The following is a 144,179-nucleotide window of genomic DNA, read 5'->3' on the forward strand; positions in this document are numbered from 1 at the left end:
GACTGAATGATCGTGAGTTTCGAATCCCGTGTGTTTGCTACAAATTTTCCGAAATTTATTTCTAAATGTGATGCTTGCACATCGATTGTACATTTAATGAAATGCCTGCACGCACTTCGAAAGGCTGGTTAAGTCAACCAAAACCTGATTCTTCTTTTGCGCAACATAACTTGCACCTCTGATGAGTAATCGCGACAGCGTGGTTACACCTTCGCAGTTACTCCCAAAACTGTGCAATGGGTGTGGTAGGTTCATTACTCTTCTAAAGGAGCAACCTCGATACCCCTCTGCCTACGTTACTTCCTAGAGTTTAGTGTGCGTCCACATTCTGGTAAATGTTTTTACGGCAATTTAATGACGGTTTCCTTGGACTTTACCTGGACATGGGGAACGCGGAGGCTGTCATGCCTTAGACACGCAACATGCTTCTGATGAAGGTGCATGGTCGAAGGCTAAGTTACAGTGACGAGGATGCCGTTAAACTTCAAAAACACACTGCTTAACTGGACGTCTAATGTAAGTACATTGTTGCCCGAAGCTCTGCTGAAGCCGATAATGTTATTCGTTTTCCTGCTCGAGGAAGTACATTTCCTGTGATTAGGGTGCACGGTTACTTAACATTATGCCTAAATATGTGTACACTTTTTTTACATAATTAGTTGCTTAACCACGTTATGATTAAAAGTGATTTCTTGGCTGATTCCTCTCGGAATAGGTGCTAAGGAAGCATATATACTTGTGTGCAGCTACCGGTATAAGGCCCCGAAGGACAATATGTGGGGCTACAGGATTCCTAATGGAACCTGGAGTGGCATGCTCGGAGACCTGCAAAGAAACGTGAGCTATAGCGGCCGGTTGCTGAACTAGTTGTCTTGGGTGTGCATGAACTATATTCGAGCACAGTTCACAAGCGCGTTGGGTGGCGCAGGAAAGCGAACTTGCCGTGGGTCCATTCCTCATCACCACTGTCATTGACGAAGACTTCAAGTTCGGCTCTGTATTCCTTGTGGACAACTTGCGCTTCCTGGCTGGCCTCAAGCAGCCTTTCTTCAGTGCTGTCTTCTCCAGGGTGTCTCCTTTCGATATTGAGGTACGCAATGAAATACGTACCACGTCTGTGGCTAGCCACGCTTGTGTTTTGAAAGGCATGGTCAGGTTAATGAAACTGAAAAGAACATCACCGTCTCACTTGACACCTCCGACGATAGAAAAAAAGAAAATGTTTCTGTCGTGCAAGCCTGCATAGGCAGCACAGTGAACTCGGTGTCGTACATATTTCATCTGCAGTTGTGGGTGCTGGTTGGTTTGACCCTTTTGCTGCTGAGCTACCTGAGCGTCAAGTTGGTGAAGTCACCACGCATGCAGCATTCGAAAGGCTTTCTGCGGAAGTACGGAGACATCTTTTTCATCTATTTTGCTGCCACCATGCAGAAACGTACGTAAGTTTACTTTTCGATCTTGTTTCATATTTGTAACCACCGACGTGCAAATAAGCGGGAAGGAGCTGCGCCCCACCCCCTTTCTTCTATTTATTTAGAGGAAGCACCAAGACTACACCCATACCTTTCCTCAACCTAATCTGTTCCGTCAATATTAAAGGTACACGGAATATAGTTTCTTACACTTACCTAGAGAAAACGCTGGTGCTGTGAGCTCTTGCACGCATGAAAAGTGCTGGGATTTGTGAAATTCGGACTTCGCATTTGTATTGTTTACGAAAAGGCCGGACTCTTCGAAGATGCGTCTGGCTTCGACACGTTTCTTGAGTCAAAATGGTCGATTTTGTGCTGAAGGCGCACGCAGTAAGCTATTCACTTTTAACACGAAAGTAGGCGACCTTGGCGCAAGATCGGCGTCCTATCGGTCACGCTCTTTTGGCTATCACACCGCTTTCTTTGGTTGCCCTGTTACCGTCAACTACTACAGCTGCCACAGGCATCCATGACACCAAATACAAGTTTAGTCAATAATCAATCGTTAATCATAGATGTAAGTCGTCGGGATAACAAAGTATCGCTAAACGTCAACGTGAATCCTGTTCATAGCTGTCAGGCACCAATAAACATTGCGCGACCTCTCTTATACCAATCTACAGTAAACTATAAACTACTTCCAAAGGACACGTTTTACTTTCGTGTTTTACCGTTTACTATAATGGTGGGATCAACCAGGTTTTCATCATAGCGCTGACACAAGTTTTGTTTAACTCTGTATAATTGACAATGTAGAATTTTATGACGCGTAAAAAGTAACGAACTACCGCCAAACTTGGAAGGCAGACGGCAAGGCCAGCATTCACCCTGACACTGTTTGCCGTGTGTTTCTTTCGTCGTTTGGTAATGCCGTTAATGTATGTGGACTTTTATTCTATATTATGTACGTGTGAGTGAGATTCGCTTTAAAAATTTTTGTTTCAGAGAAGCTTTGCTAGCGCCGTCGTATCCACTTGTTTAGCCGAAGCTTCGCTCAACACCAGCCAACACGAGCCTCGCAGACCGTCAATCCGTCATTCCCATTGTGGCAACAGCCCCCTTTATGAAATCCACATAGATGGTAGTACCACAATTCTCCCTAGGTGTTATTGTGAGAAACACCACGGAACGGAGTTCACAGGTCTTTTGTGAATTTGGAGGGTTCCGGTCAGTTTCAGACGGGACCACAATAGAGGAACGTGCAGGACTAGGCTTCCTGGAACCCTCCACTGCTGGAACCCTCCCCTTTCACATCATGTACCAACTGGTCCAGAAAACCGCTCTGCTAAAGTGCGGGTTTTTTTCTGACAATGACGGCCGTAGACCCCTCGCTTCACATTCCAATTATTGTTTGCCGCCCCCCACCCCGAAAACCGGAGACCGAGGGCAGGACGCTGTGACAAGCACTTCATCGGCACATTTTCATCTGGCACGAACCTTTTTTTCTCGCAGAACCTGCCATGGGGAGGGCTGCAGTAAAACTTGCCCTTCCTGCATTGCACCCTGAAAAAGAACCCTACGCAAGCCTACGTTTGTAGCGGTGACAGGCACACTGTGCAAACTTTGTTTTTTAAGGTGCTGATAGCATATTGCATGCTGTTTGGAGAATTTTCTTCAATAAATTATAAGCGTCGAAATCTGCGGGATGAAAACAGCTCGCTCGCTCACTTTACAGATCGTAATATCAGGGGCGCAGCGGAAACAGCCACGCAATGCGAAAATACATTTAAAGGAAAGGCTCGCAGCCGCCCATTTCTTGCAATAAATGCAGATTTTAAACTACAGGTACTTCAGTGACTTGCAAAAAACATATCGATGAAGCTGAACATAACATTTTAGTTCCTGAACTTCAGTGTGGCAGTAGAAGAAAAGAGGCATGAGAAATAATAAAAAGCTACCTTACTAATAAATAGAAAGCAACATGTTAAAGATTGTAATGTGGTTTCCCGATCTGTGAATCTCAAAGATGGCTGATATCGAGACTCAATTCTAGAGCAACTTATTTTTGTAATTCATGATAATGATCTGTGTAACATTACCAGTTCTCGTACGTTAATCATTTACACAAATCATAATGTATTTAAAAAACTAACTATTTGGGCATTTTGAAGTTTCGATAGATAACAACCTACAAAAACAGGAGTAATGTCTGCAGCGAGATGCTTATTTTTTTTTAAGTTTATTCAGACAGTCATGGTCTGGGATGAAGGGGCTAAAGGCAGATGCAACTGCCTGACAAAGGCCCCCCTACCCACACATTGCTCAGGGGTGGAAAGCTGCGGTACATGCACAAATACAGGTAACAAGAAAAGGTAAAAACACAAAACAAAAAAGAACAGGCACACAGGCGATCAAAACACAATAGGTAGAATAGTTACCTTGGGTACACACTAATGATGCGTGACATGAAAATGTTCATACAAGCCCTGATGATGATCAATGTTACAAAACACTATAGAACAAAATTGAAAAAATCAAAAGACAGCAAATGCACAATATAAAGAGAAGATTAGGAGCAAATCCTAATGCTAGCCAAAAGCAGCCACGCTACGAAGAGCTGTAGTGGCTTAAAATCCAAAGTTTTGTTGGGTTGTGCTTCTAAGAAACAACATTGGAGGACCCTTGACCTTCGCCTTCAAGAGTAGATTGCGATAGCGGCGCCTTCTGAATCGCCAGCCTGTTTCGGTTCTGGGTGTACGCCTCAATCATGTGGTAAGAAAACGAACGACTGTGCGCGCAACCTTGGCGGTTTCAAAGCATCATTTAATGCTTATTTCAAGCAAAATTGTTGAGTGCTCACTACGCCACAATTGTCCCTTTTGCGAATGAGCTAACGGCCCACTACGCGTCCACAGGGCAAAACGCGAACCTACACAGCTGTTCACCTTGCTTAAAATTTTTAAAATTAAACACATATATAAACTTATATGAGCTGACATCCACGTCTATTTCATAGATGTGGCTGCTATCATTTGCGCAAATATGCATACAATATAAGCAAACTCTAAAAAATTTTTAATCGTAATATTGGCTTTCCATTTCTGATTAGTCTGTTCTGTTTAAATCTTCCTATTTATATGTATATGTCGGGGAAAATGTTGAAAAAAATGTTTCGTTGAGAAAAATATGGATACCGACGAAACATTTTTCGCGCCGATGTTCATCTACTGTTTAGTCCTCCTTGCCTTTATACTTTGGTACATGTAAGTGGACTTTGGGTTATGTAATCCTGTTAGTCATTTAAGGCACTATAAATTTTATTTTACCTCATGCTGAGGCAGCATCAAGCCGAATAGCCGTCAGCTTTGCTCGGGTTAAAGTTGCTTTTCTTTTTCTTGTGCTCTGTTTATATTTTCTGCACATTTGCGCAAAAATAAACAAAACCACAGGAACGCGTGTAATTCAGGGGTACGAGCAAGTAAACACTTTTTCAAGCAAGCATCACATTCAAAGTGAGTTTTCCACGTTATGGAGAGGCCTTGAATTTACGACTGAGCCGTTGTCCACTGGCGATCTTCGCGCAGACTCACCAACGGAGCACGTGGGAGGTGGTGCAGTGTTCCGTGGACTGCACTGCCTTTGGCTGGTGGCTAGCTTCTTTGCCATGAACTTCTTTACGGCCAGCATGCGAGCCGATCTTCTCGTCAAGGTCGAGGCACCTCGAGTACGCACGACTGCCGACGTTCTACGAAACCCCAACACCCGTATCCTATTGTTCGGTACGGCTGGCTTCACCGAGCTATTCTTGGTGAGTACAACTCACGCCACAAACATCGCGAATATATGAAGTAAGAGCCCTGAGGTATGCGTTCCATACAGCACATCCCTCCTGTTGGAAGGCATCACCGGATGGTTTTGTCAAGCATAAGCAGATATCTATCAAACCGCGTCAATTTCTACATGGTGCGTTGTCTATTTGTGTCAAGTGGAGAAAAATACATGGGGTGTTTTTGTTTAGCGTGTTCTGTCAAACGTTAGAAATGTCTAGGTACCCAGCCCTGGCTCTGTATAGGTGTCCAGACAGCCAGGACTGCATGGATTCCCGTCAGCTTCGTATCATTGGGCCTCCAAAGCAAGCTACATTACTTTTTTCTTTGTTTTCTGTTTTCTTTTCATGTGTATTGACCACCCTTCTTGAACCTTGAGTCCATAGTATAAAATTACTAATTGAATAAATAATATGTAAGCTATAAATATTATTTTAATAAACATTTAGAGATAATTAATTAACAATTAAAGGCGTACAACGACGGCCTTTGATCGAGCCGTTGCTACATTTTTCTTCTTTCTTTTCTCGCGCCGACACCCGGACGAAGTACACAGGTGAGGAGTCGTACTCGGCCGTGTATGAACAAGTGCGGCGCACCGGCGGCGAGCTCCACCCGTCCGAGATATACACGGACAAGAACTTCCGTGACGTTCTCGCGCGAAAGGCCGTCATGCTTCAAGAGGTGAGGCACCTGCACTGACGCAGTGTAACTATTTCCTATATACGTGACTGTGCTGTTCATCGTGGCTTGGATGGGCTGTAGAAGGCCCTACTCTAGAGCCGTGTCATGTATAACAACGGATAGCTAGACATCATTGCGGCGAAAGCTTCATATGCCTCACAAGCCAGGAGATTGTGAGACTTCGAGAGACTTGGCGATACATCGCGAGACCTGGGCAAAATGCTGTACGATGCATGTCGTCAGCAAGGTCATCTGACAAGACGATGTCGCAAATGACGTCGTCATGACGCTACAGATTGCCTGAACTAATATCACGCTTATGTCTTTATTACATGATATCATCAGAAAGGTCATTTGATTCCACTGGTAGTGCAACAACGAGCGAGAGTTAGGAATTTCAAAGAAAGGAGAGAATGCCATTGTCTGAGAACATCACAGTATCTTTCTAGCAAGAGCATAGGCCTGTTCACTCTTTAGAGTTAACTATTTTTTACTGTAGGTTGTGTATTTATGACATCTATAGTACGCCGTCAATAAGAAAACGCTGCCGCTACCCAACAAGGGTTGCAGGTAGCGCTTACGAACTTGCAGCCTTCTTGACAGATGTACATGCTCGTACAGTTAACGCTGACGAGGCCTTTTACATGGCGGACAGAATAGCGTTTTCCTAGTCTCATGTCTGTGCAAGTATCAGCTCAGAGATAAAAGAAGACGTTAACTACATAAGTTACGTGTTTATTTCGCACTTCTTTTTGCACCATCCAGCTCTGCTCAATTGAGGGATTGACAGCACAGTATGTAATGTATCACTGCCGGCTCGTGCTTTGAAAATATAGGAACTGAAGCGGAGTGGCGGCTGTTAGAGGCACTGTGTGCGTTATCGTTATTTATGAGCCACTCTGGGAGAAACAAGGTGCTGCGAATGCATACTGAATCTAAAAAAAAATACTAGCAGTGTTCCATTGAGGGGTGTATGCAAACAAGACATTGCGATGCTGTGAAAATTTTAGGAAAATAATCTGTACGTGGACATCCTGTTCTTGTCAAGACGCTGTTTGAGGCTGTGGCAGGAACATTACAAGTCCCTTCCGTGAATTCGATAAGATGATAAAGCACTGAAATATAGGCTAGCTTCATCAAAAAGAGAAAGAGCCAGCGTTCTGTGCTCTCATGACAGCATTCTTTTTTTTAATTTTAGCCACCACCCTTTTGTTGAATATTTTTTACTGACTTTATCGTTTTACTTCCTATTCTCGTGACTTGCATTCCTTCACGTCATTATCTTGCACTGCAAGTTGTTAATTGCGTTCGTTCTGATTCATCCGCCAATGCCAGAACCGCGAGAAGTGGGCTGATGAGCATCGAGGCAAGCACATTCTTTCATATGTCAACTTGTCGAAAAACTCAAGCCGGCAAGGAAGCGCGCACGGGGACTTTTAAAGGCTGGTGTCGGGCGAATGCACTGTACCAAATCAATGCCTATTTGTCATACAAACAAGAAAAAGAAGAGAATAAAAGAAATATAGCGGCAAAATTAGAATAAAAAACTTAGTGGTTTTCACTGATGCAGCGCGTTACACCAACAGAAAAAAAAGTTTTGTGGTGGTAGCTATCATGGCAAGTACATCACGAGCCTCACTGTGAACACGGCACACGCTGAAGTGGCAGAGGAAGCGGCTATAGCACTGGCCCTCACACAGACCAATGCCACGTACGTGATTAGTGATTCGCAAACAGCAATTCGCAATTTTGCCAACGGACGCATCTCGCAAGAGGCGTTTCACATACTCCAACGACATCCCATACATCCAGGAGAGGTCGACTTCGATAACCGAAGGCACCTGTTATGGATCCCGGCACATACCGGACTGAGCACCCCCAACGAAGCGGCTCACCGCGTTGCTCGAGGCCTCACTCACCGAGCATCGCCGGAGGACGACGAGCCCCCGCGGGGAACTGCAAACATCTGGGCATGGGAGGATCGTATGACCAGGTTTCACGACATCACCACACATTACCAGTTACAAAGACGCATATACCCATCTCCTCACGAAATGATGAACAGAACGCAAGCGGTACACTTCAGACAATTACAAACAGATTCATACAGAAACTCATGCACGCCATGTATCCAGACATATACACTACAAACAGATGCACGTCATGTGGCGAGGTTGGCACCCTTAGTCACATGCTGTGGGAGTGTCAGGGCCTAATAAACAATTCGAACAGTGCCTATTCATCTCACTCTTCCACCGCCAGCCTCCGCTCGCGTTGGAAGGCCGCACTGCTCAGCTCGAACCTGACAGCACAACTCTGGGCCGTCCAGCGTGCCGAGGAAGCCGCTTCGAGACAAGGTCTCGGAACCACATCCGCGGTGGGTGCCCAGGCCCACTAAAAAACGCCGGACTCGAATCGTCTGGATTCGACAAATAAAGTTTATGTTCTTCTTCTTCTTATTCTGGAAATATTCTTTCCCTTGGGGCTTCTCTGAGCCACAGCTACACGAGCGTCTGCATAGCAGTTTGTGAATTTCGCAGAGACACAAGAAGGTTTGCTTGTGAAATTTTCTTTTTTAAGTAATGAAATTCTAGTTCTTTGTATTTACATTCATTTATTCATTTCAAATATTAGTTATTTACTTACTTTATTCGTAGGTCATCTTATAACTGTCCACTTTTAAATTCCCTAAATAACTGAATAATTATTGTTCCTTCATCAAAATTTGAAATTTCTTTATTTTCATTACAATGACCACCGGTTTAATTATTAATCCCCGGTAGACGGTATGAGCCAAGGCATATAGGAACAAGCTAGCAAGCAAACAAGCCCAGTGTGCGCGCGTTGTCTTTTTGTCACAATCATTACAATACAAACAAATTGAAGCCCCAACGAATGATGATGTGTCTATTCAATTCATATGTTTTCCTTTTTTGTCACCCACAGCGTTGCGTGCTCCCAGGCCCAACATTTTTCATGGAATGCACTTGGTAACTTCAGCCAGCCGGAACAATTCGACGGTAAGCTAATTTACGCGAAGACTTAGCGTTTTGGATCGCATCGATATTGATCTCGTACAGTGTCTGCCAGCCGTGAGCATACTGGGTTACCTTTAAGGACGCTCAGTAAAAAAAAACATTATTGGCAAATTACTCTTTCGATATTCCAAAATCAGTGATCTTGCGGCGAAAAGGCGTTTCTCAAGCGTGAAAAAGCGCAAAAAAGCAGATGTAGGTAGTGAAGCCACCTGTACATTCCCGCGCCATGGCGTGACATCAAAAATTTTCATGACATCTATACTAGCGCCTAGGTATCTCCTAATCGGTAAAAATTAAATAGATTGATCTCTGAGCGATCAATACTGATAATCTGCAAGTTTTACAAATTTCGTTCACCCAATGTTACCAAAATACAACAAACACGTTTTGAAATTTGTGACGTCACGAGTAGAAATTACGGCGTGAAATTTAAAAATGGGATTTTGCTCTTGATTTTCTCCTCTATGACTAAGAATTTGATAGTGAACTTGACGACATTACATTTATCAAAGAACACTTCATTAACCTAAACTGATTTGTTGTTTCTTCTTAGTGTCCATTTAAATCATAGCGCCAGCGCACGACGTTCAAACATAACTGGCACGAATTTTCGAAGCTGAGTTCGTTGCCCGAAATAAATCTCCTGTAAGCGACAAACTCTCAGCAAGTCTTAAACTCGGTAAACGCTGATATTGAGTACGGAACACGTTAAGAGGCCACGCTGTCTTCGTCGCTTGGCGTAGCATGTTGAGTGTGCGCTCAAGCCAATAAGTCTTTTTTTCGTGCTTGGAGTGCCTTGATAATGATCACTTATACTCGGCAGCAGAAGGAAAAAAAAAAAAAAACACCAGTCCGGCGCGGAACGCGCAGCACAGCCTCAGCGAAAACTGGAACAGCGGCCTTTCAGAGCCTTTTTTTTTTTCATTAAACATTCTTTGGGTAACTGCTACAAGCACACTTGCTGGGTACCCATTATACCATAAATTATCATAATTTTTGCGTAGCAGGGAGGCATTCACTATGCCATCCTTTGTCATTATTTGAAGAAGCGTGGCTTGCTGTACACCTAAATTTCGCACAATTGTTTGATGATGTGGCTGACGACGATGAAGAATTATGCCTGAAGGTAATGGGTTGGGGCATTTGAAGAACTACTCATCAATGAATTCATATTGTGTGACGCCTGGTTATTCGTCTAAATACTAACGTAATAGTGTTAGAGAGCTCATGTCACAGAAAACCCGCTGCCGGCGTAGGCCCCGTTGGTTGTGAGCGAGAAATGGTCTGTGCGTCTGTGAGTTTGTGACTGAAAAATCAAGTTACCAAGATAGCCGTGGGAGGCCGCCACTTGTCCACGCGTGCGCGCGCGATCACACTGAGAAAGCCGCGCGTTCGAAGAAAAAAAAGTGCTCAAGGACACGAGGCGTGGTAGTTTCTTTGCCCTGCCACCCCTCCCTGCTTAGCTTCCAGCGTTTTTGTCGGGATGAGGGAAGAGATAATGCTATTGCTGCATGCGACAAACCTTTGTAACTCCACTCGCGCTGGACGGATTCTTAAATTTTTTTGTGGCATTGAACTCGTGCGGAAATAAGCTCTTCTAGTGAATTCATTCCATGGTTACTTGAAAAAGTGTTTCAGGGCCCCTTCAACGCATTTTGTTCGACAGGTGTCACGACGAAAACGGGCCAATTTTTCGATAATAGCACGCACTGGTCCAATCTACTGTGTGTGTGTTTGTGTGAGTGCGTGCGTATGTAACATATTGAGTGCGTGCGTAACAAAACATAATAATAAGTATGCACTTATCGTTTGAAGGGTGCACTAGGGGCCGGATTTCACTATTGCGTTCAACTCTTAAAGGCGAAGCTTAAGGGTCCTTCAATTTTTAATGATATCTGGGGCTTAGCGTCCCTAAACCACGATACCACAATGAGAGACGCCGTAGTGGAGGGCTCCGGAAATTTACACCACCTAGGGTTCTTAAACTTGCACCTGAATCTAAGTACACGGATCTCGAACGTTTTCGCCTCCATCGAAAATGCAGCCGCCGCAGTCGGGATTCAATCCCACGACCTTCGGGTTATCAGTCGAACACGAAAACGCTTTATTACTCATATTATCGTGATTCGTTTCCCTACATCAAGCCTGCCTAAGACCAGTTTGCAGTTTGGTTTCGGCGGGTGGGGCTCTCTGGGCTGGCGCACAGCGGACCCGAATTCGAATCCCCTTGGGGCTTTCTAGTTAGTTTTTTTTTACTTATTTCACGCGATAGTCGTTACGGACACCGACGGTAGCGTAGCGCTTCGCGTTGAGTCGTGCAACTAGGGACTTGCAATGAAGTTTGGCATCCATCCATCTGAAATAAGGTCAGTTTTGTGGCGTTGCGCTAGAACTCTAAGGAACAACCAACCAACCAGCTTCTTTCCCTCTTGGCACCTCTAGTGTGAAACTGCCGTAATTTTTCAAAAATAATTATGCTAGACTCAATATGTGCACGACGCACCTATGGCATCGAGACCACCGTGACGTATGGCTAAGCCGTCAATGTTTTGTGACTTTATGCAGCAGCCCAGCTTGTTGTGATGACGTTAGGAAGCAAAACTTGAAGGATGTTCGCGTGCGCATTACCAAATCATTCAAGATGGCCGCTAGCACGTCACCAGTGAAGCCACACAGCGTAGCAACCGTGGAAACGTCACGGTTGCTCGCGTCGGCATGCGACAGGCACTCACACCGCCTCGTGCCGTCAGAGTATACAGTAGGAACTGAAACTAGCTTTTAAAAACATGTTATAATTTTTTTCGAATTTCACACGTGCTTACCAGTACATTTTCTGCAGCTGTCGTAGGCGTTGCTTATACCTTGATGCGAAAATGATAACAAAAAATTTTTGTGTCAGTGTCCCGTATCTAAAGCATTACTGTTGATCGAGTAACGCTTTCCTGGCACTTTAACGGAAATTTGACTGTAACCTGAACATGACTCGGAATCAGCAGAACAACACAGCGTTTTAATAGTGTGTTCAGTTGGCCACTCCGGTCCTCCAGCTCGGAGTCATCAGATGCCACTAAGGCAGCTCGCAATCAGAGCATGGGAGGCAGCGTGGACAGCGTACCCAGCGAATGCAGTGGCGACATCGTAGAAGCTAGGGAGCCTTTGTGTGCGCGCCGCCTGGAATTGACACTTGACATGTTGTAACACGGTGACAGCCTTGTGACCTCAGCTCATAAACCTGATAATTGATATGCAGAGTTTATTTACCCAAAACCACCCTATGATTATGAAAGACGCCGCAGTGGAGGGCTCCAGAAACTTCGACCACCAGGGATTCTTTAACGTGCACCCGAATCTGGGCACACGGGCCTACAGCATTTTCGCCTTCATAGAAAATGCAGCAGCTGCAGCCTGGTAATAAATCTGGTGATCGTCCTCGTTCGAGCTGCCAGCTTCAAGGCATTCGTCTGAAAGCTCCTGTAACAACAGCATTGACTCCGCCTCCTTTTTGACACGACGCACTTATATGCGATGAGTTTACGCAGATGTGAACTCACCACACACACGATCAAAAACGCCACTTACAACACACGCCCGGCGAGGTCTCCTTCCGAAATGCGCACTCCCGCTGTCACCTGCCGGCAACGCAAGGCTATCACTGCTGCAAACCAATCCCTACCCAAATCCTGTGTTCCCTAATAAAATTCATCGGGAAATTTACACGAATAGTTCTTGCGCGGCCTGTGGCGATCTTGCTACTTTGCCTCACTTGTTCTGGGAGTGCGAGTCGCTGGGCGCGACGTTGAGCAAGAAATGGTGGAACACGGTCCTGCAAAGGCCCATCATTGAAGACCAAATCCTGGAAGTCCAGCTTGCCCATGATCGAGCCGGCAGGCTTGACCTGGTGGTCCCGTCGTGGATTAGCTGCAGGTGCGCGTTTAGTCACGTTTTGCCAGACTTAATAAATGCTCACTCGCTCGCTCACTCACTCACTCACTCACTCACTCACTCACTCACTAACTCACTGTGTCACGTGAGCCTTAATTTCAGCCAGATTGCACCACGCTCTCATTTCAGAGTCAGGGTGGTTGGGAGCGAGCCATGATAACCAACCAAAAGTGGTCTGACAGCTCGAATACTGCCAGTCGAACCCGCGGCCACTTTTCAGGACGCTCCAGAGCGCTCGTAAACTCCCAAACGAATACGCCATAAGAAATCTCTCCTCCATGCTCTCCTTCCTTCAAAATTTAATAAAAGCAAACTTATGTTTCTGATTCTATAAATAAAATCCTGAAGCCATAACCATGAAAAACATATTCTTGAAACCATACTACAACTAAGCTATAAGCTCGATTGCTACGCTATCCTACCGATTATTTTTGCTGTGGAGACCAAGTCAGATGACTCTTGTGACTTCATAAGTGTATTTTACACAAAGAAAACACAAATGCAACCTTTTTGTTCGTGGCGGAGAAAAGCGGAGAAAAAAAATACTGCGTATAAATACGCGACTACAACGTGTATCTGTCAAGTGTACTTTTTTTGAATATGCAGTCTATATCGAGATCATTCCTCCGATATGAAAATGCAGTCTCTATCCGGATCACTCCTCAGATAGAAATGAAATGAGGCACATCGTTTTTTCCACATTAGACTAGGATTTCTACAGCTTACAAGGCGGAGTTGAAAGGTGCCTGAAACAGTAAGGCTATACTTATGTAAAACCAGCAGCAATATCTTACATCAGATATTACCATCAGACAAGCGTACATGCTAATAAGTAACTAGGTTAGCAGATTTTGATTTATTTTTTACTCATGTACATTTTATACCATTTTGCCGTTGACTTCATTGTGTTACTTCAGAATCAAATTCAAGGACGAAAGAAGCGTGACGTAGCTTAATATTTTTGTAACACTTCCGCAAAATGTTGTTGGTGAATACTGTAACCAATTATGCATTGCTTAGAGAGAAAGATGTCTTTCTTGCTTAAAAGTAAAAAAAAAGCTCGGACCAAAGATAATAAATAATATGTAAAATGAACTAACTAGAAAGAAATGTGGTGTCATGCGTAATATCACGGTTATGATGTCGTATTCTTTCTCTTGCGAAATTCGAAGACGGGTGCTTTGCTATGGATCTTTCTATTGAAGTTAATATACACAACTCTGGAAGTGCAATCTAGAAGTCCAATATAATTTCAACAGTCTTTATTGTTTAATTGTGATAAAGCTGAAAACACCTTAAAAGCGTAGGCCATACATTAAAATGGCCATGTCACAGATGCTCAACAATATGGTTTTCATCGAGAAATGGTTGTAGGCAGTCTATCGTACCTCTACATGAGTGAAAAACAAGCTCTAAAATTACATTTATGTGCTAAATGTTCCCTAAAAACTGCTGGCTATGAACCCGGCCTACCCCAGTGACCACCACTTTGTGACGTCATGTGCTGCAGGGCCGTAACTAAGCGGGATTTGAGAGGGTTTTGACACCACCGTAAATTTTCCCGTATAAATTGTTTCGGGAGACACTAAAGCATTTACGAGCCTCCACACCAACCAGCAGCTGCCAAGGTACGCCGTTCTACACATAAACACCCCGCCAAAAATATCCCTGTCTACAGAGCAGATAAAGCGGAGCCGTGGTCTTCAACCAAAGATTTAACTGCTGTAAATAACTAAACTTCTATGCCAAGCTGACGAAAGCCTAAATAGCCCTATATATTACACGCGTAGCTGAGCAGAAACAAAGAATTCACAGCATATGCACGGAGTGAATGACAATGAGTGGTGTGAAGCGTCCATCCACCCAGCCGTGCGTTCTGCCGTCCGTCTATTTATGCGTCCCTCCGCGTATGCGTCCATGCTTCCGTCCCTCCGTGCCTTTGTCCGTGCTTCCATCCATGCATCCCTCCGAGCATCCGTCCATGCTTCCGTCAGCGCTTCCATCTATGCTTGCATCCGTCCGTCCGTGCGTCCATCCATCCTATTTTACGCGCTTTTATTGAACTATCGCCATCTAGGAAATCAGAGTAGAAATGGTTATGAGACAGCACCGTTTATTAAACTGTTCGGGAGACGGTGCTGGTTACGCCTGACGCAGGACAAGGTTAGACTAAGAAGAGCTTCGGCCCTAAAATAGTTCGCCAGAATTCAGACGCTCGCAAAGCAAGCAGCTTGTTGCGTCACGGCCCGCGAGTGCACCAGTGTTGCCCGACTTCACATTGCATGTTTACAAAAATATTGAATTATAAAGCAAGTGCTGGACAAAATGCGCTGGAATTTTATCATCTTGCAGAGATGACGATATGATACTTGATGTCGTGGAGCCTTCAATTGCTAGCTGAACGAGATGGGCTAAGTTACTGTTGTACTCCCACTAGGCTACGACAGAAAATGTGATCTGGCCAGCGTAGCAGACCGTTTCGACTGCTATCCGGAGCCCGGCTCAACGCAGCAGGGGTGCGAGGCAAGAGGTTGCTGCTGGGGCTCACTGGGTGACGCTTCGGGACCAAACATTCCATTCTGCTACTATCCTGCCGATTATCAAGGATACGTGCTCGATGACTTGGATTATTTTCCCGATCACATCTCCGCGAAGCTCCACAGGAAAATTCCATCGGGCATCGACAAGGATGTGCAGTCTGTAGCAGTGAGCATTGTCTTCTACGGGAACGACACAGCGAGGATCACGGTGAGCTCATTTCAGACACGCTTATAATAAATTCACAACTGGGTTTCATTGTGGAAGTTTTACATGGTGAACCTAATAAGTATTTCGAAGACGGGGAAAAATTTCTGGTTCAGCAGAATTTAGATTTCTATAAGCATATTGTGCGAAGTATTCATCATCATAGACAAACACATGTGCGAATAGGAATCTCGAAATTTTCAAATTAAGTTCAAGGGAAAAAAACAAAAAGAAAGAACCGTATCAACAGTGCGCACACGCTTCTCTTGGTAACGATATGTACAGCATAATTACGAAATAATTGAGTGCAACACGTTTCATGATAATTATAATTAACTATGCACGACGCACGGCAAACCTTGACCATAACAGCTCTGCTCGAAAATTCTTCTTCATCCGCTGTATTACAAGTGAAGCTATGTAGCACACGTATTTATTCATTGCATTTATTCATTTACTTACAAGTTTATTTCTTTTTCTACGAATTTTCACTAACAAATAAATGATTATTTATCCGTTTAATACAATTAGAGAACCTGTAGCGAGCAGTGGGGTTTGGCTAGTTTCCGTGGTACACACTCGTTTAGGACGGATAAAGCGCAGATAGGTTCTCTGGATTTTCCTTCCAACTAACCATCGAAAAAGGAGGCTAGTTTAACATTGCAACGTGATTTTTTTCTAGATCACAGATGCCACTCAGACGCGCTTCACACCTCCTGTGCCAAAAATTTCCACGCGTACACACAGAGGCAGCCGACTATACAACGTGAGCATCTCGAAGGACGGTCAACTGAGCGTCTACCGTGTCGATCGTCAATCAACGATTATGTAAGTTTGGTCGTGCTTTTACTGTGACGCAGAAGTGTTCAAAACAAAGGTGGTTTATTCAACAACCTTGTGATGAAGAAATACATGGCGACAGGCGGGCACATGGCAGAACACAGGCTGGTTCACTTGACAGTAAACAAAATTCAGTTCCGTATTGAAAAAGCACCCAGAAATGGCTATACAACAACAATAACGAAACAAATGCAGAGAAAAGTAATCACTTATGCATTCGGCTAAGAGGACACCGAGGCGAAAGCGATCTTCTTCACAGAAGATGTCGTCCCCAATGCGGAAGATTGCTGCGTCTAAGGTGGTTTTGCATTGCCTCCATGATCGGCCAGCAAGAGACGATGCTACGTGATCACGTCATAATGTGAAGTCACGATGACGTCACAAAATGAGATTTGTGACGTCATGTTGACGTCACACCATTGATTATATGCAGCATTGCTCGCGCTGACGCCATCGACACATCCAGTGGTCAATTTTTGTGTTTGTTTAAATAAGGAACAAACATGAGCATGAATGGTGAGCATGGCATATAGGTTGTTCCCAGTACCGAAATTGTTGAGCTCAGCCATGGTATTGAGAAAGAGAACCTTATATTTAGATTAGATCAGATTCATTGGACGCGCTGCGCAGTTTAGCGAGAACTATACGTTCGAAAAACCGTTACGAAAGTTTCAGTGGAGGTACGAAAACACAAAAAAGGAAGTTAGCATTATGCTTATGAATCCAAAGATATATGTCAGCATACTTACTAAATTTGTCGCTTTTTTGGCCTGACAGATGTTTGATCATTTTACCAGATTTGGCTATTAGTCGTTTCTTAGCGCGTAGTGAAAGCCAATGAATGATAACTGCCGAGAGAAGAAACATCAGAAAGAACCCATACACTTCATAAAAATGTTGCTTCAAAGCATTTTTGTTAACTAGCGTGTGTGTGTGTACCGGGCATATACTGGGCCATACACTAATTTAAGACCCCTTTCCTCCACCTTTCCCAGTTTCCACACAAATCTGTCACGCCTTGTGTTCACCGACCAGTTTCTTCAGCTTTCCACACTTCTGCCATCGGACTATGTCTACGGCCTGGGAGAACAGTGGACCACGCTGCGCCGAAGTGTCAACTGGACCAGCCATTTCTTCTTTAATCGGGACAGACCTCCTGTGGTATGCATTCACACGAGCCGCACTCTTTATGAGAGCCAGGCAGAAACTCCCTACGCGACGTTCGTGAAATAGTAGCGAGGATTTGCATCTTGCTGATGACGCAATAATTATCGGCGCGTTAGTTTCTATAGCATAGCCAACAGGCAAGTGCATGGACCCATAAACTTGGGAGAAGAAACACGGAGCGATTTGCTTCACTCAATTAATTGCGGTCTTTTATCTCGCATAGCGTTATTTGATGCATTGAGCATGCGCAGATGTGCCCTTTGTCATTTTGCTGCGTAATAGCATCCAGAAAAGGCTCAGCAAGGGTACTTACTGATGAAGTTAAGATAGAACTACATATATGCTTGTATTAACATAATTTTCACTACGAGTTTCCCGGCGCTTGCAGCTAGCAACGTAAAGTTATGCGACCTTTTCCTTAGTCATTGCCATACCTTTTTCGGGGTGATGGTATCCTATATAAGAAAGCCCTGAAATGAAAAGTGGGGTGAAATGAACCTTAAAAAAAAGTTAGAAACAGTTCTAGTTAACAGTTGTATACGATAGACAGATTGATGAGGAATAAATTCCGCTCAAACATAGCTTAGTTAGCCCCTTGCACAGTTAATTCAAACCTGATTAAATAGCCCACTTACAACCTTAAAACAGATAAAACGGTCAGAAGGTTCGCTGTAAGTGAACTTAGGAAATAATCATTTGGTGTGCACGTAGTAATGAATTGTTGGCAGTGTTAAGCAAAAAAAGACTATACTTACCATGCAATTAAGGTTAATTAGGGGTCCCATTAGACCCCGGAACATCTCTAGCTTTGCTGCAAATATAGCTCGGCAACAGGGTTCAGTGTTTCAGTTGTCTCGTTCTCCCCTCCTGTGTCCATGTTTGCACCCCTCCCCCCGTTTCATGATGTTCACTATAATATGATGTTCACTAAACGAACCCCAGTAAGTGTGAGCATGTGAAGACAAAATATTATGTGCTGTTGATGATTGTAACGCACATTAATACTTTTTGTACGTTCTAGCGTGGTCAGAACCTCTACGGGACGCACCCTTTCTTGCTTGGAGTCGACAACGACCGCAAGGGATACGGTGTGTTTTTGCACAACAGCAATGCCCTGGGTGAGTTTTCAGCCTGTCCTTCCTGTACAGTAATTGTCACTGCCGAAGGCCCATATAAAGACAATGTTATCTTTACATAAAGACTCAGTATGGACTCACCTAGGAACGAATATCTGATGCTTGAGCAATTACCACCAACCAATTTTTAATTACTCCTTTTCCGCGTTATTCAGTGACCTCAAGAACAGCTTACCTTTTCTAACTGTTAGAAGTATCATTAGAAAAATGAAACTGCTATAACTGTCAAATTAAAACGCATCGTCTGCGTACGGACGCAATGAAATACTTAACACACACGCACTTTAGTCTAAAATCCACAGTACTACATTGGTTAATCGTTCAGGCACTTGTGGGTCACTGCTAATGAGTATTAACGTACAGACGCCTACAATTTTGAAGAAAAAAAACATGGTTGATCTCTGCGTCACAGGAGTCGGTAAAACACGAAAGTAAAACATCTCCTTACAAAAGTAGTTTAATATTTTCTGTACATTGATAAATGATGTTTTCTGTTCATAGATATGAGAGAGCTTGCGCAATGTTTATTGGTGTTGGACAGCAATACCACCGCTTAACTTGGATGCATCCACGTTGACGCCTGGTCACACATCTCCGTCCCGACCACTAACGTCCATCACCAATGATCAAACAAACCCTTGTTGTCAGATATGCTTGTGGCTGTTCACGGTGAGAGTGGAACCACAGAAAGCGATGTGACAACTATAGATCCTGATTGATCGTACGTCGAACTTTGGCTAAGGTTGCCTACTTCTGGCATGCTGGAGTATTGAACGCCACTGCCCGACCAGAGGGAAACGCAACGTGCATCGTATACTTTTTGGATGACCCCAATTATTCGCGGGGCAAACGCAAGTGGAGAACGCTAAAATAAACCAGGCAAAGCCGGCGGGCGTCGCACAGCTATAGCACAGCTATTTTTAGTATGGATGGATGCTATGAATCGTGGCGACGCTCGGGGTAAGGTTGCCACCTGGACGTGTGTTAAGGCGTGGACAAAATTTCGCTTCTCCTAATAGCCCTTTTCACTCGCGGTGTTCTGGGTGTCGCCATAGTTCTCTCTGGGCTGTTGCTAGCGCGCGTGACTCCTCAAGGAATGCACTGCCAAGGCTGTGACATTGTCTTTCCTGCTCTCGTGCAACAGCCCAGAAAAGAGGAGATCCTTCCCTCCATGAAAAAGGTCCAGATAAACATGCAGAATGAGACGGACGCTCAGAAACGACGCGTTGAAGGAAGTAGCCGTGGATTCCACGGTCATGATGCATTACTGCACTTCACCAAGAATGCCGTGAGATTGAATGGTAGATACAAAAAGCATATTTTTTAAGCGTACAAACTGTACGTGACTGCGGCACGTACACATTGGACGCTTAAAAATATACGTTTTATAGTGACCCTAGACAAAAAAGTCAAAATAATGTTGATCGATTGATTGATAGGTGGGGGTTTAACATCCCAAACACACACACACACACACACGCACACGCACACGCACACGCACACACACGCACGCACACGCACACGCACACACACACACGCACGCACACACACACACACACACACACGCACGCACACACACACATACACACACACACGCACGCACACACACACACATGCGCACACACACACACACACGCACGTACACACACGCACACACACACACACGCACGCACACGCACACGCACACACACACGCGCGCGCACACACACACACACACACACACACACGCACACACACGCACGCACACGCACACGCACGCACACACACACGCACACACACACACACACACACACACATACGCACGCACACGCACACACACACGCACGCGCACACACACACACACACATACGCACGCACACGCACACACACACACACACACGCACGCGCACACACACACGCACACACACAAATGTGACCGTGGCGCAGTGGGTAGCGTGCCCAGCATGTGTAGTCGCGGAACTTTTTTTTCTTTGTCTTCTGATGATGCGTATTTTTTCGACGTCATTTCCGGGACGGAAATACATCATTGAAGTCTTGGTGGACCCCGGCATAAAACACTTTCTGGCTAAAAAAAACTCAGCACATATTGATTAGTAATATGATTTATAAACTTATTAGTAGTCTGTGAATAGGAAAAAAATTCAAGGCGTTCGCCTGAGTTCATCTGAGATTACTTGAAAGCGATACCTACTTGGTGTGGTCCTCATACCATGCACTGCGTATCAACGTGCAACGTTCCCTAATTTACATTTGAAAATTTGCATTTCCTAATTAACACTCAATTGTTAGCTTTGATGATGTAACAATGCGCTCACTCAGTTTTACTTATCATCAAATGATTACAAGTCAACGCTCTACTTATTTGATTGATCATCGTTTTAAAAATATGCTATGATTATTATTTTGATAAAGCAATTTGTGCTGTGTGTACAAAATGTAGATAACGTGCGCTTTGCCGATTTTCATGTCTGCTTTACTATAATGCTTTTCCGCTTTTTTCTCTCTTTTACATGAAGTCGTGTTAGTGTGTCGGCTTTGCTTTGAACTGGCAGTCAGTGTCGAATCGTACAAGGGGGCTGTGCTCGGTCAAGCTTTATATGGCAGCCTTTTCCGCAGCTCCCCTGTCACTGTATTTCTTTAAGGCAGAAAGAAAATTAAGACCATAAAGGCACAGTCAGGTTTTCACTCGCTTTTGTATGGCTTTCACTGCCATAGCTGTGACGTATTGGAAATGTGATTTACGTTGATTATGTCTCCCTCAGAGACTGTGCTGCAGCCCACTCCCGCAGTGACGTTTCGCGCACTGGGCGGCGTTTTGGACTTCTTCGTGTTCGCTGGTCCAACGGCGGCCAACGTCGTGAGCCAGATGCAGCACGTCGTGGGCATGCCCGCCATGCCTCCCTACTGGGGACTGGGCTTTCACCTGTGCCGCTTCGGCTACAAGACGCTCAACCGGACTCGGTACATAATGGAGATGAACATCAAGGCCGGAGTTCCACTGGTATTTACTCACACTGTCGAGAGGAAGTACATTACGCCCATTGGGGGAAATTGTCAAGTATTAGAACAAGATAATACACCACTGAGAACCAATTACAACAAATGGGGCGGAAGCATGGAGAATAACAAAATAACTAGAGCAAAAGCTGAGGAGCATGCTGGGCGCAATGGAACGCAAAATGTTAGAACTAACATTAAGAGATTGGTAGTATGCGCAACAGCACACGTAGGAGTAGCAGATATCCTAGCTGACACCAAGTGAAAGAAATGTACGTGGGCTGGTCACGTAATGCGAAGAACAGACAATCGCTGGACAGTAAGAGGTACGAAATCGTCACCGAAGAACTGCAAACGCAGTCGTGGAAGGCCGAGAGTTTTATGGAGTGACGAAATTAGGAATAACATCGAATCAGTTCACGCAGGATGCGCTAAACTGGAATTAATTGGGAGAGGCCTCTGTCTGAATATGACGATGTTGCTTAGAGCTACACAAAGATATTAGTGGGAAAGGGCTGGACACACATCATCGCCTAACAAACGTGCATGATATTTTCTCTTCGCGAAATCAAGGACACCCAGTGGAATGACATTGACTACATGAAAAGCAATAACGACTTCACCTACGACAAGGACAGGTTCGAAGGACTTCCGGAATTCGTCAGGGAGCTTCACGCTTCTGGCCGTCACTACGTCGTCATCGTGGCAAGTAGCCTTGAGAGCACCACGAACACTTTTTTAAAAAGAAATATTTTTAATGAGATATGTTGTCTGATCTGTAGTACGCACGACCCGCAGGATCCAGCCGTAAGCGGTTCTGAAGCACCCGGCAGTTACCCTCCGTACGACGATGGTGTTTCCATGGATATTTTCGTCAAAAATATCACCGGAGGAATTGTTTTTGGAAAGGTAAGTTGTTTGACGTAACGCAGGCAAAAGCATAGACAGCTGGAGCTTATTCAGGACGCGCCACGTTCAGGTTCTTCGAATGCCTTGATAATTTTAATGCTGGTCATCTTTTTTTGTTCTCAGGCTGTCTTGATGATCGTATAAATTGCGGAAACTGTTACTATGGCAAGGTAAACACCACAACAGAAACCACGTAGAGAAATTGAAATCGGAAGCAATCGAGAAATGAAAAAAAGAATACGGAGAAATATAGGAATAAGTACTAACAAAGAGAAAAGGAACACAAAAAAAAAACGAGAAGAAAGTTTGTGACAGAGCTTTACGGAATCAGCAAGATTGCTGTAGCTTTATTTTCTCGTCTGCTGCGATTAATAACGCCTTGTTCGGTGCGCTAAACCTTTTTCGTGAAGCTCCCCATGCAGTGGAACAAGAACTATGTTTCGGAATAGGCGTCCAGATTTTGGTCATTCTGACGATTGGTGTAGATATGTTGCTGAAATACTTTGACGGCCAATTTCGTTTAAAGTGATCTCTGCATCTTTCGTCAGATACCCCCCGCCTTTCCTCTTGTAGCAAAACATTCATTTGAGGTAGTTGGTAACGGTTCATTCTGGAGGCAAACCGTTGGGCGCATTATAAAGAACAGAGAACAAAAAAGGCCTACAACACAAGCGCAGCTGCACCTATGTTGTCATTCTCTTTTCTAGTCCCTGTTCAGTACTACGCCCCAATTAGCCTTTCTTGTCATTTTCTTTTTCTCATCCGTACTACACCCCACTTTTTTCATTCACAATGGCGCCCCCCTGCCCTTAGTGTTCGCTGCCCCGGTCCATGTGGCATTAAATTTCTTGTCTGCGGGCCGAGTTTGAGACCACTGAGCTACGTGAATAAATGCCCCTACAATAATTATTTACACCATCTCCCGCTAAAGGGAACCACGTGTAGATGCAAAGCAGTGGGCGCTAATGCTTACACTGGCGCTAATCGCGGCGTTGTGCAGGAGAGAGACTTGTGGAGGCGCAATGCACGCAGTGATGGACCGGTGTTTCCGGCTAGAAAATGCCAATCGCTGCTAATGGGCAATGAGAGACATAAGACTTCCATTGGACACAGAGACCCACAGTCCACTTTTAGTTAACGCGCATGCTGCGAATTTTCATTGTTCAAGAACGCACAGGAGAAATCTCTCAATGGTGCTACCTTGCAGGTCAAGATCCAGTGCATGTATATACCAGGTTGCTAGTGAACGATTGTGCAGCGTGAGCAGTCGGTTTTTTTTTTTTTTTAGATGCGGAGCATCTAATACTCGAGGCTTGTAGTGCGGCCCCGTCCGCAAGCTTCCTCCTCCTTCTTCCACCATCTGTGCATTCCTTCCTCCTCTACACACCGCGCGCGCTTCACTCCTCCACCATCTGTGCACCCTTCCTCCTCTACACACCGCGTGCGCTTCTCCTCTTCACGAACATTCGCTAGCTGTATAATGTAGCGCGCATGCGCCGTCACGCTTCGAGAACATCGGCAGCTGACGCGCGCGCATGCGCCGTCGCGCTTCGAGAACATCGGCAGCTGACGCGCGCGCATGCGCCGTTGCGCTTCTCCCCCTTCTCGAACATTCGACAGCTGACAGTGCATGCGCCGTCGCGCTGTATATATACTCAAGGTCGGTGCTCGCTCGCTCAGTTGCCGCTCGTCGGTTGGTTTGTACGGCGCGTCGACGTCCGAAGTCGCAATGATCGACGTCCCTTCGACCAGCGCCGGCCAAAGTGTTGGCGGAACCGCAACCAAGTCGTCGTTCGAAGACAAGGCAGCGCGGAGAAGAGCTCGCGACGCCGAACGTAAACGTCGGCGTCGAGCGGAGGATGCTCAACTTAGAGAACGTGAAGCCGCTGAGAGACGTCAGCATCGAGCAGCAGCACCGGATTCGGCCGCTTTGAAACGTAAGCGTCGACAAGAGGACCCGGACTTTCGAAAACGGGAAGCCGAGTGCAAGCGTCGGCGACGAGAGGCCGATAACGTCGACGTTGCGGGATACGCTTCGGTCGCGCGCACGCACGGGTTCCAACGACCTGCGGGCGGTGTGGGAATTTACGTCAAGCGTGACGTCGACAACGACGACGACTACTTCATTGACCTCCGACTACAGCCCGGCGTTCAACAACGCGCCAACGGCGAGCACTGCGTTACTACCGTCTGTGGCGTCGACGTCATGACGATGTACCTCACGCCAAACCTCTCTCGTGCCGCCGTACAAAAGTACGTCGACGAGGCCGTGCAAGATTACAGAAAACAACAACCGCAACATCGACCGTTCATGCTAGTTGGCGACTTCAACGTCGACGTCATCAAGGACGATTGGATAGTCGAATACATGGCGTCGCGACACTCGCTGAAACGCGCAACGCACGACGACTGCAAACACCACCAGCCGACCACCATTCGCGGAACCTGCATCGACCACGTCTTTGCAAATTTCGACCTACGACCGCTGCAACCCGATCCACTCACTCTTCACTTTACCGACCAAAAAGCCATCGTGCTCAAAGTTCGTCGCAATAAATAAACACCGCCCTTTCGCATACGTGTCGTACGTGTTCACTCATTTAACACCCCTCCTACAACCACGTTAACCAATTTAGCCAGCGACCCAAGTAAGTCGCAATTTAACACCCCATTTCACAACCACGGTAACCAATTTAGCCATCGACCCAAGTAAGTCGCACTTTAACACCCCGTTAACCAATTATATGCTCCGCATCCTCCTCAGTGTTCCCCCGAGGGAAGCTGCGGGCAATTTTTTTTTCAATAAAAAGCTCGCTAGCAGACGCTGCCTGTGTTGGCGTTGAGTGGTGAGAGAGGGGGCGCGTAAGAAAGGAAAGAGGGGGGAGGAGACGTGCATGCGTAATGGGACTGCGAACGCCACTGGAAGAAATGCCTAGAGAAGAGGGAGGGAGGCAGCGTAAATTAGCACATAGAGCTCCCTAAAAAAATAGAGGGGACACTGGCGCTGCGATCGTTCAGTGACCATGGGTATGATGGGTAGTACACACATCCGCCTAGTCTTCATACTTGTGGGTGGCGAATCGTACTTGCGGCTTCGTTTATTGCTGTGTTTCAATTTTCTTTTAAAAGAAAGATTGAACCCTTTTGAACTTCATGACCCGATCTGGAAAGGTAAGTCTAAAAGAATAGGACGGTGAAGCGCAACCGCTGAACATTTGCTAATATTCGTTTCGTAATAAAACAGCTCCAAGCCACACGAACACACACGGAACCAAAAGCAGGCCAGAAGTACGAATATTACACAAATGTGTGCACTACCCATCATTCCCATGCTCGCTGAAGTGCCATGCGTTGCAGCTCCCATGGACACTAACGCCAGAGTTCCCTCTATAGTATAAATTAAGAAACTCTATGGGTTAGCAGACGTTCCCTACGTCGGCGTTGCGAGACGAGAGAAGGGGAGAGTAGGAGAGGAGAGAGAGAGGGGTGGATGCGCATGCGCAGTAAGGGTAGTCACGTCACACACCGGATTGAGCTCGGCCTAAAGCTGCATCGTATCTAAAAATAATTATGGAACGCGCGGCGCATTCAACAACTTCTAGGAATTTACAAGAAAACTTGCAACTGCACAAACTGCATCAGTGGGGCAGTATTAAGACAGCTGATAAATGCGCAGGCAATAATATTAGCCATTTTAAATGAACACTTCTCATTCCACACTCAACAGGTTTGGAATGACAAAAGCAGCGTGTTCCCCGACTTCAGCCACCCCAATGCGACGATTTACTGGATGACGCAGTTGGCAAGGTTTCACAATGAAGTCCCTTTTGATGGAGCTTGGATTGTGAGTACAAGTTCTTTCTACCACTTAAAAGATTAGGTAGAGTTATGCTTTTTTTTACCTGTTGTAAGTAAACCTAACTGTCAATCCTATCAAAGCCGACTCGGCTGTTAACTGTTAGCAGTTCTGTCGTATCCAAAAAAAGTTATTATTTATTGGGATAAGAAGATGTTGGCTTACAAATAGGGCACTGGTTACACCTTAGCTGTTCGAGAGACCGAGCATACAGCATAAATAATGGGTTTACCGCGGCATATATAACAAATTAAATAAATCTCAGGACGCGCAAGATGGCAGCTTACGATGAAAGAATTTCTCAGACAGTGGTTGCTTGCTCGGGCACACAACTTCTACTTACAGATATTTTTTTTTCGGGGGCGGGGGGGGGGGGGGGAATTGAGCGCGCCTTTCCCGTTGACGCCTCGTTCCCCGCGCTTGCGCGAGTGCTGGCCGCATGTGGATCGAGCCCTGGGAACATGGCCACTGTGGTTTCGCCGCCAGGACGTTTTGTCTGGCGCAAGCCGCGCGCTGGTATGTCTCAAAATGGCAAGTAATAACGGGCCTAATAACATCTCTATAGTGAACAGGAAAGATCCGCCTTAGTGGAACAGCAGCCTCATTGGTCGGCTGCTGTCCCGAACGTCGTGGGTTCAATCCAGGTCGTGGTCGTCGTTGCACTTCGATAAAGGCGAAATGTTAAAGGCCCGTGCGTTGTGTGACGTCTGGACAGCTCGAACAGCACCTGATGGTCAAAATTTTCGGATCCCTTCCCTATGGCGTCTCGTGGTTTTGGGACGTAAAACGTCACATAATAATAATAATATTATTATTAATATTATTATTATTATTATTAATAGTAGTAGTAGTAGTAGTAGTAGTAGTAGTAGTAGTAGTAGTAGTAGTGGATGTGAATCACTGGAAATTACCAATTATCGTGCATCTCTTAAAGAATTTGCACATTTTTTCGCGCATAGAACGGCGAACAGTTCAGCTGCTGATGAGGATGTCAGGCAAGATCACTGAATGGTTATCGCATATTTAGGTGCTGTATAATAAGATCTGCAGATATGAAGAGGTTTGAACCCTGGAGCCTACAGTACAGACAAGTATGTATCCTGGATACCGCAGTATATCTGGTAAATCACCAATTGCTCAGCAAGCTAGCCTCTATGATTCTTGTGAAGAAAGAAAATCTCTTTTTTTTATGTCATCTACGGTCAATTTCTTTTCAGGTAGTGTAAGCTGCCATGGATGTAATCTCTAACAGTACGTTGAAACATCAGATGTGCGAATGACGTACGGCCACAATTGAAGATGAGACAGATCAGAAAGCTGAAGATATGCCGTTCTTCTTTTCTGGTACAATCGCTTGGATGGACTGAAATGACACAGTCGGTCGAATCACGTTTTAGAGGCCCGTTCGTTACTTTAGAATATTACGCCCTTGAATCTGTGATGAAACTGACGGATCTAGATCTGTTTGTCAGGTTATTTTGACGAACGTTGATTCCGACAACTTGGCAGTGAACTAAGCTTGATGTCAAATTGCGGAAAGCAATGATGGTTCTTTTCTCGTTGCGCAGGACATGAATGAACCATCCAACTTCTACGATGGTCACAAGGACGGCTGCCCTCCGAACCAGAAGGAAGATCAACCCCCGTACGTGCCAAGCGGAGAAAAGCTGTGCGCCAAGACACTTTGTATGAGCGACCGTCACTACATCTCGTCCCACTACAACGTCCACAACATATACTCTCAAATGGAAGCAAGGGCGACGTACAAGTACGTTACTAGCGAGCAGTTACACAACAGACAAGGGTTGTGTTACATCAAAGCTTCACCGTAATGGCGTCCTCTTCAGAATGCATTGGTGTAGTATTGTTACCTAGCCGGCTTGCTCTATAGCGGTTCCATTACGTCCACAAAAGTCTCCCACAACAACTGTCCCTTCCTTATCTTCTCTTTCTCCATGCGATGTTACGGGCTTCTGCAATGACTCCACGTTAATCAGTACAGCCCATCCCACATTTCCCTGTCATCGCTCCAAGCAAATGTTTTTGCTAGTTTTAACGGCTGGCCGATTAACACATTCAAATTGTAAGACGTGAACGGCTTCCCCGGTTGTCACAGAGCGAAAATGTCGCATTTCATTACGATGCGCTTAGTCGCTGAATTCACTACAATATATCATCTTGATGAAAATATTTATTCAGGTACATTACATGCGTAAATACAGTAGACTCGCGATAATTAAAACTTTGATAATTCACACTTTCGGTTAATTCAATCAAAATTCAATGTTTTGGCTGGCCCTCAACTCGTTCAATGTATTTAAAGCCTCCTAATTCAAACTCTATCATTCGGTTATTTTATACTTTTTGCAGTTCCATACCAGAAATTATCTGCTGCTTTCCGGCTACTATTTAAAAATTTGCATCCTTATATAATCCTAACAGTATAAAAATGAAAATAGTCACCTCGGGACTCCGAGGAAAAAGGATTTGCTAGTAAACAAATGTTTGAAACAAACACACGCATGGTAAACCATGATGCTTCTTAACTAGTGTAGAGAGCTTTGTGCTGAAAGCACGTACTTATAACAAAACTCTAGTTGGCAATTTATGATTTCTTTAAAAGGTCTGATCAGCAGTAAATGGCCAATAAACTTGTGGACCCTACTCGTCTGCTTTCTGTTCACTGCGTGTAGTTAGGGTTTAAAAACACTTAAAATCTTTAAATGTGATGAAATCAATGCCTAATCATAATGTGTATGTCACCTCACCCAGAGACATCTATCTGAGAAGTTCTGATAGTTCAAACGTCTTGATAATTCAAACAAAATTCAGAGGTCCCTTCGAGCTTCAGTTAACGAGAATCTATATACTGTATTTCTATGCCACTGAATGGGAAAACTGCGCATTCCTCCGTTATCTGTCTGTTACGTAACACGAATGTATGCAAGGGAAACAACGTACAAACCAAAACAAATTTAGTTTCGATCAATGAAACTCTCGTCACTAACAAAGCTCCAAAAGGTTTTTTCCTAAGAATACAAGCTTGGGCTTCAAATAGCGAACGGAAGGTTTTTGCGTGAGATTTTTAGTTAGGATATTTATTTAAGTGCAAAAAATACACTTCGGAAAGAGAGGACTAAATGCATTCATACCTGGTCGAATAGCAGGCAATTTGCACGGACTGAAGCACAATAAAAAAAAACTTTAAAAGAAGTAGGTGTGGGATTTTTCTGTTTTTAAATATTGTCGACATTCAGCTATGGTTTCTTTTCTGCCGAGGGTGTCATAAATCACTACCTTCTTATGCCTCCATCCTTTATTCATGTTTGCAGTGTTTGCAATACTAACGTGTCTGGATGAAGCGACGGAAAGTGTGCGTTTCCCCTTAACTCGATGTGAACATACTGAGCCAAACGAGTGCGTTGGTGGGAGGGAGGGCGTAGTTGTGGTATGAAAACATTTGCAGGTCAGTTGACACTTCTTAAGTGCAAACTTCGAAGACATCTTCAGCACAAACTTCAAACACATGAAAAGAAAAACGTGTATGTGTGTTGGATTTTTTTCATCTCTTGCCTCTAAAATTAGCGCTAAAGAAGACGTAGCTCGGAGCTCTATCACACATCCACGCCTGTACTTTTATATTTGTAACTTATTCGAACAATAAAACAACCGATATGAATATCACGTAGCTCGAGAATTCTCCTTAATTCACATAATGTTGCGCGACAGAAGCGTATAATCTCACCAGGCGACAAAAGATGAAAATCAAGCAACAAGTGCCTGGTTTGGAGCTTAAAAGTACTCGGGAGCAAATAATCATCAGAAATATCAACAAAATGTGCAACTGCAGATGTGCGTGTGTTGCGTCACAAACACATAGTGGGTACTTTGCCAATTCATAAAAAATAGAATTGTGGCATACTGGGCACTCGATAACGCTGCGCTTGCAATGTGAATTTTACGATAGATTGCAACAGCCAATGTTACGCGCACAGACGTTCCTTGTGGCATGATTACGGTTTCCACCAAAAAGAGTATAGCAAATGAGAAAGTGATGCGCACCCAGACCGATCTACTCTTGAAGGCGAAGCTCAAGCGTCTTCTAACCACTATCATACAGGTTTACTAAAGCGGTGAACAGCAATGCTGGAACTATTGAGATAGCTCAAAATGTCCATCTAACTTACACGCATGCCAGATGTGCATAGGGTTTCATTAATACGGCCTGAATACTGATATGCATCATGCTGCAATATGTTTTTTACTTCATTCATCATTAGGGCTCTCGTTCAGATCCGCCGGAAGAGACCTTTCATCATCTCTCGGGCGACATCTCCGGGACAATCGAAGTGGTCGGGCCACTGGTCCGGGGATATCAGCTCATCGTGGGAGGATATGAAACTCAGCATTCCTAGTGAGTATTGAGCGTTCGAATTCAGCAGTTTCTCGGTCATCTAGATTGAGCGACGATTGCAACAACACACAGGCAGCGAGAAATAAGCTGGTCTCTTCTGCGCGTGGCGATTGCCGCGAACGGTTGTCTCTAGCGTGGGTCCCCGGTGTGTGGCACCTCGGGCTGCGCGTCGGGGGCCCTTGTGGTAAGTCAAGCGTTGGCGACGCCGCCTTGCATGTGTTGTTTTTTTGTTTGTACCAACCACGTATTCTGTGCTCGTTTTCTCCAAGAGCCTGGCGCTCTCGCAGGTTAGAGACCCCACAAGTGGAAACTAGGCATGTATATGTACTCTAGCACCATATTGTGCTTTCTATGTCACGGCAAAATAATAAAATAGTGCTTGTGTTGGGGGGGGGGGGGGGGTACCATCTTCTGGCTACAGCACTGGCCTATTTGGTCTTTCTTGTCTCTGTTGTATTGCTCTGTTTTCTACCATGAACGCAGATTGGGAATGCCCGAGGACCGAAATCAATGTGTATTCTTCCAGAAGCACGAAAACTTTTTTGAGCAATGCCTTGTGCAACAAGTGTCAATCATATGTTTCACAAACGAGGGCGCCTGCAGGGTTTCGTCTGCGGGGCATAAGTCCGTGTTGAATCGCGGTGGGGCAGGTGGAGCGCTGGTGTTGCTTGGGTGTGGGGCAAGTGCTCCTTTCGCACCACCCTGCCAACAACCATGCTCACAAACTCGGAACCTTGATCACTCGAATTAATGCTTGGAAGAGCTAACCAAAAAGCAGTTGCCACTTTTTTACACAATGGTCAGCTAAGTCACAGCAGCACGCATTTACTACCATACAAAGTTGCTTTATCGTCGGTGCGAAGTTAGAAACAGAAGTTCGAAAACTCCCAGGGCCCCTATGCGTTCACTGAATGACTCGAGGGCGAAAGTTGTCTTCTTCTCAGTCAGTGTATTGATGCTCCCCGCCCCTATTCGGACGCCTTCTGAGCCTAATTTGATATTGTACTGCCTCCGAGACCGAAGGCAGCCTGATATTGCACTGCCTCCGTAATCGGACTGTCTTTAACCAAGTACAATGCAATATGATGACGTCATCATCTTGCGCAACTTCTCATGACGTCACGAATTTGGGGGATCTGTGACGTGATACGGCGACATCGTCATGTGATGGGGATTATTTGCATACCTTGTCCCTGACGATGCGGGGCGCTGACGGTCGAATTTTGAATTTGATGAGGCAGTTAGGGCTTTCACCTTAATAACAAAACGGTCACGCGTTCATCGGGTCTATTACTAGCCTTTCCCAAGCATTTGATGTTTAGGTGACATAACTGGAAGTTGCTACGTGCCCAATAAAGAGTATCAAGCCGGAAGAATTTTTATACTAATTGATCTTTTAGAAGCTGAGAAAACCAATGTTTTGAGGTGGCATGCGAGGAGGCGAGCTTGAAACCCTTGCCTCTCACCTTGTGTAGCCGTTCCTATTCGCTGCCTTCTTCGGCACGCGAGCGAGGGGATCACATGATGCATACGCATGAGCACGTCAGATGCACTATGTCACGAGCGCATGACGTGCCCGAACGCCCGAGACGCAAGCGTTGTTGTGGCGGCATTCTCAGCGCTTCGTCTGTGCCGACTTAAAGGGACACTAAAGAGAAACAATGGCTTGGTTTAGATTCACAAACTGCAATCTGAGGATTCTAGTGCCATATGTTTCACTGTGACAGGTTCGTTATTAGTGAACAAAATCAAGGTTGAAGTTTCATTTTTAAATTTCGCTCCGCAATCTATGCGCATGACGTAACAAATTTCAAAATGTGTTTTGCGCATTTCCGTGATAGTAGCTCGCTGAAATATTTTGAAACTTCGTATGCTAGATCACTGGCATTCATAAATGACAATGTACTTTATTTTTATTGAGCCCCGCCGTGGTGGTCTAGTGGCTAAGGTACTCGGCTGCTGACCCGCAGGTCACAGAATCGAATCCCGGCGGCGGCGGCTGATTTCCGATGGAGGCGGAAATGTTGTAGGCCCGTGTGCTCAGATTTGGGTGCACTTTAAGGAACCCCAGGTGGTCAAAATTTTCGGAGCCCTCCACTACGGCGTCTCTCATAATCATATGGTGGTTTTGGGATGTTAAACCCCACTTATCAGTCAATCAATCAATCAATCAATCAATTTTTATTGATTAAAAGCTACGTAAGAAGCTACGTAAGTGGACGCCTACACAATTTTCTACGTCACAGTGTTTGGTGCAGGAATCTGAAATGGCGACTCCATCTGCATTTTCTTTTCGCGTGTTTTCCCGCTTAGAAAACGTCGTGCCGCAGTAAGAGCGGTGTTTTCTGAACCGTGAAATTGTACTTAATGTCCCTTTAAGGTCCCTTGTGCAAGCTATGCTGAAGGCGCCCTCTACATTCACTTGGCTTTCAACCTAACTGAGCATGAAACCTGTGACATTTCCATGGACATTAGACTGACGGTGTGCCGCATGAACGTTTAGTTAGATGCGGTGGATAAATGATGAGCCAAATGATCTCTGGAACGCGGTAGAAAATTAGATTTATTGGCTTCTGCACGATGCGCCAGAATATGGACGTATGTGAAGCGGAGGAGTCTCGCATATTGCTGCGATTCGCAGTAAACATCTAGAAATAAAACACGCACAGATTTCGTTTCTGTGTATTGTTAATGTTCTTAAGTTTTCATCGTCTATTCAAGCAACAGATCACAACTACAAGTCATGTCAAATTATTATTGCAGTGTCACATGTTATACTGTTTGCGAGGTCAGAGCACTGCCAAATACGTAGGGTTATACATCGGGTACATCATTCCCTCACTAGAAAGATTCAGTCACTCCGCGAACGAATGGCTAGCAGCCATACTATAGCAGCCTGCATCCGCAGAGCTGCTGCGGATGTCCAACTAAAACTGTCTATTTTCTGGACGTGAGCCCGTAAGAAGTGTACAAGAAGCGTTTAGCTTGAAATTTGACCCGTTTCCGCGGCGCGTAGCGTTGCAAGTTTCATAGCAGACGTGACCATGAACACCCATGGTATGCATCGCGCTCGTCAGCCCCAATTTTCAAACATGTTGAGAGGTTCATTACGAAGCGAAGTGAAACTCGGATGGAGAACGAACGACTGTACTTGCAAGGATACGTATACTATGCTGCCTGAAAAGGCAAAAACATAAACCACCAGTTCCTCTTCGTTCTTATGAATGACGAACAGAAAAAAAGCACTGTAGCTCAATGGTTACTATTTTAGGCTGCTGATCCGAAAGGTGCGGTTTTGATTCCGTACGCGGGTGTCACAGTTCGAAGGACAGGAAATACTACAGGCCCGTTTACTGTGTGCACGTTCAAAAAGCCCAGGAAGGCGTTATTATCCGGAGCCCTTGCACTGGTCCTAGCTTCGTAATCTTATCGCAGCTCTAGCACATTAAAACCCCTACATCAATCACTACAAATATACCACGGTGAACGACTTCAGCACTACTCAACAATTCTCACAGGACATGTGCATGGAAGTGTACTATATAGTGTATAGGCGTGTGCATGTTCACGTATGTCAGTCTGCACGAGCGCTGGTATGCGCTGAACGATTGGTCATCTTTGGCATTCGTAAAGTGAAGATATGACTCTATTAGATTAAATTCACTCAGATTCTCTAGCAAACATTTTCTGGATGTTATGAATACAACATTACTATTAGTTCCTTAACTTTCCTGAATGCTATAAGTACGATAGTATACAAGCGAGAAGCGTATTTGTTTATATATTTAAAGATATGTTGGTTCCTGTGTGGGACCCCTGTGCTCCTGTTGAATAATTGCCGCCATTGTGAAAAAAAAAGTGAAGACAGTCACAAAGCTATACAATTAATTTGACCCGTTTACAAATACAAATAGGTGTATAGACTAAAACTTACGCACTTAGTCCCACTCGTGTGTGTGCAGTGTTCTCACTTAGGCACAAGGGGGGGGGGGGGGACACAGTGTCGTCGCAGCCTCCCACTCCTACCAATTCGCCGTTAAGAGTCCAAGCTAATGCTTCAACCAGAGGGTGAAAAAATTGAAATGAAGCTGTTAAATGCTTCTCCTTGTGGCCTAACTCTGATCTCTGGCTTTCCTCTAGTAACTATGGGGAGTAAACCATGGCTTACAGTACCAGGAAACTCCAACTGCCATTATTTTTAGCAACCTGCGCGGAAATAACACCGCTTTTAATCAATGACACGACAGGTCCGAAGTAGGAATGTTATGAAAAAAGCTTAACGGCCCCCCTCCCCCCACCCAACTTATTAGTGATAAGAGGGGAGGGGATTTAGGATCTTGTACCCTCCTCCGTTGCCCCCAGTACTTGAATACAAACAAATTTTTCCGTAATCGTCGTCCAAATGTTCGCGTGAGGAAATATCAGCTACTACACTCGTGTACTCCTCGTTTTTTTTTTTTTCAGATATCCTCAGCTTTGGCATGTACGGAATGCCGCTGATGGGTGCAGACATATGCGGCTTCAACCAGAACACAACTGTCGAGCTGTGTGCACGCTGGCACGCGCTTGGAGCATTTTATCCATTTTCAAGAAACCACAACACCGACGACGGCATTGTAAGTTTCGGCATTTGCACGACGCTAGATGTGTCATGGGGTTTATATTTCGCTGTTATATTACTACGTGTTCAGAAATATTTATTGTCACGAACATCAATAACACTCAACAGAACATTTTCTTCTTGAACATACACAAACGATGATGACAAAGCAGACGTCATTTACATGAACTACAGACGTAACATTTGACATGCACATCTGTGGCCTCCTGCGATTCCTGCTGGCAGTTTGTTTTTTGAGTCATGCACACGCAGTTTAACGCTACAACTTCAAAGAGCTCGTTTTGCGAAAATTCCGAGATCAGCGTTGGCATGGGCGTTGTTGGCTGTGATGAAAAATCAGCTTTGTCCATGAGCAAAAGATTGAAATATGCAAATATAAAAAATAAAATATCAATCCACGGTTGGAATGAGAATTCAAGCCAAGATTCTGCTTGTCAAGCGGGTGTTCTGCACCACAGCCCTGTCAATGCTTGAAACTTCTCCTTCTTAACGCATGTAGAGATTTTGTGGGCGCGGAGATGTTTAAGATCGCAACACTGCCCATTGGCAGTAATTAGCATGTTGCAGTAGGCAACACCAGCCCATCACTGCGTGATTTGCACCTCCCCGGGTTTCCCTCCTGTGCAACGCTGCGATGAGTGCCAGCGTCACCGTCGCCGCCAGTGTAAGAGTTAGCGCCCACTGCTTCGCATCTACACATGGTTCCCTTTAGCAAGAAATGGCGTATTTTTATGCCGTACTTATCAGTTTCACTGCTAAAATAAAACGCTAACGGCATGCATTTCGCCATCGCCAACAACCTTTCAAGATCTTTAACTGACAAAGTTTCCTAAAACGCTCTCTGTTATCTCTGTATCGTTGAAGCTTGCGCGGGTGCATATGTTTTATTTTTTATTTATTTATTTATAAATACTGCAATCCCTGATAGGGATTTTAGTAGGTGGGTTACAGTGCATAAAAAGGATACATGGTTTACAACAACTGTACAATTCAACACAGATGAAAAGGCTCTTCTTCTCGGGTACAAAAAGTTGTTACAAAAACAGAGGATTGGTATACAATGCTAATAAAGGTGGGACTCAAACAAACTTACAGAAGGCTGTAGAACTTGTGAATTCTGAAGTTTATTCCAATCGGAAATAGTTCTGGGAAAGAAGGAATACTTATAACAGTTAGTACGTGTGTGATGGGGGGTGACTGTTAGTTGGTGTCTTTGTCTGGTCGCGTACCCAGCTGAAAATGAAATCACATCTGAAAAATCTATTTTATAATGCCCCTTGATTATTTGATAGAAACACTTCAGTCGCGATAAAAGATTCTTGTGTGGTAACAACGGTAAGTCGACTCGTCGTAGAAGTTCGGTAACTGAAGTGCGCCCAAATTTGTTAAATATGTAGCGCACAGCTTTCTTTTGTACGTTTTCCAGCCTGCTGATGTTTGTCTTTGTGTATGGATCCCAGATAACGTCGCAATATTCTAATGCTGGTCGAACTACTGATTTGTACGCAAGTAAATTAACATTAGGAGTGGAAAGTTTCAGCGCTCGTCTAAGAAAGAAAAGCTTTCTATTCGCGGCAGCAATCACAAAATCAATGTGCTTATTCCAATTAAGATTAGTAGTTATCCATAAACCGAGGTACTTATATTGAGTTACTTCTCTCAGAGTGATTGCGTTCACAGAGTAATTAAAGACAAAAGGATTCTTTTTCTGGGTAATTCTCATGACTACAGTTTTATCGAAGTTTACAGCCATCTGCCGTTGGTCACACCACGTCATAACTTTTTGAATTGCATCGTTTAGAAGAAATTGATCTGACATGCTGCTTACTTGAGAGTAAATTACGCAATCATCTGCAAAAAGTTTCATTTACACCGGAATATTGTCAACTATATCATTAATATATACCAGAAAGAGGATGGGACCAAGCACCGAACCCTGGGGAACGCCAGAGCTAACCGTTAGCCTACAGGAGCTGCTGTTTTTAAAATGAACAAACTGTTCCCGGTCTGATAGGTATGCCAAGATCCATTTAAGTAATTGGTTGTTCCCGAAAATTTTGTCTAGTTTGAAAAGTAATTTTTGGTGTGAAACTTTATCAAAGGCTTTGGAGAAATCCATGAAAATGGCGTCGGTTTGATTGCGGTTATTTATAGAGATAGCAAAGTCATGCACTGTCTGTACCAGCTGGGTGTAGGTAGAGTATCCCTTCCGGAACCCATGTTGACAGTTGGTTAGTACACTATGTGTTTCCAGAAATTCAGATATGTGATTGTGTATAATGTGTTCTAGTAATTTGCAGCAAGTTGATGTTAAAGAAATTGGACGGTAGTTACTAATCATATGCTTGGGTCCTGTCTTATGCAATGGCTTCACTCTGGCGCTGATTATGAGCGAAATGTCTTTCTTCGCAGGACCAAGATCCTGTCAGCCTCGGTGAACTTGTGGTACGAAGTGCATCAGCGAACTTGGATATTCGTTATAAGTTGATTCCTTACTTATACACGCTGTTCTACAGGAGCCACGTCTATGGAGAGACGGTCGCCCGGCCCCTATTCTTTGAGTGAGTGTCTTTGTGCATGCCTTTTGCGTTTATTTCTTGTGTATCTGTAAGTTTTGGTACAATATTCTTTCAGCAATAAAGACGATGAATGGATTAGACCAGGAGCCTCAATGTCCCCTCAGCTGGCTGTCATAGTTCCGAAATTTAGACACGTGAGGGCCGGCACAGCGATGATGATGAGAGGGGCCGTTAAGGGGGCGGGTTGTGATATGTTATGTATAGTTGGCATTTGAAAGGACGCCTTTTTCATATTCCATCTATGTGTCACTGGGATTTCATCAGCTTTCGAAAAAAGCATGGATGCTGATTTCGAGAATAAGTAAAATCTGGACTAAAATTGGAAAAGCTTTGCATTGCCTAGAGGGTGCTTACGATTTCGGGCACCCAAGCGAAACCACGTCACGTCAAATATTTATATAATATCAGTGCTTTGAGTAATTATTACGAAACAATTTTCGCATTAATGTCAAGGCACTACTCTTTCATGCATTTGTGTTTTGATTTTCTTTATTTTTCGCATCGGCAAAAAAAGTGCAATATGGTGCATGTTTAATGTTTTTTAAAGCACGAACATTTGAGCCAGTATTGTATTTACGTTTCCAGTTTTATTCGTTCCCATAATAAATGATTAAAATGCTTCGTGGGCAAATGAATCTAAATTACTGCCAAACATTGTGGGAAAGTTGGAAAAAACAGCATTTTGACTCATATTGCGGCTTAATTATTGCAATGTAGCAGTACAAGTAAAAATACAGCTTTTATATTGTTCTATAGTATAGTGTGTCAGCAATACATGCAGAAAGTTTCAAAAGAGCAGATTTAGTTTTAAGGGAGAAAAATGTTTTTTTAATCAAAAGGGGTGGTGCCACCAAATTTGTTGCATGCGTGTTCTTTACTGTAAGCGTTTCCTTCAGCTCCAGGAAGCTTGATGCACGCACCATGATTCGTGCACCATGATTCGTGATTCGCACCATGATTCGTACACCATGATTTGTACACCATGATTCGTGCATCTAGGCAGTGGCAAGGCAGAATGCTGCAAGAAGGAAACAAAGCGTTTATATTTACAATGTAAGTACAGAACGTGGACGAGGAAGGCGCCTGACGCTAGATGCGCTGGCCTGTTATAGGCGCGGTTACGCTAAAAGAGGAGGGGGCAGCCCCGCTGTTGAACGCGCGCAGCATCTCTGACGGACGTTTCCGCTGTGCATGAAGGACGTGTAGAGTGTCTCTTCGAACGAAGGCACCCAGTGTCCTTGACGGACGCACACAGTGTGTCTGCAAGGGACGCCAGCACACTCGTAATAGCAGGCATGCGAGTTCCCTTGTTCACAACAAGCGTTTTGGAGATGGAGGAGGTCACTCACGTCACTACAGATCTGGTGTGACGTCACGACATCTGCCATTGATTCTCGCATTCCGAAACGTCAGTGTTGATGCGCAAGCGATGAGCCTAGATTGCAAGCACGAGCATTCAGCTACACTTTTAGAAGTGAATTAAAGAAATGGCCCCGTATCTGCATGTTACAATGCAAATGTCGTCGAAAGACGATAGTCTTGCGTCTGGAGAAAGCGAACGAAATGTTTATTTGGTGTTCTGTGCAAGAAAATCGGTGAATGGTAGTCTGGGGGGGGGGGGGGGGGCGCTGCGTTAGAGTGCCTCGAGCGTGCAGCGGAGGCGAACGAGCGCATAGAGTCACGTCACACGTAAGACATAAGCGCTATCTGGCAGTTACCTTGAAAAACGAAGCGCGCGGCGTGCGCGCCCGTCTAAGGCGATAAGGTGTAGAACGCAAGGCGACAGGTAGGTGCCGCCACCGTGTCGTCTTAACAAAACTTTGGAAACACTTGCCTTTTCGTGCAAGCGTTGCATTATCAGCGCAGCGTGATATATGCTATGGTCCTTATAATTACTTATGTATGCCTTTTCTTGTATCAAGGCACACATACAGAATATTGACGTGTTGTTATGGTGCCTCAGATATGCGCAGTCATTGCTTTTCAATTGACAATCGCACAAGTATGAACGCTAGAACTTGAGCAATTTATATGCGTTGCACGTATATCACATCCAGTAACCGCAGGACCGAGAACCGCCATAACATAAGCAGCTGCCGAGAAGCGTAGTCGGGAGCTTTGCAGCGGCGAAATGTGGTCACCGGTCACGCTACCAGCTTCACCTTAACTATTTGGGCCATTTTCGGATGCAGAATAGTAACCGCCCCGGTGGTCTAGTGGCTAAGGCACTCGGCTGCTGGCCCGCAGGTCGCGGAATCATATCTCGGCCGCGGCGGCTGAATTTTCGGAGGAGGCGAAAATGGTTGGACCCGTGTGCTTAGATTTAGGCACACGTTAAAGAACCTTAGAGGTTCGAACTTTACAGAGCCCCAGCCGACCATTTCCACTTGAATAGCCGCGTCTCGTGTTGTTAGCTGAGGTTATCAGTGCAACATATGTGAACGTACCTTCTTTTAACCCGCTAATTTAATAGACAATGCGAACCGCGACTGAGCACTGAGCCTCCTAGTTGCTGGGCTACAGCCGTTATGACCCGACTACTGCCACAGCATCAGCGTAATTTCACCGCTCTCAAAAGCGCAGACAAATACGCTGGATGCAGTCGCCGTGGGCACGTCTTCCACGGAATCCTGAACATCGCTCGAACTGACTGCCGTAGACGCAGAACCAGAGCATGATGAACCCCCAGCAGTAGATCCCACGAAACGGTAGCTCACGAGAGGAAAATAACCTAAGCATTGCAACACTACTGAAATGAGCACAACTGCGGTGACGTCTGAACATGGGCGTAAGCAGGAGCATGCAAAAGGGGCATTAACGCCTCCTGAACCACACCCAAATTTTCCCAACCAGGACTCAACACGGGTTCGCACTCCTCACTACAAAATCCCGTCGACGCTCATGTTTTACTTCAACCGGGAAAAAGCATCGTAACTATCCTCGATTAGAATGACGACAGGCTGTGATGGAAGCTGCTTTGCTGCTATGCTGTTCACCCAACCACTGCATGGTGAAGTAGGCCATCCCGCGACTTACGCGACTTATCCTTTCGCGAATCAGGCCCAGTATAAGCGTCTAAGGCAGCTTGTCGGAAAGCTGCTCAGCGCAAAAGAGTATAACCTCAGCGCACCCGGTGTAGATGAGGATCAGCGCAACTACATTCCGAGTGTGCTGTGTCTTCAACGTTTTGGCGCTGGTCAATTTATTAAAGTATTACCAACTAGTCCAATCCCACACTTAGGTATTACTAGTATGCCAGTGGCCGCAATACATTTAGAACGTGTACATTGGTACTCACTAAAATGAGTCACGCCTTGAAAGTTTACTGGTGCTTACTTCGTGGTTTTCGTACATTTAGACTTCTTTAGTTGGTACTCATGCTGTAGCTCGGAAGAACAGGTATTCTATAGTCAGATTTTTGGGGCACAAACGTGGTTGACACGCTTACACTATTCGTTTGCGTGCAGGTTCCCGGATGACCCCAACACTTACGACATTGACGAACAGTTCATGTGGGGATCAGCGTTTCTGTTCAATCCGGCACTGTACCAGGTAGGCTTGTTCCTTACATCAGTTTGTAATATCAGCGCAAACCGCGCACGCGTGAGCAAGATGTCAAGAAAAAAGAAACGGTGCTTGTTTTCGTATGTTTAGAACCATAAGCATGCGCAGGGTTCTCCATTGGGGAGGGGGGGGGGGGGCAGCGAAGATTTGTTAGAGCACGCCTCTCCCGAACAAATCATTGTATGAGGCAAGTAGCTTTACTGCCCCCCACCCCCCTTCCGTGCGCACAAGGACATCAGAATTTGCATTGATGCTCCCGTACCACCACAACAACAAAACAGCATAATTATATGTGAAGCACTCAGAAAATATCAAGGTTTCTAGTTGGAAGCAAGAAACTCGATAAATTGAGCGAGGAATTTAGTTGACCCCAAATGCTAGCTATTAAAAACAGCCTATGAGAATGGAAAGGCGAAGGAATGCAACATAATTAAGCTGACTGACTTACGTAACCTGTCGAATAGGCTGAACCATGCAGTGATGGTTGGGATCGAAAGGCTGAGCTGTGGCGAAACAGAATGGTTAAGACTTGCATAGGAACAATATCCCATGCAGATGTCCTGAGAACGTTAACGAGCAACAATAACCAGAGTGTGGTCATGCATGCACGAAATTATTGACGCTGCAAGGACCAGCATAAGTGCCTGGCTCGGAACGTTACCAGTATGGTGCTGCTCGCATGAATGGGAAGTTCTTTGAACTCACTTACGTGTTCACAGTTGCAACGAAATGCAGTTTTGACTTTGTCTTTTGGTAGGACATGCCCCAGCGAGGTGGTCTTGTGGCTAAGGTACTCGGCTGCTGACCCGCAGGTAGTTGGTGGGATCGAATCCCGGCTGCGGTGGCTGCATTTCCAATAAAAGAGGAAATATAGGTCCGCGTGCTCACATTCGGGCATACGTTAAAGAGCCCCAGGTTGTCGAAATTTCCGGAGCCCTCCACTACGGCGTATCTCATAATCATGTGGTGGTTTTGAGACGTTAAACCCCATATATCATCATCATGTGGTAGGACATGTGCGCAAAGATCATACGAACACATGAAAAGGAAATAGACAGAAAGAGCGGAAACTTCTAATAAGTTTATTCGTTGTTGAATAAGCTTCTCTATATGTCATTGGTAAAGGTGTGAAGGAGAGAAAGCAAACAAGTTATGGACACTTAATGCTAAGCACAACATGCTCAGGAAATAGCCGTCTGCTTTATATGTAGGTTAACCGAAGTGTAGCATATGTAATCATCACCCTTCTATTTAGTGATAAAAGCTGCTTACCGTTCGCGCTCTACTTTCGTACAGCTACTTTCTAAAAGCATTATCATTTTGAATAAAAGCTCGCATCCTAAGCACGTGCCACAGTGTGTGGCTGGGTACTCTTCTGCTACTGACAAGGCATGCTCCATGGCACGCTCATTCGCACAGCCTACGTTGGTCCGACGTTGGTCCTACGTAGGACGTTCCAGAGAGCGGCACTTCATTCATTTATATATTCATTTATATATGCTGCAAAAACTGCATGCACGTCATACGCCTATATATTTGCCTCATCTTTACGCGAAGGTGCTTTATGCCGCTGTACACCAAGACTTCAGTGACGTACTTCTGGCCCGGATATGACGTTGAAAAACTGGACCCGATCAGATGGCAAAGAAAAAGTTCCGCCAAAGGGAGCCATACCATGACTTCTCGGTTCACGACAACAGACGCCGGGCACTTGTGCCATGGCCACTTTTTTTATTAATGCAATGTTAATATATTATATACACATACACATGTGCCCCACTTCCTTCGCCAATGTGAATTAGCCATGGTCACACAAACACGTGTTTTATATCTGCCACTTTTCTCTGACACTATACTACAATACATAATAAGTACACTATAACAATGGATCAACACTATTTACAATATACACAGCTTAGGAGTGGAGGCCGGCTGAGAAATTCTTGTAGAGCCTTTTGCGCGTCATCTGCCTACTGCGCGCTGCCCCCGGAGCTCTTCGGGGTGTTGTCGTCGTTTGCAAACTGTAAAGTGATGTAATGCATCGTGATTCACGATCGTGTCTTCCACGAATAGCATCTGACACACGTCCTTGCTACGAGTGTGTCCCATTCGGCGCGTTTCCTATAGGCGAAGAAAAATTTTGGCGAGTCCGTCCCTCTAGCGTAGCCAGCACAGCATCTCCATCCACAGACAGACAGACAGACGGAGGGACGGAGGGACGGACAGACGAACGGACGGGCACCCATACGGACGGACGGACATACATACATACATACATACATACATACATACATACATACATACATACATACATACATACATACATACATACAGACAGACAGACAGACAGACAGACAGACAGACAGACAGACAGACAGACAGACAGACAGACAGACAGGCAGACAGACAGACAGACGGATGGACAGGCACCCATACGGACAGACAGACAGACAGACAGACAGACAGACGGACGGATGGACAGGCACCCATACGGACATACAGACAGACAGACAGACAGACAGACAAACAAACAGACAGACAGACAGACAGACAGACAGACGGATGGACAGGCACCCAGACAGACAGACAGACAGACAGACAGACAGACAGACAGACAGACAGACAGACAGACAGATGGACAGGCACCCATACGGACATACATACAGACAGACAGACAGACAGACAGACAGACAGACAGAGATATTGATTGATTGATTGATTGATTGATTGATTGATTGATTGATTGATTGATTGATTGATTCGTTGATTGATATGTGGGGTTTAGCTTCCCAAAATCACCATGTGAATATGGGAGACTCCGTAGAGGAGGGTGGGGTTCTTTAACGTGCACCCAAATCTGAGCACACGGGGCTACAACATTTTCGCCTGCATCGAAAATTCAACCACCGCAGCCGGGATTCGATCCCGCGACTTGCGAGTCAGCAGCCGAGTACCTTAGCCACTAGACCATCGTGGCGGAGCAAACAAACACACAGACCGATGGATGGACGGACGGTTGCTTCACCCCACTTATCATTCACTCCATGGATATGCTGTAACTTTCTTGACAAGGTTCTCACCCGTAACTACCACAGCTACTCTAAGGGTTTGTTTAATTATTGATAATGAATGTGAGTAGCTGGGAATGCCAGTTATGACCAAGCGTCAACGTGGTTGAATCTATGCTGACCCATGCTATAGCTGCCAAACAATTATATTATACATTGTGAAAGCTCTGTTCAATGTTCCCTGAACAATCAACTACTTCTGTAAGGACACGTTTTACTTTCGTGTTATACCAATTCATATGATGGAGGGATTATTCCTTCCCACCCGCCACCCCCCGTTTTTTTGACACGTAAAGGCTGACCTTCTGAAGAATATATGGCACAACAATGGGCTTCTTCGGCGGGCACTCGGTGCTGCCACCACGTCTTCCTTCGTTTTCTATCTTTTAAGGAAGGTTATCAAGCACTGCTGCAATTACCTCACATGGGAATCCGGCTGCAAGAAGCCTGAAAACTTCATTATCAAAACTGACATGCATTGAACGCGGACAAGATTTAGGTAGTGCGGAATCAAAGTACGAGCTTGCAATCCCGTTTTTACAATCTTTGAACGCGCAGAATCAAACGGCATAAGCTCTTCCTGCGCTCGCGGAGCATATTTGCAGCAAAAATGCAGTCTTTCAATTCGCAATGCAATATCTAGGAATTGTAACGATCCGTTGGAAGGGATCTCGTGCGCAAATTTCGAACCTTTCTCATAAAGCCTGAAAAGGTAAAGAATACCACTGATTGAACCCATTTAGGTCAGGGTCCTCTGCTGGAATAAAAGTATTAAAATATCATCGGCGGATCTGTATGCCCTATTGTGAGCGGTCAATGGTGCTCAAAAATGAGTCACATAAAACCGGGCAACACACGCACCCTAATTCCTTTGCGTTGACGGTAGAAATTTTCATCAAAGAAATGAAGGTATGCTTAAAGTCTAAGTTTCGCTAATGCATAAAGCTGCCTACTGACACTTGTGCAATGTTTTGAAACGTATTGCACCATTACTTTCAATGCACTTTCTGACCACTGCACAATGTTTACTGTAAGGCACCAAATAGAACAAGTGCTCCATACAAATGGAAAAAGCATAGCGTATAAGTGCACTGGTACTGAAGAAACTCGCTAGTTCACCAGAGTTTGTTGTAGGAAATGTGTCATGAACATGCAGGGCACTCAGATGCGCTTGCAGAAACTGGATAATTAGGCACTGCAATGACCCCTACTCGCTGACAATCGTTGTAAGAGTGCTTTGCATTTCTAAGAATAGTTCGTATTTTCTAGGTCTTTTTTAAAAATGTTGATACTTGCTGAGAGAAATCGGCGTATGCATTGAAGAACCAGGGAATGAGTTCCTTTTTTTTTGTTCTTTGATGTTTTTATTAATGATTGTGTACTTGCTGCTTGTCTGCGTGACTGCTTACCCGAATAGTATGCTTTCTGCACAGGGACAAACAGAGGTGAAGGCTTACGTGCCCGCTGGGCTTTGGTACGATGCGATCCACAACGAACCCATGGAAGTCGAGAATGGCACTTACATGACCTTCCCCGCTGCTTTGGGGGACACAATGAGCATCCTCGTTCGTGGCGGCCACATTTTTCCCCTCGGATCGAGTATAGTCACCACAACAGATCAGTAAGAACATTCCACAAACGTATCGTATTGCTTATCTAATTGCTTCTTTCTTACCGGTGTGCAACGACTTGCATCTTACCGGTACTTACGTATACGGAGCAGAAACCTGGAGGCTTACAAATAGCGTTCAACCTAAACTGAGCAGGAGGCAGATATTGATGTAAAGAAAAATGATGTGTAACCTAAATAATAAACAAGGAGAGAGAAGAGTGGGCCAGGAAACAAACCGAGGTTAATATGATAGTTAAAATGAAGAAATGAACATAGGCCAGGCCGCCAGTGCGTCGGCAGGATAACCGCTGGTTATTAAGGATAACTGATTGTATTCAAACAGAAGGCAAACACGTGAGGGGGAAACACAAAATTGGGTGGGCACATAAGATGAAGTTTTCAGGTATAACATGACAACAAAGCCCAGGACCAGGTTGATTGGTGGAACATGAAAAGGGCCTTTGCTCTGCTGTGAACATCGTCAGACTGATGCTGGTGATAGCGATGATGATGAATTGCTTATTTCAATAATTTTATCCAATAGCTTTATTTCAGTTTTGGCCTAATATATTTGTGAGCGCCAACCAATGAGATTGCCCCAACCTCCTTGACGCCACCTGAACGAAACTTATACCGGACGTTGAGAGATTGCAATGCTTACGCATTGATTCCTGGCCCTGGCGATATGTAGCATATCTTTATTCGATTGTATCCTACAGACTGTATGAATCATGCTGCTGGCTTACTTAAGCTGTACGAGGCATCTTAACAATGATTTCATCTTTGAAAATGGCTTTTTTTTTTCAGGCGCCAGAAGCCCCTGTATTTCAGTGCAGCCCTTGACAAGGATGGTACTGCACAAGGAGAACTATTTTGGGATGACGGAGACTCCTTAGGTGAATTCGCGTGACTCCTTAGTGATACGTTTTAGTGTGATTGGTGTCCATTGCATCATAACCACTTTTGACATGTGTGTCATTATATAATCAAAATACACAATAGCCAAAGAGAACACTTCTAACCACAGTATCAAATCTAGTTACGTTACCTCATAATCACCTCACACAGTGTTAAAGTAAACGGTAGAATGTGAGTAGATGTTTGGTGCGTAAGCTCAACCGGTAATGTTTGGTCCTGGGCATCCACACTTCACCATTTTATACCAACCTTTATTCTTCCTTAAAGCACGCATACAAAGCCGTCGGATAGCCGCCCATATGCGCAGATAGGGATCACTTGAACACATTAACATAACATGCAAGAATACCAACTTGAGATACTCGTAAACTACCGGAAGTGAAAAACGTCTTGCTTTTATTTGCTTTTATTTTGGTCAGAGTCTTCTTTTAGTTATCTTCAAACCACTGGGAGTGTTTCTTTCTATGATAACGTAAAAAAAGAGAAAGGAAAGTCATGGTGTTGCCACAAGAATAAAGCAACCAATGCGACAGCAACGAATTAGAATGTCTCGCCTAAATAATGGCAAGCAGCTGCAAATTTCAGTGCTCTGCTCAGGCACAAAAGCCCGAAATTACCACACACAAGACGAGCGTGAACTCAGAAATAAAAGTAGTCAAAAGTAGCAATTTTTCGTCACATATACGAGACTAGCATCAACTAGCCCAAATAAATGCTTTAATGCGCTGCGTTTGAACAACGTACTGCAGCGAAAGAAGTGACTTTCGTGCACTCTGTAACTTCAATGCAGCCTTTCTGGTGCAAGTGTAAAATGAACGAAAAATCGAAGGGTATACTTGTATATTTCAAACTGTGTTCAGCAAAAGCCTGAGGCTATTCGACTGACTGGGCTGTTTCCCCCCGTTTTTTTTTACACTCCAAGTGGAATGGCACACAAATGGAATGTGCGTCTTTTCTTTTTATATTTTTTTCGTGAATCACACGAAGACTATATAATCCGCCTCCGTTGCGCATGCGTTTGTTTTCTCGCGCTTTACGCACGGCCATTGCGCACGACGCAGACGATATCTGCGTTCCACGTGTCATAAATCTCATTTATCATCCCGCCTTAGGGGGAGAGGCCACAGCTGGTACCGTGCCAGACAGCCGGACCATTGCCTGGCTGGACGGACACCAGTCTCCGCGAGTATGAGACGAATACGTATACGCAATGCTTTGCGTACACTATCCGTCGCGGTCACTGCCACTGCACACGCGTCTTAACTCTGACCGCCGTTAGCGTTTGCGCTCCGCCCGCAGAAAATCTGAAATAGCGTGTGGTACCCAAAGCCTCTTTACAGTGACTCGAGCGTGCGTTAGCGGGAGACAAACGCTATTTGAAAACTTATATATGACACCGACATACAAACGATACACCCGCAATGCCCGCTAAGTTAGCGTATGTTATTAGAAAACTTGCTTTCGCCTTTAAAAAATGCCGTCATTATGAGCTAAGCACGCATGCACGGGCGACGACGCTCCGTAGGTCAAAGCACACGTGATAGACGAGCGCACGCACCGCATCGGCCATGGCACAGACCTCTGTCTATTTAAAGCGCGCCCTTCACGCCATCTCACTGGTAATACGGAGAAAACGGTGAAATGCCCCCGAAATCGGCTTACCACCAGTAGTAATTGGAATAGCCCGCCATTAGTATTGGCATGCTGAAGGACGTGCGTTTTCGTAGCCATCTAACGGCGCGCACTGAAACTATAGCCGAGAGTGTCCATGTCATTGCTATAGTAATAAAGTAGGGCGTTATACGTGCATTCAGTTGTTCTGCTCGGACCTATATACTGCAGTTGCCAACGTGCTATGCTCTTGAAAACTAGCGACCCCAGCCACTCACAATTGTCGAACCGCATGCGAATAAAGAATCTGTCTGGGCCAGTCGGTTGTTCATACCAAACAATACACAGTGAGGAAAAGTAAAACGCTTGTTTTTGTGTTTGTTTTCGGTCACCATGCTTTTCCACGCTGTTTGACCTAAACGCGTACTGACACGATTCTTAATCCGTGGTTTTACGTCCCAAAACAATCAAATTGTAACAAGTGTAACAGCCTCACAACAAGGATGTTCTATTCTCACTGTTTATTAAGGGGCGAACGTGTGCCCAAAGCGAACGACGCACAGCAATTAAGAAGAACCGATGGTCGGTAGCCCTCGCGAGCTTCTGCCTTGAGCACCCTCGTTTTTCTCTTTTTCACGAACGTTGGCCGCTCGGTGGAATCTCGTACCCACGCAGTGCTGGCTCGTGCATGGCGGCTGGCTTCGCCGCTCGTAGTTGTGCCGTCAGCGTTTCTCTTCGTTCACGACGTCCGCGTTGTGCGGAGCATTGGCAATTTCTTGTGGCAATGTGATTATGAGAGACGCCGCAGTGTAGGGCTCCAGAAATTGTGACTATCTGATGTTTTTTAACGTGCATTGACATCGTACAGTGCCCGGGCCTCTAGTGTCTCACCTCCTTCGAAACGCCATCTCCGAGGCCAAGGTAAAGCCCGCAACCTTTGGGTCAGAAACGGAACACCATAACCACTGATCCACTGTTGTGGACTGACACGATTTTGGCATGTCGCAAAAGTAACTTTTTTCGTTTTCTTTTTATGCAGTGCTGACACTCTCCGCACACATAGTCAGCCAGCACGTATGAAACATTTTAGTTTTGAAGATTTCGTCATTGAGATTATGTCCACTGCGGGGAGGCTGGCCTGCTCGACTGGCCTGCTGACCATGCGCAGGCCAGTTTTACCGCAGTGGACATCATCTCGACGAGTCGACATAGTTCCACTGAGTTTGCGGCGTCCTGCATGCAGGATGAATCACATAAATCACTGTAAAGGTCGCTGGAGATCATGCACTAATTGTTGTTTACGTGCAACACGCGCAGATGGCAAATTTTCCCCTAGTCGCAAAGTGATGTCACCCTGTGATGTCACACTGCCACGGAGATGCCGCCCCCTCACTTTCCGAACCGAAAGCACGTCTTTTTTTTTTCTTTTTTAAATAAGGGCATTAAACATCTTTTCCCAGGAGGCACCACAGCACTTCTCGAGTTCTCGACACCCGGGTTCTTACTTAGAGCAACAATCCTAAATTATTTAAAATTTGTGTCAGTCCTCCTTGAAGAACGGCATGTGTTTCGTTAGCTTTTATAATCAGAGTTTGGCACATCAGTATCATAGATATGTGCACAGTGGGGCAGAGAAAGCCCCCCCCCCCTTTAAAAGTAATCTGAAAGAGGGCACCTAGTGAGCCGCAAACCATTATTCTTCGCGTCTAATGTTAGTCGATCTCAACGAATCCGTATTTCAATGGTTGATCGAGATATGGTTCACGCGCTCCACGAGAAACGGGAATGCAGACGCTGCTTAGCATATTGCCACATGTTCAACGCAGTTTAATTACGCTCCATTAAACCACATCGCCCGATTGCCAATTATTAATCGTATAATAAATAACATGACATACTTCAAACCCCACGCTTAGTACACAGTCACATGCAGAATAGTCATTCACTTATTATACGCCCTCATCACCAACTAACAATTGCATAATGATGTTACAATATATTTTGAACACATGTACGTGAACAATGTCGGTAACATTGCTTCGTTATTAATGAACCTGTTGTTCTTGCATGTTTCGCAAAAAAGAGTTAGAAAATGTTTTCATGTTTCCCAAAAATAGTTTTTCAAATCGATGTTTCAGATACGATTGAAAATGGGAAGTACAACCTGTACAAGTTTTATACCGACTGGAATCGAAATGTAAGTGCACACTGATCTCCGAAACATGAGGGAGCAACCGCGTACAAACAATCTTTTTTTTTATTTTCCAATTTTCACAGATTGTCTTTTCCTTATCCCGCGTGGTGACTGGATTCACAGAACAACCTATAGTGGATATTGTTATGGTGAGCGGTGTTCCACAAGCGCCAACCAACGTTACCATGGGAACTGAAAGCCTGTACTTCGAATTTAGGAACAAGGTAAACTCTTGAGTCTCCATACAATGTCTGAAAAATTTGGGCTCGGTGTATATAACGGCCCAGCTTGGGTTCACACGCGAGCGACAGTTAAGCGCCTTTGCAGAGCGTATCCATCTGTGCAGGTCAGCACTTCAAATGACAACTTTTCTAGCTTAACTGACATTTTTTGTTTCAGCACGAGGCACACTAACATATATATGTATATGTATATATACCAAAAACAAAAGTGATGCTGGGTCCGGGTAAGATTATCCGTAGGGAAGAAGACGCGCGTACGAAGTGATTTTATTGGCGTTTCGGCCGCGGGTCCAGCCTTCATCTGAATACAGTTTATGGCACGAGTGCTATTTATATACATGTGCATATCAATAAAGTACAAATATGAAAACTGGCATGAAAGGCGATATATGGGCATGTATATATATATCTATATATATATATATATATATATATATATATATATATATATATATATATATATATATATATATATATATATATATATATATATATATATATATATATATATATATATATATATACAAGTCACATATTATAAAGGGCACCTAATATACGAGTAAAAAGATATCGTTTCCATACGCGAGCACGTGACGAGCACGTTGTTTACAAATAAAAGATAAAACGCATAAAAGATAAAGCACATAACATGAAGAGTAGTCCGACCGGTAATAGCAAGGGGAAAAAGAAGAAAAAATAATAACAAAAAATCACAAAGACGTTACAAAGCTGCTACGTAATCAACTGATACAGACAATGTAGTGCGACTTGCTGAGCAAGGTTGAAAAAAGATGGAAAGGGTGATACAGGTTACGCAGATAGGCAACTAAGTTTTCCTACGTTTTCATTTAGACCAGATGCGACGGCGTCGAACTTATAGATGAGGAATGATTCACGGGCTTCTCTATCATAATTTGTGCGGAATCCAGATTCTAGTAATGTGACCTGTAGATTTTCAAAATAGAGGTCAGGGAGGTGCACGTGTCTTGAAATGGGCAAGTGGGGCAAGGTGTTAGCATGAGATTTATTGTTGTTAAAACGCAGTCTAAAAGGCCCTTCTGTTTCACCAATGTACTGTATTTCACATAGCGCACATTCTATCATGTATATCACGTTCTTAGAATCGCAGTCAACATTGCCTTTGATTTTTAAGGAAAAGTTGGAACCAGTACTGGTGACTTGTTGGAATGTGCGCATGTACGGGCATACTTTGCATCGCGGTTTTTGGCAAGGATGGCACCTGATCGTGTCAGGACTGTCTGCTTTCGACGATGATGACAATGAGAGTATGTCTGGAATAGTTTTAGCCTTGCGATACACTGCTTTAGGTGGTTCGGTGAAAATGGTTCTTAAGCGTTCACTTTCCATTAGAATATTGTGGTGCTTTCTCAGCACATTCAAAACACGCGGAACTGACGCAGAATGGGTAAGGACTAAGTTTGTCTGCGGTGAGGGAGTCGAGTTTTTAGCAGTGCACAACAGCGTTCTACGAATATCCATGTCGGCACGTTTTATTGCATCATCAATTATTGCGGCGGATATTTTTGTTTGACTAGAGCATCCTTTAGTGTTCTGCAGTTTTTTTTTTAACTCTGATTGCTCTGAGCAGATTCTTTTAAAGCGTAAGGCCTGACTGTAAGGGATGCTAGTTTTGCAATGTTTCGCGTGGCTACTGTCAAAGTGGTCATCCACTATGGCCGCGCCGCAGGGAACTTGGTTTTTTAGAAAGCACATGTTTACTACAACTAATACTTCTCCTGAACATGCTAGCATTGCTTCATAAACCATTCCATTATGTTGCTATCACATTCATTGCGTCGCTGTTTTCGCGAAACTGCTACTTTTTTCATTATTCTTTCAGCTACTCCTGGTACTTAACGTCGATCAACGATTGGACCATGACTTCGAGATAAACTGGTCATAATAGCACTTGACATGGCGGTCTGAAATTTCCGGCCATACTCAACGGAAGTTGCAAGCATTGCGCAGTGTACTGAATAAAATTAACAGCAGCGTTAACAGGTTTGGTCACTACAGCAGCCTTTTAGATGAACTTAAATGCGCATGATGTCTTGAAGTTGCTCATAGATATGGAAGAATCGATGTGCTTCGTGTTGTTATTATTACCGCCCGCAACATAGGGAAGAAACAATATTTATATGCGCAGGGAAGACAAAATTAAAAGAACTCACCGCAGCTACTGCTTTTGGGATTTTTCTATGTAAGTGAATCCTGATTGATTTGTGGGGTTTAACGTCCCAAAACCACCATATGATTATGAGAGACGCCGTAGTGGAGGGCTCCGGAAATTTTGACCACCTGGGGTTCTTTAACGTGCACCCAAATCTGAGTACACGGGCCTACAACATTTCTGCCTCCATCGGAAATTAGGTAAGTGAATCCTCTTCAAAAGATGGCACGTAAGCGCATAAATCACCCTATTGGCAAAGCATGGTGCTACACTGCTGACCCAAAGATCAGATACCGGCCACGGCAACCACAGTTTCGCTGTAACTAGATGTAAGTGCGCATTGAACAAGCCCATGTGGTGGAAATTTCCGGAGTCCTCATAACGATGCCATAGTTTTGGGTCTGTAAACCCGGACAATAATAATTGCTTATTTCAGGAAAAACTCGCAAAGCTTGTCATTGCGTAAATATATTAAGAATGACGACATCATATGCCGACCATTGAACAGGACATTGTTCAATCAAAAGCAACGTGCGCACTCAAGTCACTCAAAAGCAACGTGCGCAACATCAATGACCACGCTGGCTGCATCTTGGTCGCCTGATACCAAGTTGCTTGTGTAGTTCACGACGGCATGCCCTTCGGACTGTTCAGTCGGGGACACGGTGAGGTTTATCAGCGTCATGTAGAGCACGATCGTCAGGGCCTTGATGATGAAGCCGGGAACGATCTGCCAAATACATGTGCACACTTATGGAGCTACTTATGGAGACCACACACGCATGCTCTTGGAGGCCATAGTGGAGCACTTAGGACATGCAAAAATTATCACTCACTTTCGGATAAGTACGGGACTGCAAACGGAACTTGGGCCAGTTTTTCATCATTTGAATATTGCAGTATAGAAAACTCACTGTGGTTCAAGGCCGAGCATGTACTCGGCGTCTTTTAGACTGCTTGCACTAAACAGCTCGTGGTCACGTAACTTCAGCAGAAATGTCACGTAGGACATTATCAGTCAAGCGTGACATCGCTGTAAATCCTGGCTCTGGTAGTAGTGGCATTGGTAAAACGGTAAGAACATGAACATTCTTGTGCGTGTTAATGCCACCCTCTCCCCTGTGTGTTAATACACTGAATAAAAAAGGGGGGGAGGGGGTAGGGCTTGTGTAATATGATTACACAGGTCCCACACGTAATCATCATTGTGAAATTGCCGAGTGCCGCACTTGACGTGTTATATATGGTAATTCATTTTTCGTTCACTTCATTAGCGCATATAATCGCTATGCGGTGTTTCCATTGAATAAAAGAAGCGGTATTTAAACACCTCAGTTGTGTGTGTGACGTTACACGACACGTAATAACATGCGTAATAACACTTGGCGCTGCTCACAGGTGCGGCTTCATGGCAATTCTTGCGACATACGTCATCGCTCATGCTGTATCATGGTGGCCCCGCCACGGTGGTCTAGTGGCTAAGGTACTCGGCTGCTGACCCGCAGGTCGCGGGATCAAATCCCGGCTGTGGCGCTGCATTTCCGGTGGAGGCGGAAATGTTGTAGGCCCGTGTACTCAGATTTGGGTGCACGTTAAAGAACCCCAGGTGGTCAAAATTTCCGGAGCCCTCCACTACGGCGTCTCTCATAATCAAATAGTGGTTTTTGGACGTTAAACCCCACAAATCAAATCAAATCAATCATGGTGGTACCCTCATAGACACATTAGAGCTAACGAATCCCTAAACATATCCTATGGAGGTTCCATACTATTGTTTGAACCGAGGTGAATTGTTGAGTGAAAGAACGCTTCAGAATGCGTGGGTCAGTTGCGAGTGATTACAGCTTGCATTGGGGCTACTTTGAATGACATGGTAATACCTGCAAAAAGCGTGCTAAAGAAGCATGGAAACTGTGAGGCCCTAGGAGCTCTACAAGTTGTGTAGTTGAGTAGCCATAGAAGAGAACCTATGGCCTTCATTGCTCCAAGTATACAATGGATTCAAGCCCATGATAGTTGTGACAAAAAATGAGGATAAGCTTAAACAGCAATAATAGATGCGAATAGTGTGCTATCCGGAAAACTTGGTGCACGTGTAAGTTATATATACCCGTAGACTGTACTTTAGATAGGCAGTGGTCGCACGCATTTTTTTTTTTACACAACCATATTCACAGTAAAGTTCTGTTAGTCAGGCTGCAAATTTCATGCTCAGTTCGCACTTCAGCAATAGCGAGTGTGCTGTATACATATCTACAGTGGGCGCAGCCTAAATTCTTTTTTAATGAAATGTTTATCGATGTGCTTAGTGTAGGCGGTTACGTCCACGCGTGAGGGTGTTTCTAGACTGAAGCGTTGTTTTTGAGCTACAAATCAGATGCAACTTGAAAATGGGTTGAATGAGCTAGTGGCATGGGCCACAGCATCATTCTTATACTATCGTTCTTATTGCAAAACGATGGTTTCTGATCTCCACTTGTCACTAGAATATGCAATTAACTAACGCGTGAGTAGCTGCATGCTGTACTTGACAAAAAGCGTTAATTATCAGAGTTCGATGGTTTGAATAGTCTATGGCAGTGGTGGCTACCAGCGCACTTCGCGATTACAAAAAAAAAGTACAGAAGTTGGCAAAAGCATGCGAATGCGCTGTTATGGCACACAGACGTCTTTTCAAGCGATCACGCAACTATCACAGAACATATTTCAACTGTAAAAATAAGCCATGATAAGACACATTAGTTTTCGATTTCGTATGAAGTTCCTACATTGAAAATCAAGGAGCAGGGAGCTTGTGTTGGGCTTCAGCCCACACATTTCACGAATTTCTTAGCGTTCTTTCGTAGAGGATAATATACGGCCGACTTCGACTGACTTACGAACCCGAATCGAAGCAAAGTGGCACGTGGTAAGATCTGTGTGACATGGTTATTTTCTGCGGGGCTGGTTGTAACACTACCTGGTTACCTCCCGTTCACTTGCTCGAATAAGGGGGTTAACGATTTCTGTCAATGCGGTGGCAGTACACTAACCATTTGAAGCGAAGTCATGCTGCCCAACTCGAAGGCCATGGCGTTGTTAGGGCTCGCCGATGGAAGGATCAGGCTCAGCTGGCACACCACACTCACCAGTAGGAGGAAGAAGAGCGGCTCTCGTTTCAGCTCTCGAGACTGCGATGAACAAAGTCAACGGTTTCGCGACTAGTCAACTTGCTCCGGCAGATCTTTGAGCGAGTGAAGGTGTCACTTCCTGGTGGCGCAATAAGAGTATAAATACCGGTGATATCAATTCAGATTTGTCCTTAAAGGGGTAGAAACAAAAAAAAATTCAGTTTTATTGCACTTAATAAAAAGACAAGCTTTCATGGGTCAAGAAAATGTACTTGAAAAGTTGAGCGTGCTTTGAAACATCAACTAGAACATGATGTCTAAAAGCTAGTTTTGGTTCTTAGGCTATCTTGACATCACGACACATTAAAAGATTCTGGCCACATGCTGTTTTCATATCATTTAAGGCTGTAGCGCCCATATAGACTACAATTGCAACTGCTACTGTACTGTTTTTTTTTTTTTTGCTTGATTTCTGCCGAGATAGCCTGCGTGCCAGCGCTCGTGACCAAGCCCGAAACGAAAGCTCGCAGCCGATGCTCGAACAAAGCAGACGCCCACACACCCCCACATTCACTTTAAAAAAGGACGGCGCTTTTGGTCTATGCTTAAAGGATTATCGACTGCAGGACTCACGCAATGCTATCGATACATGCACCCTTCGTGCGACGGGGATCGTCGGTTCGTTTCATTTCTGCTTAGGCCGCGTTCGTCCTCAGCATTTGCACGCTTTTAGTCATGCGTAGAACATAGAACTCGCGGGTCAATGTTATTGATTTAGACTTTATGCGAAGCCTGAAAGTGACGGCAAAAACCCGTTAAGATAGTTCATTGCGATATGGCTATCGCGATAAAACGAAAATGGAGCAATGAAGTGCTGCTCACAACGCGCTGCCATTGGACACCGGTTTTTTAGTAAGTAAAGATTATAGGAAGTGAGCGTTTTCTTGGAATGCAACAGCCGAGATGCACGGACGTCATTGCTGTCAAAACATTGATTTCCGTAATCACAGTTAAACAGTGCCAGGGACCACCAGAGGCAAGACGAGGAGTATTACCCGTGCAGAAGGCACACTGGTCTGTTCTCACCGACGCTATTTTATTACGACTATGAACCAACTATCCCAAACGCGCATCTTGACAAGTTTCATTTTCATAGGCCTGCACATCAAACAATGACATGATAGGTCAGACTGAGTAGACCTGCCGTGGTGGTCTAGTGGTTAAGATGCTCGGCTGCTGGCCGGAAGGTCGCGGGATCAAATTGAGGTTGCAGCAGCCGCATTTTCGGTTAGGGTGAAAATGATTGAGGTCCGTGTACATTGATTTAGGCGCATTCGAAGGTGGTCAAAATTTTGGGAGTGTCCCGTGTCGGTGTCCCTCATAGTAATATAAGACGTATAAAACCCAACAATTATTATTACAGTCTAACTGAGTAATGATGACGTGACGTCAAGAGAACAGACTTTCAACTTGGCGTCCCCTCCTCCCCTAAGTGATTCGGTGTGAGGTATGGTGGGAAGTGGGGGGTGTTTGCCCTGTGCGCAAGCACGAGCACAATGATGAAAGCGTTGAGAGCCACGCGAGACTTGATATGCACCGACGTACAACCCTGTATCCGATCCTGGTGAAGTAGCGCAGCCGACTCTTGAAGGTGGTCAACTCGCCGAAGCAGCCCATAACGAGAACCGCGATGTACTGGTGGTAGAAAGGCGGAAGGGCCAGGTTGAGCAGCTTCTCCTCGAGCATCCTGTACACGCCGTTATTCTGCGAACCAAATAACGGTGCGAATGACTGACGCCGAATTGTGTTGCGTTGCCACATAGGAACATCTGTGAATGGCGAGGAGAGTACTCTAACAAGCGTACATGTGGTCATATATATAGAACTCCTGCCTTTTTTTGCAATGGTGCTGTAAATATTTTTTTTATTTCGAATGTCTGCTCGCAGGCATAATAATTTTTTCAAAAACACACATACAAGTTTTCTTCATGTATGAAGTCTAATAGAGAACGGTGGTGTGCTCCACGAAGCGAGCGGTCAAAGTCGGGTGGTCGGCCAGGCCCGAGACCTGTTGCACGGATGTGACGGCGACGACTTAATTGCAGACCAGTGCAGGTCCACAGTAAGTGTGAGGTAGTTACATCTTGGATTGGGGCGTCACAAAATGGGCGTGATGTGCCATAGGGGCCTCGGTACTTTTGAGCCCAAAGGGCGGCCACGGATGGGGTAAGCGCAATCCCAACACGAAGCCCCCGCAACGTAACTTTCTCTCGGTGGGTTATAGGTTCTATAGATGCGTGTATATTTTTTCTTTGCGTCAGCAAAAACGTATGTGCCACACTAATTCGTCGAATCCCAACACTTCTACCAATTCACCGAAAATGAAAAAGCGTACACAATAGCGGCACACATCCGGCCTGGCAACTGTTAAGTCCTTGTCTGTAGCAGTGTAGCAACGCAGCGCAAAAGTGCTAGCACCTTTCGGACAAGCCCGCTACACATGAGCAGTTACCTTGTTCGACCTCGGGCGTACTAGACAGGTTTTTCAACAAGCAAATCTGATGCGGTTCACTGAAGAGGCTCAATGTTTGCACGCACAGGGCCACTATTTCTATTGTTTGGCGAGTGAAATTTTTTATGCCGATGAGAATGAGCAGGTCCGCGGCCAGCTACTTTTCGCCTATGACGAAGCAACGCGATTTGTCGCCACAATTGAGAAACTTCAGTACAGCTCCAAGCGAAACTGCTGCATGGACCTTGTTAGGCGCAGCCATCTTTGTTTTTTCTACCACGTGTTACCAGCACACGGAGCGTTTTCTGGAGTTGCCAATACGCTAGGCGTAGTGCACGTCGAATGAGAAAAGTGTCAAATAAGAATAAAATAAATTTCTCGCATGCGTATATCACGCCACTACTGTTTATCTCTCTCTCTTCTCAGGTCTTTATCGAGCTTGCACTTTCAGAAGGTCCACGTGAACGTGATATTGTTGCTTACTTATACAAAGTCTATATATAGAATCACAACCGCGAGTCATTATTCATGTATACAGTGTCACCCTTCCTCAGCGTTCTTTTTTTGTTTCTTTCGCACTTCAAGTGAAAACTGATTTCTGATGCTGTAAAGCATTGGTTGGAGCACAATACCAGATGTGCAGCCCTTTTATGATCCTCGTCTGACGATAATTTACACGTTATACGAAGTACTCCTTTATTCACATATTATTCGGAGGAATCGTTACAAAACGTAACTGAAAGCATGGCTGACTCCAGCAAGCCGGACACATACGGTAAGATTTCTGCGAAGTAGCTTCATACCCTCTAATGAAGGCTCGTCGCTCTCTCCACTCACTAGAGCCTTTTAGGCTGTAATTAAGCGCTATGTAATGACGCTTTGGCCCCGAGGTTGAAGGTCAGCGTATGGGCAAAGATGGCGTAATTAGCCATAAAGAGCGTTTAAATTACATTAATAAATACTTTTCTAGAATTTTCAAAATATATTTATGTTATCTTTCAATACGCCTTGCTGATTGACATTATGAAGTACACTTCATTTTTGGGAAATACAAAATACACGACACAATATTCTGAGCTTGCTCATTCAAATTTCGGGCTCAGAATGTTGCAGCAAAATAATACTAACTTGCATTTTGACTAGTTTCTTTTTTTTTTGCTGTTTTGTGAGTCGTTTAACTTTAGCAAAACGAGAGCCGTCAGATGCACGTGGTCAGTACTCTTTTTTATAAACTTTCTCTTCTAGGTTTTGGAAATTATATGTTAAATGAACTGATCGCTTCTCCTTCAACAAGAACAAAATAATCACTGCATAACGTAATAACTGTATGTCCAGCACACTTTTGGGTGTAATAAAATGTGGTTGTACTTTGCTTAGTACAATGGGACTTCGTGGGAGCGCACATGTGCCCATTGTTCGCTGCCTCAAAAATTGAACCAGCTACTTCTACCATTTCTACCAGAAATTGAACCAGCTAGAAAAATTGGATTTTTTTCGGTTATGTGATAATCACAAGACTGCGACTGATGCCGCCGTGAAAGACCATCATTGTTTTTATTGTCGCTTCTAACCCAAACATAACATTTACGAGAATGAGGGCAATGACGATGGTACAAATAGATGTCCTCTGCCGACTAAAAAAAAAACATGGAACAAAAAAAACGTGCGGAGGATATTTTTGTTTTGATCCAGGGAATAGTTTTGTTTCGTAAAGGCCAAAGGCAAAATTATGGGTGCTATGCTGACGAACGGCCACACAGTAGTTTCTATGCTCTGTAACCAGGTGGCGATTCACTGCAAAGTTAAAAACAAAACAAAAACGTAGTGCCATTGCCAACAATATTCAGCAGCGCTAACAATGCGATGAATGGGGCTGAGCTCTACGATCATGCTGCGAATAACTACAGATATTTTATTTCTGAGAAAAAGTGGTGCCTGAAAAGTGGCACCCTGAGAAAAAGTGGACATGGCGGCAGTACGCAACCACTCCCTTGTTCGACTGTGGTAGCCTCAGTGTTAACGCGTTAGCAAGAAACGAACATTACGACTTTGCATGTCTACAGCATCAATGGACAAACCATGCCCTCCGTAACAAGATAAATATGATCCATTCTTGCAAGATGCGAAGCTTTAGTGAAAATACGTGGCAACTCGCGCTTTCAATGATAACCCACAGCGCACACATATGAGTTTCGCGAGATTTTCTGAAGCCACATAGGTTTGCTAAATGTTATTGTCCGACCTTTTCAGTTGAAGCTTACATAGAGCATTCGTCAGTGCTTTTGAAGTGCCTGAATCCTATAACATTGCACGCGGAAGGTCACATGAGCTCGCGAGTTATCCTTGATTGGCCAGCACTGTAGCGCTTGCTTTTGTACGTTTGTTGGCAGAGCTATTTGCTAGTTCACCGGTTTGAGGGCAAAATGTTGTCCGCTCCAAGTTAACATGGTGACGCGGAGCTTTCGAAGTCATTTGGTGGAGAAAATGTTTCAAATTGTTTTCAGCAGTGATGTCGAAAGATACCATATTGACGACGAAGTTTTGGCATTGGAGGTAAACGGCTGCAAAAGCATCGAGAGTTACAGTGACGAATAGCTATATCAGCTTCTTACTCGCGAGAAACGAGTTGCACTTCACGTCCTCTCGTGCGTTAATATATTCACCTGCGTAAGTCACTTCGGTATATTCAGTGTGGAATATCCTTGAGCGAGACCAGAATAAATGTATAGTTATTCTGTTGCATTTTATACAGCGGAAATATTGTGGATATTATGGCCCGCGAATGCCCTCGTGCTAGAACAGTGAAGTGAAATGGTTGAAGCGATTAAACGTGCAGTCACGGCCGTTATCAACGCTTCTTGGCTAATTGCTCCTGTGCTTCACCGGTACCTTCCGAATGGCATTATTGTTCGAATAATTTTTCGCTACGCCGTAGAAGTTGACATTGCCAAAAGCATATGTGTGTCTTCTTTTCGAAAATCATGTTTCGATCGTGCTCATCGAACCTGCAACATCCAGTGCGGTGAATTGTGGACGGCTAGAGTCGGGGCATGGCTGTGGCCATAAGCGTGCGCATAGGTGGAACAGGGGGAGAAGGTGAGAGGGGAACGCAAAGCCAGCCCCGTACATTGGCATAATAAGGAGCTGCTACACGAACCTTACTCCACCCCCCCCCCCCCCCCCACCCCCCAACACCTTTAAGGGGAACCCTTTACGCGCATGACTGTGACACGAGTGCTACAGGCACTGCGCCGTGCTCCCGACCGGGTTTGAGAAATTAGGTGTTTTTTCTCATCTTCTAACCACTACCACCACCCACCACCACACGAGCGCTTTACTGCACGGGATGTTCAATGCTTGTGTATTTGCGCAAGTAACGCCGATGGCGCATTGCTCGCAAACCATCACCGCGTTAAACATTCAGCTCCGCGCAGCAGCGATGACGCTACGGGCTGGCGTCCTATTACTGTGGCAATTCCACCAGGCGGCTCGGCACATACTACTTAGGAGTGTCATTCAGTTGATATGTTGATTATGTTTCATGCAGTTTTTTGTAGCACGCTCAGAATTTCGCAAAGCGTCGTTCATGCATGGTAACAGGGCGGACCCTTCAGTCACGAAACAAGATGCATTGTCAAAAAACGTGTGAAATTCGCGTCGCATATTTCCAAGGCACTCAGCATTACATTCCAAGAAAGAAAATGAAGGAATGTGTTGTTCTGTATGAGTTTGAGGAGGTAAAGTTAATTTGTGTGCAACTAATTATCTTCCTACTCTGCCAACAGTCGGCTTCAGTAATTGTAAGAAACGAATCAACTATTTGAAGCGAAATGCATGCAGTTTTTTTTTTGTTGTATTCATTGCGAGCGCAGAATAAAAAAACTGTTCACGTCGGTCCTGAAACGCGGCACGTCGAATGATCGTCGAACAGGGTAGTGTCTCCAGCAAAGTCATCAAACGCAGCAATATGCAGCAAAATGAAATCAAACAATTGCTATGCACTTAGGAAGCATGCAGGAATGTGCACACCGAGTTTCGGACTATTTGATGAAACACGCTATGTGTGACGCAGCTTCGAAGTTCGCGTATAGTTCGTGGGCATTGCGAATAGTTTACTCGAAAGTAAGCTGGAAACAAATTTTCCTGAAATTATCTGGTTCAAGTAATTCAAAGCATTACTAAGCTAGTAGTTCAAAAGTCATTGATGTTACCTTCGACACTACAGAAAAAAGTGACCTCATTACTCTAAATTTCAATTGGGGGAGGGGGGTTAGTTGGCAAGACATTATTTTGAGAATTTCAACTGCGCCGAGGACAGGACATCCCACCAGAAGAGTACATTGTTGGTCACTGTAGAAAATTTTACCTACCGTTTCAAAAGGTACAAATTTTTGATCAGACGAAGGTGTCAGGGCAAATTAGAAACCAGAACGCAGCTGAACTTTTGGGACCTTTTTTCATAGCGAGGCAAGTCCCAGACAAAATTCTAAAATATTTACTCCGACTTAACTGAACAAAAATATTCGAAAATCACACAGATGTTTCGCCACCTATCCGGGTGGCATTTTCAGTATACAGCGACATCAAATGAACGAAGGTTGCCTAGTTTACTGCTAGTCACATATGTCTTTTGAACGACCGGTAGGGGGCCGCGTTTGTTGGAAGCCAATTCGTCTGATGTTTCACCCCATATGCGGGTAGCATCGTCAGTATACAGCGACATCAAATCAGTGAAGTTTGCACAGTCCACTGCAAGTCACATATGTCTCTTTGAACGACCGTTAGGTGGCCGCGGTTGTTGTTGGAAGCCAATTTGTTGTGATGGATGAACCACTATTCTAGGAGTTTTTCCCCGCTTTCTCTTGTTATACTCTTCTTAAGTTGGAGTAAATATTTGGAAATTGTGATCTCACATGGCTTTAGGAACATTTTTGCATGTCTCAGGCAAGTTCACTAGCGAGCTATCAGCTTACCTTCTAAACAAAGAGCTTGTTACCTTGGTGACGCAAGGACTCATGGAGAAAAAACGCAATACAGTCATGCGATTTTGATTGTTCTCACGGATCAAGGTCATTGTGACGCGATTAACGAACTTGCGGGGCAGGGAGTAGAGAACACTACTATACCTCTATGGCCGTGGTGATTGTGGAGGAGCTGCCCAGGATGAAGATGACACCCCAGGGCAAGCGTTTCAGCATATCGACCCATTCGATTATCTGCGTCTGGTGCGCCTTGGGAAGGATGTCCGCAGGAAAAAGAAAAGCCAGCATGCCCACAACGATGCCCACAGATGCGTCCGTCAACTCCCTGAAAAGCGTCTCGTTAGGTATCTGGTGGCAAGACATTGGTTTGTAAGCGAAAAATAAACTTTGTATGTAGATATGGAAAAGCCACAGCTTCATCGCAAAAGCAAAGAAATGAATTCAATAGCATCGAATTGGAAGTCACGCGAACAATGGCAAGCAGATCAAAACGTGCCCCGCGTTGCTCACCCACAGATGACACACGAAACGTATACTCGCCCGCACATATAAACGTAGATAAGTGTCTCAGTTGTTACCTCACTGTGTCTGAAAAACGCGCCCTTTTCGAAAACGGAGACTGTGCAGCAAGTGCAGTGACCCTTGTTCGCCGGTAACTACAACAGAATCGTTCCGGTGAAAGCCCAAAGCGTACGAACTCCCCCATCCCCGCGAGACAAGTGCGTGCACGCGTGAGCATTCACTCCCCATCTCCGCGGGGAAAACTACGCGTGGGAGATGAGAGCGCGCGCCACCCCGTCCACCCCATCGTGACAATCTGGCGACGCGCGCTCATTGCGCCATCACACTGGTAATGCTGAAAAACACAAATGTTCCCCTGAGATGGGCATCGCCAGCGGTAAGTGGTAGATATAAATATCCATTCCGTGCACCGGAAACTTTTCATATATATATATATATATATATATATATATATATATATATATATATATATATATATATATAAGGGAAAGAAGTGTATACCTAACGGCTCGTTTTTCCGTGTTTTTAACACAATATTAATGAGATATAACAGACAGTAATGCCAAGGAATGTACAGGGGAAGTTATTAAAATCAATGGAATATAAATAAGAAGAAAGAAAAGTGGATGAAAAAATTACCAACTGTGAGCAGGAATCGAACCTACGACCTTCGAATTACGCGTTCGATGCTCTAACCACTGAGCTATCACAGCGGCCCTCCCTCCATCCACTTTTTTGGGTTTATCTGTGAATTTAGAAGTAGGAGCGACAGTCAGCGCCATCTATAAGCCAAACAACGAGTGTGAAAACACTCTTATGCGCATGTTTGGCGTCACGTAGCACGTGAGCTTAATATGAGCGGGCAGCTGATTAATTGTCCCTCTTATACAACCTAAACACACCAAGTCTGCCAGTACGAGACCCTCGTTCAATGAAATAAGGGAAAGAAGTGTATACCTAAGGGCTCGTTTTTCCGTGTTTTTAACACAATATTAATGAGATATAACAGACAGTAATGCCAAGGAATGTATAGTAATAAGGAATGTATAGTAATGCCAAGAATGTATAAGAGGGACAATTAATCAGCTGCCCGCTCATATTAAGTTCACGTGCTACGTGACGCCAAACATGCGCATAAGAGTGTTTCCACACTCGTTGTTTGGCTTATAGATGGCGCTGACTGTCGCTCCTACTTCTCAATTCACAGATAAACCCAAAAAAGTGGATGGAGGGAGGGCCGCTGTGATAGCTCAGTGGTTAGAGCATCGAACGCGTAATTCGAAGGTCGTAGGTTCGATTCCTGCTCACAGTTGGTAATTTTTTCATCCACTTTTCTTTCTTCTTATTTATATTCCATTGATTTTAATAACTTCCCCTGTACATTCCTTGGCATTACTGTCTGTTATATCTCATTAATATTGTGTTAAAAACACGGAAAAACGAGCCCTTAGGTATACACTTCTTTCCCTTATTTCATTGAACGAGGGTCTCGTACTGGCAGACTTGGTGTGTTTAGGTTGTATAAGAGGGACAATTAATCAGCTGCCCGCTCATATTAAGTTCACGTGCTACGTGACGCCAAACATGCGCATAAGAGTGTTTTCATACTCGTTGTTTGGCTTATAGATGGCGCTGACTGTCGCTCCTACTTCTAAATTCACAGATAAACCCAAAAAAGTGGATGGAGGGAGGGCCGCTGTGATAGCTCAGTGGTTAGAGCATCGAACGCGTAATTCGAAGGTCGTAGGTTCGATTCCTGCTCACAGTTGGTAATTTTTTCATCCACTTTTCTTTCTTCTTATTTATATTCTATTGATTTTAATAACTTCCCCTGTACATTCCTTGGCATTACTGTCTGTTATATCTCATTAATATTGTGTTAAAAACACGGAAAAACGAGCCCTTAGGTATACACTTCTTTCTCTTATTTCATTGAACGAGGGTCTCGTACTGGCAGACTTGGTGTGTTTAGGTTGTATAAGAGGGACAATTAATCAGCTGCCCGCTCATATTAAGTTCACGTGCTACGTGACGCCAAACATGCGCATAAGAGTGTTTTCACACTCGTTGTTTGGCTTATAGATGGCGCTGACTGTCGCTCCTACTTCTAAATTCACAGATAAACCCAAAAAAGTGGATGGAGGGAGGGCCGCTGTGATAGCTCAGTGGTTAGAGCATCGAACGCGTAATTCGAAGGTCGTAGGTTCGATTCCTGCTCACAGTTGGTAATTTTTTCATCCACTTTTCTTTCTTCTTATTTATATTCCATTGATTTTAATAACTTCCCCTGTACATTCCTTGGCATTACTGTCTGTTATATCTCATTAATATTGTGTTAAAAACACGAAAAAACGAGCCCTTAGGTATACACTTCTTTCTCTTATTTCATTGAACGAGGGTCTCGTACTGGCAGACTTGGTGTGTTTAGGTTGTATAAGAGGGACAATTAATCAGCTGCCCGCTCATATTAAGTTCACGTGCTACGTGACGCCAAACATGCGCATAAGAGTGTTTTCACACTCGTTGTTTGGCATATAGATGGCGCTGACTGTCGCTCCTACTTCTAAATTCACAGATAAACCCAAAAAAGTGGATGGAGGGAGGGCCGCTGTGATAGCTCAGTGGTTAGAGCATCGAACGCGTAATTCGAAGGTCGTAGGTTCGATTCCTGCTCACAGTTGGTAATTTTTTCATCCACTTTTCTTTCTTCTTATTTATATTCCATTGATTTTAATAAAACTTCCCCTGTACATTCCTTGGCATTACTGTCTGTTATATCTCATATATATATATATATATATATATATATATATATATATATATATATATAAAGTGAACGACGGCGGCCGCTGACCTCCGGCGGCAAAATAAAATCCAGCCGAGAGTGTCCATATAATTGCTACTTGCTACTGGAATAAAAAAAAAATGTTAACACGCGCTGTCACTGAAGCCAACGTTACGACAACGAAGTTGTCTTCTTCATGATGAAAGTTCTTCGCACAAGTGTTAAAAAAAATTGAAGAGAGTTACGCAAGACGTACAAAACACATAGACATCTTCTTGAAAGGGGCTACCTTCAGTTGTCGCCTTGAAGCAACTCCGCTTGCAGAAACGTTAGCTTTCACGACTTTTTTTCATATCTGCACAAGGTTCCATCATCCCTGGAACTTCAGCCTCCCATACACTATTTTATGGCGGCGACCAGGGATCAGAATATTTAAACGCCACTTTCATTGGATGCGAGTAGCATATTCGATGTTCAACAGATTAAGCTTGCTGCTTGAGAATTGTTGTCCTCACTGTGCGCGCAAACAAGGGCGTTGGTGGTATTCTTCATATGTAACGGTTGATAACTGAAGACATCGGTAATTATTCGTTAAATGACGCACTGCTGCTCTTGTGCCACCTTTGTGGGTGAGAAACTAGTCATGCAGAAGAATTCCATTGGCTGAGAACGTCAAGCTAGCACTTCGGCTCGTTTTGTCTAGCAAGGGCGCTGCTCCCCTGTCTAAATGAATGCATTGCTGACTGCGAAACAAGTTTTAACCTTCGAGTGTTACGGAGCGTTGCAAACTGCCGAATATTTTAAGTGCAGAACACTTTAGGGAGCCGGGCTGCCGTATGCTGTCATCGTCGTATAGTACTTGGCGCAATGCAGGCAAAACTGCATATAGCTGCCGTTTGAGCGCACACTCGCTCCAAAGAGGATTGTTATTCTTGTTCTTCGAGCACTAGTATGATGATGCAGATAAATACAAATAAATAGAAAAGCACACTCCAAGAAAGGAGTAAAGAAAAAAAGAAACATAGCCCAGCTCGGCACTTCCTTCAGACCTTTTACTGTTTTGGTCATCGGGCTGAGGTAAAGAAAAGAGAATCTTCTTATTCTCGCCGAGGGCAAGGAGTATCGGAGACCATTCACGGTTGCTGTGATCGCAGCATTTAGAGAGCCAAAACGAGGAGACTCATGTCGCTGTCTGTCTACTTCTTTTCTTGTCCCTCGTCATTGGCGCTGTTTTTATATGAATAATGTCCTACCAACTCGCCCAAGCAACCACGTTAGAGACTCATTTGTTGAGATGGAAGAACTACCAAACGTGGTATGGCTGGCGCAACCGAGCTCTACGGGGTTCCAGATCAATTCGGTTCGGTCGCATTTTGATGTGGGCAAAATGCCAAAAGAAATCAAAGATTGAAAATTTTGGGGGACCCTTAAGCTTCGCCTTTAACAGTTGAACGCGATATCGAAATCCAGCCCCTAGTGCGCCCTTCAACCGCTTAGTGCATATTTATATGTTTTGTCACACACAAACACACACACGCACGCAAGCAGACACACACGCACACACACGCACACACACACACACACACACTGACACACACACACACACACACACACACACACACACATAAACACACGCACGAGCACACGCCCAAACACACGCACACAGTGTACATTGCACCAGTGCGTGCGCGCGTGTGGTACATACAGGTTTTTTATATAGAGCAAGAGTCACATAGCCTCCAAGATACACGCCGCACACTCGCCATCTCCGAGTCTATGAAGAGTCTCACAATGCCTCACAGATGGCAGCACATGAGCTAGCGTTTGCTGTTTGGTTGATCAACGCCCCTGGAAAGGCGTGATATGTTTTCCGCTAGATGAACATAGTTGTCCATATTTAGAGTTATTTTAAAGTTCCTCTGTGTTTTTAGCGGCGATGGCTGCACTATTCCGGCCTTTTTCGACATAGTTTAATGGCCTCCCAAATGCACCTACAAATCGCTGAATGGGCTCGTTTTCGTGGTGACCCCTGTCGAACAAAATGCGTTAAGGAGACTCCTTCAACTACATGACATTTATGTACTGTTTTTTCCCCGAATCTGCAAGTAACATTATGGCTTTGTGGTATAGGACACCTGCTTGCCACGCGAACGGCTTGGATTTGATCCTCAATGGGATCGAAAATTTTATTCTTTATTTTTTTTTTTTGCTTTCTCGATTTTTTGCTCACGGACGATTTTCCGCTTACAACCAACGCTGCCAACGCCGACGGCGGAATTCCTGCGACACGAGCTCTCTAACGCTATTGCGGTAACATAGGAACCACGTACTAGATTTAGGTGCATGTTGAGAAACCCCGGTGGCCAACGTCCCCCTCCCCCTACTCATATCATATTGTGATTTTGGCACTGAACACCAGAGTTTAGTTTTTTTTTGGGGCGTACCCTCAGGTAATGACACAACTTATTCAAAATAAGTACTTGCGATAACATTGCTATAATAACAACATGAACCAAGAAATCTAGCAAGAGGTCGGTAGTCTCTATACTAGAAACCGCCCATTTAAGAACAGCGCGGTGAAAGATATTTTAAATTTCTTGAAGCAAGGCTCACCTTTGAATGCCAAGGAATGTTCCCCAACCATTTTCCATGAATTTCGGCTCCCGCAAAATGAGCAGAATTATGGCTGTGCCGACCAGAAAGGCGGCGATGTACTCGCCGTAGCTGGGTGGACAAGAGAAACGTACCGTATCGTGAGCTACATCGCACTCGACGCCGCTCGCGTCACCTAAGCCTACGACTACTTGCAGGTTTTGCACAAAAATAGTTTTTAACTAGCCCTCTCGAGAACATTTTGGCTAGCCCCCTATAGACTCGTCTGCTTAGATGTAAGTAAGTGCACGTTCAAGGGGCCATGACATGGTCACTCACCAAATTGCGGTATTCTGCGAAGAATAGAAGTAGACAGTCTAATATCCGAGTACACATATAAAAAATGAATGGTGGAAGAGTGTTTCATTGCAAAAGCATCCCTAAAACTATGCAGCTATAAACCCCGCCCACCACCACAATTCCGTCATGGCGTGTGTGACGTCATGTGCCTCATGAGGTGGCACCGTCATCTTCTACCAAAGTTTCAGTCACTGCCAGTCGTTCAATTTTTAATGCCACGCTGAAGAAAGTTGAAATAGCTTCATTGCATGCTTAGTGCAACCGTGGTATTAACTCACATAGCATAGAATATGCGTGAAAATCACGTGTCATAACTCTTTAGACAACCCAGGTGGTCAAAATTTTTCGTTTTTCTCTTTTGCAGAAATAAAATTCATTCGTTCGTTCATTCATTCATTCATTATATCATTCATTTATTCATTCATTTTCGTAGCATCCGCTGTGACATCTCTCATAATCATATCTTGGTTTCAGGATGCAAAACAGTAACAGTTAGTGTGGTACTGGCATGAAAACCCCGAGAAATTATTAAATAAGAACCCCCTTCTGGTTTTAATAGGGTTCCTCCGGCGTCCCCAACTGAAGCGGGCCTCATAATCAAATCGTTCTTTTGGTGGGTCGAAACCCAGCACTATTATTCACAATTTAATGGTTGCGAAGGTTTCGACAATATCATGCAAACACCTATGTGAAGTCAGAGGCAATTAAGTTATCAGTGTCGTGAACGATGTGTCGCTTTCTGATTACAAGCATCGATGAAGCACAAAGCATTGCGCAAGCACAGATATTTTACAGGCTCTATACTTAGAGCTTGTCACAAAAGTAGTGGGCTCTTCTGTACCAACTACCCCTTCGACTTAACTCATTAAAAGTAATCCACACCATCAGGAAGCTGACGCGTACCTGACCTGTCCCATGATGTGCAGTCGATCCCGAATAACGACGGCGCTCTTCGGAGCAGTGGCCGTCTCGAGTATGTCGCTGTTCAAGGAGAGCGATAGACAGACAGGCACACAGGTTGACAAAAACAAGAGTTACGACTATATGCAAAAAGACGGTGCTTACTAATTCCGAGTGTGCACGTAGTAAATGATTCTGGCGGCGATTATCACGAGTGCCAAGCAGAAAGGTACGTGCACGAGAAGCCATGTGTGCAGGTTAAGGCTGGCGCTGGGCACTTCGGCGTTCCTTGAAGGAAAAGCAAACAACAAAGCACTGTTAGATCCATGCCCTCTGTACAGACGATAAACCAGCGAAGCAGCTCCTGTGTTTAGCAGCAGGTTACATATACGTTTGGCTTGGCTTTAATACATGGTTTCGCTTTCCGCACACGGTGCCTCACTATTGAACAGTAGTGCGATGTGCGGTTCATTTATACAGTGAGTAATGCTTTAATCGCAATGGTTAGTACTACCATATTTCACGGCTGTTACTCGGTGACAAAATGGGCTGCCATGTTCTCCGTGCGGGGTGGTCATTTTGTTGCATTGGCATCTGCTTACCATTTTGAGTGAACGCACTGCTGACTAATGAGGCTTGCGTAATAGCGATGGCATTTTGTGTGCATAGGACGGGTGTATACGCCTGGCCACACAAAGTGCAGCTTCGTTGCAATGCATCGTCACCAGAGTACGTCATATTAAGCCACTTAATGACAACTAATCGCTTTACTGCAACGTTTGGTTGGTCTGTCAAGGTTTCTTACAACTTCTTCTGCTTGTTACACGCATGAAATCACGTGCGTAGTCTTGCCGCACGTCTATTCTAAGTCGTCCAACTATTCTAAGTCGTCTGAGAATCATCGCCTGTCGCTACTCAGCAGAACCATTAGCAGTGGTTTAAATACGTTTGCTCCGATCGAAGGACTGATCCACTCTCCTCACGCCGACAATATCAAGTTGTCACAAACGGAAATGTCTTTACGACAAAGCGAACTTGCGCATGTTAATGAAGCTATAGTGAGACACACAAATAATGCCTTTTTTCTGTCCCCGTCATTACTTGTGCTATGTGTTTTGCTGTGAAGTATCTTGTGAAGACACAACGATGAAACACATGTCTATTAAACTAGTGAAGTAATAAGTGGCCCCAGGACGTAACTATGAATCATTCAAGACCATGTAACAGTCAAGACGCCTGTGCAATAACACAAGCAAGAACAATGCCACAGACAATTGTTTATTGTATTCGTAACTGCAGAGATGCCATGACATATTAACACATGAAGTGGACAACAAAGTTTTTGGCCGCGCAGATGAAAGGATACAAGTAATGATGTAAGGGTACATCTGTGCTTATATGCAAAGTAAACTGTCACAAACAGGTCAAGTCCGCACATACTTTCGAGGTAAGTCACTTGCTTTTTTCAGTTTCTCGTGTGGTCCCCTAGCTAAGATTAGATACAGAACACAATAGAGGCTTAACCTGCACAAATTTCATGTCTGAAGCCATTACGAAGCTTTAAAAGCTGGTAGACGTGCCTTGCAGAGCATAGAGTTCGCACAGAGTAACGTAACGAACATGCACACTCACATTTCTATATATTTTTTGAAGTAAACGTTAGCGTTTGACGCTCCGTGGGCGGCTGCTGCCCCGAAACTGGCTCCGTACGTCAATGCGAGCAGCACAGCGGCTCGGAGTTCTTTCGCTTTTCTGAAAGATAATTGTACAGGATCACGTTAAGCAGTAAGAACTTTAACAAAATCGCAAGTTCCCGATAAACTCCTACATCATGTTTCTTACAAGTAATTCACTTTTTTCTTGGTACGAACTACTTGGCAGCCAGCGCGTTTCCACATACCGCAACAACGAAATGTCCGATCACCACCTCGCGCGAAAAAGTCACGTGACCTGAAGAGAACCGTCACACGTGACATCACTGGAAGAGCGGCCAGTCGACGTCCACCATGGCTTTGGCAGTTGTAATGCTGGCAATGTAGTGCGGACCTTGACCGAGAATGACGTCAACTATGGGCACCGTGTGATATGGTTGAACCAAAAAGTTTCTCACAATAATACCTAGAGAGTAATGTGGCGTCATCGTCCACGCGAATTACGGAATATGTATCTGCGAGGCTTGTGTTGGCTGCTGTTCAGTGAGGCTCCGACTAGAAAGTGGATTCGACTGCCCAAGTAAAGCTTATTTAAAACAAAGCTTTTATAAGCGGACTTACCTCACGCGTGTATTCTAGAAATAAACTCTCGTAACCTTTGCAGCATGAACGGTAAAAAAGAAAACATGTGACAAACAGTGGCAGAGTGAACACTAGTCTTGTCGTTTGCCTTCCAAGTTTACCGGCACTTCTTTACTTAAAATTGTACATCAACGCAAACGTTTCCACCGTTGAATAAAGGTCGTTTTTGTGCAGTAAAAAAGAAATAGCTTACCAAGTGCTCTTTCACTAAGAAATCAACCGTTCTGACTCAAAGATTGCGTTGAAGCCAGGCACATCTTGAGGTATCCGAGCTTTTCGTGAACGAACCAAGTGCGAAGCTCACCTATCCCTGCATTCTCATGCACCAACAGCAAACAGCGTCAGCTTTTCCTCTAGGAAAATGTGTGAGAAACTCGATGAAAAAATATCGATGCTTATGCAATGCGAACCGGCGCCCTTCTCTTTTATTCAGATTTTGGCGATGCTTTGACGTCATACGTGACGTTGCTTCTCGGGTATCCCGATTCTCCCGCACGATACTCGGACCAGAAATTCTGCTGCTGCGCTACACAGGACAAAGAAACACGCTTGACAGCAGCACTAGAGATCACATACCATAACTAAATAAATTTTATCTAAAAAATTAACAGAAACTTACTCTTTTTCTTCCATGATTATATTTTCAAGCTCTCCTGAAAGAGAAGATCACACGGGAAATGAGAGCACGTATAAGAACATTACTCTGAACCAGGTGTTATGTTTAAGAAAGAAGCACTTCTAAATTAACTCCAATTTGCTTATTTCATTCATACGGGATACACGCGATGCTCTCTAAAGATGACGAGAGTAGAAAGCTGAATTGAGATTGTTGCAATTCAGTTCAATTGAGGAGCCTCTATTGACCGTCAACCGCACCATTTTAGTTTGGAACTGCCAATATAAATTTTGTGACTTGTAGTTTTTCCTATGTGGGCCAGCTCGCTCGATCACAGCATGACAAAAAAAAGCCAAGCCTGCACTGAAAGCTCAGCACAGTCACAGCGAAAGCTATAGCAGAGTGGCATCTCCAGAACCCATTCAAAACTTCCTTAGGGCTACTAATGCAAGCAGGCTTGCAAAGTACCCACTACACCATAAATCATAACTTTTTCCAAGTAGAGAAGTACGCACTACACTATTGTTCGTCATTTTCCGGAGAAGCTATGTACCCGCTGCACATCAGCAAATCATCACGTACTCTGTTGGAGCTGTTGAAGATGAATAATTTCGGCTCAACCCTCTGAAACGGCTTGGAAGCATTCAACGACCCACTCGTTTAGCAATTCGAATCGTACGAACCCTGGTTGTTATTTGACTATTTAACCACGGCTAGCAAAACCCAGGAACACTCGAAAATAAAGCCTTCCTTTTGAAAATCTTTCAGCTGCAGTGTGACCCAATTGAATTAAACATTCGATGCTTGCCAGTGCATTTGATGAGTTCGTTTGGTAATCCTGAATCCCTACCAAGTAGTGGTGGTAATCTATAGGTCGTGTGTTGTGTCAAATTATGTCATATATCTATAAAAGCTATGCAAGCTGGTTTTCGTCTCGAATAAACATACTTGAGAGATACAGATATCTATTTTAGTATTGGCCAAGATAAAAAAGCCACTATTTCACCTCAAGGGCAAAACTATGAATCTAATAGCAACATAATTTTGCTTAAACAATGAATTCGATAGCAACAAACTGGAATGTTACGCGAAGAAAGGCAACCACAATGAAACGTGCGGCGAACTGCTCAAAACGAAAAGGTGCACAAAAAGAACACACCACAGGACGAGCGCGAACTAACGACCTTCACAGCTTAACGCTGAACGTGCTGCTAGACTCAAAGGACACACGAAACGTATGTATGCACAGGAATACCGAGGGTGAGTGCGAATGACGACTGTATAGGGTATTTTTGCGAAGGAGCTTCGAGCACATACATAGCTTTGCGGTAAAATACTGCGGATATCATGTAGAGGACCCACGTTCTAATCCCGTTCCGTCTTATATATTTCGTTTTTTTTTTTCGTGCGATAGCGGTTTTACGGACACCGGCGGCGAAGAGCTGCAAGGCGCGAAAAACAACCCTTGTTGTGATCTCGTAACAGCTTTTGCTGTGAAAAACAAAAGAAGGGGGGGGGGGGCACATTAAGGCAGTATCAGCGAGTCAACCTTCTCACATAAACAAAAAAACAGAGCACTGGTATAGTCGTATTGCTAGCGCTAAATGCATTTTTTCTAAAATCAATGTATTTTCCCGAATATTCTGCATGCAAAAGTTGCTATACTCGGAGACAACTTTCTGTGGCAAAGAAGGCAAGACTACGTGGGCGGTGCTACTGCTTCTGTACTACTCCGTGAAGTAGTCTGGTTCGGCTCAGGTTTAGAATGACGGCCGCGTCCATGCAATCCCGCTGCACATAATTTGACACGCCTGCTTACACAGCCATTTGTGAGAGAAATTCGGCACAAGCTCCGTCGGAGAGTTGTCGGAATGGCTGGAGGGCGACGCGCACTTACCTGAAGACGAAGACACCATAGAGTAAATTTCCTAATATACACTAGAGGGAACTCTGGCGCTAGTGTCTACGGGAGCTGCAACGCACGGTGCTTCAGCGAGCATGGGAATTATGGGCAGTACACACATCTGTCTAATATTCGTACTTCTGGCCTGCACTTGGCTCCGTGTGTGTTTGCGTGGCTTTTAGCTGTTTTCTTACGAAACAAATATTAGCAAACGTTTAGTGGTTTCGCTTCACCATCTTATTCTTTTAGACTTACCTTTCCAAATCGGGTCACGAAGTTCAAAAGGGTTGACTTTCTTTCAAAACAGAACCGAAACACGGCATTAAAGGAAGCCACAAGTACTATTCACCGTCTGCAAGTACGAAGACTAGGCAAATGTGTGTACTACCCATCATTCCCGTGGTCGCTGAACGATCGCAGCGCCAGAGTCCCCTCTAGTTAATTTCAGGAAACTCTATGGAAGACACCATTTTGACTGTGAGATGCACGTAAAACGTACGACGTTTTCAGACGTGCAAAAATGCGAAATGAATTTTCAGAAAGCTACAACACTAATGGTATTTCTTCGGTGCGTGCAGCGTCCCTTTATAAACAGTATCTAGTAGAAAATAATGTTTTTGTTTTTTATTACTTTCACGTGGAAAACACGGACACATTCGTGGCACTACATTCTACAGCGGTGGCACATGACCATTGCGGCTCAATAGCCTTCCCTTCATTGCCACAGAAAGTTGTCCCCGAGTATAGTAGGTGCTCAACTCACGCGCTCCGCCTCCATGTTCGTCGGCATGGAGAACGTGGTCATGCGGCCCTCCTGCACCGGCGGCAGCCTCAGCACGAGAACGATCTCTCGTCTCACGTCGGCCTCTTGTTTGGTCGTTTTCATAGTCGCCTCTGGCCCCACCAGCCTGGGCTTTACGGGGGGAGTCATGCTTCTCTTCACAGCCTTCTTCACTCTCAGCATCATTGCTTTTTTCGTTGTTTTCGCCGGAAGAAGTGCCCTCCGTGTGCTTGCTAGCAGCCTTTGGTCCACTTTTATAAAGGAGAGCAGTTTCTGCGACAGCGACCTTTGGTGGAAATCGCAAAGAAAGCGGCGTGCAGATAAGTATATGGGCTTGTTATAAAAGCCCACATAGATGACTCAAAAAAAAATATATGTGGCGCAACTAGAACCACGAAGAAAAACGAGAGAAAATCGGATAGGGCACCCGACTTACAACCATAGCTTATTTTCTGCCCATCACCCAAGTGTATATGTTTTCAGATATGCGTACACAGGGAACACCTAACACAAGCGTCTATCAGGTGATGCAATAAAGTAACCTACCGCACGGTGCCGTCTAAAAGTTGGCGTTCACTCCTGTACAAAGAGATCGATGGGACACTGACGCATCCATCGCCATTCTTCTGAATGCCTCAAGTACTTCTCGTTCTAACATTTGCCTGCGTATTCCTATCACACGAGTGTCTCCGAACATTTCTGCTCAGCCGCACGAAGTGCAATGAGTTGGCAGGAGTGAATTAACTCGCACTATTCCTTATTGATGACATCTGTGGGTTGAGGCGATCATTAACGCAGCAGCTTGTTTTGCCAGTGTACGACTTGCCAAACCTCCAGAAATTTATTAACAACACCCCAAGGTACGAGAATTACTAAGCACAAGAAAACACGCAGCGCACAATAAGTGCTGCGCTTGTCTCTAGTGTGTCTTTTTTGTGGGCTGCGCTATTTTTAGCGCTAAGTAATTATCATGAATATGCACTATGTAGGCCCTTAAAAAAGCATCAACGTGACCCAATGATGCAGCTTGAAATAAGATACAAGTAACGCTCGAGTAAACTATGTTGCTTATATATTAAAATAGTTGACCGAACATTTTTCCCACTTGTAAAACACACAAAATAGCTACCTGCAGTTTCATAAAAACTGTTACACATGTTTTTATAAAAACCAATTCACCATTGAGTACGTAACATTGTATGAAAAGAAAATCGAGTCCGACGTCACATATGATCCCCAAATGGCGGTCAGGCGAGTGCTACATGGCGCCCGCCATATGAAAGGACCAAATCCATTACATTTCTACAGGCTAGGTTCCTTTGTTATGACGTATTCACCTGCAGGGAACAGTTTTTTATTGGGGTGTATGTTCCTCGTAGTTCGTACACACGTAAGCATTGCTTTCAGACCAACAACCCGCGCAGCAAAGGCAGGGGCACCACATAATTTTTCACCGGTGCAGTTATCTTTTCGTTAGATGAACACCTTAGCCATGTCTCTGGAACTACATTAATGTACGTCCTTATGCTACTTGTTGATAAAAAAAAATAATAGACTTTTTCTACCAATTTTTCTTCTCATTATTATAAGCCGATTTTACGAACCCTCAATGTTTTCCGGGAAGATAATTGTTCGCATGCTGTTAATACTCGTACGCCTTCTTGCTTCAGCATGGTGTTGTGCGAGCAGCAAGAAATTATGCTTCGTCTCTGTTAGCTAATGACGAGATATTGCACTCCCGACCACACTACTTCAGCAAGACGACACTGCTTGTTCATCGAGCGATAACACGATGCTGAGAAATCAATGCGTATGAACACGGGTATCCTCTTTACAGTACAGGACCAATTCCACAGTTGGTGTGAACTGCGTGGTTCTATGGATGTACCATTCTCAGGGCTCAAGCAAATCATCTCTCATGATACTTGAAAGCTACAAATTACCTTGCCCTAGAAATGACCTTTGTGTGCATAAATCGGAGTGCGCTCGTAAATTGCGCTACTGCCTGCCATCAAGGTAATGTTGCTAGAATGCATATCCGTCTACCGTCTACGCTTTCGTGCACTTCTTCGGGATTAGGTGGCAGATCTAACTGCTCATGTAAATTCCTAGCAATGCCATCGGTCAACAGAAAGCTTCTCTCCCATTTACGATTCCACAAAAACATGCAGCATTTCAGCAAAGCTCCAATAAAAAATAAAATTCAGGACAACGCATAATCGAGATTCTCAGAATGCTGAAACGTTGGAAGGCTGTGCTTCCTGTTATGTGCAACATTTATGCGCAATGTGAATTGCGATGCTGTCCCTGTAGCCCAAAATATGTTGATACTTATCTAATGAAGATTTCTAAGCCATCATGATGACAGCTCCGATACAAATAACAGCATCGTATTTCAAAGTTCAACAGCCCCCCTTCAACTCTCACTGCATTGACTATTTTTGGGTAAGCAGCAGTTATTACGGGACTCCGTGCGCATTCTCTTGGTATGGTATGGCTATGTTGATGCTTACAAAATCAATTGACTTGATCTTGTTTAAGAAGGTGCGCACATGGAGAGCATTGCCCTCACTTCTCTTGGCTAGCACCCGCAGAGCTTATCATACCAGGTTGCCCAAAGTAACGCGATCTCCTTCATGTTGCCGGCGTCACCATACCTGCTGTTGCCGAGTGAACAAGTTTCGTAGACTGTCGCCCCGTTCCGCGCAGAATCTGGTCACGTGCCACAGTAAGCCCCGCTTGGACCACGAATGGCGGAGTCGAAACGAGACGTCCGTCGCCAAAAGCGGGTTGTACCTTTGCGTCTCGTCTACTCTGTCTACCCAGGCCTTGTCCAGGGGCGAACATCGGGTCTCCTCCTCTGTGCGGACGCTGTCGTGGAGAGGACCTTCGCAATGAGCACTCGCTTTCGGCAGGTCTATTGATTTCCGCTTGCGGCGTAGAAGCCTTCGTTTTGACCTCAAAACATCTTTCCTGCGCCTGCTCTGGCACCGCTGAACTCCGGGCATGTGACCGCTGAAGTCGAAGACGAAGTCCTTGATCTCGGCCGCACCGAAAACTTTGTCGGAAAAGGCAGGCTTTTTGTGTGATTCACAGTGTCGCTTTGAAGGGTCAGTTTCGTTCACAACGTAGTTGCTGCCACACTCGCTCGTGCCTATCATAGCCGTCGTGCTCCACTGCGACGCGTTTGAGTCTTTGTGCGTGCTTTGAGAATCGCGAGCTGCACGCCGCTCCTGGCACACCATTTGTTCGTGCTCCACTGAATGTGAGTGCGGAATTCGTTCATGCAAAAAGCAGTTTGCCAGTGCTGATCCTGCAATTTAAACGAAAAGCAAAATACCATGAAAAAAGGTCAACTTAAAGGGCCCCACACCACCCCATGTTAGAAGACGACATGTTGGTATCGTCCTCGCCACTTATTTGTTAAAAGCACGCGTACAATGTCAGCACTAAGCGCGGAGCCTGTAGAGATTTCGCACGGGTCGGCCACACGCTCTTATCTCCGCTTGCGCAATCGAAAACACACAGAATGGGAAATCAGTTGATCATGCACGTCACTTATGCGAGACAAGTAACAACTGGTAAGCGACTGTGTGAGAAAGCAATGCGGGAGACAATTCACAACTGATATTTCGTGCATGCCGCCCAATTGAGAGTATGTAGCTTAATGACGGCATGTTAATAACTGTTCTTGCGTCCCTAAGTGCGCCAGAAAGGCGAGAAACGCAGGAGAGAAGAACGCTTTCTCTTTTTTTGTATTTCCAGAGGCATGCAGTTTAGGGGCCCTTCAAGGAATGCGCGCGTATAACGTTCTCACGGTGAGAACATTCGCGCACATGTAGCACACCATTTGCGCCCGCCTGGTTAAGGTGCTCAGTATATTTTCCGCCACTGTCACCAGTGGCGCGCGAGCTCGCGGCACTTTGATGCCGCAGCAACTCTGTGCAATTTAGACAGGCCAATGTGAAATGTATCTATTTCAGTCTTTTCATTTCACAATGTATACCAACAGCAGATAGTGCTGAAGTATCTTCCGCGCATATGTACACAGAAGTTGGCTCGGGACGCGCGCAGCGGTTTACAGAAGATGCAAGCTGAAAAGCAAGGTCATGCCGAAGAAAAGAAAATTCAACAATACGTTTTGATACCTTATGCACGAAAAGAAGTGAATAATCTAAAATATGTCAATAGGCGGTTTGGCTTGAAAGTTGTTTTTTTTCTGCGTCAAATGAATTTGACTAAGATGTCTGCCAAACTAGATCACCAAATATTCGCTAAAGTAAATCGGTGTGGTTTGGTTTATTCAATACATATTTGTTCCCAATCACCTTGAGCAACCCGACTAAGGGCTTCATAATTTCCTGAATAGGTCGGGCCACCCTTGCAGTAAAGCAAGCACACCAGTAAACACTATGAGCACAAAACGCAATGGTACATATTTTTGACACGGTTTCTAAAGTTACACAGTATTGAGTAGAGTGCAAAAAAATGTCAATACAGCTGTCATTTGAGTGGTGAAAATAAAACAAACACAAGGCTGAGATAAATTTCATACAAAATAAAAAATGTGCATGGTTCATTGCGCTTTTTAATTAATAGAGACTGTCGTTGGGCACTATTGCTTATGTCATGCAGAAAGATGTTTATCAGCCAAACTGGCCTGTGCATTAACACTTTTTTTGGAATACTAACCACACCAGGAACGCCATAGGTCCCTAACAAATAACATTCATTCACATATTAAATGGCATTCCTTGAAACGCGGCTGCATACAGCTACTCACTGCAGCAATGTCTCGCCTTCGAATCGCAGGGATCAGCTGACCAGAGAGAGCAACAATTCAATTAATGAAAAGAGATTTGTGTAAGCCAAAAATCAGTTGAACTAGGTGATTTTGATGCTTTTTTCGGAAGTTCGACGTAAAATGTTCTAACTTCGTATCAGCAAGTCATTGTTACACGTGCTAAGCTGTATATACATTAACACTAGCATTTTTTTCTTTTTTTTAGTTAATGAAATAGAGTGCAAAGGTGGTATTGTCAAACTATTTTCCCCTTTTGTAGCTTAATTGTCGCTGTGCGCTGCATCAACGAATTAAATGGTCTTCCTTGGCAGATCACTGGACCACTCTGCCATAAAAAAGGCTTTCCTTTCTCAGCTTACTCATAAGTAGATGTCAAGCACTCCACAAACCTCAAGCTGTTTTATTTATTCGGTAATCTTCCTTGGTATACTGAAGGCGCATTCACGCTTGGCCTCGAAGTGACAAAGGCGGCAGAACTCGCCCGAACTCCGTTCGCTTGGCTGCCTAAGAGCTAGGGCAGAAAAAAAACCAAGTGGCAAGCACAAATGGTTTCTCCCAGATATTTTTTTTTTTGCCATGCGATGACTGTACGACTGTAAAATTCGAAGATTTCATTCTATGATGCCTAAGCATACACGCAGGAGGCGGCAGTGTAAGATTTGCCTGTCTTTGCAAAAGCAAGATATATAGGCGATGTAGGAAAACGCTGATTCACTGCTGCTGCGCATTCTGCCAAGTCGAGCCTTCTTGGCCGCTATTTTGAATTCGTGTACACCACGTGGTCTACATGTTAATGCTGCCAATGTACGGCTTACCGTGTAGCAGAAGGAAGTTCTGCTCTCGCAGGGTCAAAATGTTTGCCTCGAACAAACTTCCAAGGCGATTCGGTCATTCCAGCAACGTAGGCGGTGCCACGCGGCCCGCCTCCGAAGCTGGCACACGGTGATAACAATCTGCAAAGCAGTTCGACGTACGGTTTCGCGGTAGTCATGTGCGTGCCTTCACGCACTGAGACACTGACGCATTGCGGTGGGCCCAGGACCACGTGTTCCTCTGTGACACGCATTGTTGGGAAGCGTATAATTCGTCATAGAGCCCCTTTCCCCTCACAAACTCCACCGCATCGAGACGATAGCATCAAGCCACGAGGGTGACCATTCCCCATGAAAAGGGCAAGCGCAACGAAAGGCGAAACTAGAGGGCCTGGCGTCCTCTGCTAGTCGAGACGCTTGCGAGATCGCCTCATCACCGTCTCATCCGCCATTTTGACCTACCATTACGCCCCCTATAGCCTCTGGAATGATATAATAGACGCCTCACCAGACGCGAAAATTTACCATCGGAATTGAAACGCGAAGGGTGCAAACAGTCCCACGGTGGCATCACACGACGCGTTGGCATCGTCGCTCGGTAGAAGACGGGGTCGATTTTGGAGGCCGCGCATAAACCACGTTACGTGCCTCAAGCTTTCGCAGGGGTCCATACACCGACAGAGTAGAAAAGGTTTTCATCATTGAATCGCCTTAGTTGATTGCACGAGGCAACCTGTCAGCTTTTTTTTTTCTTTTCTTTTTCGAATCGGGGTCACTGCGTGCATGGTTTTTCGCTGCCCAGGCGCCTACAAAGCGCGCGTATTTCGATTTTGCCACTTTTGAGGCCAAGTGTGAATGTACCTCAGGCCTGCCTCCCGACGACACATCTAGCTGATAAGCCGTGATACCACTGCACAACCGAGAGGCCATTATCATTTGCATGCTTACCCGTTTCCGCGGCATGACCACAAGAAGTTGGAATGGAAGGTGCGGGGTAGACGACGTGCGAGAATAGGACATGCTGCGGGGATGATGCGGCTGGTGTGGTCGCCTTGCTGAAGCTCCTCGTCTCCAGTAAGATCTTCGTCTCCTGACCTTTTCCTTCCTGACCGTGCGGCCTGAAACGAAGGGCTCTCGTATGTTCTGCGGCCTCCTCGTCATTCGATGTTTGCTTCTGCGCAGTGTTGGCCTTGTCCCTGTTCTTGGCGTCGTCCACACTGCCCTGCCTTATTATGTCGCTCCCTTTGGAAGATTTCCAAGTTGGGGTGCCATGCGTTTTCGACGATCGATTTTTACCATGGGCTGTACTCGCAAGTTTCGGGCCACCGCGCTGCCTGCTGACTGGTGCATCGTCCTCCAACGGCGGGTTAGCTTCCCCTCTTGGCGTCATGAAGGAGCTGTCGACAGAGCCATTCGATAGGACAGCAATTTCAATAATATGGCACGTCAAATGCGCATCAGCTTACGAGAAAGCCAGCTAGTCAGAAATCTGACTGAAGCCATCCGTTTTCTACCCGTCTTAGCAGGCAGCGCTTTTTTTGAATGCGTAAATCAATAAATCGCGAATTTAAAGCAAGATCTTCTCCGACAATGCAAGCCATAATTTAAAAGTGCACAGAAGCATTAATTTCCAGCCTACATAGGATCCAAAATTATGAAACATTAGCATCCGCAGACAGGGAATCCGTTGTGGTCTGTTTGGTTAATATTGTAGAGAGTTAAAAAAAAGAGCACAAGAATGCTATTGGTGTCTGCGTCAAGAAACGAATTGAATTTCACGCAGTTGAAACCACGCAGCGCGTTTATTTATATATTTATTTATTTATTATTTATAAATTGGAGATCATCGAGATTGTACGCTGACCATTTATTCCTGTTAATCGTTGCTCTAAAAGCTTTGTAGTTTCGTGTTAGAATAATCGCTCTGCACACCTCGCTTGCGTCCGTCCGTGCTTCCGTACACACCGACCAACGGAAGCACGGATGGACTGACGAACGCGCAGACTGACGCATGGACGGACAGACGGACGGATGGACGGAAGCACGAACGGATGAACTGAAAGACGCACAAACGGACGGACGCTTCGCACCACTCATCAGCATTCACTCTGTGGATATGCTGTGACTTTTTTTTTCGTTAGCTATTCACTCCGCTTCGGTATGCAACAAAGCAGTTGCGCAACCTTATATCAGACACAATGTGTGTTGTTATTCTTGACATTTTGTGCTACTATAGTATTGCAAACAATAAAGTCTCAAAATACCACGTCCACAGTGTCAATAGTATACTGATCCCTTCATCCAAATTCGTGTTGCACGTGTTGACATAAGTTCATTTGTAACGTTTGTGTTGGGTTTTCAAATAATCTGCGTCTCTCCTAGGTGTTTACACCTTCTTCGTCTGTGTAAAACGCCAGAATGCTACAGTGGTTGTGATGCTCGACTGCTCAGCCGCAGGTCACGGGATGGAATTCCGGCCACGGCGGCCGCATTTTTGATGGAGGTAAAATGCTCAAGGTCCGTGTTTACTTAGATTTAGGTGCACGTTAAAGAACTCGAGGTATTCATAACTTCCGAATTCCTCCCCCTCGCTGCCTCTCATAATCATATCCTAGATTAATGACATAAAACCCAATTCATTATTATTATTATTATTATTATTATTATTATTATTATTATTATTATTATTATTATTATTATTATTATTATTATTATTATTATTATTATTTGCAATCATCGTTTCGCTAGAAATCTCTCTGGATCTAGTTCCAACTCTGCCAGATTATTACCATTACCATCACTTCACTTCCGACGAAATCGCGCTGACTGGTTATTTCTTTACAAACTAGTTGACGGTGTGATATCGTGCCCTTCCCACTTGTGTAAACTTTCGTATTCCGTGTAAGTTAACCAGATTGTATCGGCCATTTCATCTACCTGCCAACTTCTTTCAACACTTTACTGTTTGCAGAATAAGAAGTCTCTAAAATGCTAACTTTATTGTTTTTGATTGTTTAGAACGATATATGCGACCCACCTGCAGTAACGTGCAGAACGTGCTAACAATTGTACAGTGATCTCCCTTCATTGCTCGGGCCTTTCAAAGAGACACTCGACGCGTCGTTTACAGAAGCGTCAGAGGTGCTGCGCGCGTCCGAACAGCGGAGCGGCGCCTACATCATCGAGCATCCCCTTTTCCTATCCCAACTAGAGAGGCTTGGGAGGAGCACCTGCTCGGCTGCTCTACCTTGGCTGCACAACGCTCCTTGGTTGAGCGCGCACGGGCAGCTTCCAGCTCCAATGGCGTCCCGGAATAGGGTCTTGCCACTCTAGCACGCCGATGGGCCACGTCGGCACTCTCTAGTATACTTTTTCTGAAATAAACGTTTTTTTACCACCGCCATCGGCGCTTACAAAAGGCCGGCGCATCTAGCGTCGGCTGCTTCCTCGTCCACATTTCGTACTAAAATGAGGCATCTAAGGCCGCGTTCACACTGAGCATTCCGGCCGCCGAAAGTGCTCCGAATCCGGTTCGGCGGCGGCGAGATCCGCCGAAAGGGCCCTCTCCGCGCCGATCGCTCTCGGACCGATTTTGGCGGCGTCTGCCGCCGAATCGGTCACCGCGGACCACTAGGAGCGCTAGTCAAGGAATTTTGAAAAATGGCGGCCAAGCCCTACTCACTTGTTATGCTGCAGTGCACGTAACTGAATGTTGAAACCAACGGGAGTTTCACCTACTCTGCGCCTACTTCGCCTCTGTATTTCGTGAAAGGGGTGACCGAGCTTGCTGTGGGCGTGACCGAGCTTGTTGCGGTCTTGCAAAGTAAAACGAACCCCCCAACGCCGCTGGCGTCGGTGGTTTTTCTGCTCTTCGTGCATTACAAGACAGCCACTTGCCAGCAAAGTAAGCAGTACTGTCTTTTCTTGCTTCTTGCGTACGAGAATCGTCGAAGTATACACCACCGGATAGCGTAGTAGCATTTGCGAGCCGCGACAACAACCAGGTGACAGCGCATCCATCCCGCGTTCGCCCCGTAGTAGATGGCATATTCGGCGGCGCGGGGCGCGTCCAGTGCGAACGACGCTGTGTTTCGGCGGCAGGGGAATTTCGGTCGCTGTAGAAAGCGGATGTTTCAGTGTGAACTAGGCACTAGAGCGGCACTATTTTATAAAACAGGAGAGCGGTCATGACAAGTGAAGTGGTAATGGCGGAACCAGCCTGTGTACCCAGCCAACCAAACGTCGTCTTCTTCACAGCCTGAGTGATACCCCCCGCCTATCCGAGTAGCACTCATCTTCCTCACTACATTTTCCTCCCCTCCGGAAAAAAGCCATCCTGGTGACTCATGGGCAGGAGACAATAGAGGGATCGTAATACGGTTTTTGGCGGTCTATGTGTATGGTCTCACGTCCACGGCGTCGTTGATCATGGGGTTGCGCAAGCGGCTCCACGATGTAATTGACGGGTGAAGTTTGTTTAACCACACGGTAAGGGCCGTTATACTTACACATCAGTTTCGTTGAGATACCAGGGCTGGTTGAAGGGATGCGAAGCCAGACAATGTCATCCGATTAATAAGAAGCAGGAGGCGTCGGGCTATCGCGGTGGCGTTTCTGGCGTCTGTTCAGCACTTGTTAGGGAGTGGGCAAGCTGACGACACCCTTCCGCGTATTCAGCAGCTTGTGACATCGTTGTCGACTCAGCAACATCTGGGCGGTAAGGAAGGATGGTGTCTAGCGTGCAAGAGGGCTCGCGACCATAAAGGAGGAAGTATGGAGAGAAACCAGTGGTTGTCTGGACAGCAGAATTATGCGCGTATGTTACAAAAGGGAGAATACTGTCCCAGTTGGAGTGATCGGTTGCGACGTACATCGACAGCATATCTCCTAATGTACGGTTGAATAGTTCTGTAATGCCATTAGTTGGAGGATGATATGCGGTGGTGGTGCGATGAATGACTTGGCATTCCTTGAGAAGCGATTCGACGGCGTCCGACAAAAACACACGCCCTCGGTCACTCAGGAGTTCACGTGGTGCACCGTGACGTAAAATGATCTGATGCATTGTGAAACGACCGACGTCGCTGGCTGATGCAGAAGAGAGTGGTGAAGTTTCTGCAGAGCGCGTAAGGTGATCGATAGCGACGATTACCCAGCCATTTCCAGCCGGTGTAATTGGAAGAGGTCCATACAGATCAAAACCAACATGGTCAAACGATCGGGCAGGACAAGGTAAGGGTTGTAGTGAAGCTGGAGAACTTGGAGTGGGATTCTTCCGGCACTGGCAAGCGAGATAGGAACGTACGAAGCGACGAACGAAGCGATACATTCCACGTCAGTAGTAGCGGGTGTAGGTTTTTAACACTCCAGCATGGGCGCATTGTGGGTCGGCGTGAAAGGAGGCGCATATGTCTGAGCGGAGACGTCTGGGAATAACTAGGAGCCATTGGCGTCCTTCAGAGAGATAATTTCGTCTGTATAGCAAATCATCTCTGATAACGAAGTGCTGTATTTGACGGCGCGTACCTCTAGGGATATTTTGCGAGGGAGATCGACTCAACAAGTTCATAAGTGAAGCGATCCAAGGATCTTTTCTTTGCTCCTGTAGCATGTCGCTGACACTAAGTGCAGATATGTCGGGGGCAGGCGAAGACGGCGACTTGTCACTACAACGTAGAGGTGATCGGGACAAAGCGTCTGCGTTGGAATGTTTTCGCCCAGATCGGTAAATTACGTTAATGTCGTACTCTTGTAGCCGAAGCGCGCCCAACGGGCGAGTCAGCCGGTGGGATCTTTTAACGAGGAGAGCCAACATAATGCATGGTGATCTGTAAACACGCGGAATGGGTGCCCGTAAAGATAGGGTCGAAACTTGCCTATGGCCCATATGATGGCTAGACACTCTTGTTCGGTGGCTGAATAGTTGGCTTCTGCTTTTGTGAGTGCACGGCTGGCGTAAGAGACAACGTACTCATCAAATCCGGGTTTACGCTGGGCGAGCACAGCACCGAGACCAACTCCGCTAGCATCCGAGTGTATTTCCGTCGGGGCAAGAGGATCGAAATGTCGCAGTATAGGAGGTGACGTAAGAAGGTGGTGGAGTGTGGCGAATGCATCATCACAAGCTGACGACCAACTAGAAAGGTCGCTGTTGCCGGCAAGAAGGTCAGTCAAGGGTGATATGATGGAGGCGAAGTTGCGAATAAAACGACGAAAATATGAACATAAACCGAGGAAGCTGCGAAGTTTCTTTAAGGTGTTCGGCTTAGGAAATTCGGCAACGGCACGGAGTTCCGTCGGATCCGGAAGAATGCCATCTCTAGATACAACATGGCCCAAAATTAGGAGTTTTCGAGCGCCGAAGCAGCACTTCTTCAAGTTGAGCTGTGTTGGCATACATCAGTGGTGTAAACCTCCGGGCAAACGTGCTTTGCCCAGACGGGGATCCATATTGCTTGTACTTGCAGCTGCCGTAGTGTGGCTGCTTCTCTGCGTTGTAGGTCTCGGTGAGGCGGTGGTAGAGGCGTCTGCTCGTTCTGTACCACTGCAGAACGTCGGCGTAGGTTGTGATAAAATACTCTCCGTCTTCGGCATCAGGTCGTTGCGGCTCCGAGGAATGCGTTGACAGAGACCCGCGGCTAGTTAGCGCGTGTGCCTCCGTATCTGCCTCCTCGTTGCGGTTCGGGCCCACGTCCAGCTCCCCGGCGTGCGCAGGGAACCACTTGACGGTAATGTTGGTTTCCGGTCTTGCTATAGTTGAACATACTCTTGCAATGGTTCCATGGACGTTGTTTGTAGCAAAGTTGGCTATTGCCGTCTTCAAGTCGCTGAGGACCATGCGGCAATCCGAGATCGCTAGTGCCAGTGCGATTGCAAACTCCTCGGCTTGCGTGGGCGACTTGCACCGTATGCTTCCCGACGTTTTGAGTACTCCAGTGTCTGCTGCGATGACTGCTGCTGCGTACGTATTTGGCCGGTGGGGATACTTCGCCACGTCCACGTAGTACGCGCGCGGATCGTTGGCGTGACCTTTTGTGAGGGCCGTGGCTCTCGCCGTTCTTCTTTCTTGGTGTACTTGTGGATGCATGTGCTTCGGTAAGGGTGCAAGAAGGCGCGAGCCACCCAGAGACACCTCCTTTGGGACTGTGCACCACCGCCGGGCAACCAAGAAGTAATGCCAACTGCCATAAGCAGCAAAATTATCAGCCGAGAGCCAGGCAATCAAAGAGACGTGGTCCAGCACGTGCTTAGCATCCTGGAACGCCAGCGGCCGAAAGCGGCGCCCCCACGGGTTTGACGCGAGTAGGTTGCTGCTCCGGGACATCCGAGCACGCTAGTGTCTCACTTTAATCCCCCTACCCCTTCCCCCTTTATGCCGGATCGTCAATAAAGTTGTCTCACTCACTCACTTCAAGTTGAGCTGTATACCGGTGGAGGTGAGGCAAGTAAGCACTGTCTCGAGGCGCTGAAGATGCGTTGAAACGTCGCTTGAAAATATCATGACATCGTCTAAATAACACAGACATGTCTGCCATTTCAGGCCACGGAGGATGTTGTCGATCATGCGTTCGAAAGTGGCAGGTGCATTTCAGAGCCCGAGTGGCATGACGTTAAATTCGTATGAGCCATCGGGGGTAACGAAAGCCGTCCTGGGCCATCAGCCTCAGCCATGGGAACCTGTCAATAACCTGAGCGCAGATCTAGTGATGAGAAGAACTCCACGCCTTGTAAGCAGTCAAGGGCATCGTCTATGCGAGGTAGCGGGTAAACATCTTTCCGCGTGATCTTATTCCGGCTTCTTCACCAATTAAAATGAGGCGTTTTAGAGCGGCACTCTTTTATAAGACAGGAGAGCGGTCACGACAAGTCAAGTGGTAATGGCGGAACAAGCCTGTGCACCCAACCAACCAAACGTCGTCTTCTTCACAGACTGAGTGATACCTCCTGCCTATCCGAAGAGCACTCATATTCTTCACTACAGTACATACGTTGTGAATTAAACATTTTGATGCAAAGCAGCTATTTCACTTGCCTGTGTAACGCTGTTGCTCCATGCGTCCACACGAACGCGCCAACGCTCTCCCCTCACCGCAGGTGTTGGAGGAGTGCCAAGTAGGTCACGCTTCCCTCACTGTGCGCGCTGGCGTCACTCTCTCTCTCCCCTGCTACGCGATTGCCGTAGCGCCCGCAGCTGCCAACTCGTGCGTTTATCCGCTACACCTGCCGTTCACTCCGCTACCGCCCCTCACAAATATTCCAGCGCTCACCGCAGCACCTCCGTTAGTGCCTTCAACCCATGACGCCATCCGTGCACAACACTGCTGCTTCGCATCCCATCATGGTTTTCTTTGGGAAGATGGTGTGAATCTTTAGGGCGAAGCTCCCTAAGATGTGGGTCGTGCGTCGTCGATGTATGTAGTAGTAGTAGCAGTAGTAGTAGTAGTAGTAGCTAGCCACCTCTCGCTTATTCCTTTGAATGTCCGCTGGATGGTGGTACTCCTATATGATGAATATATGATGAAAAGATGCGGTGCGATGAAAAAAATGTTGGTGTTTTTACGGGGCCTTACATTTGGTTTCATCAGGTTAACAGCTTTGCGATGCCCCCCCCCTTTTTTTTTTTTGGTCTTCACAGGTGTTTCGGTTTGTTCACGTGTCGTTGGCGCTGCCGCTTTGCCACTTTTATGGTGTTGTGGTCTTCATTTTGGTCAGGTTAACAACCTCTTATATTGTTTACGTTAACGTTCTTGCTCTTTCTTATGCTTTGATTGATGGGTGGTTAAATGCCGGTGTTCTTTATGGTGTTGTGGCCTTTTGTTTTTTAAACCATATATATGGTATGTGTAAGCTCTGTAGGTATTGCACACAGATGCTCTGCACCAGCGCTTCGACTTGGACCCGTGCTGAGGAGAGCCTCGATGACAACGGCCGGACATTGTGCGACTCTAAGGTGCTTCACCTGTAAAATCATTTCTGCGTTTTTACACTCTATGCCAAAACCACGATGTGTTAATCAGTAAGTAACGGAAGGCTCCAGAGATTTCGACCAGCTGGGGTTTTCAAAAGGTTTAAGTGTTGGTCAGTTTTGTCGCGCTTAAGTGACCGAGACATATTAGTGCAAAAAAAAAACGAACCCAAGAAAGGAGATGAACTGCTTATTAGAATGGAAAAGTTTCACATATATATCCTCTTGCTATGCATGGGCATAAGTGAATAAAGCAGCAAGCGTATATGATAGGTGGTTCCGATTGCTACGAAAGTGACGTTTTGCTTGCAGTCGGCCCATATACAAGTCCGGCCCGCACTAAATGCCGCATGGTTTAATTAGCCAAGTAGGAATGCAGAACTAAGCATAAAAAATAAATTGATAGAATGTAATTATGCAGTTGTGTACAATCTTTCATTGACATGGGCAATAATTATATGGGTCAGAGTGGAGGGTGCTCACACGAATGTTTAAAGGAACACCACTACTGTTCAAAAGAGAAAAAAAGGTGTGTCCCCCGATGCCCCCTGCATGTATTATACGGATTCAGGTGTTAGTGAATGTACCGATGTTCATACTATGCACATGGCCATTTTTTATGAATTTTCAATTGTCAGTACCAGGAGATGTCAGCTATCCCACGAAATAATCGAAAATGGAAGGATTGGTAGGTTGGCAGATAACTATTCTAATCCGACGATTGCCGTCTCCTCTGAAGAGTTAGCCTATCTAAGTAAAGATAGGGGAATTAGTTAAGTGTGTGTGCTCATAACGGCCGTAAAGCAATATGTGTGGTTCTCTGTTTCCGGAATAAACATTGTTACAAGTGAGCACGTTTTTGTATGACGTCTTTATCTGTCCGTGTTTTTTCGGGTGCTTTATAACTACAGTATCATTGTTTTAGCGTAATCGAAATACAAGTATGTCCCCATGAAATATAATATGTCACGACTATAAGCCATAACACAAACTACAAGCTTCGACTTTAAAGCTTCGCTGAGACACTGGTAGCCATGCGTACGATTGAATTTCCCCCCTGGTGGTCTAGTGGCTAAGGTACTCGGCTGCTGACCCGCAGGTCCCGGGTTCGAATCCCGGCTGCGGCGGCTGCATTTCCGATGGAGGCGGAAATGTTGTAGGCCCGTGTGCTCAGATTTGGGTGCACGTTAAAAAACCCCGGGTGGTCGAAATTTTCGGAGCCCTCCACTACGGCGTCTCTCATAATTATATGGTGGATTTGGGACGTTAAACCCCACATATCAATCAATCAATCAATCAATCAATCAATCAATCAATCAACGATTGAATTTCCGCTGTAAACCACATATACGTTAGGCATGTCCTAGCCACTCATTGCGCGGGAAAGCTCCTAATGAGCCATGGCCTTTTTAATTCGTCAATGGAAAAGAACAACTGATGCTTTTTCACGGAAATATTATACCATCCCTGAACTGAAACATGACACTGCGTCCCCAATAGTCGTGCAGTCCTTACTTACCTGCTTGATACACTGTCCTTGATCTTTTCCGAGAGGCCTTCCTTGCTGACCGCTCTACGTTTGTAGCTAGCCTTCGGGCTTCTCCCTTTGCCTTCACGCGTTCTGCTGCTTCTGTCGATCTTCTTTCCGCCTCCTTCGCTCTTTCCGATGCACTCCCTCTTCAGCGTGTCCATGCTGAAACGGCTCTCCCAGTCCGCATCATCGTCGTCCAGCAGCAACGCAGTTTCTCGACCGGAAGCGTGCGCAACATAGGTCGCGTAGCCCACCGTTTTCACAGACTTTGTGCCCACAGCCTGCAACAAATGGAAACACAACCTCCGCGTTGCCTTCAGACGCTCGACCATTTTGTCACCCTCTATAGGCAAGAAGCTTGGAGGACGATGAAGCTTTGCCTTCAAGAGCAGAACGTGACTGCGTAATCGGGCCCCGTGCACATAGTCATAAACCGTGCCACTAGCAAAGGAACGTTTGTGCACATAACCCTTTCGAACTATCCTAGACTGCCTGCTGAATGTATAGTTGCTAATGGGCCACTAATCAGTTCCTTCTTTTTGCGAATTGACAATGTACCTGCTACTGGTCCGTAAAGTACCATGTGCACTGGCGCATATGCACACTTTGTAACGGCTGGGCAGCTTAAATCCTCCCATTCGTTGCGCAATTCACTTAGTTTGAAACCTGGTGTGATTCTAGGATTATGCCATAAAATATTAGACATGCTCAAGGAAACACATTTCACTACATGGCATTCACATTGCGATTTTTTTTTTCAAGACAGTTTGCCGCAATGGCGTGGCTCTGCAGTGGAACACCTGCTCGACACGCAAATGCCCCGAGTTCGACTTTCACTCGGACTTGAAAGTTCCTATTATTAAATTATTTACATCCCTCTCAATTTTTCGCCCCAGTGGAAACGATGGGTAGTACACTAATTTACCAAATATTCGTGCTTGCAGTGGCTTTGTTTATTGTTGTTCTGGCGTTTTTTTTTTTGAAAAAAAAAAGGATAGATCATCGAGAACTCAGTGAACCGATTTTAATTGGTGAGCCTAAAGCTGTTAAGGTGGTGAAATAAAACTGCCTAACACATGCTGAGCTTCTGCGACAAAGCGGATTCAGGCTGAACGGAGCCAGACAGAGCTGATGAACGAAGCTTCGACAAGTCTGTCTACTAACCATCATTTCAATGCTAGCTTGAGAGCCATGCGATGCAGCTCTCATAGACACTAGCGCCGCAGTTCCCTTTGATGAATTGACACTAATGTTCATGGCCCAAGTGATCCTTCTCTGTGTAGCTCCTAAAGCAGTCGTTAGGGGGACGAGAGAAGAAGGCGAATAACTGTTCGATGAATCACTGCAACTGCGCCCGTTCTTGAAGGATCTGAGACAGTTCTGCGGAAATAGATTCGTTAGGCTATAAGCTCCGATGATGAGGCCACTCTATGATTACATGAAAAAAATAGTTGAGCAATTCATGAATTAATATATTAAATTATCCGTGCATCAGTCCAGTTTGTGCTAGAGGTGTTGACTGAAGATGGATTTAGACGTTCCAGAAAGCGCAAGGCAACGTTCACAGGAGGAAGAGTCCATAGACAGGGTGGGATACAATCGTGCGTTTAAGTTTCTTCCATACATGACTGTTGTTTTGCGTTTGTCAAAATGTGTAAGATAAGCTATCACCAACTCGCCCACATTTCCGCGGGTGTTCTCTGAAGAAAGTGTCTGATGTGCGGGTCGTGACAATGAATACTCGAGTTAAGGTACTGTACGTGCACACTGGCGGGAAGCATGCCGCGGCGGCGTCCCGCCCGTCGGTGCCTCCGCTCAGCAGCCAGCTGCACGCTGTCCACATTGGCGGCACCGCGAGAGAAAGGAGACTATGCCCCGTATTCACAAACGCTCCTCGGCTCGACTTACACCCTTCACTTGACAGAGTTGAGACCTGCGCCGCTGCTCGGCTGAAAATGGCGCTGTGATACTCAAGAATAGCAGCAAATTATCACTGATATGCAGTGACTTGCCCTGCCTTGAGATGGCGCTCCCATCGGCTCCCATCGGAGGCATCCCATCGGAGGGAGTACTGCGAACCAAGACATATCGGGCCAAATACGAAGGGGTAGACACAGTATGCAGTGCGTGTGGAGAGGAAGAAGAAACTGCCGAACACTTGATAATGTTCTGTAAAGGGCTTCACCCTATAGTTCAGGATGATGGCGCAGAGTTTTTCAAAGCACTGGGGTTTAGGGACCGGGAGGGCAAAATAAACTTTAAGCGGGTAGACTTAACTAGAAGGAGGTTATCTGATTGGTGGCTAAAGTCAAGGCACGAGTGAAAATTAAACTCTTCACTGCAAAGTACGAATCCTCAAACTCTTTTTTTAAGAAAAAAATATAGTTTTTGGTTCATTAGGTATTACGGCTTGGTGGCGCTAGCCACCGCCCGATCTAAAGGGTACAGCCATATCCATCCATCCATCCATCCATCCATCCATCCATCCATCCATCAAGTGAGGGTGGAGCGTTGAGTGAAGGGGCGTTCTAGAATACGGGGCTAAGGTGCTTCGATGTGCTCCTTTGGAACAGGGTGGAGACACTGCTTTATGGACGCCATATTGGTTCGAAAGTTCGCGATCGCTGGCATTGCCTTGCATGCCGAGAAGGATCGGTTTCAACAAAGTGCGTGGTAATTTGGCTTCGTTCATCACTTTTGGTAGTAGGGCTTGCAATATGATGTTAGTAACAAATAGATTAGGCACTAATAATTACGCACGAAGCATTTGATGGCAAAATAAAGGTACTTGGAGCGTATATATCTATCTGTCTCTCTGACTGGCTGCGTAGATCCTCATGCTCTCGCGGTTGATTGACTTAGTTGAGGAGTATCACAATTGACCTGGCATAACGAGAGTATGCGAAAAACATAAATAATTGCTGATTACATAAAAACATGACACGCCTTTAATGTATGCCATGACATACGTGACATGGTGAAGAAACTATATATTCAGTGGCCATTTGATGAACTTCATGTATATCGAAATTAACGTGATAAGATAAAAAATGACGAAAAATATACATGACTGGTCATAACACGAAAACCTACTCACGCTTGTCATGTAGTCCATGGCATACATAACCCGGTCATGGAACTCTTAGGGCCGCTTTATTAACTGAATGTGCGCCAAAATTGACACGGCGCAATAGGTGCATATGGATAACATGAATGACTGGTCATAACGCGGAAATTTTGTCACGCATGCCATGTGCACCATGACAAACATGACACAGTCATAATGTTTTAACGGCTGTTTTTTTTTTTACTTTATGCATGCCAAAATGGACAGTGTATGATAACAGTGCAATATAAAAAAATGAGGGGTCATAACACAAAAAAAAAAACGGCAGATCTCACGTACCTGGGAATCGACGTTATGAGAAGCATGCGGATGCAAGGTGAGTGTCTTGCCATTTTTTTATTGAGCGACACGTCATGAAGTGACGCTATATATAATTACAAATGTTGCATGCACAGACATATGTTGAAGAGTTGCACATGTTTATGTAACCAGTTGTTCACTCTTGCGCACCGATGCCAACTGTAACATGCCTATTAGCAACACCAGAAGGTGATACGAAGCGTTGATGCTCGCGAGTGTACTGGCCCAGTACAATGCTCCATAAATCAACATCAGCGCATGACAAGTAACCCCAATCGACGTTAACCCGACGTGACGAGTGTATAAAAGCTGTACATATGTAATGTGTGTAAAATTGCGTAGGCAGCACTGCAACCAATATTGACGTTTCACGAAGATTAGCGTCTATTTGAGAAGTAGTTCCGAGACCTGGGCTAGCTGTGCGGTAAAATGCTTCATTCACAAGCAGGATGCTTGAGTTCGATTACAGCTGCGACCCTGACGTTCATTTTTTCATTTGTCGGGTTGACGCTACCAATGTCGGGTATTTGTTAACGCTCGCGCGTTAAATGCGCCCTTGAGTGTTATCGTCGTTCCTGGGTAGATACTAAGTGTCAATAACTTATGACCCATATCCGCATACCAGCGGCAGATACCCGCCCGTGGGCATGTGCCCCTGTCTGGTGGCAGGTGTTTGACGACGTACGCGTCGGGATTGTGACATTATTCATGTCTTGACGAGCGCACCATATCCGTGAAACCATCTTACCTTCCCATGCTAATTTTGGTTCACGTCAAGTTAAAAGGGTGACCACGAGACCACTGAAATGTAAGGGGATAGATAGATAGATAGATAGATAGATAGATAGATAGATAGATAGATAGATAGATAGATAGATAGATAGATAGATAGATAGATACCCTCAAAGTCGCCGAAGTTCGCTAAAAATGCTTCGCATTTAAAATGTCATGCATGTCATGACGCCATGACATATATGACCCTGTCATGGAGCTCTAATATCGGTTCTACTAACTTGTTGAGTACCAAAATTTACACGACATGATAAGAGATAGATGATCAGAACGCGAAAACCTTGTCATGCATGTCGTATAGGCCATGACATACATAACCTGGTCATGGAGCTCTTACGCACGGACGCATGCACGGATGAACAGACGGATGGATGGACGCTTCGCCCCACTCATCCTCATTCACTCTGTGGATATGCTATGATATATTTATACACATACCCTGGTTTAATCCGGCGGCTAATTTGGTATCAATGAGTACAAATCAGTATTGATTGTGACTAACTTGTCTTGACCAAGCTTATCGGCAATGTAGCCGAGGCATCTATTCACTGCGCACGGCTTAACGCAAAGCTTGACATCCTGTGTGTCAGTGCAGTTTCCCGCTATGATTATGCGATTAGACAAACAAGGATTTTCATTCAGCGAACTCGGAGCGCGGGAACACACACAAAAGACAAAGAGGCACACAGCACGAGCGCTAACAACTGGTCCCGTGCTCCCACTACGCCGAACGAATAAATATGAACTATACCAACTAGCCCACCCTTCTATCCTGAAGCAAGGATTTATTTCCTAGCATTTTAGTTACCGCGTGAAAGCGACGAAGGCGGAAGACAGAAGAGACCCAACCGAGCACCGTCTTTGTCGTTTTCCCGTTGTAACCAAAAATGCATTCGCACCAACAACCCATCTTTCAATTCTTTAACATGTTAAGCTCTAAGCCAAAAATGGCCAAAATGGGAGCAACGGCTGTTTTTACTCCTTCAGACCGACTGTTACTCTCCGAAAAGACCAAGCGGAACAAGATGGCCGACTTGTTCGAGAATGGGGGAGCAACTGTATTCGTCTTAAGTTTGTAAGGGAGCAACGGAAGGAGGAACCGCTGTAAATGCTCTCGTCACGCAACGGTTACTCCCCGGCAGGACACCGCACACAAATATGCATGCCGCCCACATTGATATTCATGGGCCAGATTATTGTTTGTTCTGTGTGCCAAACTTCACCAAACCAAAACAGTGATTTATTTTAGCATCCGTAGATAATAAGATAGCAGCGCTGGCTGAACACAGAAGGCCTGAGAATACAGTACGGCAAATACCTAACACACGCAGCAGCAGAATGGAGAGTTTGCACGTCAAAGCGGACCGAACGCCGAAACACGTGCAAAACAACGATAAAAAAAGCCTAGACACGCCGTTCGTCCGCGAAGTAAGGGCGTCAAAGTCGATCAAGCACCGAAACACGTGCATAAAAAGCCCCCCCCCCCCGCCCAGATATATCGGAGAAGAAAAAAAAAAAGCGGACCCAGACGCGCTTTTCATCAGCCATACACTTAGTAGCACGCTTCACCGTGTAGTTTGAGGGCAGAATGACAAATCTGCGCCATCCGCGCCCGCACGACAAGTGTGGCGCTAGTGTAGCAAACGATGTAAGTTACAAAGTAATTTTTATTCAGTGTTTATGTTGACTGGCACTAAATAAAAATTACACTCAACTTTTTATATTTATTTATGAGTTTTAGTGTACCTCAGTTTTTTTTTATAATTGTATTAGGAGAACACACTGAAATTATTGCGCTGACGCCTGTGCTGCCACTACTCGACGTTTTTTTTTTTTTTTTTCGGCGGAACTAGGTTCGCATTCGCACTACTTACTCATTTTCATATGGTCTGTGGTTGGCGAGCACATGGACGTGCGAGCTTATGAGCTATGTTTTGATCGTGTGTGTGTGTCGCAGATTTGCGTTTCTACTTATTCGTGATGAAGGTTAGTGTATATTTATCTTTATGGAGCGCGAAGTAGTTGTGGATTTTGCTGCTGGGTGGAACAAACACATCGTAAACACGTCTTCAGCTATCTGCAAGCCTGTTCGCTCGTCGGACAAAGGACCGAGCATGCATCAGCGTGCAGGTGAGTGGCATTTCCAGCAACATTTAATGCTCTTACAATACATTGTTGAGTGGTTGCGCTATTGAAAGAGAAATGATTTGCTCTTATTCACCGTATCCATTGCTAGCCGTATTGGACTAAATTACCTCTATTACCGCCTGCTTACCCTCTTGCTTCCCCTGTCACCACTGCAGTGCCAGTGTACTTTTGCAGTTAAAAGTTCATTTCCGCAACACTACCTCGCTTGAAAAAACATTGGGGCGGGGTTGTAGCTGCATTCATACTGGCACTTTTCTACCATTGGCTTTATGTAATGTTAACGGCTGAGTGTTGGGGCCTTGGGCCGCATTTTTTAGAGATGTGAAGTGTATGTAAATCAGTAAGTGAACAAATCATTGTCGCATCACTTCACTGGCATAGCCAGGCGGTTGCGCACAGAATTTTTTTAGGCCGGGCGTAGGGAGCCCAAATTGACGACCATATTTGCTTGCCCGGCCTATTCAGATAAGCGGACCCCCTCCCCCTCCCCGCACGCCTAAAAAAAAAAACTGCCCACATCACTGCGTCACTTGCTTCACCTCTGCGCTGAACGTACTATTTTATAAGCGCACCATCAAGCGAGCAGTTTACATATTGACAGAACAATTGGAGGAGGAATGACCCAAATCTTTCAGATTTTTTTAGTGATGCAAAACCTTAGCAAAACTGAATACTGTAAAAGACAATCATAAATGCTGTATGTTCTCGTTAGTGCTGTCATTATTCTGCATCATGAAATCTTTATGCGCTGTGAAAACTTGGCATGCCGTTGAAGTCACATATCGACGTTAATACCAATCGACGAAAATTTCGACAACCTCAATAACGCCGTTTGGGATTTGCCGCATGCACATAATTAGGCTGATTCCCACTTGGCTGTTCTTAACCTGACTTCACTGCTACCAAATGAAACAATATTTGATGCATGTCTTTTACTTTTTTTTTCAGGGATATGACACAAATTTGGTTATACTGCAGATAAAGATGCTCCCAACGATGCTAAAGTACAGAAAGCAAGTGAATTTTGGTAAGTGCAGACTTTTTGTACTACGTATATGAAAGCATCGCTTTTTAGGGGCAAACTGTGCATGTGTTGGCCAGAGAATAGTTCATTATGCCACATGGTTACACTGGCACTGACAATTCGACGTGGCTCCGCTGGCCCGTGTGTGTGCTCACACTGTTACCGTTAAGATAAAATGTTTTTGTTTTAATTGCAGGGATTGCTGTTTGTACTAAAAAGCCAACTGCCAAGATTTGTTTACGCTGGTACTCCTAAAAGTATGCTTTCCCTATTTACATGGATTTTGGCTTGCACAAAGCATAACACTTGGGCCTAGATTCACAAAGCTGTCCATGCGCAGGCCTTCATAACAGCGTTTCTTGACTTGCCTTTACCCTGTTTTCTGCAGATGTTTCGTGGGTTTAAAAGTGCCACAGCATGTTGACCTCCCCCACTCTGAAATATTCGCGTTCAAAGTTCCGCAAGAGTGGGCTTAACTTTCTTGTGCACCTCTTTGCTAGTCCAAGATACTGAAGTGTTATGCTCTTACTAGAGGTGGCAGTGTTTCTAATGTTTGTATTTCCATCACATTGACCAAGTATGCGATCTTGGCTTGACTGGTAGCAAATCCTCAACAAATGTCTTTGTGGCACATGTAGAAGGCAGTACAAAATAAATAGGCAGACATTCACACCGGGAGCTAACTTCTAATAATGCTTTTTTTTGGAAACCATGGTGTGCTTATTCAAATTTGTCTAACAAGCAGTAACCTGTTTGGCTGTGAACCAACAAGACGTTGAACTCATTAAAGCTTCACATCTTGTTGCTCTCAAATATATATGCATTGGCAAGCTATCTGTGACACTGTCAAACAAAGAATCAGAATATCTGTGCATGCCTTAAGATATATTGCTTCGTTTACATATCTCGTGGCTGTGACTCGTCAACCGAGTGAACAAATGCACCCTAGTTTTCTAAATTTAAAGCATTTTTTGAAGGTTGCACGGTCTACATTTATTTGTCTATAGTTTTGTCCAGCCGTTTGCGTCAGGTACAAAGAAATATACTGAAGATTATCATGTAGCCTCTGCAAATGGTTGCTTTCAAGCAGGCTTTGCATGCTTGGCTTGTGCCTACAGGTATTGCACAATTCAAGACGCAGCAGCGTATGATAGAACAGTAGAATCGAGAGCAACTATGTGCACGAGCTAAATAAGTATTTTAACATGAGCGGACAGTACGTGTTATTTGCCACACACATGACCTCATTTAGAATGCCCATTGGTGAATGGGCTCATAGAAATGTCACTCAGCTGTGTATAGGAAACAAGTTAACTGAACCTAAGGGCATCTTCAACTGCTAAAAATATGCCTTGTTGAGGTGCTGCACATTTTCTTCCAGAATATTGCTGTCTGAGACATCATGTGAAGAGCGTCTACCACATCAGCATTTATATGGCTTGCCAAGTAACGTTTGGCCGAACCTTCCTTTTTTCACATTTCGTTTTTCAGTAGACATCCTAGAATGTAAGCGCTGCTGCAGTGTGTGTGACTCATTGTTATGAATTGATTCTGGCATGTTTAACCTCACACTTCTATTTTTTTTTTCTTGCAGCAATGAGATGCTTCACATATGCCTGCGGTGACGTTCTGCTGCGCTAGCCTGATGGAAACACCAGCTGCGAAACTTGAGTTCTTCAGAATTGGAGAAGTTGCCCTTCTCTCACCAATGATGACACAGACTGCCCGATGCTAGAAATTCAAGATTGTTTTTCCACGGATGACGCAGAAAACCTTTGATGTATTATGGTGTTTGTTTAGTGCTGGCTGTGGTGTGGCGAAGTCTACTTTTACGTGTGGTCACACGTCGCCTCATAAAAAGAACAATAAAGCATTTATTTTCCTTTCAATATTGTCCACTTTTTGTGTTAGAAGCACCCAAGCAGTGCTCTTCCAAAGAGCTCTCGCCATGTGTTAAGCGTGTGACAAGCATACTCGAGATAAATACTCATTTCCCCAAGGAGTAACTGCAAGCATGTGCAGTTGGTTTTCAGAGAGTAACTGCGAACACGTGGGAGGAACGGTAAAGAGTAACTGTTGCTCTTAGAAGAGCAACTGGTGGAAGTAATGGTTGGTCGGCAGGGAGCAACTGGTGGGAGTAACTGTTGGTCTGCAGGGAGGAACTGGAGGGAGCAACTGTTCATCCCCCGAAGGAGGAACTGAAAGGAGAGCAACGGTTCCTCCCTCTGCAGTTACTCCGTTTAGGAGAGTAATGGGAGTGGCAATGCAATTGCTCCCTGAAAGGAGCAACCCCTATACCCCTGTTGCTCCGTTTTGGCTTAGAGTGCAGTATGCTCACTCACAGCGATCAAAAATGCACGGGCACATGCTGGACCTGTTATCTACTAACCTCGTATATGTTGGTGCTGTTGGTCGGATGACATCGGTCGCATTTCCCTTGTGCTTCCTTTTTTTTATTGCGATCAATTATATGGATTCTCTCAGCTAGATTTTACCGCCGTCGTCAGCGTCATGCACTGTATATGTATACGTACTTATATATGAAAACGCAAAAAAGAAAAAAAATCCAGAAAAAAAAGCACTCCAGCGCGCGGAATCGAAAGTGGGACCTCTGAGTCGTGAAAGCGAGGCGTCAACCTCTGAACCACCCCAGCGAATGTTCTTCACCGTTCAAACGGCAAGCTATTTATATCTACCACTTATTGCTGCTGCGTTTTTGGCATCACCAGAAATATGGCGCAACGAGCGCACGTCGCCACATCGCGCAGCGGCGCCCGCTGTAATCTCCGCGTACTTTGCCCCGCTTAGAGAAGGGGAGCGACGCTCCCTCGCATGTCCTTGTCTCGCGAAGGCGAGGAGGGGAGGCTCATACGGCTTGGCTTGCCTCGGGCTTTACGTGGAATGATTCTGCTGTAGTTACCGGGCGCACACAGGTCACTGCAATCATTGCAGTCTCCATTCGCGAAAAGCGCGTGCTTTTGAGACTCAGCGAAGTAACAAATGAGACGCTAATTCACGTGCACCCGTACCTGTGAGTACGTTTCGTGCGTAATTCGTGCGTGAGAAACGCGGGGCACGTTTCGATCTGCTTTCCATTTTTCGCGTGACCTTTCAAATTGTTGCTATCGAATTCATTGCTTAGCCTTAGCGGCAAAGCTGTGACATTTTTCTTCGCTCACTACGAGGGAAGCGAAACATTCTCTGGCCTTTCGCGTGTGAACCAGTACACAAAGGCACAGAGCAGCCTGTCTTAGTGGCAATAGAACAGATCTCGATCAACAACACGTCAAGAAGAACGTGTTTACACCGCTGTTCCCGCGCTAGCCTTTGCGTGCCACCCGAGACTTTCGAACCAATATGGCCACCAGACGGCATGGTGTCTTTCAAAAGGTGCCTGCACCCCGGAAGCGGAGGCGCACGCACATGCATTGCTCAGACACCAGTGTCGTTTACCAGCTTTACAATAACCAATTCACTATGCGCAGTCAGTAAAATGGGCGATGACATCAGCAGCCCACTCACGGTGTCCTGTAGCTCAAGCTTCAGTCCCATCTTTTGCAGGTCGATGCCAAATGAGCGCAACGTCTCGGAAAGCTGCTCGCGCCGCATCTCCGGATTCTCCGGAAGTGCGGTCGGCAAATCTGGAAGATTTCGTGCTTCGTCCTGCTGTAAAAAGGAAAGACGAGCGCCACGTAGTTACCGCAGAGATCGTCAATTTACAACTGAGGGTCCTCGATGCTGCGACCTGTAGTGATACGCATGTGTAAAGTCTTGTAACAAGATGTACACTTGACGTAGATAGCTTAAATCGATTTGCAAATGATTCTTACGACTCGCTTCACCGTCGAAACCATTGCAGGGTTAATTTAACTTTAACAGAACAAGAAAATGAAGTGAATGCTTAACGAAATGCGCGCGCTCAAAAAAAAAACCAAAAATTTGCGCAAGAGTATTAAATTGACCATTGAGTTCGAAAAAACATGGAGGGGGGGGGGGGGGGGAGTTCGCACTAGCCGCGTGAAGCTTAACAAACAGCGAAGCTGGATTATCTTAGGAGCTTATCGTGTCCTCTCTAGCTGTAGGTCTTTCTTTGACGTAGTAGACAGAGTAGCGTCGGACCATAACCTGTCACACATCATGCAAGCAAGCAAGCACACGCTGCCCCTTGGAAGGTGATATATCTCTTTCTTCGAGACCTCACTTTTTGAACGCTTGTGACCTGAAGGAACTTTAGCGCCACCCCATCGAGGTCTGCGGGGCTCCTATTAGTGAGTGCTACGGACCTCAATTTTTCCCGTGAAGAGGTTACGCACTTCGGCGAGTGCTTCACGCGCTCTCTGCAACGCGCCAATCCCGCTCGTTTGTCTTCCTTGTTGCGGCGACGATACTTCACCGGCCGCCTTGGGGGCTTTCCTTGTCGGCTGCGCGGGGCGCGTGGGGGCTTATGAGTACGTTGCGGGAAGCAGCTCGAATGACCCTCACTTTTCTCTCTTCCCAATCTTATCCTTCCTATGTCTTTTATTCCCCATTCCTATGCCGACCTGTTGAGGTGTGGTGGGTTAGCACGGATGGCTGGCCCACCAGCCAAAACGCATGTGATTAATAAAAGTGTTTCCTCGTACGTCGTGCTTTCTCGCTTCCGTTTTCACTACGGAGCCAGTGCGGTTCCTTCCTCGCTACGTCTATATATATATATATATATATATATATATATATATATATATATATATATATATATATATATATATATATATATATATATATTCTGCTCACAGCTGGTAATTTTTTCATCCACTTTTCTTTCTTCTTTCTTCTTATTTACATTCTATTGGTTCTAATAACTTCCGCTGTACATTCCTTGGCATTACTGTCTGTTATATCTCATTAATATTGTGTTAAAACACGAAAATACGAGCCCTTAGGTATACACTTCTCTCCCTTATTTTATATATATATATATATATATATATATATATATATATATATATATATATATATATATATATATATATATATATATATATATATATATATATATATATATATATATATATATATATATATATATATATATATATATATATATATATTCAAACTCCAGTGTTAGAACTAATATGCAAACCTGGCTGTGCGCCCCCCCCCCCCCCCCCCTCGGTGTGCACAGTCAGGTTTGCCGTCGCGCGGCGGGCAAACTCATCGCGGCGGCTGAAAAACAACGGCGTGGAGGGTTTTTTGCGGACACCTGACGTTTTACATCGAGTTTTAAATGTTTAGTTCTTTAAAATGTAAATAGAATGATGAACAAACTTTGAGGTGATGCTAATGACGCTGCAGTGGCCAATGATGACTTAGCACCAAGTGTGACATTAAGCCCCATGTCCGTTGAATCCGGGCGGCGAAACGTACCTGGTCACGATCCATGACCATAACCATCTCGCGGACGTTTTCTTCCGAGTCCAAGGTGAACACTGACTCGACCTCCTGCGCCACTTCCTGTACGGTGTCGTCCATACGTGCCTCACCGGACACCACGTGGCGCTGCTTGGCTGGGTCCTTGAACACAAAGTCTACCTCCGTCAGGGTGTCGTCCGCTTCCTACGTCACAACCATGTGCGTTAGTGTACTCACAGAAATGCACACAATGACAGCGATGAATATTTCTTTAATGCACGTAGCACGAGTTATTGTTCTCATTCACGCAACAACAAACGTTCGCAAGCGTTAAAAAAAAAGAGTTAGGAAAGGCGTTTCGCCCTCAGGCGCGAAGCTTGAGAGAAGAGCGTAGCCTCCTTTTTTTCTTTCTTGTTCCCCTTTTTTCTTGCTTGTTTCGTTCTACTCTTTTTTATTTCAATTTTTCCTTTCTTTAAATCGTTGCGCTAGCTTCCTCTTTTTCAATTTTTACTTGCATTTGCGCTAGCATCATGGCCAGCGACGACTGCGTATGGCAGCTCGAGTTCCTATAGGGACTCGAGCTGCCATACGCAGTTCTATACGTGCCATACGGGCAGCCACACGTGGGCACCAATATATTGGTGCCCCTCACGAAGGCACTCGAAAAACAAAATACTTCCCTTTGGCTCGAGCCCGCGCTCGGTATTTGGCTACGCTGTATGTTGTTGTGCCTGCGTTACGCCAAGCGACGACCTACCATCAGAGCACACGGCAGCTAGGCCCAGTTATGGGTTCCACACCTAATAAGTGGCGCTTTAAAATTATGCCACAATATCTTTGCGATAACTGCAATGCGAAGAGGTGAAAAAAAGTTGCCGTTGCACATTGGAAAAGCTAACGTCTTGGTTCAACCGGGCCGGTTGGTCGCCGAGATCATCATGGGGAACCTGGAACCTCCCCCATGCTTTGGTTTTATATATATGAGATGTTTTCTCTCGCACTCTCTTCAAACAGCCCGCGTTTGTTGCGGTGGTAAAAGATCATCACCTTCGTGCGTAAGCGAGACTGTTATCCCAATTTGTGTAAAGCGAAGCTCGCATTCAATATCACTAAAGTTCTATATTACTCCCCCAACTGCCGCTGCGATCAATTCGCGTACTCTGGTTACCTTGGTTTACCCGTCCTATGCCCCGTATCTGGATTCATGTCTGGCTTTAGCATATGTCTTTTGGAAGCGCATGATCACTGAAGAAACAGTTGGTAGTATACCACCAGTTCTTGCGTTTCTCTCGTGTGTATGTGTAATTTTTTACGCTATTACTTGCAGTTTAAAACCACACGAATTATACCAGAAGCAGTCTTTCTTAGCCAGTGACGCTTAATGTGCGCATTGGGGCATTATGAAGCCTACGAACTCGGGGCGGTTTATGTTCTAGCGTGAACGCAAAGCGAAACACTGCAAGGACGCGCACCTTGAGGCCACCGCGGACGTGCTCGGCATATCGCATGCGCAGATTGTTCGCGTAGATTTCGAAGATGAGGGGATCCACGAAGCCGGCCAGTATTCCCGTGGTCATCGTGGAGTCCACAAGCATGGACACGAGGAACACGAGTAGCATGACGCCGAGGAGCACCCGGCTCACGCGCACTCCCGTCAGGCACAGGAACCACAAGCAGAGGCGGCGGCTCAGCGGTGACTTGAGCGCGATTAGGCCAACCAACACGGAGGATATGGAGCGTAGGATCTCGTCCTGTACACGAACGAGTCGCTTATTATATTTACGGCTGGCTGCGCAACACACACGCACGGACAAAAAAAGAAATGGACACCATGGGGACAAACTCACACCTGTTTTTTTTTAGCAACGACCAAATGCACTCGTATCTTAAAAAAAACAAAAAAACACTGACGCCCCTGGCGTTGGACTCTAATAACTACAAGAAAAAAGTATATAAAAATTGGCAGACCCCATGTACAGTGGGAATCGATGACATGCGAAGCACGAACGAGAAAAGTTTATATGTCACCTTAAAGTCAGCAGAATGTGAGATGGAGGTAAATGATGCCGTACATGACTTCCGTGTCATGATTATCATGTTTGCATGTGTCGTTTACCTTCGTCATCTATTCACGTCATGTGATACCATACTTAGTGTATGTAGAGCTAGCAAAACGGCCACAAGCACGCTATGAGCGTGGTATGTTGTCATGTTCTTACATGACACGCATGTCAGAATTATCATGTTTTCACCAGTCATATACTTTCGTCATCCATTGACGTCACGTAACACCAAAGTTGGTATATGTGGAACTAGCAAAACGGCCGCGAGTGCATCATGAAGGGCCCAATATACTCGGATGTAGCGTTGACGCACGAGCACACTGAGCACAGCGACGCTACGTTAGCAAAACGTGAGCACTTTATAGTTTGACGCCAGGCGCGACCGGCACTACCAGCGTCCGTCGGCGTGGCCCGACGGCAACCGGAATGAAATGCGAGATGCTGCATTTCGCGGCGATGCGTTACCCAGGCAACACTGCGTCTTCCTCTTTTTGTGACGGAGGGACGCCGAACGCGCTGAAACGCGCATGCGTCATATCGCCCTCTGGTCGAGGTTGGCAGGCCTATCTTACATTGTGATGGATGAGCAGACATGAATCGGTACCAACCAAGGTGGTTTTAAAAAATCGCTGGAGTGGAAATTATCGCCCACGAGTGAAGCCGTACCCACCGTAAGATGGTGGCTACGGCAGTCATCTTACTAAGGGGCATGCTGAGCTCAAGAAGGTTTTTAAAAAAAATTGATGGAGTGTAAATTATTGCCCAGAAATGAAGCCGTGCCTATGGCAAGATGGCGGCTGTGGCGACCATCTTACTAGGGGTCACATAGCGCTCCAAGTGCGCCTAAGTGTTACTAGTTTTCCTTAGTAAGCCTCTAACTGGAGGCTAAGTTCTTCGGAGATTCAACCACCTATACTCGTTTCTGTGTGTTATTTCGTCGGTAACAGCTCTCTTCTAATTAAGAATTAACTTAGCATTTAGACTAACATATCAAAGACTCTTGATCTCTTAGTGGGCCCTACCAGAAAAGAGCATGTTTCCGACACCTTGGTAGGGCAAAAGCTGGCTTCACTTCTGCTGGCAAGACATTTCGGGAGCTTCCACTGCAGCAATTTTTTTAAACCTCCTTGGATTAGCTGTTGGCATGGGGGATCGACAAAGGAAAGTTTTATTGTACTTGTATGTATATGCACAAAAGAAACATCAAAAAAGTAAAAACAGTGTATGTATCTTACGAATGAATACCAAAATCTAATTTATCACTGAGTATCCGAATGGTACAAGTACAAGGAAAATTAAAATGAATCGAGTTAATAACATTTCATAAAATACCAGGTATGCATGCGACCAGGAGTGGGCACGTGGCTATAGTACGGAACAACTGGAAACTTCAGCTGTCCCTCCCTTACTCTGAAGAACAGTGTGAGCCATCGTCGAAGGAAAGCCTCTTCACCGTGTGTTTCCAGCTGCCGATCGAGGTACTTCCACACAATGAGCCATATTTTTTGGAGAGCAGGATAGGCGCATCTACGAGGCTTGTGCCGTACTTCAGCTAAACAACGTCGCCGCCACGGTACGTACAACGTCACTGTAAAACAAGTCTTGCAAACAGCCCAGCTTCTGTTGCCTTGCGCACTGTGTGAAAGCCAAAGAGGCGTTGTACCATGTACCAGACGCCTTTCGCCACCTAACACTGAAATATAGCATGTTGTGCCGTCTTCTCTTGCCGAAGTTTCGACAGCGGCCATTTGAAACGACTCTCCAATTTCCCTACCGGTCACGCGTAGGTTATGCACTCCATCTTCTCAACCAGTACACAACTCAGCTCCATATCAGTCTTCCCTCGGGACCGATCCGTGAGGCCAAGGAGATCCGCGTCCTTGGCCTCTTCATACACCACCAACGCAAGGCCGACACCACAATAGCCAAACTTCGCACGGTGGGAGACCAGGTGGGCCGTATGGTCCGCCGGGTCTCCAACAAGCGGGGCGGATTACGAAGCAGGGATGCAATGCGGCTTGCCCATGCTTTCGTAACGAGTAGAATACTCTACTCGACTCCCTACTTGCACCTACGCAAACACGAGGATGATCAACTCGAGGTCATCCACCGTAAAGTTATCAAGCGGGCTCTCGACCTCCCTATCACCACGTCCAATCAGAGACTTCTGGCCCTAGGCGTGGTGAATACCTACCGGGAACTTCGAGAAGCCCACCTCGTTAACCAATACACGCGCCTTGCACAGACCCATTCCGGTCGCCGCCTCTTGGACCGAATACACATCAAACACGATTACTATATTGAGGAAAGGGTGAGAGTGCCAGAACCTTGGAGACGCGCCCTCCGGGACCGACCCCTTCCCCGCAACATGTCCAAAGAAAACCACAGTGGTCGCCGCCAGGCGCGCGCGGAAGCGTTGCAGCGACACTTTGGTCAAGAGGAACACGTGTGCTACGTGGACGTTGCCGGCCCGCACTATGGGGGGTGGTATACTGCCGCAGTCATACACAACGCAAACACCGTAAACGGGCTCACTTTCAAAGCCTACAGCGCAACACACGCGGAGGAGGTTGCCATCGCTCTGGCTCTCACCTATCCCTCTTCTAAACATATCATCACCGACTCACGAGGGGCCTGTCGGAACTATCAGCTAGGGTGGGCTTCACCGCTTGCTCAGCGCATACTGGAACCTAGCTGCCGATACGTTAATCCAACTCCGCGAAATCTGGTTTGGGCACCCGGTCACCAAGGACTCAGGGGTAACGAACAGGCCGATCAGGCCGCCCGCGCACTCTCTTCCCGGGCTATCTCCCTGTCTTTGGAAGCCTACTCGCAATCAGACAATTCGGCCCTTTCATTCAAAGATATTACCAATTACTACAAGGAGGAGCACCGGCGCTATCCAGACCCTTGTAAGGGACTGCATCGCGCTGACGAGCGCCTCCTTTTAAAACTGTTTACCAATACTGTACTGTGCCCGGCGGTGCTAAAACATTTCAATTCATCCTTTGATGGCACGTGCCAGTTCTGTGGTGAGGTGGCTGACACCTTTCACATCGTCTGGGCGTGCCAGTCTAATCCATCTATCCCCCCCAACCCCAATCCCACGAGAGAGGACTGGGAGGCGGCCCTGCTCGGCTGTCAAGACCTGAAGGCCCAAGAGGCTCTGGTTCAACGTGCGCGGGCGGCATTGCTTGCCAATGGAGCCCCGGAATAGGGGTTCCACCTAGTGCTGTGAGGGTAGGAGGCCAATAAGGCCCCAACCCAATCACCTCTCTGTAACCATTTAATGGTTATTAAATGTTTTCACCACCACCACCTCAACCAGTCAAACTAGCGCATCTGGTTGGACACGCGATTGTAACACCGTCGTTTCCACTTTTTCTTGCAGAATGCTTTTTCTTCCTCTTTGCTCAGTGTGCTACTTGTCACCATTTCGCTTATTTCCTGTGATGAAACATCATCCAGACTGCACGAGTCTATAGATTCTAGTGTCAGTTTTAACCCAATGACAATTTCTGCTCGTGGTCCGATGTACGGATTTGCCGTGAAAGTGCCTTTCAGTGTACTGCTCTAGTACATCAAGAGCCTGTACCCGGGGTAATGTTCGTTACCGAAGAGCTTCTGTAATGTTTTTTCAACGATAGCTCTCGTGAACATTGGTATGTCTAATATACCCAGGCCTCCATAGCTTGTGAAAAGCTGTAAAAGTTTCGTTTGAATTTTTGTAGGTCTTCCACGCCAAAGGAAGGCTGCCGCAATATAGGCGAAGCTTCCTGTTGCATGGCGAGGTCGAAGGGCAATGTGTGCTATGTAAAACGCAAAAGCGCATGCCTGTGTATTGATGACTGTTGCTTTTGCCGGTAGTGACATGTTAAAATGAGGGGCTGCTGATATGACATCGAGGGATCTCCTAAGCACGTCATCCCAGGTCCTTTTTGAGACATCTCCTTCTTAAAAGTAAACGCCTAACATCTTAATAGCTTGAACAAAATCGACGTCTTCTGGCAATAACCCCCCAAGCGCAATGCCTTACATTCGGTTGTGTTTAAAAGAGCACCAGACAGATAGGAATACTGGGCAAAAATGTCAAGGAATGTACCATAGCTAGGAAGGTTGCGAACAAATAAAGAACGATATCTTATCGTCGTATGCGACAATTTTGAATATTTCACTGCCTGGTATCGGGAAACCCACTATGCACTCGCAGTTTGCAACCTTTCTAATGAAACGCCCTAGATGCAGAATGAATAATACTGGGGACAATGGACAGCCCTGTCTCACTCCTTTTTGAATTGTAAAGCTTCTGGTCACTTCATTGTTGAAAGAAAGACAGCTTGATGGATCCTGATAAAGTACTTCTACCAATCGCACATACTGCTCTGGGAGGCCAAGGATGCGCAAAATGGCGAAAGGATACCCGTGCTCCACTCTATCAAATGCTTTTGCCTGATCAAGAGAAATAAGTACTCATGGGATATGTTTTTCTTTGGCATATGCCAAGAGGTATCTGATGATTGTAAGATGTCGCTCGCTGAGGCATGTACGTCGCCTCCGCGTTCGTCAGCCGCCTGCACGGTGGCCGCGTGTGCCGGCTCGCCAGTGGAGCTACGAAACTGGGATATATCGCGCGACCACATTAATAAAATCCAACAGCGAGATTAGGCGCATAGACGTTTGCGTGCCGTTTCTAAGGAGCTTCGCTCAACGGTTGTACTCGTAGACGGAACAATTGCTAGTTTTTCACTCACCCACTTACTCTCCTCACTCATTCCCTTCCTCTCACTTACTCACTCTCACTTACCCACTGACTCACTCACTCTTATTTAATCTCTCACTCACTCTCACGATCTCCCTCAGTCACTATCACTCCCTCTGTCCTTAACTCTAATTCACTCCCTCACTTTTACTCACCTAGTCACAAGTGGAACAATGCCTTCAAACTAGGCCATGTACGAGAGCGCCTTGCACGATTTTTCTTTCGCGAGGCTTGCCTCCTGTGAACAACAAACCGAACCCCCCCCCTATCCCCCCCCCCAAAAAAAAAGAAATAAAACGACACTACGCACGAGAAGTATCTAAAGTAAATTATCGCATAGCCTGTTTTTACATGCAGTCGCACGCCAGTTTGGCCTTTTCTCGCATAATTGTTGTGCGCAATAAATTTATTTAACTTCGTTTTCTGCTAATAATAACCATGAAAAAAAGGAAAGTGTATAAGCAAGCTTTATGCTTACCCATGAACACAAGCACAGTGAGATTATTAGAACTAGGCTTGCACAACACGCTTGACGAATTAATAGAAGCGCACAACGTAGCACAGTATGAACGACTTTCTAAGACTAAAACGGGCAGGTACATCCTCGAAAAACTGGGAATCCACTATCACACGCAGCAAGGCGAAAAAGCCGACATAACCGTGATGGTGAGGGAAAAGATAGTGATTCCGCCGTTGCCCAAAAATATGCACCCGGAACATCACACCGGCCGAAGAAACCAGAGAGCGCAGGACTTGCAGAGAAAATTCGGAAATTGCAAGGAAGCGGTATTCGTGGACGCGGCCAGATACGCGCGAAGGTGTGGTTACGTGGCCGCGGTGGTCGACGGTAAAGGGACATGCATGACGAGCGTTACGGTGCAAACGCCACTGACCGAGACGGCCGAGGAGGTGGCCATAGCACTCGCGGTGGCGACCACTGAGGCCGAAGTAGTAATTAGTGACTCGCAAGCAGCGATACGCAACTATGCGAACGGTCGTGTCTCCCGAGAGGCGCTGCGAATCCTAATGACTAACGAAGACAAAATTCGGGAAAAAAATGACACTTTCGTCATATGGACCCCCGCACACACACAAACCCCGCTGGCCGGCAACGAGGCGGCGCACGCGGCGGCTCGAGCACTCACGAACCGAGCCGTTGCGAACGCCGACGCCGCCTCGGACGAAGTTCCACGCGGGGGGGAGTGGGAGTGGGGGGACCGCATGACTAGTTACCACGAAATAACGCAGCACTATAAGCTAGAAAGGCGAAAGTACCCTCCGCCACACAACAGGTTAAATAAAAAACAGGCAGTTCCGTGGCGACAACTGCAAACATATACTTATCCGAATCCAGTTCTCTTTAGTCTCTGTTACCCTGATCTGTATTTAACAGAAAAATGCAAGGTTTGCGATGAAAGGGCGACACTTTCACATATACTATGGGAATGCTCGAGTTTAGATGAAAGCAACGATGAAAACCACGAAGAGGCAGTTTCGGACCGCAGGACACGCTGGGAGGGGGCTCTGCTCAGCTCCTCATTCGAACAACAACTGTGGGCCGTCCAGCGAGCCGAGGAAGCCGCCCGAGCCCAAGGGCTCGTGGCCGACGCCTAGGCCCGCCCCAAATCAACTTCGCTGGACTTCATAAATAAAGTTATTCTTCTTCTTCTACGCGCGCTCTCTTGGATGCGCGCGTAGTGTCGGCCTTGTTTCTCGCAGTTTCACGCTCTAACTAGCAATGCCTTGTCTGAAAAATTCAGTTATTTTCGCTCAATACTCTCCCAAAACGAAACACCAGCGCAGGTCAGTTAGGCTAGTTCAGTGGCGTTAAAGAGAAAGGATTCCGCCATTGACCACCATAGGATCCGAACAGGGGTCTTTCCCAACCTGCAAAAAATAAGCAAATTTTTTCCGACACTGGCCGTGGCACGCCAGTCCGTGGTGTGGCGACTGGCCATCGCTGTGCAGCACTTCGTGGGGTTGCCTAAACCGACCACAAAATTCAGATACCTTTTTAGATCAACACAGGCTCTCTAATACGTTCGAATAACGGGAGGCCCAGCTCGCCAGCCAGAGCTCCTTCCCGAGCTATAGGTGAGGCAGGCGGCAGCAGCCAGTGGAGCCTTGTACTTGGGGCCTCACCCATCGATCTCATGACCCCAGTCCGAAACTCTTGCGAATAAAATTCTTCTTCTTCTCTTTCTCTCTTCGAAACCCTTGCGAATAAAATTCTTTTTCTTCTCTTTCTCTCTTCTAACATTTCTTGCAAATCATGACTACAGCAATGTACGCATGTAGGCACGAAGGCAAGTCCTTGTCAACTTTGTTCTGCCCAGCTTTTCTTTTTTTTTTTTTTTTGCACTGAAGCTTCTGAGAACGCAGGTAGGTCTTCCGACGTACACAAATAACCAACAGTAACAGTTACTTGTTCTTTCAGTGTTTCAAGTTTATTTAAAACGCGTTCAGAAAAAAATCACTGAAACACAGCTATTTGAATTAATCACTGACTTGTACTTTTATTACGAGTGATAACTTACAAACTGATTGCATATTCCTCGATTTCACCACAACCTCCAACCGTGTAGCCTCCTTACTGAGAAAAATTGGGGGAACTGAGCCCCTCCTCCTTTCGACAGTGGTCATTCTTGGCTGCACGCTAGGGAGACCAACAAATAAGTAAGACCAAGTTTTCCGCCACAGCCGTAATCATCAGTTATGTTCTTACGGGTGAATGAAGATGTTACGAGGCAATGCTACAACATAGTGGAGTTTTGCCAACATTTCTGCCGTGATGATTTCTCTTGTAGGCTCTTTGTGGTACGGGTCACCTATGCGACGCTTTCGCGCCTTGTGCTGTAGTATTGCAGAGCAGGCAAGCGCTGAACAGGCACCCTATAGTATGCTTTTATTCTGCTGCGACTTGTTGATGCAGGTACGGATGGGAATGAGCAAACTTTTTAAAAACCGGTCAAAGCATTTGCTGCTTCCGGAAAATGATTTTCTTCGAAAAGGATATATCATCACCGCTGCTCTGTCGAAGCTACGCGAGCCAATAAGTGTGACGAATCGTTTTTGATGTTTAAGTTTTTCTGAAATGCCAAAAATTGTTTCAGGTTTAGTCTTTGATAAACCTGATTAGCCTTGCTTATGGTAGTTTGCAAAGTGGCGACGAATAAGCAGTGGAGACTCGAGCTCAGTCGGAAGCTCAGCTTTTAAGCTTGTCCCACAACTCGACCTACCGGACCAGAGAGAAACAGAAAAACTGAGGTTTTTAGCACTATGGAGAATTAGTTAAGGATCGGACCAGTTGGTTTTCACTCAACTTGAATCGTCCTTTGCAACTCAAAATGCATATCGAACAGCAAAGAAGCACACGCGTGGAGCGCTCCTTATTTCTCTCTATTCCTCTTTCTCTCGGCAAGTATGAGCTCACAGAGATGTATACGCACTCAAACTACTAAACAGCGTTGTGCTGTAAGTGGAAATATTTCATTACACTCATAATTCATCTCGCCAGTTGCTATAGCCGCTGCTTATGTGATTGGCAACTAGCCTACCTGAATTACATTTATAAGGAGATGCTCTCCGGCTTCGTGACATCTGTAACAAGCATGCAACTTTGTGGCACACAGGAAATTTTAAATACCGAAGAACCAATGGCAAACAATCTGCCGTATCGAAAGTAGTTTATTCTCTTATTTTTTACGTGGTCGAGTATAAGTGGTCGTTGCGCGATGGATCACTTACGCGTCATTTGTTGCCTCGCGTTACAAGGTGGGGCTGTGTGCATAACGAAAACTGTAAACACCAATCACATACAGCTAACGACCATTTCGAAAGGGAGCAAGTAGCGATAGTCTAAGTTTTTAATCACCCACATTTTGTTTCTTCAAAGAAAAATTTTGTTTACGCCGTTTGTAGTGGCGCATATTTATGGATGTGCCTGGAGGCCGTTAAGGAATTTTCGTACAAATACATTGAGTGTAAACAATGTACTACGCCCCTAACACCACAGATAATACAGTTTAATGAAAAGGGTTGAGACGTTGATAACATGTTAATAGCAGTAAAATAACAATAGAAATATTAATAATAATTGCGCGCTTCAGAAACAGTCTTCACATTATTAGCAAGTAAGGCAAATCGTAATACACACATGCCTGAATATATGCAAGAAAGTGTGATACTTATGAAAAACATAACAGCAATTATTCCTTGAAGAAATATGGTTGATACCTCCGTCAGAGGAACCGGCATATAACGCGAAAGTAAAATGCACCTATGTAAGAGTAATTAAATGTTTATTGTACATTAATAAAGGAGGGTTAGCTGAATGTATGTTTTGGTGTTTAGAAACAATAGCCCCGTTCAACGTGGATGTATCCTCATTGCCACTTGGTACATCTCCATCCCGACAACTACCATCCATGATAAATTCATTAAACAATCTAGTGTGGTATCTGTAGATGTTAACCGCCAAAGCATAATCAGAGAAAGAGGCGTGATAGCAAGATGAGCTTTTCATTTTCGACATGGAAATTTGGCTAAGGGCGCCTTTCCTCGGCCTGTTAAAATGTGATTGAACTTCGTGGTATCTAACAGCACACGTCGATGAAGGTTTGCAGAAGGGTTGACAGGCGGGCTAGTTGGTACAAATTCATAATGAAATAATTGGAAGCGCAAACAAACGGGACACAAGAAAAGAGACAAACAAGCGCAGACTGAAAATCAGTTTATTCAGATAAGAAATTATATACCAGAAAGAAGAGAAAGGGAAAAAACTGGGGAAAAGGTTCCACCATAATCAGGTGTCGTCCAGAAACTAGATTTCACAATCTAACAGTGATATAGACGGTGAACTAACACAACTATCAATATTCTTTTTAATAAAAAAGGGTTCCACAATCTCTCTAGTTTTTGTGTCATGATGGCTGTATAAGACAAATGTGCGCGAAAATTAAGGTACACAGCCACACTTTTTGCAATGGGTGGACAAATGTGAATCCGGGGCTGATTTCAGCGCATTGTAGTGTTCTCGCAGGCGAACATTCAAGCAGCGCCCAGTCTGCCCAATGTATAACCTGCCGCAAGACAGTGATACAATAAACGACACTAGATCGACAATTGGTGAAAGAATTGATATGCTTGACACCACAACCTTTCTTCACAAGACCTGCCTTCATTCTGCTTTGTAAGTCAATTCTATAACATAATTGCTGCAGTTTACCACTTGCGAAAAACACAACGTCGAGGTTGAATTTTTTGTACATTTTTATCTTATACAAAAACTCGTGCACATATGGGACTACCGCAAACTTACGTCGTTTATCTGCCTCCTTAAGGGGCATCCCTTCCCTTTCTTCATACGCAGTACCTTCTGCGTGGGCGGCAAAAATGAGGGCATTGGACGGAAAGCCTGCCTCTCGCAACCTAATTATTTGATTAGAAAAAACACGTGCCATTTTGGGGAAACATGATTTTGTTACAGCAGAATTGAGAAGGTTAACCGCAATACCCAATTTCACTACTTTAGAATGCGAAGAAGAGTAGTCCAAGATTGGTTTTTTTAAACGGGGAGAGTAGGACCAGCATAGGTGATCTGAGCGAAAAGATAACTCAACATCTAGAAACTGCAATATTGATACGCAACAGCCGGCACAGCCTGTCTGGAAGAAAGAGAAAGACGACGTTGGTGGCTGGTTGTTGATGAACTGTCGCCATCTTGGTCGCCGAGCACAGTGCATCGTATTTAATTTATTAAATAAGTTACCCGTAACAATATTGGTGGAGGTGGACGACTCCCGTACCTCGATGGAGACGCGCAGCGGTCACAACACCGGGGACTCTTCGGCTACTTCAACTGCCAGTGCCTCATCCCCACTGGTCTCTCGATCCGAAACGACAACCTACGTCACCCTGCCACCCCTGCGGGATCCTGGAACTTTCTCCGCTGCCGGCACCATCGACGTTGACTCCTGGCTGCACCGGTACGAGCGAGTCAGTGCTATACCCACCGCTGGGATCCCACGCTCATGCTCGCCAATGTTGTGTTCTACCTCGACGGCACGCCGCGGACATGGTTCTAAACCAACGAAGCCGAAATCACAAGCTGGGTTCTTTTCAAATCGAAGATCCGTGATCTTTTCGGCGATTCATCTGGTCGTCAGCTCGCTGCCAAGAAGACTCTCGCCACTCGCACCCAAACGTCTACTGAATCGTACGTCTCATACATTCTTGACGTCTTGGCACTTTGTAGCAAGGTCGACCAGCGCATGTCAGAAGAAGAAAAAGTTAACCATGTCCTCAAAGGGATTGCTGACGATACCTCGCTACGCCCGCTCACCATCCCCTGCTCGCCGTCAATCTCGTTCGCCCCCACAACGCCATCCTGCCTCTCCGACCTATTCGCAGCGCCCCCGACCGGAAAACTAGGCAGTTCAGTTTCTGTAGGTGAAGCTGCATTGACGATGACCTAAGCAAGAAATCCTCGTGTAACATTACCGACCACCCGGAATCTGTTGAACGTTACTTTAGACAATGTACCCGTGCGCGCGTTGATCGATACCGGCGCGCATGTGTCCATAATGATTGCTGCTCTTCGTCGCCGCCTAAAGAAAGTTGTCACACCCGCCTTGAACCGAGCCGTTCGAGTCTCCGACGGGGGAACTGCCGCGATTATTGGCATGTGCTCTGCCCGTGTAACTATCGCCGATAGAAGCACTGCTGTTCTTTTCACCGTTATAGAAAATTGTCCTCATGAAGTAATTCTAGGCAAGGATTTTCTAATCGCTCATTCGGCCCTTATAGATTGTTCAGCCGGCTGTCTTGATCTTGAAATGCCTCTACTTTCTGATCTGACCAATCCACCCCAAAGTCGCCTTTGCTGCATTGATTTCGCACGCCTTCCGCCTAACTGTGTCACACATATCGACCTCTTCTCTACACCACCTGTACCTGACGGCGATTACATGGTGGCACCAATTCATGCCGTGATGCTTACGCATGGCGTCGCTGTTCCGCACACTATTTTGACAATCGTTGAAAACCGTACATGCCTTCCTATTGTCAATTTTGCCCTCACTGCCCAAATTCTTCCACAAGGTATCTCCCTGGCCGATATTACTGCTCTACAAGACCACACGGTTGAACCCTTCAGAGTGGATGATTGCTGCACCTCAGACAATGAACCAACTCTAAAACGTTCATCGGGCGTCGACGTTGACCACATGGTACCGTCAGACCTCCCTCCTGATCAAGCGGAAGCCCTTCGTCACGTCCTGGAGTCCTATAGTGACATTTTCGACTTCGGCAGCACGGCTTTAAGCCGAACGAGTGTTGTTACTCATCGCATCAATACCGGTGACGCGAGTCCCATTCACCGACGTCCATACCGTGTTTCCGCGTCCGAGCGCACAGTCATACAACAGGAAGTCGAAAAGATGCTTGCAAAAGACATAATCGGACCCTCTTGTAGCCCCTGGGCTTCTCCTGTCGTCCTGATCAGAAAGAAGGATGGAACGTGGCGCTTTTGTGTAGATCATAGGCATCTCAACAAAATTACGAAGAAAGATGTTTATCTGTTGCCTAGAATCGACGATGCCTTAGACTGCCTTTACGGTGCTACGTATTTTTCCACTATCGACCTTCGATCTGGCTATTGGCAGATCACTGTGGATGAGATGGACCGTGAGAAGACCGCATTCGTCACTCCTGACGGGCTTTATTACTTCAAAGTTATGCCCTTTGGTCTCTGTAATGCGCCGGCCACATTCGAAACAATGATGGACTCGTTGCTCCAAGGGTTTAAATGGTCAACCTGCTTATGTTATTTAGACGACGTTATCGTTTTCTCGCCCACATTTGACTCCAATCTCAAGCGATTATCGGTGATTCTTGAAGTTTTTCGTCGAGCCGGACTTCAACTGAACTCGTCGAAATGCCACTTTGCTCGTCGTCAAATAACCGTACTCAGCCACATCATCGATGCCGCAGGAGTCCGCCCGGATCACGAGAAAATTCGCGCCGTCACGGACTTTCCTGTTCCGAAGTCAACAAAGGACGTTCGCAGTTTTGTGGGCTTGTGCTCCTACTTTAGACGGTTTGTTAAGGACTCCGCCATCATTGCACGCCCACTCACAAACCCCCTGAAGAAGGACACCCCGTTTTTCTGGGGCGCTGATCAAGCCTCATCTTTTTCCCAGCTCACGACGCTCCTTACAACACCACCGATTTTAGCCCATTTCCATCCATCTGCTCCAACCGAGGTTCGCACTGACGCTAGTGGGCATGGCATCAGGACAATGCTCATGCAACGTCAACGCGGACATGACCGTGTTATAGCATATGCAAGCCGCCTGCTATCTACAGCCGAGCGCAACTATTCAATCACGGAACGTGAGTGTCTCGCTCTCGTGTGGGCAGTCGCCAAGTTTCGCCCATACTTATACGGGCGTCCATTCCGGGTAGTCACCGACCATCACGCGCTCTGCTGGCTGGCCTCACTCAAGGATCCCACAGGACGCCTCGCTAGTTGGTCCCTACGATTACAAGAATACACGTTCACCGTAACGTACAAAACAGGGCGGTCACACCAAGATGCTGATTGCTTATCACGCTACCCTGTGGAAGAGGCTGCCCATACTGACACCTTTCCAGACCTTCTGTCTGTGATGCAGCTACTCAACCTTGGGCACGAACAACGCCTGGATGCTTCCCTGCGAACCATCATTGGCAAACTTGAGTCAAGGCCTCGCGACGCATCTCTACAAATGTTCCTGGTAAAAGACGGCATCCTGTATCGCCGTAACCTCGATCCATATGGCCATGACTTGCTCCCCGTCATACCAGCACATCTTCGTGCGACTGTTCTCAACCAACTTCATGACGCTCCTTTGGCGGGCCACTTGGGCGTCTTTCGCACATACGACCGTGTACGTCGTCGTTTCTTTTGACCTGGTCTTGCCCGCTCTGTTCGACGCTACGTCGCCGCTTGTGAACCCTGCCAGCGCCGCAAAAAGCCATCTTCCCTACCAGCTGGATTCCTTCAGCCGATCGACATTCCCATTGAACCTTTTTTTCGAGTTGGCCTCGTCCTGCTTGGCCCGTTCCCGATCTCCAGCTCAGGCAACAAATGGATCGCTGTCGCCACTGACTATGCGACACGGTACGCTATCACACGGGCACTTCCGACGAGTTGCGCAACCGATGTGGCGGACTTTCTGGTATATGATATTATTTTAGTCCATGGAGCTCCACGCCAACTTCTCACTGACCGAGGCCGGACCTTCCTATCAGCTGTCGTTGATGAAATCCTGCGCTCTTGCTCTGCCAAGCACAAGTTTGCCACTTCATACCATCCGCAAACGAACGGTCTTACGGAGCGCCTCAACCGCACCATAACCGACATGCTTTCTAAATACGTAGCGGCCGACCACCAGGACTGGGACGTTCATTTACCATTTGTGACGTTCGCATATAATTCGTCACGTCACGACACTGCCGGCTATTCACCATTCTATCTTCTATACGGCCGAGAACCCGCCCTACCATTTGACACCTCGCTGCCTTCGGTCACGGAGTATGCCGGCGAAGCCATCGCGCGAGCCGACCACGCACGCCAACTCGCCCGCAGCCGCCTGCAGGCTTCACAGGAGCGCCAAAGACAGCTCTACGATTCTTATCATCGAAACGTGCACTTTTCACCGGGTTCCCTTGTCCTCCTCTGGTCCCCCACTCGGCGTGTAGGGCTTTCTGAAAAACTGCTGTCACGCTACAATATCTTGGAACCTCGTGCGTGAAACGTAATCCATGCCCATTTTTTTTTTCGAAGGTTTCAATAATCTTGTCCCTGTAATTATCCAAGGAAGGTGAATGAATGAGCACAAGGTAATTGTTCACATATCTGAAGACAATATTTACGAGGCTGCTTGGTGCCGTTTGCAAAGCCCAATCAAAATAATTTAAGAATATGTCACACAGGACCGATGCTACACGGGAGCCGACACAAGTGCCCGACTTTTGCACGTAATGCTTATCGCCCCATAATACAAGAGTAGAATTCACATTAAAAAAAGAGTAGTTCCATGAAGCTCTCAACCGACATTGTACATTTGTTTATGAATGAAAGTTCGTCATTTTCCTGCGTGATGCATTTTTTTACACACTTCATGAGTGCAAGGTGAGGAACCGAGTAAAACAAATCGACGACGTCGATACTAAAACCACTGCAGTTAGACAATAGTTTGGTTGCTAAGAAGTCAACAACCTGGTTTGAACCCTTTACCAGAAAAGGGTCCTGAAAATTCAAGGCAGACAAGTGAAACTGGAGGAACTTTGAAATTTCATGTGCTTCATTCCGTAATAATTGTTCGAAAGGGGATGTCTATGTTATGGGTTTTTGCTGAAAAAAATGGTTCTAAAGGAATTTTTTTTCGCTCTTTTCACTGAAGATGCGAGTCGGCAAATGTCGTCAGCTTCCAGCAAAGCGCTTGTTTGTCTCTTTTCTTTTGTCCCGTTGGTTTGTTCTTCCAATTATTCCATTACGATGAAGGTTTTTCTCTCTCTCTCTCTCTCTCTCTCTCTCTCTCTCTCTCTCTCTCTCTCTCTCTGGTGAGGTACGTTTGTTCCCCGCTTGTGAAAGAGTTGGTATACGCCACTGAAGATTGCACAATAACTGAAATTTTACACGAATATATGGTGACACTTTCGCATTCATCAGCCCATCCATGTGCCATTGAATCACGGAAAAAGCTGCCCGACAACATCGTTTCATTGTCCAAGAAGGACACATGCCATTCCAAACTTAACGCACATTTTCACTGAGGCCGTCTGTTAACATGGCTAAATTTGTATACACTACGCCAATAATACGTATGTATGTGTTTGTTTTGCATGTATTACGTAGGACGCATTATGTGTGACGTGTTCGAATTTTATGATGCACAGTCGTTTCTTTCGAATGTTTGGTACATTTTTAACTTTCGTTAAATGGTGTGATTGTAGAGCACCCCTAACACAACGCCCAACGGGCCTGTAAGGTGTTTTTATAAATAAATAAATAAATAAATATATATATATATATATATATATATATATATATATATATATATATATATATATATATATATATATATATATATATATATATATATATATATATATATATATATATATATATAAATAAATAAATAAATCGCGTTTTGAAAGAATGACCGTCAGACAAGTGCGCATAACGCAGTCCTTCTGTACTGGGCAGCTCGTTGCGTGAATGCATTAGGTTGGCTATTCTTTATTACAAACTCTGCACCTTAGGAGGTCCGTAGACACTTCGCAACAATATTTATTTACTGTTCATCGCTACTACATGAGTAGCACTTCCGTGTGATCTCTTCAATGCCTCAGCCCTATAGCTTCATACAAGGGTAATCATTCGTGACTTACGTTCATGTACACGCCAAAGAGCTTGTGGGCCACGAGCAGGCGAGATATCGGGAAAAGGAAGAGCGGCAGCATGCAAGAGCACTGGTACTGGATTGGCTCCAACACGAACAGCGTCACCATGGTGGCCACCACAAACAGGCACTGCACATGCTGCGCGAAGAACCAACCCCCTTCAGGATGTGAGGAACAGTAATTCTGCCCCTCTTGTTACGAAAGTGAGTGTTTCAGCACTACCAAATTTAAGTGAAATCTTAAAAATTACGAGACCCTAAAGTTTCGCCATGAATAGTTAAAAGCGATAGCGGTATTGTGTTCCAATAGTGCGTAACTTAAAACACTTAGTGCACGAAACTTTTTCGAACTTTTTATGCACCCACTTCATGGCCTTGAAGGAATAGGCGCAGTAGCGTGTGTGCCTTTCGTGGCGGGGGGGGGGCTTCAAACCACGAAGTCATTATTATAATCACATGTTTTGACACACCCAGTGGTAATGAGCGCTTGTAGGACGCATTATTTCAGAATTTATTCAGAATCGAAATACAAGTGATACAAGTGCATGTGTTATGTACAAATACAGAGGTATTATTACTCCAATATTTCATGTTGTATTGTGAAGCATGTACACAGGACGCGCGTGTTTGTAAAGCATGCGTTACTTTCGCTGCATTTCCAAGCAGATGTAGTTATTTTCCCTGTACGAGCAAGCAGGCGCGTGACCGTGTGGTTTAGAACATACGCTGGCCACACAAATGACCGAGATTGGGTCCCCACTATGAACCAGTGGTGTTTATGTTATTTATTTTATTTGCATCATTCTAGATTTTTTGGTCACGGATAAGGTGATGATTTTTCGCTCAGAACCAACGCCGCTGGCATCGGAATTTCTGCGAAACGAGATCTTTAACGCCATCGCGTTAAAAAGAACGAAATTATGTGCCTTAAATAATACACGAAGGCACCTAATGCACAGAATATTTTGAACATTACGTGTATATTCAGAAAAAAAATGTACTGATATTACACAGGCCTTTAAAGGGACACTAAAGTCAAACAAAAATTTATGTCAGAGTGAAAGCTCAATGTATGACGATGCCCAAAATGACAATATAATGAACAGAAGTGCCATACTTACCGATAAATTGAGGTAAATGCACGAGAACACATGCGCTACGATAGGACATTTGTAAAATTATCCCGATTATGTCTGACGTACTGCCTAAAATAAATTACTAGTAATTGAACAAACTGCACTAGATAAATAACTTTCCGTTCATCAAGAGACGTAATGAAATGCTGCTTGATCGTTTCTGTTTGATTCATGGAAAACTCACCACAGGACGTTACTATGGGTAATGGTGCGAGTGGTTCTAAAGGCCATGCCATCTAGAGGGGCCCTGTTGAACCAAGCACGTCTGCCATCTCGCAGGCCATGGCAGGAAGTTGTTCAATGGCCGTTGTTGTTGCTTTGCCTCCCGCTACTTTTGTTCTGCTGCTACTAGTGTCGGCAGCCGCGCAGTAAAGCCAGGCAACGTTGCGCATGGCAACAGTGATGTGACAAGTTCCGCTTGAGGCGGGTAACTTGTTGCGCGCTAACCCGCTGCAGACCACTAAAACATGATTTATTTCAAAGTAAGCACTTCCCTGGCACAAAAGTAAAGTTCGAGGTTGCTGGACTGCTATTTAAAGAGTCAACGTCGACCTAATAGTTGCCTTTAGTGTCCCTTTGAAAAGGGTCCCGCTTCACTTTTTCAGCATGGTCAGAAAACACTGCAGATCGGTAGTCGAGGCTTCCGAGAGCATGTGAGCCAGACATTATAGCACAGTACGCGGCCTGTAATGTATGAATAATCCTCAAAGCCAGCTAAAAGTCGTTCTTTTTCAACCGCCACAAACCTAAAGTCTAACGTCATTGACTGATTACAGAGCATCGATAGCTGCTTAATTACCGGGGCCGCCATCGGAGGCCTCCACGCGCACGCCTTCACAGTCAGAACTAAGCCACGCGCTCGAAAAAAAATAATAAAGTGCTCAAGGCGATGATGACAAAGAGACGCATCTTGTGCCCCCCCCCCCCCTTGGCATCCCCTCCTCCCTGAATAGTTTCAATGCGCTCGCTGATACGAAGGGAGAGAGAAAGCGCTTGAAACGGGCGACAAATCCCTGCAGCTCCACTTGTATTAGACGAATCATACAAAATTTTGCAGCAGTATATTCGTGATGCAATAAGCTCTTGGTAGAGTGTTGCAGGGCCCCTTCAAGTTATAAAAACTTCAAGAAAGCTGATTTCGAAACATACTGTCGATATCTTGTTGCCTTTTATGATGGCATGGTCTCTATAGAAAAAAATGTTATTGCCCCTCATCAGTCGTATGTAGCGCCATCTTCTATATTGTAATGGTTTCACACGACCCAGCGATGACTCAAGATAACGCTGAAACTGCTGCTTCGTTTCTTTAGTAAATGCATCTGCAAATGCTGACCATCCCTTCTTTTATAAGTAAGTTCATCATATGGATTCTGTGACGCATGAGACGCTATAAAAATGTCATTTCTTACCGCTGCATTAGAGGCAAGGGCCATGATCATAAAAAAGCACGAAAATCCATATCCAAGCAGCATGCGAACGGCAGGTAAGGCTTGTGCTGTTTCGTCCAATTTGTAGCCCACCTGTACCACCTTAACGACTCCGGGCTTCACTCTTTTCATGGTGGAAGACTGCCTGCGGGTCCTTATTGCGGCGATGACCAAAAATGTCCGTGCATGGTGAATCACTCACGTTTGCAGAAGAAGAGCTGCACCCACTTCGTGTGAAATCGTGGCTGAAGAAGATGATGGCGATGATGATGATGATGATGATGACGGTGACAATGATGATGATTATTATTATGATGATATACTTTATGTATGGCTCACACCCACTCTAGGGGATTCGCCAAGAAACAAATAATTTATTATTAAAATTAATCATATAGAAATTGTATAACTAATTATTTATACAACTATTAAATAATTTATTGATGCTAATCAAAACAGCCCTTATGCCGTTAACGATTTTCCTACCACGAGAGAGATCGTGGCAACCAACGTCTTTGTCTTCCTCTTCACAAAATTGCATATAGTATAAGCAGTAAGAAAAAAGGTCACCCCTTATTTGTTGCTTTGTTGGTATCCCCGGTACCCATGTATACTTAACTTCATCGATATTTAAAAAAAATAATGTCATCACTACTGGGCCCGCGCAAGCATCGGACGATTCTCATCAAGTTTCCCGCCCCAAAACACATTGTTGCTATGTAAGACACTGCAGGGTATGGTGACATTAACCTGGACTTTTTTTAATTATCTCTCTACGCTCCATAAAACCTGGCCACGTGCACTTTTGCATTTTGTACTTATTAAAGTGAATTACTGAGGTTATGTTCCAACCACCTTTTGTTAAGCAATGGGACGCCATGGCAGTTATACTTGGAGATTTTTGAAGCTACACGCGTGCATGTCTGTCAGAGTGTTGTAGTGGAGTCGCATGGTGAGCCGCAGGGGGGGCCTAGACGAAGGACTTTACTAAAAGTAACCAGACCCACACGGCGCGCACGCGCGCGTGTGTGTGTGTGTGTGTGTGTGTGTGTGTGTGTGTGTGTGTGTGTGTGTGTGTGTGTGTGTGTGTGTGTGTGCGCGTGCGTGCGTGTGTGCGCGTGTGTGCATGCGTGTTTGTGTGTGTGCGTGTGTGTGTGCGTGTGTGTATGTGTGCGTGCGTGTGTGTGCGTGTGTGTGTCCGTGTGTGTCCGTGCGTGTGTGTGTGTGTGTGTGTGTGTGTGTGTGTGTGTGTGTGTGTGTGTGTGTGTGTGTGTGTGTGTGTGTGTGGCAGCCGAAATCTTCTCTTAATACGCTTAAAAGATATCGAGGAATCTTGCAAATGTTAAAGAGAAATTAGTGTGACGTATAAGCACACAACGAAGTCTTATTCTTTTCCAGACTGTATAGTTGTAGAACGCCGTGACGCACTGAAACTCATATTGACCATTCTTTAATGTCAATCACGGCCTTGCGCACTTCAGACAAGGCTCTCTACGTCCTAACTATTACAAACTTATTCCTGCCCGATGACAGGCCGTTATTAGAGTTTGATTTTGGATTTCGCGAACCAATAAGTGAGAAAGTTTTAGACAGCTAGAGATCAAACTGTTCACTGAAAATGCATAAAAAGAAGGTCAGCATGAAGAAAGTCTGGCGTCTCGCGTATTCGTGCATTCAAGTCATGTTGCGAGCGCATTGACGTGGCCGCTACGACATCAACGAACGAAAATGGCAAACGCAATAATTTGGCAGCTTGTTCAATAGACCTTAATCACGTGCGGGGAGCTGTTGTCGCGGAAGAAATCTTCACAGTGCACATCGATTGCCGGGCTCTCGTCAAGAGAGGGGTCCAGTGGCGCTTACGCAGGACAATTAGGGTGCGCACTCTGTCCATTGAATCACGCTATGCATTGTAGGTCGCAAGAACACGTACTTAAAGACCTGCACGCTCGCGAACTTCTGCGAAAGCCGGCTGATATCAGAATGTCAGCGAAGTGCCCTCATTCATAACGTCTTAGACACGAGTGGCCGGTCACAGCTTCATACCCCGCAAAATGGTGAGGATTGATGTCTGGTACCCTGAGAACAGATCTTTACAGAACATACTTTTTTGTTTTCCCTTCGAACAGCCTAATAGCTGGCACTTGTACAAGGAGAGGTATGTTAACAGGACTCTGCGTTTCACGTCGCAGCCGGTGAGTTTTTCTGAGTTTTTCATGTAAATAAATCGCAGCTAACGATCCACTTGCATGTTGACCATTGTATTTTTGACAAGTGCTTGAAGATTCACAAACACAGCCTGTTGTATTTACCTTATCCTAGTACTGAAGTAGCATTGCTCAACTATCAACTTCTTCGCATCATAAATAAAAGCCTCGACTGAGATGAAGAATTATAGATTAGGACAACACGTGTTTACAGTCAATAGAAGGCTTACAACAGAATATGGTATTATCAGTAAAGTACTCGTTGGTTGTGATTCTGCTAGGACGTGTTAAAAACACAGCACGATCCCTGGCCTTCCATAGTTTCAAACACCACATCCCTAAACAACTCTTGCGAAGACTAACATTGCGAGAAGTCTACGATTATAGCGTAGGAATAAGAGACAGTCTTCAAAAAGCTCCACAAAGGCTTGCGACCTGTATTCAACATATTGTCAAGGACTTAGGCGTTTGCAGTGTTCCGCTTCAAGAAGAGGGGGAGAAAAGTGCACCCCTCATTATTTTGTGAATGTATGGGACAGACTTAGCGACCCCCCTCACGTCGCAGCGACCCTTTCCTATTATGTCAAAATATGGGGCTGACTTTGCACCGCCCTCTTATGTGACTAGGGGGGCAGCCCCCACCCCTCTGCTCCCCCTTGCCCCGGCCTATAGGTAAGGGCACCCCTCATGTTGTGCATAAACAAATTTCTACAAGTGGTTCTGCTTCGTAGACAAGGTTTAACACACTGGCAAAGCGTCGTAGATACGGTGGCCATGAGGAACTTGTCTCTACGAGGATATGTTTTATACCTTACATTTGTCAGATGATGAGCAAATTTAATCATTAAGTTTAAGATTAATAAAAAGAGTAAAATGTCTTGATGCGCCTTTATGGGACCAATGCACTATATTCAAGTTCTATGGGCACCGGATTCAGTCGCAAGATCATGACAGTACACAAGCGTGACGTCACATTCCAACATACAAATGAAACGTCACGCTGCTGTGAACTGAAGTGTTTCAGCAAGTTGCAAATGCGAGCACAAAAAGACAGTAATTGTTATGTGGGGTTTAACGTCCCAAAACCACACTATCATTATGAGAGACGCGGTAGTGAAGAGCTCTGGAAATTTCGACCACCTGAGGTTTTTTAACGTGCACCAAAGAAGAAAGTAACGCACAGGACAAGGCGTCTTCATGTGCTCGAGTTCGGAAGTGGCTAGAATCCTTCACACAACGTCATGTACCAAGTGACCCAAAAAAACACACTGCATGATTGCTCTCACGCGTAATCAAGCTTCCCAGGTGGCATCAAGCTTCGCTTGGGTCGCACTGATTATGAGACATTTAACAGTTTTGCTGTACTCGTAATCAGTAATACGGGAAGGTTTGTACGAAAGTTCCGCCACGCCATCTTATAAACCAATGTATTCTTGATACACGTGATGTGATGAGAGCGTTTCGCAAATGAGCGCAATGCACGAACTTCAAGACAGCTGGTTCAAGAGTGAGAGTAACTTAAACATAGAAGTATGGAAAGCTGGCCGAGTTGGTGTAAATGCATTGAGGCAAATTCCTAGCGTCCACACAACAGACAATGACGTGTCTTCTTTTCTCACATTGTTGTGTACGCGCTGGAAAATTCCCAAAAAAGCAGCATAAATGTTTCCCTTTTGTTTCAGTGGCGCCCGTACTCGGTCCACCTGACGGACAACCGCGACGAAAGTCAGCTGTGGGGATTTTCTGGATCCATCGTGGACAACATCACAGCGTCCATGGGGCTACGGTAACACGCTAAAGACGCGGGATGATGTTTCCTTCTTAGGCAGGGCCCAGAAACATTCTATGTAGACTCTGAAAAGTTTTCCGGGGCAGCTGCGCAGTTTCCCCGAAAAGGGCTCTTAGGTCCTCCAAAGGACGAAATGAGCGCGAAAAATTGCGCACGGCATGGCGATGAGGGGCACTTACCTCCTTGTAAAGTAAAGCGTCTGTGTTTCTGAGTAACTGCAGGAACGTTCGCACAGTGTGCAAACGACCCATCGGTGCATACGCAAGCCTGTTTCTTTTCAGTTGGTGCTGTAGCGTGGTGTGGTGTAGTGGTTAGTGGTACGCGCACGCTGACTGAATGATCGTGAGTTTCGAATCCCGTGTGTTTGCTACAAATTTTCCGAAATTTATTTCTAAATGTGATGCTTGCACATCGATTGTACATTTAATGAAATGCCTGCACGCACTTCGAAAGGCTGGTTAAGTCAACCAAAACCTGATTCTTCTTTTGCGCAACATAACTTGCACCTCTGATGAGTAATCGCGACAGCGTGGTTACACCTTCGCAGTTACTCCCAAAACTGTGCAATGGGTGTGGTAGGTTCATTACTCTTCTAAAGGAGCAACCTCGATACCCCTCTGCCTACGTTACTTCCTAGAGTTTAGTGTGCGTCCACATTCTGGTAAATGTTTTTACGGCAATTTAATGACGGTTTCCTTGGACTTTACCTGGACATGGGGAACGCGGAGGCTGTCATGCCTTAGACACGCAACATGCTTCTGATGAAGGTGCATGGTCGAAGGCTAAGTTACAGTGACGAGGATGCCGTTAAACTTCAAAAACACACTGCTTAACTGGACGTCTAATGTAAGTACATTGTTGCCCGAAGCTCTGCTGAAGCCGATAATGTTATTCGTTTTCCTGCTCGAGGAAGTACATTTCCTGTGATTAGGGTGCACGGTTACTTAACATTATGCCTAAATATGTGTACACTTTTTTTACATAATTAGTTGCTTAACCACGTTATGATTAAAAGTGATTTCTTGGCTGATTCCTCTCGGAATAGGTGCTAAGGAAGCATATATACTTGTGTGCAGCTACCGGTATAAGGCCCCGAAGGACAATATGTGGGGCTACAGGATTCCTAATGGAACCTGGAGTGGCATGCTCGGAGACCTGCAAAGAAACGTGAGCTATAGCGGCCGGTTGCTGAACTAGTTGTCTTGGGTGTGCATGAACTATATTCGAGCACAGTTCACAAGCGCGTTGGGTGGCGCAGGAAAGCGAACTTGCCGTGGGTCCATTCCTCATCACCACTGTCATTGACGAAGACTTCAAGTTCGGCTCTGTATTCCTTGTGGACAACTTGCGCTTCCTGGCTGGCCTCAAGCAGCCTTTCTTCAGTGCTGTCTTCTCCAGGGTGTCTCCTTTCGATATTGAGGTACGCAATGAAATACGTACCACGTCTGTGGCTAGCCACGCTTGTGTTTTGAAAGGCATGGTCAGGTTAATGAAACTGAAAAGAACATCACCGTCTCACTTGACACCTCCGACGATAGAAAAAAAGAAAATGTTTCTGTCGTGCAAGCCTGCATAGGCAGCACAGTGAACTCGGTGTCGTACATATTTCATCTGCAGTTGTGGGTGCTGGTTGGTTTGACCCTTTTGCTGCTGAGCTACCTGAGCGTCAAGTTGGTGAAGTCACCACGCATGCAGCATTCGAAAGGCTTTCTGCGGAAGTACGGAGACATCTTTTTCATCTATTTTGCTGCCACCATGCAGAAACGTACGTAAGTTTACTTTTCGATCTTGTTTCATATTTGTAACCACCGACGTGCAAATAAGCGGGAAGGAGCTGCGCCCCACCCCCTTTCTTCTATTTATTTAGAGGAAGCACCAAGACTACACCCATACCTTTCCTCAACCTAATCTGTTCCGTCAATATTAAAGGTACACGGAATATAGTTTCTTACACTTACCTAGAGAAAACGCTGGTGCTGTGAGCTCTTGCACGCATGAAAAGTGCTGGGATTTGTGAAATTCGGACTTCGCATTTGTATTGTTTACGAAAAGGCCGGACTCTTCGAAGATGCGTCTGGCTTCGACACGTTTCTTGAGTCAAAATGGTCGATTTTGTGCTGAAGGCGCACGCAGTAAGCTATTCACTTTTAACACGAAAGTAGGCGACCTTGGCGCAAGATCGGCGTCCTATCGGTCACGCTCTTTTGGCTATCACACCGCTTTCTTTGGTTGCCCTGTTACCGTCAACTACTACAGCTGCCACAGGCATCCATGACACCAAATACAAGTTTAGTCAATAATCAATCGTTAATCATAGATGTAAGTCGTCGGGATAACAAAGTATCGCTAAACGTCAACGTGAATCCTGTTCATAGCTGTCAGGCACCAATAAACATTGCGCGACCTCTCTTATACCAATCTACAGTAAACTATAAACTACTTCCAAAGGACACGTTTTACTTTCGTGTTTTACCGTTTACTATAATGGTGGGATCAACCAGGTTTTCATCATAGCGCTGACACAAGTTTTGTTTAACTCTGTATAATTGACAATGTAGAATTTTATGACGCGTAAAAAGTAACGAACTACCGCCAAACTTGGAAGGCAGACGGCAAGGCCAGCATTCACCCTGACACTGTTTGCCGTGTGTTTCTTTCGTCGTTTGGTAATGCCGTTAATGTATGTGGACTTTTATTCTATATTATGTACGTGTGAGTGAGATTCGCTTTAAAAATTTTTGTTTCAGAGAAGCTTTGCTAGCGCCGTCGTATCCACTTGTTTAGCCGAAGCTTCGCTCAACACCAGCCAACACGAGCCTCGCAGACCGTCAATCCGTCATTCCCATTGTGGCAACAGCCCCCTTTATGAAATCCACATAGATGGTAGTACCACAATTCTCCCTAGGTGTTATTGTGAGAAACACCACGGAACGGAGTTCACAGGTCTTTTGTGAATTTGGAGGGTTCCGGTCAGTTTCAGACGGGACCACAATAGAGGAACGTGCAGGACTAGGCTTCCTGGAACCCTCCACTGCTGGAACCCTCCCCTTTCACATCATGTACCAACTGGTCCAGAAAACCGCTCTGCTAAAGTGCGGGTTTTTTTCTGACAATGACGGCCGTAGACCCCTCGCTTCACATTCCAATTATTGTTTGCCGCCCCCCACCCCGAAAACCGGAGACCGAGGGCAGGACGCTGTGACAAGCACTTCATCGGCACATTTTCATCTGGCACGAACCTTTTTTTCTCGCAGAACCTGCCATGGGGAGGGCTGCAGTAAAACTTGCCCTTCCTGCATTGCACCCTGAAAAAGAACCCTACGCAAGCCTACGTTTGTAGCGGTGACAGGCACACTGTGCAAACTTTGTTTTTTAAGGTGCTGATAGCATATTGCATGCTGTTTGGAGAATTTTCTTCAATAAATTATAAGCGTCGAAATCTGCGGGATGAAAACAGCTCGCTCGCTCACTTTACAGATCGTAATATCAGGGGCGCAGCGGAAACAGCCACGCAATGCGAAAATACATTTAAAGGAAAGGCTCGCAGCCGCCCATTTCTTGCAATAAATGCAGATTTTAAACTACAGGTACTTCAGTGACTTGCAAAAAACATATCGATGAAGCTGAACATAACATTTTAGTTCCTGAACTTCAGTGTGGCAGTAGAAGAAAAGAGGCATGAGAAATAATAAAAAGCTACCTTACTAATAAATAGAAAGCAACATGTTAAAGATTGTAATGTGGTTTCCCGATCTGTGAATCTCAAAGATGGCTGATATCGAGACTCAATTCTAGAGCAACTTATTTTTGTAATTCATGATAATGATCTGTGTAACATTACCAGTTCTCGTACGTTAATCATTTACACAAATCATAATGTATTTAAAAAACTAACTATTTGGGCATTTTGAAGTTTCGATAGATAACAACCTACAAAAACAGGAGTAATGTCTGCAGCGAGATGCTTATTTTTTTTTAAGTTTATTCAGACAGTCATGGTCTGGGATGAAGGGGCTAAAGGCAGATGCAACTGCCTGACAAAGGCCCCCCTACCCACACATTGCTCAGGGGTGGAAAGCTGCGGTACATGCACAAATACAGGTAACAAGAAAAGGTAAAAACACAAAACAAAAAAGAACAGGCACACAGGCGATCAAAACACAATAGGTAGAATAGTTACCTTCGGTACACACTAATGATGCGTGACATGAAAATGTTTATACAAGCCCTGATGATGATCAATGTTACAAAACACTATAGAACAAAATTGAAAAAATCAAAAGACAGCAAATGCACAATATAAAGAGAAGATTAGGAGCAAATCCTAATGCTAGCCAAAAGCAGCCACGCTACGAAGAGCTGTAGTGGCTTAAAATCCAAAGTTTTGTTGGGTTGTGCTTCTAAGAAACAACATTGGAGAACCCTTGACCTTCGCCTTCAAGAGTAGATTGCGATAGCGTCGCCTTCTGAATCGCCAGCCTGTTTCGGTTCTGGGTGTACGCCTCAACCATGTGGTAAGAAAACGAATGACTGTGCGCGCAACCTGGGCGGTTTCAAAGCATCATTTAATGCTTATTTCAAGCACAATTGTTCAGTGCTCACTACGCCACAATTGTCCCTTTTGCGAATCAGCTAACAGCCCACTGCGCGTCCACAGGGCAAAACGCGAACCTACACAGCTGTTCACCTTGCTTAAAATTTTAAAAATTAAACACATATATAAACTTATATGAGCTGACATCCACGTCTATTCTTCCATAAATGTGGCTGCTATCATTTGCGCAAATATGCATACAATATAAGCAAACTCTCACAAAATTTTAATCGTAATATTGGCTTTTCATTTCTGATTAGTCTGTTTTGTTTAAATCTTCCTATTTATATGTATATGTCGGGGAAAATGTTGAAAAAAATGTTTCGTTGAGAAAAATATGAATACCAACGAAACATTTTTCGCGCCGATGTTCATCTACTGTTTAGTCCTCCTTGCCTTTATACTTTGGTACATGTAAGTGGACTTTGGGTTATGTAATTCTGTTAGTCCTTTAAGGCACTATAAATTTTATTTTACCTCATGCTGAGGCAGCATCAAGCCGAATAGCCGTCAGCTTTGCTCGGGTTAAAGTTGCTTTTCTTTTTCTTGTGCTCTCTTTATATTTTCTGCACATTTGCGCAAAAATAAACAAAACCACAGGAACGCATGTAATTCAAGGGTACGAGCAAGTAAACACTTTTCCAAGCAAGCGTCACATTCAAAGTGAGTTTTCCACGTTATGGAGAGGTCTTGAATTTACGACTGAGTCGTTGTCCACTGGCGATCTTCGTGCAGACTCGCCAACGGAGCACGTGGGAGGTGGTGCAGTGTTCCGTGGACTGCACTGCCTTTGGCTGGTGGGTAGCTTCTTTGCCATGAACTTCTTTACTGCCAGCATGCGAGCCGATCTTCTCGTCAAGGTCGAGGCACCTCGAGTACGCACGACTGCCGACGTGCTACGAAACCCCAACACCCGTATCCTATTGTTCGGTACGGCTGGCTTCACCGAGCTATTCTTGGTGAGTACGACTCACGCCACAAACATCGCGAAGATATGAAGTAAGAGCCCTGAGGTATGCGTTCCATACAGCACATCCCTCTTGTTGGAAGGCATCACCGGATGGTTTTGTCAAGCATAAGCAGATATCTATCAACCCGCGTCAATTTCTACAAGGTGCGTTGTCTATTTCTGTCAAGTGGAGAAAAATACTTGGGGTGTTTTTGTTTAGCGTGTTCTGTCAAACGTTAGAAATGTCTAGGTACCCAGCCCTGCCTCTGTATAGGTAAACAGCCAAGACTGCATGGATGCCCATCAGCTTCTTAGCATTGGACCTCCAAAGCAAGCTATGTTACTTCTTTTTATGTTCGTTTTCTGTTTTCTTTTTCACGTGCATTGACCACCCTCCTTGAACCTTGAGTCCATAGTATAAATAAGATTACTAATTAATAAATAATAGGTAAGCAATAAATATTATTTCAATAAACATTTGGAGATCATTAATTAACAATTAAAGGCATACAACGACGGCCTTTGATCGAGCCGTTGCTATATTTTTTTTCTTCTTTCTTTTGTCGCGCCGACACCCGGACGAAGTACACAGGTGAAGAGTCGTACTCGGCCGTGTATGACCAAGTGCGGCGCACCGGCGGCGAGCTCCACCCATCCGAGATATACACGGACAAGAACTTTCGTGACGTTCTCGCGCGAAAGGCCGTCATGCTTCAAGAGGTGAGGCACCTGCACTGACGCAGTGTAACTTTTCCTATATACGCGACTGTGCTGTTCGTCGTGGCTTGCCTTGGCTGTAGAAAACCCTACTCTAGAGCCGTGTCATGTATAACAACGGATATCTAGACATCATTACGGCGAAAGCTTCATATGCCTCACAAGCAGGAAACCATGGGACTTCGAGAGACATGGCGATACATCGCGAGACCTGGGCAAAATGTTGTACGATGCATGTCGTCAGCGAGGTCATCTGACAAGACGATGTTGCAAATGACGTCGTCGTGACGCTACAAATTGTCTGAACTACTATGACGCTTATCTCTTTATTACATGATATCATCAGAAAGGTCATCCGATTCCACTGGTAGTGCAACAAAGAGCGAGAGGTAGGAATTTCAAAGAAAGGAGAGAATGTCATTGTCTGAGAACATCACAGTCTCTTTCTAGCAAGAGCATAGGCCTGTTCACTCTTTAGAGTGAACTAAAGGGACTGACGATTTTTTTTTTTACTGTAGGCTATGCATTTATGACATCTATAGTACGCCATCAAAGAAAACGCTACCGCTACCCAACAAGGGTTGGCAGGTAGCGCTTATGAACTTGTAGCCTTCTTGACAGATATACATGCTTGTACAGTTAGCACTGACGACGCCTGATTTTACATGGCGGACAGAACAGCATTTTTCGAGTTCTCATGTCTGTGCAAGTATCAGCTCAGAGGTAAAAAAAAGACGTTAACTACAAAGTTACATGTTTATTCATACTTCTTTTTGCACCATCCAGCTCTGCTCAATTGAGGGATTGACAGCACAGTATGTAATGTATCACTGCCGGCTCGTGCTTTGAAAATATGGGAACTGAAGCGGAGTGGTGGGTGTTAGAGGCACTGTGTGCGTTATCATTATTTATGAGCCACTCTGGGAGAAACAAGGTGCTGCGAATGCATAGTGAATCTAAAAAAAAATACTAGCAGTGTTTCATTGAGGGGTGTATGCAAACAAGACATTGCGATGCTGTGAAAATTTTAGGAAAATAATCTGTACGTGGACATCCTGTTCTTGTCAAGACGCTGTTTGAGGCTGTGGCAGGAACATTACAAGTTCCTTCCGTGAATTCGATAGGATGATAAAGCACTGAAATGTAGGCTAGCTTCATCAAAAAGAAAAAGAGCCAGCGTTCTGTGCTCTCGTGACAGCATTGTTTTTTTTTAATTTTAGGCACCACCATTTTGTTGAATATTTTTACTGACTTTATCGTTTTACTTCCTATTCCCGTGGCTTGCATTCCTTCACATTGTTATCTTGCACTGCAAGTTGTTGATTGCGTTCGTTCTGATTCATCAGCCAATACTAGAACCGCGAGAAGTGGGCTCATGAGCATTGAGGCAAGCACATTCCTTTCATATGTCAACTCTCGAAGAACTCAAGGCGGCAAAGAAGCGCGCACGGGGACTTTTAAAGGCCGGTTTCAGGCGAATGCACTGCACCAAATCAATGCCTACTTGTCAAACAAACAAGAAAAAGAAGAGAATGAAAGAAATATAGTGGCAGAATCAGAATAAAAAAACTTAGCGGTTTTCACTGATGCAGCGCGTTACAATGACAGAAAAAAGTTTCGCGGCAGTAGCTATCGCGGCAAGTACATCATGAGCCTAACGGTGAACATGGCACACACCGAAGCGGCAGAGGAAGTGGCTATAGCACTGGCCCTCACACAGATCAAGGACACGTACGTGACTAGCGATTCGCAAAAAGCAATTCGCAATTTTGCCAACGGACGCATCTCGCAAGAAGCGTTTCACATACTCCAACGACATCCCATACATCCAGGAGAGGTCGACTTCGATAACCGAAGGCACCTGTTATGGATACCGGCACATACCGGACTGAGCACCCCCAATCGAAGCGGCTCACCGCGTTGCTCGAGGTTTCACTCACCGAGCATCGCCGGAGGACGACGAGCCCCCGCGGGGAACTGCAGACATCTGGGCATGGGGGGATCGTATGACCAGGTTTCACGACATCACCACACATTACCAGTTACAAAGACGCATATACCCATCGCCTCATGAGAGGCTAAACAGGACGCAAGCGGTGAACTTCAGACAATTACAAACAGGTTCATACAGAAACCCTGGACTCATGCACGCCACGTATCCAGTCATTTACCCTACAAACAGATGCACGTCGTGTGACGAGATTTACACCCTTAGTCACATGCTGTGGGAAATGATTCGATTTATTGATATGCGGGTTTTAACGTACCAAAACTACCATATAATTATTAGAGACGCCGTAGTGGAGGACTCCGAAAATTTTTGTCACCTGGGGTTCTTCAACGTGCACCCAAATCCGAGCACACGGGCGTATATACAACATTTTAGCCTCCATCGAAAATGCAGCCGCCGCAGCCGCGATTCGATCCCACGACCAGCGGGTCAGTAGCCGAGTACCTAAGCCACTAGACAATGCGGCGGCACATGCTGTGGAAGTGTGTGGACCTAATAGACAATTGGAACAGTGCCGATTCATCCCTCTTCTCCACCGCCAGCCTTCGCTCATGCTGGTAGACCGCACTGCTCTGCTCGAACCTGACAGCGCAACTCTGGGCCGTTCAGACTGCCGAGGAAGCCGCTTCGAGACAAAGTCTCGGAACAGCATCCGCGGTGGGTGCCCAGGCCCCAGAACACCGGACTTAAATCTTCTTGATTCGGCAAAAAAATTTATGTTCTTATTCTAGTCGGCACGGGCTCATGCTGAGGACCGTGCAGCGCTCGCCAAAGGGACAAGGTACGGAAGGAGAGAGGTTAGTTAAAAGGCAACAGCCAGAAAGTTTCCTTTCGTTTAGAGCACATGTCAAGTGACTTGACTTTTCTTGCTTTTTATTTCTTTTCCTGAATAAAATTCAGTTGGGAGTCATTGCATGTCGCGTGCCTTTTTTTTCTTTCCTTTATATTTTTTGAGTGCTGCACAGTATCAGCACTTTTCTATTTTTTCAATGCCGGCCAGATGCGCCCGATTCAGCCGTTCACCACTTCCTCCTAGGGCCCTTTCCTGCTCTCTTCCATCGCCTAGCCTTCGCGTGTGCTTTGTGGTCATGTGGTGCTTCACGACAGAAATCATACGAAGTATTTTTTTTTAGTTGTGCACCGATCCATGGGACGAGGCGTCTTGCATTCCTCGTGTTCACAATCTTAGCGGTCCCACTGGCTCTGTGAAAGATACCGTGTTTTGAGATAGCGTAGCACCGTTCGTGTTGCAATGAGGGACGCCGTAGTGGAAGACTCCAAAATCATCTGGTGTTCTTTAACGTGCCCTGACATCGCACAGTAGATGTGCCCCAACCATTTCACCTTACCACTTAACGCCTTAACCCCTTATCCACCATGGCGGACAAAGAAATAAAAAAGGCGTTGACAATTAATAAGCATGCCAACTAAATACATATATTTTGTCACTTTCGTGCTCACGATGTGTGCAGGAGAAGGGCACGATGGAGGATCAGATTCGGCGCAACTGTCCCGCCTACATGGGACGAGGCTTCTTCTACTTCAGTGAAGAGTCTCTGGGATTGCTGGTCATGTCGTGGGTGGCTCGCAAAGACTTCGACGCCATAATTCATCGCGAGATGAAATACAGGTGGGAGCGGAATCGTTTAACAATATCTACCAGTTGACTAAAATATTGTAACAAGTTACAATATTACGGTTTTGATTGAGAGCAAGCTATTCAAATATTTCAGTGCCTTCTGTACTGCTCTTCATGGAAACCGTGGTAATTGGCCGCTTAATTATTTCCGTTCGTCAGAGCCATGACGCATTATCATCGGTGTGTCAATATTGTTTATCTATGACGATTGAATTCAGGTCCCCGAAGGCCATTTCGCGAAGTTTAAGGTCGGCAGTGGTGAGCAGCTTGAAGACTTTGTCTAAAGCGCAGATGTCACCAAGCTCCGCCGCGACCGACATTGCCACGGCCCCAGCAATAGTGCTGCCTTGGACATAGCCATTGGCAGTGTTAGCAGGCAGAGAGAGGGTCCGCTTGACGAGTGACCGGATGTTGTCGTCGAAGCGCCTTCTTTCTCCCCATACGCCACTGCTGGACCGGGCTGAGCCATAGTTCACCTACCTGCCTTTCTTCTATTAAAGACGATAGTCTTTCTTGGGGACGCTTGACGCAAAAATTTTGGTCTGTGTCTGTGTCTGTCTGTCTGTGTCTGTCTGTCTGTGTCTGTCTGTCTGTGTCTGTCTGTCTGTGTCTGTCTGTCTGTGTCTGTCTGTCTGTCTGTCTGTCTGTCTGTCTGTCTGTCTGTCCACTCTTAACGATATCGGGTGCTTGAAAAGGCCGACCCTATCCGCAGTGCCCACCAATGTTGCTCAAGGTTGAGCGTACATGCTTGTGGAATCGTCAATTAAAAAGCAATTAATACGCATGTCTGAGGTGCCATAACAACATGTATATATTCTGAATGTGCGTCTTTTACTAGAAAAGGCATACATAAGTAATTTTAAGGACCATACCACTTATCACGCGGCGCTGACCATGCAACGCTTGCACGGAACGGGGAGTGTTTCCAACGCTTTTCTAAGACGCGATGGTAGTGGCATCTACCGTCGCCTTGCGTTCTACACCTTATCACCTCTGAGATGGGCACGCACACCTGTCTCAGAGCCACGCGCCTTGTTTTCTAAGAAAACTGCCAGATGGCGCTCATGTCTCACGTGTAACGTGACTTGTTGCGCTCGTTCGCCTCCGCTGCATGCTCGACGCACTCTAACGCAGCGCTTCCAAAATACCACTGACCAATTTTCCTGCGCAAAACATCAAATAAATGTCTTGTTCACTATCTACACACGCAAGACTATCGTCTTTCGATGACATTTGCAGAAACATGCAGATACGGGGCCATTTTTATCTTTATCTCTCTGTAACTAGGCCTAACCTGTTTTATCTAGCTCAATATCTGCTCTACGCCGCAGGGTCCGCTGGCTCGTGGACACTGGAATGGTGCAGCTGTTCATGCGAGACGTGTCCCCTGGTCCCACCGCTTGCTGGCTGCAGGAACGTCACAAGAGCGACATGGACGGCCGCATGCTACAATTCGATGACCTCGAGTCCATATTCGTGCTTTACACACTGCTGTTACAGTTGGCACTGGCTGCTTTCATTATCGAGTGTCTGAGCCCGGCCATGTCCAGATGCAGTGGTCGGCTCTGTCACAAACGCAGACACTTCTAGCTTATGTATAAGACACCTGCCGCTCTCAGAATGGTAAAGAGCAGAATGGTATAGTAGATGCAAAGTTTCACGGCCGAACTGTGGTGGTAGTACTTTATACGCGAAATAAACATCTACTACCATGTAAATGGTGCGGTGCTGGTTTGTCTATGCTTACCTGCCACTTATAGCATAATGCATAGAATAAATTGAGCAAGGCACGCGAACAAATTTTTTCGAACTTATGTTCGCTATCCAATGCCACCTGCCACTCGAATGCGACGGGCAGCTTTTTCACCCCAGTCAATAGTATTGACCGGGAATACAGCAGTCTATCAACAAGCCCGAGTGCTTGTCAGCCGCAGGTAGTGAACGTTCTGCCTTCGTTTCACCGCACGCGGGAATGCCCACTCACTTACCATGAAATTACAATACCGCAATTTCCTCAACCAGCATACAAAACGATGTCTCAGGCTCAGAAAGTCGTTTGGCGCTGACTCCAAACGGCCAAATTAATCACCCACTTGATCAATCTCGAAATTACCAGGATGACGCCTTACACCATTGTCCTTTCTGCTTGACTTCGTAAGTATATATATATCCCCAGGGATGCAGACAAACCAACTCGCCCAGCTACAAGTTTTACTGAGGCACTTATTGCCCACCGGTTTCGTTGGTTAGATCGATACGTGTTATCCCTGGGAGCGTTAGCCAAACAAGCCTAATCTCCCCTTTTGTGGGGGCTGAGCGACACGAGCGTTGGGAGGCTGCACGTCCGGTAGACCTAATCGGTATCACGGGCACGAGTCAACGAAGCGAGGGGACTTTCGGCCACCTTGAGCGGCCTGAGAACCATCGTCGTCTTCTTCCCCGACTCCTTCCCCCTTCCTCACGTGTCCCAATTTTGGTAATATTAGAGTTGTAGCCTCCTCCTCCTCCTGAAGCATAGATAAAGGCACTTATTCTGTGTAAACTGGTGTGCCCAAATGCAGACAAATCAACTCGCCCAGCTACAAGTTTTACTGAGGCACTTATTGCCCACCGGTTTCGTTGGTTAGATCGATACATGTTATCCCTGGGAGCGTTAGCCGACGCTGCTTGTACGCAAGGTGGTGATTGCGGAACACTCTTTTTGTCACAAAGCACAACATCAAACGAGACCTATGAACCATGTAGCTCCCATTAATATTTACAATACAGAACTCTGGTGCTGCGATCACTCAGCCACCGTAGAATTACTGGTAGTAAACAGATTTCAATAGCATTTGTGCTTGCGGGCTTCACACGAACCTGTGGCTTTCTTATGGTTGTGCTTTCGTTTTATCTCAGATGAAAGAATGGATCATTGGGAACTTCGTAAGTCGATTCGAATTCGTGAGTGCCACGGGCACGGAACGAGATTGAGCCATGCCAATCTGTGTATGTGCCATTGTGAAAAAGAAGACTGGGAAATGGGCTCGTGTTCATGGTGATCGGTTCGGCTTGACATCCGGTGCTGCTGCTCCTGTGAACAGGCGTTGAGTACTATCCATAATTACGTGACATTTTCTGGGTGGAGGTGTGGGGTAGTGTTGTATGCACTCCAATCAGTAGGAAGATCTCGGCAGTAGTAAGGTGTTGAAAGAACCAGCTGACTTACGGCGTAGCATGCAACAACCAGGCCTACTACCTGAATTCGGGCCCCTTCTACAACTCGACAGAACTATGGCCAGTGCTGGAACGCCAACTCAAGAGACATTGAGGCAGTCTCCTCCATGGTTCTCCAAAGCCCCACGAACCCCGAAGCCATTTCACTGTGACCCTTACGAGGACGTCAACGACCGGCTTGACGACTACAACTGTTGCGCCAGTGTCAACGAGTGGAACGTGCCCCGAAACATTCGGTATGTCTACTTTCACCTCGACGACTCTGCACGCACTTGGTTCGAAAACCATGAAGCCACTATGACAACCTGGCCAGAGTTTTGGGCCCGGTTCCAGAATAACTTCCGAAGCTTTGCCCGAAAAGAGCAAGCGGAACGTTTCTTCAATTCCCGAAATCAGTGTCCGAA

The 144,179-nt window shown here is 45.5% G+C and overlaps 2 protein-coding genes, 1 long non-coding RNA gene and 5 other non-coding genes across 9 annotated transcripts; 6 read left to right on the plus strand and 2 right to left on the minus strand.

Annotated features, from left to right (window-relative positions):
* The first annotated feature begins 5,097 nt into the window (after positions 1 to 5,097).
* On the plus strand, positions 5,098 to 53,305 carry LOC142795384 (lysosomal alpha-glucosidase-like). The gene is made up of 22 exons (XM_075886047.1): positions 5,098 to 5,220; positions 5,789 to 5,923; positions 6,689 to 6,717; positions 8,870 to 8,943; positions 15,341 to 15,651; positions 16,331 to 16,476; positions 17,484 to 17,649; positions 18,677 to 18,773; positions 21,554 to 21,792; positions 22,362 to 22,493; positions 22,587 to 22,697; positions 26,425 to 26,541; positions 28,122 to 28,321; positions 30,834 to 30,967; positions 35,432 to 35,583; positions 38,001 to 38,149; positions 41,635 to 41,719; positions 46,233 to 46,420; positions 47,219 to 47,307; positions 51,079 to 51,137; positions 51,218 to 51,358; positions 53,238 to 53,305. Exons 1-22 carry the CDS (start codon positions 5,098 to 5,100, stop codon positions 53,298 to 53,300), a joined length of 2,940 nt encoding a protein of 979 aa, XP_075742162.1. The 3' UTR covers positions 53,301 to 53,305.
* A 714-nt stretch (positions 53,306 to 54,019) lies between these two features.
* Positions 54,020 to 96,160, minus strand: LOC142795397 (uncharacterized). The gene is made up of 13 exons (XM_075886049.1): positions 96,134 to 96,160; positions 93,025 to 93,317; positions 83,489 to 83,937; positions 79,582 to 80,237; positions 76,907 to 77,210; positions 74,244 to 74,277; positions 71,496 to 71,618; positions 71,334 to 71,411; positions 70,092 to 70,202; positions 64,316 to 64,496; positions 58,283 to 58,441; positions 56,600 to 56,737; positions 54,020 to 54,297 (listed from the first exon to the last, which is right to left on the minus strand). Exons 1-13 carry the CDS (start codon positions 96,158 to 96,160, stop codon positions 54,112 to 54,114), a joined length of 2,739 nt encoding a protein of 912 aa, XP_075742164.1. The 3' UTR covers positions 54,020 to 54,111.
* TRNAT-CGU (transfer RNA threonine (anticodon CGU)) lies at positions 65,334 to 65,406 on the minus strand. The gene has a single exon. It is a non-coding gene; the product is annotated as a tRNA-Thr (tRNA).
* Positions 65,933 to 66,005, plus strand: TRNAT-CGU (transfer RNA threonine (anticodon CGU)). Its single transcript has one exon. It is a non-coding gene; the product is annotated as a tRNA-Thr (tRNA).
* Positions 66,389 to 66,461, plus strand: TRNAT-CGU (transfer RNA threonine (anticodon CGU)). The gene has a single exon. It is a non-coding gene; the product is annotated as a tRNA-Thr (tRNA).
* TRNAT-CGU (transfer RNA threonine (anticodon CGU)) lies at positions 66,845 to 66,917 on the plus strand. The gene has a single exon. It is a non-coding gene; the product is annotated as a tRNA-Thr (tRNA).
* TRNAT-CGU (transfer RNA threonine (anticodon CGU)) lies at positions 67,301 to 67,373 on the plus strand. Its single transcript has one exon. It is a non-coding gene; the product is annotated as a tRNA-Thr (tRNA).
* Positions 96,161 to 99,160: 3,000 nt separating the features above from the next.
* LOC142782247 (uncharacterized) lies at positions 99,161 to 102,316 on the plus strand. Of its 2 annotated transcripts, XR_012888401.1 has the most exons (4): positions 99,161 to 99,385; positions 100,352 to 100,430; positions 100,624 to 100,684; positions 102,022 to 102,316. It is a non-coding gene; the product is annotated as an uncharacterized LOC142782247 (long non-coding RNA). The 2 variants fall into 2 exon arrangements; XR_012888400.1 differs by lacking the exon at positions 100,624 to 100,684.
* The last annotated feature ends 41,863 nt before the right edge of the window (positions 102,317 to 144,179 follow it).

The sequence above is a fragment of the Rhipicephalus microplus genome, chromosome 2 (genome assembly GCF_043290135.1).
Source record: "Rhipicephalus microplus isolate Deutch F79 chromosome 2, USDA_Rmic, whole genome shotgun sequence".
Classification (NCBI taxonomy): Eukaryota; Metazoa; Arthropoda; class Arachnida; order Ixodida; family Ixodidae; genus Rhipicephalus; species Rhipicephalus microplus.

Excerpts from the sequence above, each read along its gene's own strand:
- LOC142795384 (XM_075886047.1), top strand. The coding sequence starts at position 5,098 with ATGCGAGCCGATCTTCTCGTCAAGGTCGAGGCACCTCGAGTACGCACG. Across the intron at positions 16,477-17,483 it reads GATCGTCAATCAACGATTAT|TTTCCACACAAATCTGTCAC; the intron begins GTAAGTTTGGTC and ends CACCTTTCCCAG. Across the intron at positions 22,698-26,424 it reads GAGGAATTGTTTTTGGAAAG|GTTTGGAATGACAAAAGCAG; the intron begins GTAAGTTGTTTG and ends CACACTCAACAG.
- LOC142795397 (XM_075886049.1), bottom strand. The coding sequence starts at position 96,160 with ATGTATGCCATGGACTACATGACAAGC. Across the intron at positions 64,497-70,091 it reads ACATTCCTTGGCATTCAAAG|GGAGTTGACGGACGCATCTG; the intron begins GTGAGCCTTGCT and ends GACGCTTTTCAG. Across the intron at positions 54,298-56,599 it reads GCATGACTTCGCTTCAAATG|ATCGTTCCCGGCTTCATCAT; the intron begins GTTAGTGTACTG and ends TGTATTTGGCAG.